The 144,179-nt window shown below is 43.4% G+C and overlaps 1 protein-coding gene and 1 long non-coding RNA gene across 2 annotated transcripts; both read left to right on the top strand.

The window, feature by feature from the left end:
• The first annotated feature begins 38,419 nt into the window (after positions 1 to 38,419).
• Positions 38,420 to 55,109, top strand: LOC149462418 (uncharacterized). The gene is made up of 5 exons (XR_016312667.1): positions 38,420 to 38,824; positions 39,747 to 39,787; positions 42,090 to 42,127; positions 44,195 to 44,346; positions 52,481 to 55,109. It is a non-coding gene; the product is annotated as an uncharacterized LOC149462418 (long non-coding RNA).
• Positions 55,110 to 66,139: 11,030 nt separating this feature from the next.
• TSPAN33 (tetraspanin 33) lies at positions 66,140 to 141,113 on the top strand. Its single transcript, XM_089676938.1, has 8 exons — positions 66,140 to 66,840; positions 92,245 to 92,302; positions 96,305 to 96,432; positions 97,369 to 97,443; positions 129,151 to 129,246; positions 132,191 to 132,319; positions 135,367 to 135,528; positions 137,169 to 141,113. The coding sequence occupies exons 1-8, from the start codon at positions 66,742 to 66,744 to the stop codon at positions 137,268 to 137,270; spliced, it is 849 nt and encodes a 282-aa protein (XP_089533064.1). The 5' UTR covers positions 66,140 to 66,741; the 3' UTR covers positions 137,271 to 141,113.
• Positions 141,114 to 144,179: the final 3,066 nt, after the last annotated feature.

The following is a 144,179-nucleotide window of genomic DNA, read 5'->3' as shown; positions in this document are numbered from 1 at the left end:
CTCACCACAAAAATCATCGTTTGAACTTTGCAAATGAACATATAGACAAGCCTGATGCATTTTGGAAACAAGTTCTGTGGACCGATGAGGTTAAAATTGAGCTTTTTGGCCGGAATGAGCAAAGGTACATTTGGAGAAGAAGGGGCACAGAATTTAATGAAAAGAACCTCTGTCCAACTGTTAAGCATGGGGTTGGATCAATCATGCTTTGGGGTTGTGTTGCAGCCAGTGGCACAGGGAACATCTCAAGAGTAGAAGGAAAAATGGATTCAATAAAATTTCAGCAAATTTTGCATGGTAACTTGATGCCATCTGTGAAAAAGCTGAAGTTAAAGAGAGGATGGCTTCTACAAATGGATAATGATCCTAAACACACCTCGAAATCCACGGGGGATTACATCAAGAGGCGTAAACTGAAGGTTTTGCCATGGCCTTCACAATCTCCTGACCTCAACATAATCGAAAATCTACGGATAGACCTTAGAAGAGCAGTGCGTGACAGACAGCCCAGAAATCTCAAAGAACTGGAAGACTTTTGTAAGGAAGAATGGGCAAAGATACCTCAAACAAGAATTGAAAGACTCTTGGCTGGCTACAAAAAGCGTTTACAATCTGTGATACTTGCCAAAGGGGGCAGTACAAGATATTAACTCTGCAGGGTGCCCAAACTTTTGCAGACGACATTTTTTTGTTTTCTGTTATTTTGAAAGTGTAAATGATGGAAATAAAATCTAACTTTTGTTGACATATTATAAGAATGTCTAATCTGTAATTTGATGCCTTTTGGAGATTTTTCCATCTTTCCTTGGCTTCTTTATGCACATTAATACAAATTTTTAGCTGGGGTGCCCAAACTTTCAATCCCACTGTATATGTAAAGCACTGTGTAAATTGACAGCACTATATAAGTACCTATAATAAATAAGACATTGTCATCTGATGAAGCATCTAGACATCCAATAAAAAAAATATATGTGCCACAAAAGGCCAGCAGAGACAAACGGCTGCTTGTAAATATACAATCAATTGAGCTCTAGATGGTAATGCCACAGATATATAGACCCAGGGTATTATAGATGCTAGTTGGATGAGCCCTACCCTATAATAACTAAATAGATCACAGTACCAGTACTGATCTTATATCTTGCCAAGCTTGGAACATTTTGTCCGTTCACTGCAGGGCTCAGATTGTAAACAATCAACAATGATCTATCCTAGGAGAGATGTTCATTAAGATCAGGATGGGCAGTGCATGGCTGCAATTGTTAACTGTTAATTGTTGCACTGCCCATTCTTATCTTAATGAATGCCCCTCCTAGGATAGATCATTGTTGATTGTTTACAATCTGAGCCCCACAGTGAATGGACAATAGGTTCCAAGCTTGGCAAGATATAAGGTCAGTACTGATACTTTGATCTATTTAGGTACTTTAGGGTAGAGCTCATCAAACTAGCATCTATAATGCCATGGGGCTATATATGTGTGGCATTGCCAGCTAAAGCTCAATTGATTGTATAATTTCAAGCGTCCGTTTGTCCGTGCTGGCTTTTTGCGTCACATTTATTTTTTTACTGGACGTCCAGACACTCCAATATATGACGTTGTTTTTATGCACTTTTTTATTTTTAAATCTTTTTTTTATTTTAAACATATGAATTTGGTAAAAACATACATAATACAAACAACAGACGCCCTCACAGGGGCAGGGTCAAAGCCCAACAGAGTGAACATAAAACAACAAAAGATACAAAACAATCCAAAGAAGAAAAACAAAAAAGAAGGGGGGGGAGAAGGGGGGGACCAAACATGAAATTCAAGGCCTAATCATTTGTAGACAATATAACAGTGCCATAACAGATAAACGGGAACCCAGCTCACAACAGAAAAGAAAAAAAAACAAAGCACCTGGGTGACTATCCATCAATCCATTCCCCACATCAGCAGTGTCAGTAGAAATATCATCAAGCCAACATGACCAAATTTTATAAAATTTGTGGGGGAACCTCTATTAGAATAGGTAGTCTGATAGAGGGGTAAATTAGAATTCACCAGTCGTTTCCAACAGGAAGATGTTTTTTTCCAGCTTAGAGTGATTGTTTTACGAGCATAAAACAACAGGACTATTAATAAGGTGTGCTTGGCCACAGCAGGAGCCAGCGGTTCTACCAGCCCCAATAAACAGAATTTTGGGTCAAGGGGAACACTAATATGTGCTACTTCTTCAATTGTATGTAATACCGCCTGCCAAAAAGACATAATAGCAGGACAGGTCCAAAAGATGTGAAAAAACTCCCCATCTTCATGAGAACAATGCCAACATGCTGGAGAAAAAGAGGGGTTCATTCTATGTAACCGATACGAGGTAAAGTAAGCCCAGTGTACAATTTTAAATTGAATCAGTTTATCTCTAGCAGAAACTAGGGGAGAGAAGGGATAATCCCAAATCTTGGACCAATCATCATCATCCAATTTAGGAATATTCGTCCTCCACTTCGGATGTAACGATACCAATTCTGGGCTGGCCGCCACAAGAAGATATCTGTATAATACTGATAAGGGTTTTTCCATGTGTGGCACACGGAGGACAGACTCCAACTCAGAATAGGAAAGGGAGAACATGGAACTGACCTCTAAAGGCATGGGAGACCTGAAGGTATCTGAAGTAAGAATGCGGGGGCAAATTGAATTTGGCTTGAAGAGTGGGAAAAGAAAGGAGCTCGCCATGACCCGTGATGTGCTCCAAGGTTTTAATATGGTATTTAGCCCATAATTGGGGGTTTGGGCGGGAGGCAAACTGAAGAAGAGAAGGATTTAACGACAGCGGGGTATGCAGGGAGCAAGTGTTCGCGGGGAGAGATTACAATATAAGCCCCACTTCCCAAGGCCTGAAGGTGGTACTCATAGATGGGGTGAAACAATTTGGTGATCTGGGACCCCTAAACACTAGAGATTGTAGAGCTTCCAGGGATTGTAGAATCGCCACCTCCAAGACAATAGAAGTGTTGGAAAGGTCTGGCTGCATCCACCACTGTATAATAACCAATTGAGCAGCAAGGAAATACCGAAAACAATCTGGCATAGCCAAACCTCCCCTGTCCGTACGTCTAGTAAGGGTAGAAAATTTAAATCAGGGAGGCTTAGGACCCCAAAGAAAGGAAGAGAATAAGCGATTCAGTTTCACAAAGAAAGACTTAGGAAGCCACTGAGGGGAATTGCGAAACAAGTAAGTAAATTTGGGGAGAATTTTCATCTTTAACAGATTAATTCGACAAATCAGGGGTAAATCACTCCACACCTTCAGTTTTAACTGGACCTCAGACAGAATGGGGTGGAGATAGTAAACACTATGCTTCAGTTATGTATGAATACATTGACTGATCAGTACTGATCATGCACCGTGTTCACAAAAAAGGAAGGAACAAGTAACTTACATAATTACCAGCCCCTTTCCCGCTCTCCATCCTGAAGATCCCTGTTTGCCTGCAACTGCTGCCAGTGGGAGAGAAAAGGAAGGAAGTCAGCATGGCTGCAGTGCGGCACACAGGGAAGGGGTCCAGGCAGCAAGAGAAATCTGGATCAGTGCAACGGGTGGGGGAAAAACCTGGAACCAATGTTTTATGGATCTCACTGCAGCAGTGGAACCAAGCGATGGTGTATTTCAGCTGCTGCAGTGAGAGCCACAAAAGATCGGTTTCAGTTATTTCCCTCCCCCCGCTGCACTAATGACCTGTTCTCTCTACACACGATCCCCCCTGTTGAGGGTGGCATCAAGGGCCCCCATGCACTTGAGGCCCCTGGGCAAAAGATGGTGCCCATGCGAAAAGATGTCCTTGCTCATTATTATTATTATTATACAGTATTTATATAGTATTTATATATCGCCAACAGTTCGCTCAGCGCTGTACATTACAATGAGAGACAATACACGAGACAGTACAATAACAGTACAATGCGATACACGAGGGGTTCGAGGGCCCTCATGGGGCCCCCTACTGGCCCCAGGCACTTAGGCAGCGCCTGAGTGACCAAATGGTTAGTCTTCTCCTGGTCACAGTATTTAAATGTCTCCTAAACAGAAAGCTATCATTGTTTTATTAATTACTCATAGTTGAATACTATTACTGTTCTTACTGTTCTTACATCTTGAAAAAAATGTATTGTTTTATTTTACTAGATCTTTCCAGAGGAGCTTTCCATCAAAGTTCATCAGTAGTCACTGTAACAAGAGGAAGTTATGTTATGCTGAATTGCTCTATAGATGTTTCAGAACTTAACCGTTATTCCTTATACTGGAATATTAACAATAAAAAAGGACACCACATAGAAAAATTACACTTCCCACAAGACACTCCAATACGTAATTTTGCTCATTTATCACTGGTGATTGAAAAAACCGAAATAGTTGACAATGGAAGTTACAACTGTTCCATCACAAGAACTTTACCACCTCCTTCAAAGAGTTTTTTTGGTCCTTTAATCCAGCTCCTTGTTCAAGGTAAGATAAATGTATAAGGAGGTCCTTAGCGGGATGGTATTATTCTCTAAATCTCTCTTGAATTGTTCCAAGTTTGACCTGCTTTCTCTGTGATTGGTGCCTTTCCCTAGTCAAGAGCGAGTGGGTGGGCTCAGTTGAGAAGAGCCTAAGGGATGAGAGGTCACGTCTTAGAAATCTCTATAGAACTGGCGAATGGCAAGTTGTCATGTAGCTGTAAGAGTATAGCGCTGTTAACCAAATTTCCCCCAAATGTCATTAAGCATCTGAAGTAAGCAACAAAAATCTTTGTGCCTTCATGTGAAGTAAAAGTAATAAAGTAAGCATTCCTATGGAAACTTTAATCATGATGTGAGACTGACCCATAAGCACCATAAACGTACACCTGGTTTTAGATTTACTTCAGGTGAGAAAGGGGGCTGATTCATTCTACTCAGAGGTTGAAAGTGCAGAGATGTGTAGGACCACTGGAGAAGAAGCAGGGCCAGAGAACCTGAGAGACAGTTTTGCTCAAATTAGCAATACAGTGAGGAACAGAAGTATTTCAACACCCTGCGATTTTGCAAGTTCTCCCACTTAGAAATCATGGAGGGGTCTGAAATTCGCATTGTAGGTGCATTCCCACTCTTAGAGACAGGATTTAAAAAAAATGCAGGAAATCACATTGTATGATTTTTAAAGAATGTATTTGTCTTGCACTGCAGAACATAAGTATTTGAACACCTAAGAAACAGCAAGAATTCTGGCTCTCAAAGACCTGTTACTGTGCCTTTAAAAAGTCCACCTCTACTCCACTCATTAATCTAACTTAGTAGCACCTGTCTGAGCTCTTTAAAGACACCTGCCCACTCCACAGTCAGTCAGACACCAACTACTACCATGGGCAAGACCAAAGAGCTGTCAAAAGACACCAGAGACAAAATTGTGGACCTCCACAAGGCTGGAAAGGGCTACGGGGCAATTGCCAAGCAGCTTGGTGAAAATAGATCAACTGTTGGAGCAATTGTTAGAAAATGGAAGAGGCTAACGACGACTGTCAGTCTCCCTCGGACTGGGGCTCCATGCAAGATCTCACCTCGTGGGGTATCACTGATGATAAGAAAGGTGAGGAATCAGCCCAGAACTACAGGGGAGGAGCTGGTCAATGACATGAAGAGAGCTGAGACCACAGTTTCAAAGGTCACTGTCGGTAGAACACTACGGCGTTATGGTTTCAAATCATGCATTGCACAGAAGGGTCCCCTGCTCAAGTCATCACATGTCCAGGCCCGTCTGAAGTTTGCCAATGACCATCTGGATGATCCAGAGGAGGCATGGGAGAAAGTCATGTGGTCAGATGAGACCAAAGTAGAACTTTTTGGTCTAAACTTCACTTGTCGTGTTTGGAGGAAAAAGAAGGATGAGTTGCATCCCAAGAACACCATCCCTACTGTGAAGCATGGGGGTGGTAACATCATGCTTTGGGGGTGCTTTTCTGCAAAGGTGACAGGACGACTGCACTGTATTAAGGAGAGGATGAAGGGGGCCATTTATTGTGAGATTTTGAGCAACAACCTCCTTCCCTCTGTTAGAGCATTGAAGATGGGTCGTGGATGGGTCTTCCAACATGACAACGACCCGAAGCACACAGCCAGGATAACCAAGGAGTGGCTCCATAAGAAGCATATCAAGGTTGTGGAGTGGCCTAGCCAGTCTCCAGACCTAAATCCAGTAGAACATCTTTGGAGGGAGCTGAAACTCCGTGTTGCTCAGCGACAGCCCCAAAACCTGAAAGATCTAGAGGAGATCTGTGTGGAGGAGTGGGCCAAAATCCCTGTTGCAGTGTGTGCAAACCTGGTCAAGAACTACAGGAAATGTTTGACCTCTGTAATTGCAAACAAAGGCTTCTGTACCAATTATTAACACTGGTGTTCAAATATTTATGTTCAGCAGTGCAAGACAAATAAATTCTTTAAAAATCATACAATGTGATTTCCTTTTTTTTTTTTTTAATTCTGTCTCTCAGAGTAGGAATGCACCTACAATGTGAATTTCAGACCCCTCCATAATTTCTAAGTGGGAGAACTTAGGGTGTTCAAATACTTCTGTTCCTCGCTGTATATATTAAAATATAATCAAAATATATTAAAACAGTTTTCAGCCTGAGACTAGGTTCTTCCCAGCCATAGGAATGACAAAGCACAGTTCATCAAAATGCATGGTAATACGTCTTGAAGTGAAATGAGGTCTTTTTATAGAACATTTGAAGTTTAAGTGATAGGTCTACAGATATGCCTATGTTGTGACAGTACAAAAGTTTAATATTCTTGTCTTTTTCTATTTATCTTTAGCTCCTCCAAAAATGCTCGTTAATTCTGCTTTGAGTGGTGAACATGAAGTCACTGTAGTGTGCAGTCTGTTTGAATTTTATCCAGAAGATATAACTGTAGAGTTGATGATTTGTGGAAATGTTCTAAAGCCAACGAAAAACGCTACTAAACCGGTAAAAAATGTAGATGGATCTGTCAATGCCACCTATGAGTTCTGGGTGAATATTACCAGCTGTTCTAATCATCCATCAGTGACCTGTGAGGCTAACCATATGACTGGTGTGGTCAAACATACAACTGATCTTACCATACTTACTTGGCAACATTACCCTACGCCTGCAAGCACAGGTATATTATGTAACATAGCCCTGTTTGTTTTATATACCATTTGCATTCCATCTTCTCAAATCTAAAAATTATATTCTGTAACAAAATTTTCATTTGATGTTTTAATGAAAATTTGACTAGATGACTTGTAGTTTATCATTATGTAAAACAACATTCTTTCTTCCTGAACACTTCATTATTTCCTACTACTGAGTCAATGTGCCATAATTGTATTTATCTCAACTTTTACAAATTAAAAAAAATCTAGGAACTCTTAATTTTGAATTTGAATTGCAATAAAGTGTGACAAGGATCATTTTGCTGGTCAATTTTGGCCCTTTGGAGAGCTGCTAGGCAAGCTGTTGTCACCCAAATATCCCGAATCTGTAATTTAAAGCCCCTTCACATTTGTCAAGGCTGTTTCAGTATGTTAACAGGTATCATGCTGCACATTAACACGTTGCATTAACATGTTCCCCACAAGCCCCCCTTTATACTTACCTGAGCCCAACCCCAATTCAGCAGTGTGCACAAGAGCTGCTGCTCTTTTGGCTCTCTCCCTCTTCATTGACTCAGACATAGCAGTCAATCACAGCCAGTGAGGAGGAATCAATGGGGGCGGGGCTGAGCCCCATTTTCAGTGTCAATGAACACATAAAGCAGGGCTCAGAAACAAGCATGCATGAGTGTCCCCCCATAGAAAGCGGCTTGCTAAGGGGGCACTCAGTGCGGGGGAAGAGCCCAAAGCACCAGCAGGGGACCTAAGAAGAGGAGGATCAGGACTGCTCTGTATAGAACTATTGCGCACAGCAGGTAAGTATGACGTTTGTTCATTTTATTTCTAATTTTTCCTTTAGTGTCACTTTAAGATAGCCCTTTCACTGTGAATAAGCTGCCAACACACAGCATGGGTCAAAATATCAATCATGGTGCACCACAACTCACACTATGGCTTCTATAATGTGTTAAGGTGTTGTTCTAAATGAGACATGCATTTGTGAAAGGGGCCTAAATGGCCATGTTACCCTAAAAGTCACATGAAAGAGCCACCCCTTCCCCATCCATAATGGGTTTGTAAGGGATCACCTATATCATTTGAGAGACAACATCATATCTGGCAGCCCTCCAAAAAAGATTAATATTGGCCATAAATTACTGTCCCCCATTGACTTCAATGCATTTCAAAATTCCAATTCAAATAATTTGATCAAATTTGTGTCAAATTTGAGTCTGCGTCAAACTGGAATCTCAATACTACCTGTTCTTGACATCTGTGTAGATTTGTATATATTATCTTTACTTACTAGGGGCAGGATGTGTCAGGCGCAGCACCCTTTGGTGCCTTGTGCGCTGTGGCATTAGAAAAATTATGCAATTGCTGTTTCTTTGTTGATTAGACTGACTTTACTCTGTAATTCCTCCAATGCCGCTCTATGGATGCAGTAGGTTTAAAGAGCACACCGAATACTTTAGTTAACTTCTTTAATAACTTCAATCTTCTTCATATAACACTGCTTACAATGGCTTGTTTCATTTATCACACAGTAGCTTATTTCTTTCATATTACAGTGGTTTGATTCGATAGCTTATCTCGATAGGTTCAATAGATTCGATAAATTTGTTCTGTATATTTCGATAGATTGATAAATTCACTTGGATTTATAAATTCGTTATATTCGATAAGTTCAATTGGATTATGATTACTCTACAGTGACTTGATTCGTAAGTTCGATAAGTTCGATAAGTTCGGTGGAACTACAAGTAAACATACATACAACAGTTTTTACATACAGATCTATCTGCATTACTAAACAATAGAGGAACACACAAGTGCATTAAATACCTATTTGGCCTTCTCTGCTTCCATAAAGCTTTTCTGATTGGAACCTTGTCTGTTTCCTTTTCTGTCTGGTGAGCATGTGTCTCTAGAACAATCCTAGCAGGGAGTTTTACACAAGCATAAATGTGAAACTGGCTGGGATTGGTTAAGGCTGTGTACAGTGTGAGGCTGTCTGTGATTGGCTCAGTTCTTTACTAACTTTTAAAGGCATATTTTCCTTTTCTGCTTCTGCTAACACAATTAATATGAAAATATCATATAACAATCAAAGACATAAATCACAGCAATGATTCTGCTTTGGCTTTTACATATGCACATATACACTGTACTGAGGTTATTGGCAGGTTTGGTATACACATATATATGAACCATATTAGCAACCTAGGACTGGTCTTAGCTGGCCAGCTACACAGGATTTGAAAAGAAACAATTCCAAATTGTAACCCCTTCTTGTCTACATACCTTATATTAATATTTCTCATACCACTAGCAGCTACTGGCAGACCTTTTTTTGTCTACAAGGGTAAGTACCTGCAAAAAGTTTCAGCGCTTATATTTTTTCCTATTTTTTTCTTCTTCCCCAATTTGATCTCAAACTTACACTACGTGCTCCATCTTTGATTCTGGCCTATTGAAGTTAAAACTAATTCAGAATTAAAATTAAAATCCTCTCCCTTTTGAGGATTGAACAATATATTTTTATTCAAAAACTATTTTCTTCAGTTGAGACAATGTAAAATGCAATATATTCCCTTCTTCCGAGGGCACCCCAGCCTCTCTTCATTCAGCAACCTGAAATGGTCACCTTTAGGATCATGCATGTAGTAAATGGGATTTATAATCAGATTGAATTGCTCTAGAAGCCTGCAAGTCTAGCACACGCAAATCAGGAAGAGAAGTGTGGGGAAAGGGGGAGTGAGATCCAAGGAACAGAAATAATTGGTTATGTACAGGTACTGTATATTCTCTTCAGACTCAGGCCAAGCAATCAGAAAAAAAGACATTTATAAAATGCCCAAACTATAAGGATTCAGGGATGAGCAGTTTCCAGGATAGACATGTTAAAAGAACATTTGGCTATTCTTGTCCAAGCTTTGCTCCCTCTTCCAAATCCATTCAGGTCAAAAGGTCTCATTCCTATAATGCTACATGGGAAAGGGAGGAAGAAAGACCCTGAGTGTTCAGTGTAGAGTATGGAGGCAGATATGTTCAAAGGGTGTTGTAGTGTACCAAAAATCAGACAACTTTCACAGGATCATTATCCAGTGAAGCAGTAGTAAGCAGTGAAAGTATTGAGTTGGGCACATTTTGGTGTTCCTGTAGGGAAGCCTGGTTGAGGAAAGTGCGAGAAATCAAAAAAGCGATGGACTTGCGTTATCATTTTGAAATACTTCCTAAAATTGCAGCATTTCACATATTTCTAGGATTGCTTATTTCACCTTTAGGCTCCATTCACACTTCTGCAACTCCAAAGTCGCACAAATTCCAGTTTTGAAGTGCGACTTTGATGTGACTTTATAATCTCTGGCACTAAGACGCATCAGAGTCGAATCAAAGTAGTGCAGGAACCTTTTCAATGTCACTTTAACTTTAAGTTCTAAACAGATCCAAATAGGTGCTATTGAAAACAATGGGCTGCCACTTGTCATGCGACTTTATGAATTAGATTTACTAAAACTGGTGCACTCAGAATCTGGTACAACTGTGCATGGTAGCCAATCGGCTTCTAACTTCAGCTTGTTCAATTAAGCTTTGACTAAAAGGGTCGGTTCACACTAATGCAGTCCAGATGTGTTCCGGTGCATTTTTGATGCGTTTTTGGCACGTTCCAGTGTGTTTTTTATGCATTCCAGTTCATTTTTTCCCCTCTCTTTTTCTTCAATTTTAAATAGGGACATGTGCGTTCCAGTGCATTTTTTGGTGCGTTCCAGTGCATTTTTGATGCGTTTTACCGCGTTCCAGTACAGTTCTGTGTAGAAAAATGCAGCATGTTCTACTTTAATTTCTGCAACTGGAACGCACTGGAACTGCAAGCAATGATGTGAACTATCACATTGACAACCATATAACCTACTGTCTGTGTGGTTTGGATGCAGAAAAAAAGCAACTGAAACACATGTAGTGTGAACTGGCCCTAAAACCTGGAAGCTGATTGGTTTCTATGCCAGTTTTAGTAAATCTCCCCCTTCATGTCCAAAGTCACATGACAAGTCGCACAAGTGTGAATGGAGCCTTACTGCTTTTGTTTGCTCTTGCTATACTGTTTTGTACTGAGCGAACTGTTCACTAGAGAGAAACTAGTAAAGAATATTATGATAATTACGCTGCTCCAATAAATGACACACTCTTACGTGAGCAAAATTCTATGTTTATCTGTTTCCTTATACAGTATATTGACTGTCTATCTGTAATTTAAGTACAATTCCAGTGTGGTGCCCTTTGGACAGGATGGGAGCAATATTTGAGAGCAGTTGTAATTACCAGGTTGACCAGCACTACCCTACACATTTCTCTCAGTATAGATTTTCTTCAAAATAAATAAATGCCTGAAACTGCAGCGCAGACTGATTTTGATTTACTAAAACTGGAGGGTGCAAAATCTGGTTCAGCTGTGCATGGTAGTCAATTAGCTTCTAACTTCAGCTTGTTCAATTAAGTATTGACAATGAGCCCTGGTTCACACTGATGCGGTGCGGAATTTGCAGCATTTTCTGTGCGAATGCCACACCACATCAGAATTGCACCCTGTTCACGCGAACCGCTGCGGGTGTGTATGTTAACAACACCCCAAAAGCAATCCACAAAACGCGGTGCAATGTGCAGAATTGGATCACGTAGGTGTGAATACCAATGCAATCCGATTCTAGTGTGGAGCCAAAAAAGATTCCTGCACCATTTTGGTGCGGGTGCGGTGTGATTAGAGCCATACAAAATGTACGGCTCCAATCGCATCGCACACAAATCACATGTGATTTGCACAGGAATGTGGTGAGGTTCCTGTGCTAATCACATGCGATATACTGCACCGCATATATGAACCCAGACTAAAACCTGGAGGCTGATTGCACCTGATTTTGCACTCTACAGTTTTAGTTAGGCTTTGTTCATCCCAATGCCTTTTTTAGTGATTTTTGCTTTTTTTGCAGAAACGCACTAGTCTATTTAACATGGTTTCCTATGGAACATGAGTTCCTATGCATTTTTGAAAGGGTCATGGACTTTTTTAAAAGCAAAAAGCAGCATTTTTGCAACAATAGAGTTTGATGGAGAAGCTGCTGAAATGCATGGCAGTGCGTTTTTGTTGCGTTTTGCCACGTTTTGTGTTTTGCATCTTTATTCACCCAGCAACAAAAAAAAATCCACTTTAATAAAAAAAAGGCTAAACAAAACGAGGTAAAAACTTGTCAAAAACACATCAAAAGCGCATCAAATATGTGTGTAGAAAAACGCAAAACCAACTGCGAAAAGCACTGCAAAACAGACAAAAAGCAAACTGCATAGGTGTGAACAGAGCCTAAATCAATCCCACTGTGTCCATTTTCATACCTAAAAGTGCAGCATCAAGCCCTGGCATTTAAAGTGTAACTAAAGGAAAAACGTTTTTGTACTTTAATTTCATATTTTCACTTGTACTTCATTTTATTTTGCTGCAATTAGCAAAGACGTTTGTAGTTTATGGTGCTGTGAGTTCCAATTTCTCTTGTTTTTTTCAAAAGGTATGACCAGACTATGTCATGAGGGCTGTTATTTGTAAGTGCACTAATGGTTATATTCAAAAAGGAAAGATGAGCTCTTCTACTTTTGAAAGTAAATAGCTGAAAAAGTCTTTTTGTGTGACACACATATGGTTACATTTTTTGTAGCATCTGCTGCCTGATACCAATTGTGTGTATCCGTATAATGCTTTTAGCCAACCACATAGTGAAGTTTCCATACTAAGCAGAAAGATGAAGAATAAAACCAGGCCTACTCTGACACTTTTTGTTTACAAGTAAAAATCAGCATTTGATTTGCTAGAAAATTACTTAACCCCCCCAAACATTAAATATTTTTAGCAGAGGCCCTAGTAAATAAAATGGTGGTTGTTGCACTTTTTTATGTGACACAGTATTTGTGCAACGGTTTTTCAAACACAATTTTTTGAGAAAAAAAAGCATTTTGATGAATTTTAATATAACAAAACACAATATATAACCCAATATTTGGTAAAGGATGATGTTACACTGAGTAAATAGATACCTGACATTTCACGCTTGATCATGGAATGGCACCAAACTACAGTGCCTAAAAATCTCCACAGGCAACACTTTAAATATTTTTACAGATTACCAGCTTAGAGTTACAGAGGAGGTCTAGTACTATAGTTATTGCTCTCACTATAACGTTTGTGGCGATACCTCACATGTATGGTGCAAACACTGTTTACATATGTGGGCACAACCTACATACGCACTCCCCATTGTGCGTGAGCATGGCAGGACAGGGCGCTTTAAAAAATCTTTTCTTTTTTTTTTATTCTTACACTGTTCCTGAAAAATATTCTTAATCACTTTTTTTGCTATCACAAGAAATGTAAACATCCCTTGCAGGGGCGGACTGACCATTTGGAAACTTGGGCACTGGGTCAGTAGGGTTGAGTTTGGGCAAGGACACAGGGGCCCCATGATCCCCTATTGCCCAGGGGCCCCATGAGTTGTCAGTCCGCCCCTGATCCCTTGTGTTTACATCTGCCCTAAAGTGGAAATTACGTCATGATGTCGCTTCCGGCCTCCTAGACCATAGAAATGATCGGAGACTTTCAGGTCGCTCGTCACCTCTATGGCCAGCCATGCAAACCACTGGATCGGATCCTGGGCTTTCCGGTGGGATGGGTAAGCCCAATAAACTCCAGCAAGTGGCACTGGGTGGGGGTTGACACAACCCTTCCTGCTGCTCCTTAAAATGATTCTGTGGCTAATCAGACGCTATGATCACTTTTAGAAGACACAGAATCGACAGCTGCAATTTTTGATACTGGGGTTATGACTGACAGCTGCAGCTATGGCCCTGGTAAACCATTTAAAAACTGCAGCATATACAGTATATGCAACTTGCTGTCTTGAAGTGGTTAACAGGGTGAACTAAACTACTGTTGTCTAAAAGAACTGACAAACAACTGTTTTATTAGTTAAACTCTAGGTAATGTGCTTCTGTTACCATATAAAATAAGTGATAAATGACAATGTACTATGTGCAATCCACATGCTAAGGCCTCATGCACACTGGACGTTTTTTCAGCTAGGGGCATCTGACTTTTTTTTCTGCCTCTAAATGCCCCGCATGATAGCTCATGTGTCCATGCACTGGCTCTGAGGAAGAGGCAAGTCCTCAAAACGCTTTAGCCTTTTGGAGGTCCAGTGTTCCTGTGTGGAAAACTGTATCAGGCGGACCAGGCATTGTTCTTTATGATGACTTTTATACAATTGTCTTTTGTGAGTATATCACCATCTACTAATTTTATCAATAAATGTTACTAAGGTAATGCACTAGGCCCATGCGCCCTCTGTGTGTTTTCTTTGCATCTGGTGTTTTGGATTCCCACAGTCCTTTTAGGGCAGCAAGGCGTGCAACACTCAGGATCTCCGGAACGGATCCGTAGCTGCATTGAGTTCATCCCCAAGCGCAGGAGTATTTGTGCTTAGTATTTGAGTGTCCCTCCCAGCCAGTGTCTGTTAACAGATTGCCAGCCACACTATCACAGTCACACTATAAGTCACTGATCACCGCCATTACACGCAGGGGCAGACTGACCATTTGGAAACTCGGAAACTGCCCAAGGGACCAGAGTCAGTAGGGGGCCCCATGAGATGCCCCTGGTACCTTTTTCATAGGCTTTTTTGAGTTTAGGCAAGGACACAGGGGCCCCATGATCCCCTATTACCCGGGGGCCCCATGAGTTGTCAGTCCGCCCCTGATTACAAGTATAGCATCTATAGCTATAAGAAGAAATCTGATTTAATTGGATAAGTTTTATAACAGTAGAGAATATTTTTTCAAAATGTTTAGATTTTTTTTCATTTATATAATATATATAATAAAAAAAAACACAAAAAGAAAGCTCTATTTGTGTAAAAATAACTTAAATTTCATTTATGTCACCACTGGACTCTAGAGCAGTGGAGATGTGTTCTCTGGAGTGATGAATCATGCTTCTCTGTTTGGCAATCCGATGGACGTGTCTAGGTTTGGTAGTTGCCAGGAGAATGGTATTTGCCCGACTGCATTGTGACAAGTGTAAAGTTTGGTGGAGGGGGGTTATGGTGTGGGGTTGTTTTTCAGAGGTTGGGCTTGGCCCCTTAGTTCCAGTGAAGGGAACTCTTAAGCCGTCAGCATACCAGGATACTGTATTTCGGACAATTTCATACTCCCAACTTTGTGGGAAGAGTTTGGGGATGGCCTCTTCCTTTTCCAACATGACTGCACACCAGTGCACAAAGCAAGGTCCATAAAGACATAGATGAGAGAGTTTTGGGTGGAGGAACTTAACCACTTGCCTACCAGGCACTTATACCCCCTTATTTACCAGGCCAATTTTCAGCTTTCAGCGCTGTCGCACTTTGATTGACAATTGCGCGGTCATGCAACATTGTACCCATATGAAATTTTGATCATTTTTGTTCTCACAAATAGAGCTTTCTTTTGGTGGTATTTAATCGCCACTGGGCGCTTTACTTTTTGCGCTATAAATAAAAAATTGCAAAAAATTTGAAAAAAAAAAAAAAGTTTCTTTGTTTCTATTATAAAATTTTTCAAACAGGTATTTTTTCTCCTTCACTGATGTGCGTTGATGAGGCAGCACTGATGGGCACTGATAGGCAGCACTAAAGGGCATTGATAGGCAGTACTAATGAGGTGGCACGGATAGGCGGCACTGATAGACAGCACTAATGAGATGTCACGGATAGGCGGCACTAATATGCAGCACTGATAGGCGGCACTGATAGGTGACACTGATGATGGGTACTGATAGACGGCACTGACTGGCATCACTGCTGGGCACTGACTGGCGGCACTGACTGGCACAACCCCTGGGCACTGACTGGTGGCACTGACTGGCAGCACTGCTGGGCTGCACTGGTGGGTGGCACTGGTGGGTGGGCACAGGTGGGTGGCACTGGTGGGCACAGGTGGGTGGGCACAGGTGGGTGGCACTGCTGGGCACAGGTAGGTGGCACTTCTGGGCACAGGTGTGTGACACTGCAGAGTGGCACAGGTGGGTGCACTGCTGGGCACAGGTGGGTGATCTGCTGGGCACAGGTGGGTGGAGCTAGTGGGTGCACTGCTGGGCACAGGTGGGCGGAACTTGCGGGTGGCACTGCTGGGCACCGATCATCAGGGCACTGATCATCAGTGCCCTGATGATCGGTGCCGATCCCCGCTCTGACAACTGCTGGTTCTCGGCAGTACTTTCCTCTTCCGAGAACCGGAAGTGCAGCCGAGAACCGGCACTTGCATTTCCCTCTGATCAGCGTGTCATTGGACACCGCTGATCACGTGGTAAAAGGCCGCTGTGATTGGCCTTTTACCACATCACGTGATCAGCTGTGTCCGTAGGACACAGCGATCACGGAGATCGCCGGGTGCGCGCCCCCTGGGGCGCGCAGGAGAGCACGTTCTGGGAGGACATCATATGACGTCCACTCAGAACTGGCCGGCCGCAGTGCAGCCGTCATTCGGCTATCTACGGTCGGCAACTAGTTAACTGGCCTGCACAGAGTCCTGACTTCAACCTGATATAACACCTTTGGGATGAATTAGAGCAGAGACTGCGAGCCAGGCCTTCTTGTCCGACAATTAATCTTTCGGACGAAAAATCGGCCAATTTTCGAACCGTCTATGGCCGGCATTAGACAGAGCAAGCAATAAGGTTGAATCACTTGTGTGCGCACCTTTCAGGCTGAGCTATTAAAGAAGAGTTCCAGGCTTCCCAAGACATATAACTTTATACTATGTAAACTCACAGCTGACTTTTTCCTGTCTGGAGTTTTGTAAAGAGCAGAGAGATTGCTATGCTAAGAGATATTTGTTTTCCTAAAAATTCTGTTGTAATGGTCTAAAAAAATGAAGTAATGCACCGGGGCGGACTGACCATTTGGAAACTCGGGCACTGCCCGAGGGCCCGGGGTCAGTAGGGGGCCCCATGAGATGCCCCTGGTACCTTTTTTCATAGGCTTTTTTGAGTTTGGGCAAGGACACAGGGGCCCCATGATCCCCTATTGCCCGTGGGCCCCATGATCCCCTATTGCCCGGGGGGCCCCATGAGTTGTCAGTCCGCCCCTGTAATGTACAGAATGATAGCAAAAGCCCAACTCATATTTTGTTTTCTCAGTAACATCCTCAGTGTTAATGTTATACAACCTCATTTTAGATGCTGCTGTCCAAAATCTCCAACTGACGTTGTACACAATTGGTGGAACCCTGATGTCACTGCTTCTGTTTTTCTTTTTCTACAGAACTGGTAAGATGTTTAAATATTTAACTTTGCAATAAACATTCTGTGTTAAAATGGGGGAAGCTAGCCAAAAGCTATGCTGCTGCCACTTCTAATGCAACTTGCTGTGATGTGCAACACAGAAAGTCGCATGACAAGTCAAAACACATTAATTTCAAAGCAGCGATGAAAAAAGCTTCACTTCATTTCTGTGTCTTCCTTGCGACATGAGTGCCATAGACTGTAATATTAAAATCACAAAAGTTGTTTCTTTGTCTTATCTTTGGCTGCGACTTCAAAGAGTTTCGGAAGTTCAATGATACATGCCACACTCTGTATTGTTATGATTTGGCAAAGCCAAAGTCACAAAACATCAAAGTAGCATGAAAGTCGCATTGAAATCACATTGAAGTCACAAGTAAGTCGCAATGCAAAGTTGCACTGTAAGTCGCATGACTTTGGGGTCGTAGCAGTGTGAACCAAGCCTAAGTGGGTTGTTTAGGTTCTACAGAAACAACCTTCTAGGAAAGATTCTGCTTTGCTTTCACCTTTCATGGAGTCTTCTGTGCTGAGTTCAGGGGTGTATCTTCCACAAGGCAAACAAGGCGTTTGTCCTGGGTGGCATTTTTCCGGTGGGCAGCCATGAATGCTGAAAGAATTTCTCTCTCACCCATCCCCCCATATGGGGGGGGCACTATTTTTTAGTTGCCTAGGACAGCACAAAATCTAAATACACCACTGGCTGCGTTCACTAGCTCTCTAGATTTTTCGGAGATACCAGCTGTGACATCACATAATGGGATTTATTTACTAAAGCTGGAGAGTGCAAAATCAAGCTCACTTCTGCATGGAAACCAATCAACTTCAGGGGCGGACTGACAACTCATGGGGCCCCCGAGCAATAGGGGATCATGGGGCCCCTGTGTCCTTGCCCAAACTCGAAAAAGCCTATGAAAAAGGTACCAGGGGCATCTTATGGGACCCCCTACTGACCCCGGGCCCTCGGGCAGTGCCCAAGTTGCCAAATGGTCAGTCCGCCCCTGGTCAACTTCCAGGTTTTATTGTCAAAGCTTAATTGAACAAGCTGAGGTTAGAAGCTGATTGGTTTCTGTGCAGAAGTGAGCCTGATTCTGCACTCTCCAGCTTTAGTAACAACTGTGTTGTTGTTGATGAGCTATCATACAAACTGTAAATGTGAGTATCAAGTAATTCCACCTGAATGCCTATGAGATCTGAGCTCCAAGTCAGAGAATTGAGGTAGAATTGATTTCTTTGAATTGTTCAGGTTGGAAACTCATATTTACTGTATGACAGCTCATAAATGCAGCATGTGACATCGCAGCTGGAAAGTTCTGAAAAGTCTAAAATCACATGAACACAGCATTATTCTACCTACAGCATTCATAAACTGTAAAACATAAAAACAAAAGGTGGTACTCCATTTGGGCTAATGTACACTGACTTTTGCACTCTATCAGATCTGTTGACGTCTTACTGTTTAACCTACATGGTGCTCGTTGTGACTACAAGGCTATGCAGTATACATGCCTGTATATAGTACATTATGGAGGTAGACTAGGAATGTAGCTGTGGTGAATTCTCTGTTAGGCCACTTGCGATGTGTCAGCCACATCCAAGTTCTTGATGTGTCACCACTGAGACTGAAAGCAAGGGAAAATCCAAAATTGTGAGTTGTCACTAGAATGGGAAGCAGAAAAATTGTGGACAACTGTTCCTGCAACAATTGTGTCAGAGTAGATTTACCTTGAAGAGATCTTGCAATCTCTACAGGACAGGGAGTCAAGGGAAATCTCTTGAATGGGACACAGAAAAAAGGAAAGTTTTGGCTTTAGATATACTATAAATTTCAGGGACGTGGAATGAGAATGCTAGAGGAGAGAGTTCTGTACTTACTGGAATGGGTCAAGGTAGAGGGTTTGTACATAATGTTTTCACAGGCAGCACAATCTAATGGAGACATAAGGTAATTTCACCTTTATAGAAAAAAATGTAAAGTTGAACTAACACTGGACAACCCCCCCACCCAGTGGTGTATTTAGGTTTTGTGCTACCCTAGGCAACAGAGAAATCATCCCCCCACCCCTCTCGCATAGAGAGCTTGACACCATCCAATACCACCACCCCTCTCCAACCCCCCACCCGAGAGAGCCTTCCACTACGCCCACCCTCCATACACGGGCCACCCCACCCCCCAGCAAGAGAGAGAAAAACACTCACATTCACAGCTCCAGACATCCCTTGGAATGAGAGTTGGGCTCTGCATACACCGTCAAGCAGCCTGCAGTCTCTCTTGAATCCCACCTGGTCCCCATGTTTCTGTCCCTTCTTTCGGGGAGTGGTGCTTGTGGCAGGTGCAGCACCCTTTGGTGCCTAGTGCGCTGTGGCATTAGAAAAATTATGCAATTGCTGTTTCTTTGTTTGATTAGACTGACTTTACTCTGTAATTCCTCCAATGCCGCTCTATGGATGCAGTAGGTTTAAAGAGCACACCGAATACTTTAGTTAACTTCTTTAATAACTTCAATCTTCTTCATATAACACTGCTTACAATGGCTTGTTTCATTTATCATACAGTAGCTTATTTCTTTCATATTACAGTGGTTTGATTCGATAACTTATCTCGATAGGTTCAATAGATTCGATAAATTTGTTCTGTATATTTCGATAGATTGATAAATTCACTTGGATTTATAAATTCGTTAGATTACTCTACAGTGACTTGATTCGTAAATTCGGTGGAACTACAAGTAAACACATACAACAGTTTTTACATACAGATCTACCTGCATTACTAAACAACAGAGGAACACACAAGTGCATTCCTTTAAATACCTATTTGGCCTTCTCTGCTTCCATAAAGCTTTTCTGATTGGAACTTTGTCTGTTTCCTCCTCTGTCTGGTGAGCATGTGTCTCTAGAAAATCCCAGCAGGGAGTTTTACACAGGCAAAAATGTGAAACTGGCTGGGATTGGTTAAGGCTCTGTACAGTATGAGGCTGTCTGTGATTGGCTCACCTTTAACTAACTCTTAAAGGCATATTTTCCTTTTCTGCTTCTGCTAACACAATTAATATAAAAATGTCATATAACAATCAAAGACATAAATTACAGCAATGATTCTGCTTTTGGCTTTAACATATGCACATATATACTGTACTGAGGTTATTGGCAGGTTTGGTATACACATATATGTGAACCATATTAACAACCTAGGACTGGTCTTAGCTGGCCAGCTACACTCCCACCAAAATTACCTATAATTCTATGTTCTCAGTAATAGGGTTCGAACATGAATTTGAGGAATTTTCCATCAGTTTCTCAACTCTCAAGTGTCTTTGTTACTCTCAAGCAGAACAACTAACTTTTGTATTGGACGTTCCAACTTGAGTGGAGTTGTGAGACGTTTTCCCTTTTTGTCCAGTTTTGAGTCTCCCATTTGTAACAAAACTCTTCTTACTAGTCCTTCTTCATCCTTTCGAGCTTCTAGGACTTTGGCCAATTTCCATTGACTTCTAGGTAAGTCGTCTTCCTTTACTAACACTATGTCATCAACATGAATATTTCTTCTAGGCGTTTGCCATTTACTTCTTAGTATGAGATGAGCTAAGTACTCCTTGCTCCATCTATTCCAAAACTGCTCTGATAGTTATTGAACTCTTCGCCATCTTTTCCTTGCGTATAAATCCTCTTTGGTGAAGTTGCCAGGTGGTGGCTGTATGTAATCAGACTTAAGGTGAAGTAGATGGTTGGGAGTTAGAGGTTCCAAACTTGTTGGGTCGTTGATGTTGTTGACTGTAAGTGGACGACTGTTAACAATAGACATTACTTCATAGAATAGTGTCCTAAATTAAGCATCATCTAATCTTCCGGCGTTCTTCTTCAACACTGAACTTAGTACGTTTCTTACAGTTCTGATTTGCCTCTCCCAGACTCCGCCTGTATGGCTTGCATGTGGAGCATTCATGTGAAAATCACACTGTTTCTCTAACAAGTACTCAGTTACTTTTTCTTTATCAATCTCTTTTAGAGCCTTGTTCAATTCGTTCTTTGCTCCAACAAAATTAGATCCTTGATCAGATCTAAGTTCTCTGACAGTACCTCTAATGGCTATGAAACATCTTAAGGCGTTGATAAAGGTGTCGGTTGACATATCTGCCAACATTTCCAGGTGAATTGCTCTGGAGCTTAGACACGTAAATATCAGTCCATATCTCTTGTACTCCTTGCGGTTTTGTTTGGTGATAAATGGGCCGAAGCAATCCATTCCGCTATAAAGAAATGGTGGTGATGGGTTTACATGATCAGCTGGTAGATCAGCCATTCTTTGTTCTTCTGTAGGTCTACGTGTCTTTCTACAGATTACACATTTACTTATGTACTTCGCTATAACTTTGCTGCCTTTCACTATCCAGTAACCACCTTCTCTCAAACAGCTTTGAGTAAAGCTTCTTCCTTGATGCAAGGATTTGTTGTGGTAGTGATTGATAATCAATCTTGTGAAGGTAGAATTTTTGGGTAGAATTGCAGGATGCTTAACTCTGTTAGGTAGCGACGCATTTTCCAGCCTCCCTCCCACCTTCAGTATACCATCCTGCAGAATAAGATTAAGCTTGTACAATGGGTGGTTGCTTGGAAGTCTCTTAGGTCCTTGACTAAGTCTCTTCAATTCTTCACTGTAGAATCTTTGATGAATGAGTCTTATAACTGTTTCTTCAGCTTTCACTCTTTCCTCTACATTCAACGATTCTTTCTTTCTGATTCCTTTTGCTAAGCATTGAATTCGAGCTACAATGTTTATGACTGTATTCCACTTTGAACATCTGGCTAGTCGTTCAAGTATGTCATCTTGACACTTGGCGGCAGTGCTCAATGTTTGAACTACCTTTACTTCTGGATCACCCATAGACAGTTCTGTATACCTTCATTGGGTATGATTTCCCTTTCCCAAAGGAACTCTGGACCGGTGAACCATTTTGAATTCTTCAATTCTGTTACATTTAGGCCTCTTGAAGCATGATCTGCTGGGTTTTGCTTTGTGTCAACATAGTGCCAATGTTCTGGATTCGTTGTTTTTCGAATTTTTTGAACTCTGTTAGCGACAAAGGTGTGGAATCTTCAAGCTTCATTGTTTATGTAACCTAGGACAACTTGTGAGTCTGTCCAAAAATTCTCTTCATCTATTTTAAATTCCAATTCTTCTCTCAGAAACTGACTTACTGAGGCTAAAAACGACGGCTGCCGTTAGTTAGAGTCTTGGTATTGTCTGAATATTGTTGGGTGCGACTTTGGCCTTTCCCATAACTAGGGCACAGTGTATCTTTTCTTCTTCTATTACTCTGATGTAGGAGCACTGACCATAACCATGACTACTGGCATCTGAAAAGTGATGAAGTTCTATTTTCTTGTACTTTCCGAAATCAGGAGGTACAAAACATCTGGGTATCCGAATTTCTTTCAAATTTTGCAAGTCTCTTATCCAACTCTCCCACCTTGGCCTCAAGTCTGCAGGTATGGGTTCGTCCCATCCCAACTTCTGTCTGCATAATTCTTGCAGTATTTCTTTTGCTCTGAGGATTGCTGGTGATAGGAATCCCAACGGATCATATTTTGAGGCTACTGTGGAAAGAATGGTACGTCTAGTTGGAACTTTCTCTTCTATGGATATTTCAAAGGAAAAATTGTCTTTTTCTACATTCCATCCCAATCCGAGTACATTCTGAACTGGAAGAGGATCATAGTTAAGATTCACATTCTTCATTGTTGATGCACGTTCGGAGTCACTGATGGATTCTAGTACCTCTCTGTCGCTTGAGATGAATTTGTGAAGACGCAGGTTTGCCTTTGCGCATAACTCTTGGCTCTCTCTCACCAACTGAATTGCCGATTTTGAGGATTCTAGGCTTATAAGACCATCATCTACATAAAAGTTTTTCTTCAAAAAATTTGCTGCTGATGGACAATCCTTTTCATTCTGATTGGCCAGATACTTCATACCATAATTAGCACAACCTGGGGATGATGCTGCTCCAAATAAGTGTACTTTCATCCTGTATTCCGCTGGCTCTGTATCTGTATCTCCGTCTTCCCACCATAGGAACCTCAGGAAGTCTCTATCTTCTTCCTTCACATGAAATTGATGGAACATCTTTTCAATGTCACACATGACTGCTATGGGATACTTTCTGAATCTACAGAGTACTCCAGGTACAGTGTTTGTAAGATCTGGTCCCTTTAGTAGATGATCGTTCAATGCAACATCATTGTACCTTGCTGAGCAATCAAAAACTACTCTGACCTTATCCGGTTTCTTTGGGTGATAGACACCTTGATGTGGGATGTACCACACTTCTCCATTTTTAGGCTGACCATCAACTTTCTCTGCATGCCATTCTTTGAGGATTTCTTTCATGAATTTCAAATAATCGTCTTTGAGTTTGGGATCTCTTCCCATCCTTTTCTTTAAGCTTTCAATCTTGTCAGGGCAAGATCTCTGTTATTTGGCAGATGAGGTCGTTCTCTAAAAGATAGGGGCATTTCAAGATAACCGTGTTGATTTTGCTGAATATTATCTTCTAGAACTTGTACAAACTTTATGTCCTCTTGGGATACAGTCTTTTCATTACAACTTACGTCTGCAAAGTCGGATTCTAGGATTTTGAATACTTTCACTGGACTTACAGTTGGTAACTCTTGGACAGATATTCTATGATACAATCCTGTCACCTGTCCTGAATCTGCAATCTGTCGTTTTCCTCCAACAACACCCCATCCTAGATCAGTTTGGACTGCGTAGGGTTCACCCTTTCCTCCTGCGATTATCTTTTGTGGCACCAACGCCTCGGGACAGTCGTAGCCTATCAACAGTCCAACACCAAATTCCTTCAGCGGGGACATTTCATGAGATATGACAGATAGGTGTTCCCATTTGTTGGCTGTTTCACAGGTAGGTATGCGATCTCGATCCAGAGGTATGTCGTCTTTTGTATAAGCTGGAGGTAGATCTAATACGCAGTTTGAGTGGAGTCCTCTAACTCTCAGTCCTTTGACTCTTTGACTGTTCACCAATGTGTCTCTTCCTGTCATTGTGGTGAGTTTGAGTTTCACTGGTTCTGTGGCCACTTGTAATTTCTTGCAGATTTCTTGATCAATGAAGGTGACGTCACTCTGGGCATCCAGCAGCGCATAGGCGTATACCTTCCTGTTCTTCCTTTTAGGATTTGAAATACACACTGGTACAACCATTGACGTGCCATTGATTTCTCTTTCTCTCACTCTGCAAGAGAATACTGTTGCTTTATTTTCTTCCTCAGTGTCCTTGGGCATTAAGGATTTCTCTTTCTTTGGACGTTCTTCATGTAGTGGTGTAGGATGACGTCCTTTACAAACGCTGCAAGTGGCTTTTTTCTTGCATTCTTTAGTAATATGGCCTTTTCTTAAACATCCAAAACACAGCTGATTATCAAACACAAACTTCTTATTTTCGTCTGGAGACCTTTCCTTCAATCGTTGGCACTTATGTATGGAGTGATTCTCTTCACAGAACATACACTTGAAGGTAGTCTGAAGACTCTTTACTGATCCCAGTAGTGATGTTGAACTTGCTCTCCTGGGCATCTGTGTGCTTAGTAGCTGTGTTGGTTGCAAAACTAGTTGCTCTTGAGCGTCTTATCTCTCTTGTAGGCCTTTCTTCTAAGGGTTTTAAGACATAAGATGCTGTTACTGGATTACACGCTATTCGTGCTTCCTCATTGACAAATTCAGAGAACTCTTTGAAACTTGGGAAGTTTTTGCCTTGATCTAACTGTTTAGTCACATAGCGATTCCATCCAGAAGCCACTTGTTCTGGTAGCTTGGCTAGCATCCTGTGGTTTTCTAGATAGTCGTTCAATACTTCTAGTCCTTGAACATGTGGGATAGCATTGCTGCATGCTTGCAGGAAGTCGCCATACTCTTGGAGCTTGAAGTGTTCTTTAGGACCTATTTTGGGCCAGTTTATCAACTTCTCTCTGAAAGCTCTTTGCACTAAGAAGGGATGACCATATCTTGCATTTAATTTTTCCCAAGCTTGCTTGTAGGCTTCTTCATCTTTCCTATAGAAGTTACCTTCAAGAACTTTTTTTGCTTCTCCGCCAGTATACCGCTGGAGGTAGAATAACTTGTCCACTGGACGGGAGCAATTATGTTCAATGATCATTTCAAAACTTGCCTTCCATTCTATAAACTTCAGTACGTCTCCGAAGAATATAGTAGGTTCCGGAACAGGAAGTCTAGTGAGAAAGCTTCTCTGAGGTTTCGCCGGGTCAGCAGTTGCAACATTCTCGTGACCACTGCCATGATATATGAGAGTTGAATTATCTGGTTCTCTTTTTCCACTTTGTTCTGAATCAGGTGAGTCTCTCTTCATTTCTCTCTGAGCAGGGATGGAAGGACTATGACTTATTTCTTTACTACATGCTGGAGATTTCCTTCCATTTTCCTGGGCGTAAGGAAGAACGTAGGAGTCAGCTTCTCCACTTAGCACTGATTTGGATCTATGACTACCCTGATTCGTATCCTCTTCGTGCACTCTGAGTCTGGCTTCTATAATCTTAACTTCCTTCAGCCTTTCCAGACTTTTCATTTCGGCTTCCATTTTATGGCGCTGAGCATCCATTTTATGGTGCTGAGCTTCCATTTCCTGGCGCTGAGCCTCAATGGCAGATTCCATCTCTACTTCTGCTCTTTTGGCAGCGAGTTGTTCAGCTAATTCCTTTATTTTGGCTGACGTACTTGAGAACTCTGTTATGTGGCTGGCACTTCTGCTAGTGATGGAAGTCACACTTGAGATTGTGGTTCCTCCTAAGGACCTAGCATAGTCTTTCATGAAGAGCTCATTCATTCCCTTTCGTGCCTTGACTTCATCATAATTTGCTGCAGATGATAGTTCTCTCATAAGCTTCACTAAATCCCTAGTGACTGCGGTACATGTATCCATGTTCCTTACAATATCCTGGGAGGGTGTCAAGGACGACCGCAAATTGACATATGCTGTCATAAGCTCTGACTCAGAATCTTCTACTGTCTCTATCATTTCACTCAAATTCTCCTTTATGCTTTCTTGTTTTAGCTTTCTGCGAATGTCTATAATGTATACTTTCCACCTCTCATACATTCAGACAAACCTTTTTTCTTTCAGTGCTGCCTCTTGCTCCAAATTTTCTAGCACCTTTTGGGTCGGTTTTCTGTCCCGTGATGAATGTCTTAGTTCACCTGTTTCAGCTATATTTGTTTGGGGCGAGACTACCGTTACATTGCACCTTTCAGATTCAGACAGGTTCTCTTGCTCTTCACCTTCTACCATATCTATCATTGCATCTGCTAACAGTGGGGTGACAATGCTAGGCTCAGCCATTTCTGAATGCTATATCAATTAATATGAATAATAAGGACCTGTCACTTTAAATGCAATACTAACAAATGTAAGAATAAATGACTTTCACTTTACATGTAATAGCACCAAAACACAGGCAATAAATTACTTTCACTTTAAATACTTCAGAGTCATATACTATAACTGTCTCTCTTTAATTAAAAGTCTGTATTCTCTTGAGCACAAAAATGTCTCTTGCAGAAACCTATGTGCATAAGTGAGTAATAAAAGAAAGCTCTGACCTTAATTGGAAAGCAGAATACCGTGATCTGAAGGTTGCAGAAACAAACGTCAGTCTTAAAGGAGACTTTTCTTGATGCGGTGACTTGCGATGCTCTGCGGTGACTTGCGATGCTCTGCGGTGACTTTGCGATGCTCTGCGGTGACTATACGATGCTCTGCGGTGACTTGTGATGCTCTGCGGTGACTTTGCGGTGCTCTGCGGTGACTTTGCGATGCTCTGCGGTGACTTTGCGATGCTCTGCGGTGACTGTACGATGCTCTGCAGTGACTTGCGATGCTCTGCGTGAACTCTCTGAATGCAACACGTGGTCTCTTGATGGATAGCGGTGCGGGCACTCTAGCTCTGGACTCTGGCCCTCCCCCCATGCATCTCTTTCTCTCTCTAGGGGTGCAGGAGGTTTGGCGCTCTTTCTCTGACTGTCTTGCCTTTGCCGTTATGCCACTTTAAGAGTCGTCTGCAGTCTGACTAATGCGCACGTGCTATGGCCTGTACTGTTGTTCCGCTGAGGTGTCTCCGCGTGGCGGTATATGCTGGTGCTCTATTTCTCTAGTGTAATCTTTACTGTGCAAGTTGAGGAGCGCTGTTGCTTGACCTCTGAGGGTAATAGTTCCACTGTGGCAGGCGCAGCACCCTTTGGTGCCTAGTGCGCTGTGGCATTAGAAAAATTATGCAATTGTTTCTTTGTTTGATTAGACTGACTTTACTCTGTAATTCCTCCAATGCCGCTCTATGGATGCAGTAGGTTTAAAGAGCACACCGAATACTTTAGTTAACTTCTTTAATAACTTCAATTTCCTTCATATAACACTGCTTACAATGGCTTGTTTCATTTATCATACAGTAGCTTATTTCTTTCATATTACAGTGGTTTGATTCGATAACTTATCTCGATAGGTTCAATAGATTCAATAAATTTGTTCTGTATATTTCGATAGATTGATAAATTCACTTGGATTTATAAATTCATTAGATTACTCTACAGTGACTTGATTTGTAAGTTCGGTGGAACTACAAGTAAACACATACAACAGTTTTTACATACAGATCTACCTGCATTACTAAAAAACAGAGGAACACACAAGTGCATTAAATACCTATTTGGCCTTCTCTGCTTCCATAAAGCTTTTCTGATTGGAACTTTGTCTGTTTCCTCCTCTGTCTGGTGAGCATGTGTCTCTAGAAAATCCTAGCAGGGAGTTTTACACAGGCAAAAATGTGAAACTGGCTGGGATTGGTTAAGGCTCTGTACAGTATGAGGCTGTCTGTGATTGGCTCACCTTTAACTAACTCTTAAAGGCATATTTTCCTTTTCTGCTTCTGCTAACACAATTAATATAAAAATGTCATATAACAATCAAAGACATAAATTACAGCAATGATTCTGCTTTTGGCTTTAACATATGCACATATATACTGTACTGAGGTTATTGGCAGGTTTGGTATACACATATATGTGAACCATATTAAAAACCTAGGACTGGTCTTAGCTGGCCAGCTACAGTGCTGCCCCCCTGAAAAATGCCACCCTAGGCAAATGCCTTGTTTGCCTTGTGGTAAATACACTCCTGTCCCCAACCCACCGATCCCCACTGTACTTACCTCTGTGGTTGCTGAGCTGTCAGCACTCCTGCAGCTGCTACAGGGGTGCTGACAGCTCAGCAACCATGGAGGTAAGGGATTTAAACCAACACTGTTCTGTTTCTTCTTCTTCAGTGCTTTCAGAACAGACCCAGGGGCAGACTGACAACTCATGGGGCCCCCGGGCAATAGGGGATCATGGGGCCCCTGTGTCCTTGCCCAAACTCAAAAAAGCCTATGAAAAAGGTACCAGGGGCATGTCATGGGGCCCCCTACTGACCCCGGGCCCTCAGGCAGTGCCCGAGTTTCCAAATGGTCAGTCCACCCCTGAACAGACCAGGTGAATTCTGATTGATCAGCATAATCACATTGATGGCACTGACCAATCAGAATTCATCTGGTCCATCCTGAAAGCACTGATGGAGAAGAGAGAGAACAGCGGGGATTTACAGTTGTCTCTAAAAGTGAACACTTTAACCAAAGATCGTTTTTATGACCTAGCAGCAGATTCCTATTGATATTAGTACCAAGAAACTTTACATGTGTAGCACTACTCCCGTAGAAGCGGCAGGAATAATGTCAAAATAATTCCCCAAAAGCTTTGCCCCACAGCCAGGCACATTCACTCGTTTCTCCTATAGTCAGTCTAGGGGTGTTTTTGTTGTTTTTATTTTTGAAGAACTTGGATGGGGTTGAGGGAGATGAGCGGGATACTCCAAAAACAGGAACGATATATATACACTTAGGACTTTATCTAATCTTCAGGATGAGCTATGTTGGAGTCTTTGCTTGAATCAAACATGGACTTCAGCTTAAGGCCGTAGTAGTAGTAGTAATAGTAGCAGTAGTAACTTCTTTAGAGCCCCAGAGCAGGGTCCCTTTAAGGAGAAAGTCAGATGGACAAAGATCTTCAGAAGGCCTGCTGGTGTTCCCTTTGCAAGACCTGCAGCTGACTTCCTTGCCCCATAGGGGTTAACCTCCCTAGCGGTATGATTATGTCCATATTTCTGTGCTCAAAGCGGTACATTTTTTTGCATGGAAATATGTATTTTTTTTTATTGTAGGCCTGTAATTTTTAGGAATAACTCACTGAAATCTGTCCAAACAAGAGTCTAGTAAACATCCTGGGTAGGATACAACTTGAAACACAAAATTATAAATTATAATTTAATAAATAATCATAAAAATAATAATATAATAATAATACATTTAAATCAATAATATAATCAAACCAAAAACACTGAAATTTGAAATATAGCGCCAAGTTCGCACATCACTGAGCAAAGTCGCAAAATCGTTTTCAGTGTCTGATGACGAATTTCCCCACGAATCATTATCACTCAATTCTGCAAGTGGTTCTGATTTACTATTGCTGTTCTCTAGCTGGTCTAAAACCGCTTTTGACCAAAAGGGACGCTTTTTGGACGCCATGGCCTTTTCTAAGTTTCCAGGCAGAAAGAACAGTCAAAATGCAGGCAGGGCACAGGACAAAGCAGTAGGGACAACATGTATGTGAAATGGTTTGATACAGTAATGTTTTACTATGTCAAATTAATTTCTAAGAAAATGACAGTTTCTAAAAATTTTTAAATTTGCCGCCGTTCTGGCCCCTGTACGTCCCGATGCTCGCAGGGACCGGAACACGGAAGCCGGATGCCGGCATCGGCTGGAGGAGATGGCCGGGGACGCTGCAGGGGACACATCGCGGGAGCGCAGGACAAGGTAAGTGCTGCAGGAAATCCCTGAGCAACACACATGGTAAGCCCGAGTGTAGCTTGGGGTTACCGCTTTTGGTACTGAAACTCTACCCCGAGCCAGGGGCGGACTAACCATTTGGAAACTCGGGCAGTGACTGAGGGCCCGGGGTCAGTAGGGGGCCCCATGAGATGCCCCTGGTACCTTTTTCATAGGCTTTTTTGAGTTTGGCAAGGACACAGGGCCCACATGATCCCCTATTGCCCGGGGGCCCCATGAGTTGTCAGTCCGCCCCTGCCCCGAGCTACGCTCGGGAATATCCCCAGGGGGGTTAAACAGCACACAGTCTCTAAGATCCTTAGGGATGTCTGTACTCACAAGGCCCAAGAGCAGCTGACACCTTCCTCCATGATACCAGACCAGATCTTCAGGAGACAACCCCTCAGTCATCATAGCAAAACCCAGGTCTCAGTATTCAGGCCCTCAGGTTGCCCACCTGAGACTGCACAGCAGTAGTTGCCTGGGAGGGTAACATGCCCTCTCCCAGGCTGCAACAGTCCTATACAGGAAAAGACCCAGAGCCTAGTGTGCTCACTGAATATATATAGTTACCCAGCATGCCATCAGAGCCAGTCTCTCTGGGATACGCTAAGGCTGTATCAATATTTGTGCTGCCATTTCCACTCCTATCATCCAGAAACTTCTTAAATTTCTTGGATACAGAGGAAGCTATAGACAGACAAGCAGCAGCACCTAACTAAATGATGACAGCTCACCATGTACAGTGAGATAACTATGCTTTTACCTAACAAATAATTACAGCTACTTTTATTACAGAGTGACAACTAAATTTACCAATCAAAAGCAAAACTAATTCTATCTAACCCTAGCACCTACCTAGGAGGCAGGGGCGGACTGACCATTTGGAAACTCAAGCACTGCCCGAGGGCCCGGGGTCAGTAGGGGGCCCCATGAGATGCCCCTGGTACCTTTTTCATAGGCTTTTTTGAGTTTGAGCAAGGACACAGGGGCCCCATGATCCCCTATTGCCCGGGGGCCCCATGAGTTGTCAGTCCGCCCCTGCTAGGAGGGTGCTACACATGGATGTTTGGTTTACATACCTGCTCTGTTCTTTTCACTCACCACCCCCATCAAACTGAACAATTTAAAAAACCCAATTGCTGTGGATTCATTGTTGTGGACTAGGTAGCTTGCATAAATGTATTTAGAACCACAGTACCGTCATTTCCCAGTAAAGTACCAGGTCTGACCAAGCTATATGATTTGCTGAGAATCTAAAATCAAATAACTCATCAAATTGAATTAAACAACTAATCAATATAACCATCCTTACATGTCACTGAGCTCAAACTGCAGACAAGTGTGCCCTCTAGTGATATGTGCATGTGTGCACATGTATAGGTGATTTACTAAATGTTTGGTTGCTAGGAAATTGAACTTTTTCTATTGCTGAATACATATAAAATACAAAGGAGAAATATTTTGTTTGACTCTGGAGTTGATTTACTAAAGACAAATAGACTGTGCACCATACAAGGTGCAGTTGCACTCTGCAAGTGCAATTGCTCCAGAGCTTTGTAAATGAGATAAAGATTCACTTTGCAAGGAATACCCAATCACATGCAAGGAAAATTGAAAAAAAAAAGCACTTTTGCTGGCACATGATTGGATGATGGAAGTCAGCAGAGCTTCTGCATATTTACCAAGCTCTGGAACAACTGCACTTTGTAAAGTGCACAGTCTATTTGCCTTTAGTAAATCAACCCATTTGTGTTTTATCACCCCTGGTTCACATATATATGCGGCCGCGCGAGCCTCGTTTTGCGGGGGCACGAGAGCCCATTCATTTGAATGGACTTCTCTGCCCCATGACACGCATGGAAGAGGTCCCTACACTTCTTCTGAAAACACAGCCCGCATGGGAACCTCGATTCCCAGTACAGTTGAGTTTTCTAGTGTGAGCGGCATGCCATTAGAACTAATGGCACCCGCCCGCGGGTCCGCATTTCTCTGCTGGTGGTGCGACTGCACGGATTTTCGTGTAGTTCCGCAGCAGCACCACCCACACAGATGTGAACCTAGCCTCAGTAAAGACCAAAGTCAAAGAGCATATATCCACATCGGCCAAGTTTTAAAGGAATATTTCTGATGGTTGCAGTAGATAGATGCACTCTGCACATTGTTCTTTGGTTTAAAAATCTTTTCACTGGTGTCTATAAACAGATTTTTACTTTTTCATTAACAGGAAAGAAGTATTGTCTGAGCAAAAGGTACAGTATGTCTTTATTCACCTCAGCACCACAGGCAACACTAAACAGGCCTATTCAATAAGACAGTGCAAAAAGAAATGGAATAGGCAAGTGCAATTACCTATAGCAAAAAAGAAAAAACAGTCAAAAAAAAAAAAGGGAAAGATGGGGTATTGACAGTGTTGAAACCTTCTCTCAGACCAGACTCAACAGACCAGTGAATATAAATTTACAAAATTTCATTAAAATTTATTGGGGTAACACAACCCCTTCAAAATTTGATCAAGATAAGAGTTAGAACAGACCAAAATTAACTGCACAGCCCCCCAAAATCAAGGCAACTCCCTCCTTATATAACTCATTAAATAGTTACAATACATAGAACATTGGAGAATCAAAAAAGTATACAGTGGGGCAAAAAAGTATTTAGTCAGCCACCAATTGTGCAAGTCCTCCCACTTAAAAAGATGAGAGAGACCTGTAATTGGCATCACAGGTAGACCTCAACTATGAGAGACAAAATGAGAAAAAAAATCCAGACAATCATATTGGCTGATTTGGAAAGAATTTATTTGCAAATTATGGTGGAAAATAAGTATTTGGTCAATATCAAAAGTTCATCTCAATACTTTGTTATATATCCTTTGTTGGCAAAGACAGACGTTTCCTGTAAGTCTTCACAAGGTTGGCACACACTGTTGCTGGTATGTTGGCCCATTCCTCCATGCAGATCTCCTCTAGAGCAGTGATGTTTTGGGGCTGTCGCTGGGCAACACAGACTTTCAACTCCCTCCAAAGGTTTTCTATGGGGTTGAGATCTTGAGACTGGCTAGGCCACTCCAGGACCTTGAAATGCTTCTTACGAAGCCACTCCTTTGTTGCCCGGGGTGGTATGTTTAGGATCATTGTCATGTTGGAAGACCCAGCCCCGTTTCATCTTCAATGCCCTTGCTGATAGAAGGAGGTTTGCACTCAAAATCTCATGATACATGGCCTCATTCATTCTGTCCTGTACATGGATCAGTCGTCCTGGTCCCTTTGCGGAGAAACAGCCCCAAAGCATGATGTTGCCACCCCCATGCTTCACAGTAGGTATGGTGTTCTTTGGATGCAACTCAGCATTCTCTCTCCTCCAAACACGAGGAGTTGTGTTTCTACCAAACAGTTCTATTTTGGTTTTATGTGACCACATGACATTCTCCCAATTCTCTTCTGGATCATCCAAATGCTCTCTAGCAAACTTCAGACGGGCCTGGACATGTACTGGCTTAAACAGGGGGACACGACTGGCACTGCAGGATCTGAGTCCCTGGCGGCGTAGTGTGTTACTGATGGTAGCCTTTGTTATGTTGGTCCCAGCTCTCTGCAGGTCATTCACTAGGTCCCCCTGTGTGGTCCTGGGATTTTTGCTCACCGTTCTTGTGATCATTTGGACCCCACAGGGTGAGATCTTGTGTGGAGCCCCAGATCGAGGGAGATTATCATTGGTCTTGTATGTCTTCCATTTTCTAATTATTGCTCCCACAGTTGATTTGTTCACACCAAGCTGCTTGCCTATTGCAGATTCAGTCTTCCCAGCCTGGTGCAGGTCTACAATTTTATTTCTGGTGTCCTTCGACAGCTCTTTGGTCTTCACCATAGTGGAGTTTGGAGTGTGACTGTTTGAGGTTGTGCACAGGTGTCTTTTATACTGATAACAAGTTCAAACAGGTGCCATTGATACAAGTAATAAGTGCAGGACAGAGGAGCCTCTTAAAGAAGAAGGTACAGGTCTGTGAGAGACAGAAATCTTGCTTGTTTGTAGGTGACCAAATACTTATTTTCCACCATAATTTGCAAATAAATTCTTTCCAAATCAGCCAATGTGATTGTCTGGATTTTTTTTCTTATTTTGTCTCTCATAGTTGAGGTCTACCTATGATGCCAATTACAGGCCTCTCTCATCTTTTTAAGTGGGAGAACTTGCACAATTGGTGGCTGACTAAATACTTTTTTGCCCCACTGTATCTCAGGTAGGGGGTGGAGAGTTCCAATGCGATCCACACTTTAGCTTCTTCAGGGGTTCAGAGGGTGCATTTGAAAATCCAGATAGGTATTCCAAAAAGATTAGGGGGCAAAACTAGATCCAGTAAGATAATTTCACACAGTATATCAAAGGATGTGGAGGGTAGCAGATAGACACAAGACTGGAATGGCATCCAAGAAACCAACCCAAGGTCCCGGGAGCAATGCCTAGGGGAGGAAGATGGTACTCCTTAGATAACAAAACCTAACACAAACCTGTATGGATAGAAAATCAGCCTGCAAGTTCAATCCATATACTACTGGTGTCCAGAGGAACTTCACATTTATTTACAGTATTTGTAACACTTTTCCATGCTCCAGTAAACTTTACTTCCAGCACCATTGGGGAAATGTCATTGAGCTGATCACCTGGACCTGCTACTTTGATCATATAGCAAAAAAGGAATCAACTGATCTGTTAAGCCTGGCATTCGTTTGACATTGGTCTGAGATGCACCCGAGATGATTCAGAATTAAAGTGGAATTCCGGCTATATATTTCACTAACCTTATAACTGTTCCCCTCCTAATACCTAGGCTAACTTGTGTAAGAAAGAGGTATATATTTTCAGTCTGCCACAGTCCAGTCACGTGATCTCCCTTGTGTCAGCCATCCCTGGCTGCAGGGGAGAGGAGGGAGTGCTGACAACAATGGGGCATTGAAGCCTTTTGCTGACATTCCCATCCAGGCTTCACTAGCTGTTGTTGAAGTGCTCTCTCCTCTCCCCTGCAGCCAGAGGAGATCCCCTGACTGGACTAGGGCAGACTGAAAATATATTCATATTTCTTGCACAGGTTAGGTATCATCAGTGTTAGGCGGGAGTAGGGGACAGTTTTAAGGCTAAATAAGTGTATAGCTGGAATTTGTATTGACAAGTGCAACTGACCTACAGTTGAACTGCTTCAAGAAGGTTTTGCATTCCCATAGACGTGTATGAGAATGAAAATCCCATCTGATGCAAACAAAACCTGTGGGCACAGGCCCTTTGGGTGCTACATGTTTACAGTGACAAGGATGACTGCATTGCATATATAGAATTACCTTGGGCAGTGGATAATACCTTACAATATACAATAAAAATGCAGATGTACTGGGGATCCGGGGAATAAGGATGAGTGAATGTAGTTTGTACAAACAGATAATGTTGCCTTGGATGAGATCCAGTAACTTAGAAGAGATATCAGAACAACCCTGGAGAATCACAGAAATGGTAATGAGATTCATATGAAGTCGGCAGTATGACATTTTGCTGAGAGCAGGCATCACATTTTTAAAGTACAGCCTGCACCAAAATGCTGCGTACTGTTATTTAGTGGTCCCCACTAAACTGCCAGGAAAAAACAGAAAACAATAGGAAAAAATGGATACTCACTGTATACTGTGGCACCCTGTGTACTCACCTAGGCACACATTATCATGTAATTTGTGATCTTTAATTTTTTTTTTGTTTGTTTTTTATCACTTTTACATAAGAGGTGGGAGGACTACCTACTAGCTGTACTTTAAATTCTGGTGTATGGTGCACCTAATAGCTGTACTTTAATTTCTGGTGTATGGTGCACCTAATAGCTGTACTTTAAATTCTGGTGTATGGTGCACCTAAAAGAAAAATTCCAAACAGCCACCCAGGGAGCAGTGGCACATTCCTCCTTTACACTGGCAAACCAGTCCATTATTTGTAATAATTTTTTTTAATAATGTACTTTTTAAATACATTTTTAATAAATATTGGCAATACTCTATGATGTTTCCCATGGTTCCTTTCTGCTGAGCTCCCTGTGAATGTGCGGATTTAAAGTTTTTGGATTATGACGCCATACATGAGAGCAGTAGTTTACAGCTTTGGTGACCCACCTTAGTATATACTCAGGGGGTAAACTCCAGTGTGTGAGTGCAAATCCTGGTAGGGACAAAAACTGGTGGATGGTTGTGGAGGAGTTTCATGTGCACAAGAGCACTTTCATTTAAAGGCATCATCACGTGTGTAGTTAAAGTGTTACTAAACCTAGGACCCTGCATTCACTATATCCGGTCTTCCACAGTACACAGAACATGGAAGTGCAATTATTTTAGTAAATATAAACTGCTAAATACCTTTTCCCATCAGCAGTTAGAGCAGTCTTGTGACTTCTATCTGTGTCCAGCAGAACACATGGTAAAGCTTGTAGGAGGAGTTTTCATTTTGCTCTAGGAGGATGCAGGACCCCTGACCTCTGTCTGGATACTGTGTATAGATAAGAAAGTGAGCGCACTCCAGTGAGCGGCAAATGCACAAAAAAGGAACCACAAGCCCTTCCAACTAAAATAGAAAAAATATATAAGTGCAGCGCTATAAACAATGTCCAAGTAGCAATTAGAATATATACGATTGTCCAATATAAAAATATTAAAGTTAATAGACAGTTCAATGATGGGGGACTCTCAGGGAGTATAGGTGTAATCCAATCCCAGGGATAGATAAATTGCCCGCTTACCAGAAGCGCAATTGCAATGCGCATGTAAAGGTTTCATGTAGCCGAGGTCCCATGTAGGCGCTGCTTTATTGTACCCAGATGGTCCGTCGGTGATAAGACGATACTGGTCTGGTCGGATCACACAGCTCCTTGGGTCCACACAGAGAACCTCTGTACACGACTGCCGGGGCCTCCTCAAGACGAGCTCATGCCCCGGGGTAGTTACTGATACACCGGGAGGCCTCAGTCGCCTACCAACCCCGGCTCTCCATCGCTGCGCACTTGACAACGGAAATGACGCAAAAAAAAAAAAACGTCTGGATACTGCTGATTGGCCCTGTGCTGATCACATGCACTCTCCCAGGAAAAAAAAACCCTCTCTAGCAATACAAACCAAACTAAGCATGTGCAGAGTGACTCCACAGGATATGTCTTATCAGTAGATAAGAGGGGGACACTGGAAGAATGGGAGGGTCAGAGAAGTCAGGATGAAACAGTCTTTTTACACAATGCAGCGGATTAACCCCTTAGGATCCACAGTGAGTATAGCATGCATGCTTTACTGCATATACATTGATTTTACTGTTGTGGTTTACTATTTAGTAACACTTTAAAGAACACAGGCAGTATTTGACATTTGAACTTTTTTTAGACTACTGTATTCATGCACTTTAATGGTATTTGTATGCACCTTACTGATTATTGCATGGTATCTATAATTGTTATCCTTTTGAGATTTATAATTGTTGCTTTTGGTGGATATACACATACTTTTTTAATTGTACTAATTTTTTTCAATATATACTGTATAACTTTTGATCACTAAATTGCTAATAGGGTATGTGCAGCTCTTTTTTACATAATTTACTTAAACACCCCAGTGTAATGCAAGTAGAAATACACCAAGGGGTATATTATTATTATTATTATACAGGATTTATATAGCGCCAACAGTTTGCTCAGTGCTTTACAATATAAAGGGAGACAATACAGCAACAATACAGTTCAATACAAGAGGGTTAGGAGAGCCCTGCTCCTTGGAGCTTACAATCTAAGAGGGAGGGGCTGGGTATATTTATAAAGCAGTGAATATGACTTTGAAATTCACTGCTGTAGAAATATTCCTTGCTCTTTGTCCAACCTCAAGGGACCTTTCTCAATACTGTGCACTGAGGTGCATTGCATTTAGGCTCTATAAATACCAGGCTTCGCCCTTCTCATAGGCATACCCCGGAGTGGTCTTCAGTGACTGGGTTCCATAGAGCTGGAACATGATCCTGGACTTGAATGGCATCCTGCAGCTGATTATAGACATTGCACTATGCGCCAAGATGAGCGCCCATGAAGGATCCACTGCCCGAAAACAATATTACAGACGTTCCATCCACAGCATGGGGTCCAAGGAAAGCTCCTAAAGTTTATCGAGGTTGCGTTGATCCAGATGCATTGTTTCTATTTGTGGCATTAGAAAGCAAGTGAGAAGTTGACTGAAGAATCTGAAGATTAAATAACAAAGAAAAATAAAAAGCTGATTAATATAAGAGTGATTTCTCCATGAAGAACACTAGCACAAAACTGAGGACTCAGACTAGGATAGGGTTATAGGGGAGCCACCCAAAGAATGTGTCTTCAAAAGCTTGCCAATCACAAGGTACAAGCCTATTAGACATGTGCATACCAAAAATTTTCGTTTTGAATGCATTCAATCATTGAAGAATTTTGTTTCATCATATTCGTTATGTTGAACCAATTAGTTTTTGGGATTCATTTTGTTATATTCAGCATCGGTTTCATATATTCGTTGGTCTATGTGGATTTTGATTATGATTTTGCAGCTTTTCGAAAATGCTATATATTTCAGGTGAATTCAGTATTCATATATTAAAACTATTTGGCAGTATTCTATATTTTCAGATGCAACTGGATAAATAATGCAAGATTTGGTGGCCCTGAATTTTTCAAACCTAAGAATTGCATTAGAATGTGGTACTGACCTGACCGACTTGGGTTTATTTACTAAAGCTGGAGAGTGCAAAATCAGACTCATTTCCGCATAGAAACCAATCAGCTTCTAACTTCAGCTTGTTCAATTAAGCTTTGGCATTAAAACCTGGAAGCTGATTGATTAGTTTCTATGAAGAGCTTCACCAGATTTTGCACTCTCCGGCTTTAGTAAATAAACCCCACTGTGACAATTACAAAATTAATTTAAATCACAAACTTACTTGAATCTAAATCATTCTAAAATTGAATCAAATCATGTGATGTCATCCGTATGAAATTAATGCCTTCGTAAATTTTGTAACTTTTTTTGGATTCATTAACATTCGTTACTACAGTATGTCCACTCTGGCATTTATATACATCCCAATCTCCAAAAATTAAATTTTAGGACAAAGATCGATTTGTTATGAAATGATACACACATGTCTAGAGCCTATAACCCAGGGTTTGTGAATACATTGTCTGTGTCCTGTACTGTACAATTCAGATATATATTTTACACAAAATTTGTGTAATATTTGTTTACAGTATTATAAAAAATACATAAATGTATGTTCTTTCTTCCCCAGAGTGTGCTTCTCATCACGGCAGGAAGAAATGAATAATGCAGGTAAATAAAAGTCAGCATCCTCCCTTATCTGTCACTGAACAAAGTAAATTATTATAAAACATTTATATATCACAAAAATCTCCACGCTCAGCAAACAAATGTGATAAAAAATTAAAAACAAGTGTATGCATATATAATAAAATTGCTATGTTGCAGCTTGTTACTGTCATGCGGTCCCACACCTCATAAGATATATAAACCTCCAAAGTACAGCGCAACAAGTAAATACTAATAATTCCATCTCACTGTGTCAAATCACCAACATACATTATTCCTCAAATTCTCTTGTATGTGCAACAATCATTAACAATACATAAATTGTGAATAATCACTAGATATATTATATACTGTACAGTATACATAATCAATATAAAACCAATGTCACACAAATAAATGTTGCAATACTTTAAAAGGATGTATACAATATAATAAAAAGAAATACTGTAGAATGTATAGTAAGAAACCGAGACACCATATACAGTACATAGGCATTACACTGGTTCCTAGGTGAATTCCTAGAGAATTGCCCAGCAAAGATTACCAACACCTAGCAAGTGCTGCTGATTTTACAGAACTATAAGAATGTATGAGCTAAATGTCTCAATACACACTACATACAAAAGTGGAGAAAATTTACATGATACACTTTATTGGGTAACTTTGTTAAAGCGGAATTAAACTATGCTTTTTTAATTAAATGGGCCCCCCCCCCGGAGTGTTATGTCATAATGTGCTAGTAAGCACCCCATTTTAACCCATTATGGCAGATTTACCTGTCAAACAAAGCCCTCCAGCGCTGCGCTGTCAGTAATCCAGCTGCTCACAGGCACATCCATCTTTTTCTGGTCTTCCTTCTGCATTCAGTCTGTTTGGCCACCTGAGAGTCTGTTTGGCATGCGCATGGGAGTCACATCATCAGGGGACAGAGGGTGCCATAAATGTATGCTGAGCTGTGCATGCACGGTTCAGTGTACATTGCTGCTGATAGGCAGAGAGAAACATTTATAACAAAAGATAACAAGGTCTCTTCTGTCATAAGAACCTACCTGTCAGTGTTTTTTTTTCGATTCCACTTTATGTCTTGAATACAGAAGCTTACCGTGGCTTTCTGAGGAACCAAAACGGACTCCTCCCTGAGCATACGTAGGTTCACACAGCACTCTGCGATTGGTCACATAGTTACATAGTTAGTCTGGCTGAAAAAAGACAAAAGTCCATCCAGTTCAACCATTAAAAAAAAAAGTTATAATCCCATACCCACAGTTGATCCAGAGGAAGGCAAAAAAACCCAGCAAAGTATGATCCAATTTGCTCCTGCAGGGGAAAAAAATTCCTTCCTGATCCCCCGAGAGGCAATCGGATATTCCCTGGATCAACTTTACCTATAAATGTTAGTATCCAGTTATATTCTGTGTATCCAAGAAAGAATCCAGGATTTATTTAAAGCACTCCACAGAGCTGGCCAGAACCAACTCTTGAGGGAGTCTATTCCACATTTTCACAGCTCTCACTGTGAAGAAACCTTTCCATGTTTGGAAATTAAATTTCTTTTCTTCCAGATGTAAAGAGTGCCCCCTTGTCCTCTGTGATGACCTCAGGGTGAATAAATCTATACCGAGTTCACTATATAAACCACTGATGTATTTATACATGTTGATCATATCCCCCCTTAATCTCCTCTTCTCAAGAGAAAATAAATTCAGTTCCTCTAATCTTTCCTCATAGCTGAGCTCCTCCATGCCTCTTATCAGTTTGGTTGCCCTTCTCTGTACTTTCTCCAGTTCCCCAATGTTCCCCCCAGTGGTCCTGCAGCCTCCTGGTACAAGTGGCCTGTCCTAGGAGGCTGCAGGGAGTGAGGGGAAGGTGGGTGGGACAAGGGACATTACCCTTTTCTAGGTGAGGATTGTGGAAATCATCAAAATCAGTCCTTGCTCCCCTCAAATAAACCTTGCAACTCAATTATATGTCAGGAGGAAGGAGGGTACCAGTGGGACTTCACTTTGCAAGTGAAGTTCCATTTTAGGCTACTTTCACAGTGCTCCATTGGAAAAAACGCATCAAAAACACGTATGTGTTTTTTGCCGCATTTTTGTCATCGTGCATTGCGTTTTTGATGCGGTTCCCATTCATTTCAATGGGGAAGTTAATTTTTGGATGTTTTTTTACCGGAGGAAACATGCTTCCCAAAAAATGCAGCAAGCAGGGTTTTTTTTATTGATATATAATTATATTTGTGTATGTTGTGTTTCTATACAACATTCTGAAGGGCATTTTTTCAAACATGTATTGTGTTTCTTCTTAGGAGCTTCAGCAGAATCCCTACCTTCAAAAAAGAGAGAGGTAGGAATTCAGGAAAAACCGGATTGTGTTCTATAGTAGCTAGTGTGAGGGTAACACAATAGTGTTTAAAGTTATTCTGTTACAGAGTAATTAGGAGTTTGAACATTTCCAACAAACTGAATGCAGCATGACTAGGCATAAAACAAACAAGAAGATACTGTATATGCAGTCCAAATATCTGCATACGCTTTTCTGCTTTGCCTTGTTCCACAGAGGCATATTTACTGCAGGTGAATCTTACTGGTGAATGTGTTTGAATGTACAGTAAATGACTCACCACCAACAAATGTTTAGTCACATTCACTGCTTTATAAACATTCCCCAGAGGTGATTGTTAGGCTCTGATTCACATATCCGAAAAAGTCCAGACAGTGGATTCCTGCAGCTGGAATCACAGGTGGTTATCGGCAGCCGTAACTGGGAAGTCTGTACAAGCAATAGCAAGCAGAGGGGCACAGGTGTATATTAATTGGTTTGTGTGAAAGTTATAGCAATTTAGAAACTATGGTTAATACACTGGAATTTATGTATCTATGCCGCCATATTGGTAATGGAGGTGATCAGCAACTTATAGTGGGGCTGTGATAGTGTGGAAGGCAATCTGGCGCTAAAAGACCCTCTAACTGGCTAACTGACTAACTGACACAGACATCACCAGTGAGACTAATACAGTGATCAGATATAATACCACACATTGTCACTGTACTAATGACACTGGCTGGGAAGGGGTTTCCATCTAGCAGCAATCAATGTGTTAAATGTGTTCCTAACAAGTGTAATGTGTGTAATATATGATTAGTAATTGATCTGTTTTTTTCTCCCTGCTTTGCAGAGCCCTGTGTTGTTTGTAAACACAGGACTCTGTGCTGTGATTGCCTACAGCCAATCAGCAGGTCTCAGCCATAAATCATTGGCCAGGAACTGCTGACAAAATCCTGTGAAACCGCAGATCAGCACTGTGCACTAGCACAGGCAGGCTGGATCACATGATCCCTGGATTGGGCGTGTATACAGAACAAGGGTTTAGCATTGCAATAGAGTTCAGTTTAGGGATTACATTAGTTAGGACCAAGAATTAGGGGGTTAGTGTACTTCTCTTCCCTGTATTGTTTGTTTGCCTTACCTTGTAATGATAGGGTGACATGTTGTAATTTTGTAGTTTCACGGCCGATCAATTCCCTGATGCTCATGTATTCATTCACCTAGCTTGTCCTCATTCACTAAAAGGATTGGCAATTTCTTGTTCTGCATCACATAGCAGCCAATCCATGCTTTACCATTTCTTCTGTGTTGTATCACAAGTGTGGGGGTGCTAATGTGATGAAAGACTGCATAGTGAGCTCTTTGTTAGTTGCTCTGTCTGTATGTGTTTGTATCAGGCCTATTTATTATTTAGCTTTCACCTGAACAGCACTAGAATGAGAGACCCAGGGATTTGGGATATATACTTTATTTACAGCAAGTGTTAGTTTTAACACTACAGACAGAGGTCATGCATTAACCTGTGCACTGCCATGCCACGTGAACACAAACAGGAACCGCTGACACAGGAATGTTTAGATTTACTCACCTATAGGCTGTGTATATCAGGCTACAAATGACACCATGAAACTATATGACCAATGCTCATCTTATGCAGGTGAAAAACACAAGGTACGGGTAGGAAGGTGTATAATATCTTTCAGGTTTTAGAAATCCTTAACTACATGCTTGGCAGTGACCCGGAAGGTATGTGAGCTACTGGATCCACATGACTACTAAACAAATAGCATTTTCAAAACCAGAAGTGAGTAAACATTGTGGAATGTTCGTATAGACCTACCAAAACTACCTATAAATCTAGCATTGCAGGTATGTCCAACACAGGGGTGTCAAACTGACGGCACTCCAGTTGTTGCAAAACTACAAGTCCCATCATGCCTCTGCCTTTGGGAGTCATGCTTGTAACTGTCAGCCTTGCAGTGCCTCATGGGACTTGTAATTTGGTAACAGCTGGAGGGCCGCCAGTTTGACACCCATGGTCTAACATATTACTCTCAGTGATTTTTGTTGTTGTTGTTGTTGCAGGATGACAGTTCTGATGTTGTCTATACAATGCCAATATTCAACAAAGGAAAGACAAGGCAAATGAAAGTCAATAAGTGTGACACAGAATATATTGCCTTAAGACATCTATGACCCTGCTCCATCATGGAAACCAAACCAAAAGCAAAACGTTGGTAAGAAAAATGAGCACATATGTTGTCAATAACAACTAGAACACAGAGTAGGCTATTCATGACTTTGTGGGTTATAGGTCACCTATAGGTGGATGGACACTGGTCGACCAATCAGAGAGGAGGTCCTCCTCTATATAATCCCTCCTATACAGGACGTACTTCAGTTTTTTCACCAGTGTCTGTAAGGTGGATGGTCACTGGAAGTGTTGCTGTGCTCTTGGAGCATACCTGAAAGTCCAGAACGGTTCCATTAGAGAATCATAATCTTTAATCGGATCCATCCAAAAGGCTATGAAATGGATGGTACCCAAGCCTTGCTGGATAAGGAGAAGAATCCTTGTGGCCTGTATAAGCCTGTAATGCAGCCTTACCGCACTGGACCCGGCGCAGATGGAATCCTGTGCAGTTTTAAAATCTGACCAAGGCACTTCTAGCGGGGTGCTATACGAGTCCAAAGCAGTAGCCCCTCAGCATGAGTCCTTGAAGGTCTGTATGACAATGCCCGCTGTGATGGGTGAAGGTTAGTGCCTGAAGGAAGTCAGGGTTGGCCTGTAAGGATTCAGTCCGACAATGCCACAGCAGACGCATACATCAACCACCAGGGCGTTACAAGGTGTCGAGGTGCCCAGAAGGAGGTGAACTACATTCTGACCTGGGCAGAGATATATATTCCAAGTCTGTCAGAAGTGTTCATTCCAGGTGTGGAATATTGGTTATCTCAGTTGCTGGCAGTTGATTCCAGGGGAATGGGCTTTCCATCCCGATGTTTTCAAGGAAGTCTGCCAGCGATGGGTTGCCCAGATGTAGATCCATTGGCATCCAGGTTCAACAAGGTCCGTCTTTTTGTGTCCAGGGTAAGGGACCCTCACGCAGCAGGGGCGGACGCCTTAGTAATTCTTTGGAACCAGTTCTCACTGATTTATGCCTTTCCTCTGATCTATCTGCTGCCGCATCTCTTACGCAGGATTTGGGAGGCGGTAATACTGATTGCTCCAGCCTGGCCCAGGAGGACCTGGTACATGGACATAGTGAAGATGGCAGTAGATGGGCCATGGGCCCTGCTGTATTGACCAAACCCGTTGTCTCAAGGTCCTATATTGCACCCAGCTTTACAGCTGCTAAATTTGACAGCATGGCTATTGAAACCCAGATCCTGAAGGATAGGGGAGTGTTTGATTCTGGCATCCCCATCACGTTGGGTGCTAGAAAGGAAGCTTCTAGGAACATTTTATTACAGAACCTGGAAGACTCACATTGCCTGGTGTGAGGTTCACAAATGGCACCCATGAAATATGTGATTGGTAGGCTTCTGTCATTTCTTCAAACAAGGTTGAAGAAGAATTTGGCTGTTGGTACCATTAAGGGCCAGGTTTCAGCATTAGCTATTTTTTTCCAGAGGCCCATTACATCTCACTCATTGCTCCACACTTTTTTTACAAGGATTCATGCTTATGGCTCCTCCTGTCAGGCTGCTTTTGTGTCCTTTGGACCTGCACTTGATTTTGGAGGTTTTGCAAAAGCCGCCATTTGAACCTATTTGAGAGATTCCACTGGTCCTGTTGACTCGTAAGGTGTTGTTTCTTGTGGCAATCACTTCTGCGAGAAGGGTGTCAGAGCTAGCATCTCTATCTTGCACAGAACCATTTCTGGTTTTTCAGTATGATAGGGTGGTGTTGCGATCTCATCCATGCTTTTTACCAAAGGTGATTTCTGGTTTTCATCTCAATCAGGACATAGTTCTGCCTTCATTCTTTCCTAGGCCTCAGTCAGCAAAAGAGAGATCTCTGCACACCTTGGATGTGGTTCGTGCTGTAAGGGTCTTTTTGAAGGTGACAGCACAGGTCAGGAGGTCACATACTCTATTTGTGCTGCCAGATGGGTCTAAGAAGGGGCAGGCGGCATCCAAGGATACTATTTCTCATTAGATCCACCAACTGATCATTCAAGCCTATGGTTTAAAAGGTAAAGTCCCACCCTTTCGGGTGAAGACACACTCCACCAGGAGTGTGGGGGCATCTTGGGAAATCCGCCATCAGGCGTCAGTGCCTCAGGTTTGCAAGACCGGTACATGGTCATCGCTTCACACGTTCACAAGGTTCTACCAGGTGGATGTCAGAGCCGCAGAGGATTCTGCCTTTGGCCGCAGTGTTTTACGAATGGCTGAGTAGGATCTGAGGGATTATTGATGGCTATCGTGGTGTCACTCTCCCCTCAAATTTATTATTGCTTTGGGCATCCTACATAGTTATGAATAGCCTGCTCTGTGTCCCATGATGTACGAAAAAGAAAATTGGATTTTTTCTACATACTTACCTGTAAAATCCATTTCTTGGAGTACATATTGGGACACAGAAGTCCCATTCCTCTTTCGGGAATGTCATTGCTTGCTACAAAAACTGAGGTGCTTCCTGTATAGGAGGGGTTATATAGGGTAGGACTTCCTCTCTGGTTGGTCGTCCTGTGTCCATTTACCTATAGGTTACCTATAACCCACATAGTCATGAATAGCCTGCTCTATGTCCCATGATGTACTCCAAGAAATGGATTTTACAGGTAAGCATGTAGAAAAAAATAAATATTTTAAAAACACTCATACCCCCCAATTTTGAAAAGAGACACTTTAAGGAGATGAAGACCTGCAGAGCATGTCACAGTGAATTGTGGGGGAGGTTAAAGTCATACCACATTCCATGTACTCACAAAATACTCCCTAATTAGGCTCCATGCACATTAGTGGTTTTTTAAGCTCAAAAAACACTGGATAAAAAACGGTGAATAAAAACCGCTGGTAGCTTTGTAGCATTGTAGTAGCATTTAGAAGCATTTAAGAGCGTTATTATTTATAATTTTTTTAGGTTTTATGGGGTTAAGGTTATGGGTTAATTATTATGCATTTATTATTTCAAGTATTTACTTATAATTTTTTTTATTTATTTGAGTATTTTTTTACATTTATTATTATTATTATTATTATTAATGAGGGGTTTTTGTTCGGGTTTAGGTGTTTATTTTTAATAATAATAATAATAATAATGTGTTTAATTTCTTTAGGGTTAGGGGGTTCAGTTTAGAGGTTAATTATTATTTAATATTACATAGTATTTATTTATGATTATTTCAATTTACTTGTGCATTTATTTTACATTTATTTATTACTTTTTTTTATTATTATTATTATTATTATTAACCTAACAAAATAAATACATAAATAAATAAATAAGAATAAAGTAATACATAAAATACTAACCCAAACCCTAACCCTGACCCATAATCCTAACCCTAACCTAACCTTAGCTCTAACCCCTTACTCTAACAAAAAACTAAATAAAATTAATTTAATAATAATAAAAAAAAGAAATAAAAGTCGATGGAAAAGCTGAAAAACCTAGCATCATATGATGCAACTGATTATGTTTTTCTCTATTGGCTAATAAAAAAACAGCTAAGAACGCTTTAAGAAAATGCACAAATTTGTGGCAAATAATCACGTAAAAAACACAAAAAAATGCTACGCTCAGCTGTGAATGGAGTCTAAGCTTCTTACAGACATATATATCCCTCAGCAAAAAGGATTATTTGAGACACACTCTTTCATTACACAAGTCTACAGATAGACAACTAACACGTTTTCTGATCCTACCTTAACGAAAACCTTCAATAAAATAGTCTGGGATTATACAGTAACCTACAACTGCTGAAAAAATAAACACCATGGTCAGGAGTATGTAATGTACCATACAGGTTAGAGCAGACCTGGGCAAATTGCAAGCCCAGGGCCACATCCAGCCCTTTGACTGTCCCTATCTGGCCCTCAGTGCCTTCACTGTCAGCCTGTCAGCTGCAGGAACTGGAAGGACAGAACCTGAGGAGCTGATTGGTAGAGTGGGGAAGCTCAGTTCTGGCAGGATAGTGTTGCCTAGAAGTCATCTCAATGCTCTCCCACCACTCTGCTACCTGGCCAAGCATTTCCTGTGTTAGCGCCTGTACACTGCAAACCCCGGAAACTGTGCACCTGTTCTTCACTTCAGGTCATGATCTGCAGGAATCTCCACTGTACTGTCAGGTCATGATCTGCAGGAGTCCCCACTGTACCTTCAGGTCATGATCTGCAGGAGTCCCCACTGTACCTTCAGGTCATGATCTGCAGAAGTCCCCACTGTACCTTCAGGTCATGATCTGCAAAAGTCCCCACTGTACCTTCAGGTCATGATCTGCAAAAGTCCCCACTGTACCTTCAGGTCATGATCTGCAGGAGTCCCCACTGTACCTTCAGGTCATGATCTGCAGGAGTCCCCACTGTACCTTCAGGTCACGATCTGCAGAAGTCCCCACTGTACCTTCAGGTCATGATCTGTAGAAGTCCCCACTGTACCTTCAGGTCATGATCTGCAGGAGTCCCCACTGTACCTTCAGGTCATGATCTGCAGAAGTCTCCCCCTACTGATTGGTGAAGAGGTGTTTTGAGGTACCTTCAGGTCATGATCTGCAGACGTCCCCACTGTACCTTCAGGTCATAATCTGCAGAAGTCCCCACTGTACCTTCAGGTCATGATCTGCAGAAGTCCCCACTGTACCTTCAGGTCATGATCTGCAGATGTCCCCACTGTACCTTCAGGTCATGATCTGCAGGAGTCCCCACTGTACCTTCAGGTCATGATCTGCAGAAGTCCTCACTGTACCTTCAGGTCATGATCTGCAGACGTCCCCACTGTACCTTCAGGTCATGATCTGCAGAAGTCTCCCCCTACTGATTGGTGAAGAGGTGTTTTGAGGTACCTTCAGGTCATGATCTGCAGAAGTCCCCACTGTACCTTCAGGTCATGATCTGCAGGAGTTCCCACTGTACCTTCAGGTCATGATCTGCAGAAGTCCCCACTGTACCTTCAGATCATGATCTGCAGATGTCCCCACTGTACCTTCAGGTCATGATCTGCAGAAGTCTCCCCCTACTTATCGGTGAGGAGGTGTTTTGTTGTCTTCTCACCACCTGATGTAACCCTGTAATGCTGCACCACTGCTCCTTAGTCCTGTGTGTTGTACGCAGTTGCAGTGAGGCCCCATTAAATTCAGTGGGTGAGTTTGACATGCAGTGCTGCTTGTCAAACTCTGCATCCTGAGTTAAAAATGCAGTGGCCATGGCATATGAGTAGTCCTGTCTGCCTGTGATTTTGCAGCCCGGGTGGGTCTTTAGGGGAGTGGCAAAACCACAGCTCAGCCACCTGGTTTTACCACCCACCTGGCCCTTCACAGCAGTCCCAGTTTCTCATGTGGCCCCTTGGAAAAATTAATTGCTCACCTCTGGATTAGAGCCAGCATTCAGGCCATTGTGAGCTTTTTGGTAGCTGCTCATTACTGTGCTGCGAGATGTAAGGGAGCACGCTCTCAGCACAGTAAAGTGTTTACCTAAGGCTGCATATATGCGACCGCTAGGGTTCAAAGCCCACCTGTCGAGAGGCCACCTACATGCACCAGGTCAGAAGGCAGTGGTTAAAAACATTGGTATTCAGTGGTGTTCCCCACAACAGCACCACCGAAGGCATTGAAGTACAGCAGTCAGTGGTGTCCTTCCCCTAAAAATCATAGGTTCTCAGTGGTCAGGGGTGTTTCCCCCTCTGTCCCCCTCCATAGGCATTGATGGTGTCCTATCTAGACATGTACGATACGTTTCATTGGACAATTTTTAATTGTCATTGGACAATTTTTTAATTGTTCGGAAATTCAGGGGTGGGGTTCTCCTTAAAAGTCCTACCAGGCCTAAAGGCCCTGGTAGGACATTTAGGGGGAACTCCATGCACTTTTTTTTTACTGTGGGGTCCCTATTAACCTTCCTACCAGACCCCTGGTATGGATTCATGGTGGGACCCCACATTGTTTTTTTTTTCTTAGAAAAAATGTGAGTCCTACTGCAGCAGGTTCTATACATTGTACAGATGTGCAACTTTGCAGGTAGTTTAAGGGGACCCCCTAGGCATGATATTTAAAGGAATTTATTTTTTTGACTTTAAGCAATGAAAAATGACTGCCCCTTTTAAAACTGTACTTTTTGATACTTTTTTTTCACTGATTCATGTCCCTCAGGGCAGTACCCGAGCCCACATACCCCTTTTATGGCCAATAACTTGCATATAAGCCTTCAAAATGGGCACTTTTGAATTTACAAGTTTGAGTTCCATAGACTTGCATTAAGTTCGAAGTTCACGATCAAATTTTCGTTAGGTTCGAATGTTCAACCGTGAACTGAACAGGGGGGTGCTTGACCCATCAGTACTTTTCACCAATCAGCTGGTACCATTCCAACCATATCATATATATATTTGGTTTGCATGTTCTCTTAGATTGTAAGCTCCAAGGAGCAGGGCCCTCCTACCCAGGGGCAGACTGACCATTTGGAAACTTGGCACTGCCCGAGGGCCCGGGGTCAATAGGAGGCCCACTGAGATGTCCCTGGTACCTTTTTCATAGGCTTTTTTGAGTTTGAGCAAGGATACAGGGGCCCCATGATCCCCTATTGCCCGGGGGCCCCATGAGTTGTCAGTCTACCCCTGCTCCTAACCAGGGGCGGACTGACAACTCATGGGGCCCCCGGGCAATAGGGGATCATGGGGCCCCTGTGTCCTTGCCCAAATTCAAAAAAGCCTATGAAAAAGGTACCAGTGGCATCTCATGGGGCCCCCTACTGACCCCAGGCACTCGGGCAGTGCCCGAGTTTCCAAATGGTCAGTCCGCCCCTGCTCCTAACCCTCTTGTATTGAACTGTATTGGTGCTGTATTGTCTCCCTTTATATTGTAAAGTGCTGAGCTAACTGTTGGTGTTATATAAATCCTGTATAAGAATATATTAGTAATAATGTTCTCCCTGTGCCTGCGTGGACTTCCTCCCGGTACTCCAGTTTCCTCCCACACTCCAAAGACATGCTGATGGTTAATTGGCTCCTGTCTACATTGGCCCTAGTATGTGTATGTATGAATGTGCATTAGGGATCTTAGACTGTAAGCTCCTTGAGGGTTAGGGACTGATGTGAATGTACAATATATATGTGTAAAGCACTGCATAAATGTACAGCACTATATAAGTACCTGTAATAAATACATTAAATAAATAAATATAAATATAAAGCCAGAAAATTCATATAGTTTCACGTGATGACAAGCTTCCTTTTTTTTTTTTGTTTTATCCCCTTTGCGCTGGCGCCTCCTGGCCCTTTAAGAGTTTCAGAAGCCGGGAGGCGGGGCGGGGTTTCTAGGGTCATGTAACCACTGTGATTCGCCGTCACGGCGGTCACATGATTGAAAAAGGTCCTGATCGCAAGGGGAGATCAGGACCTTTCCATGAGTCATGGAGATATGTGCTGGGAGCACGCAGGGTGCGCTCTTAGCACTTATGTATTTTCTAATGGCACGCAAATATACGTCAAGGCCCAGATGCCGAGAGGCTGCATATTTGCGTGCACTCGGCGTCTAGGGGTTAAAGAAAAAAATATGCTCAGTAAATGTTGGGCCTGTCTGTGATATTTAGGCTGATTTATTAGGAGCTGAGAACACTGACATAATAATCAATCGCGTGCATATGAAATGAAAAGAACATGATTTTGCTTTTCACAGGATTGGATAATTTATTGTGAAAAAATCCTTAACTCCTGTAGTATATCCTCCACATTATAAGACCCTTGTGTTTGCTGTGAACATAAACATCCTATTAAAAACATTTCAATTTTCCCTCAACAGTAAACCCTCTTCAGCTATAAAATGCCTTGATTGGAAACTGGCAGTAAACTGTTGATGTGCAGCCCTTATTGATGCAGTTCATAGAGTGAGAACAAGTGTGTCTAACATTAGATATGTGCACCGTCATTTCTGGAATGTTTTCCTGCCAAGGATGGAGAGTAACTTTAAATGACATAGACTATTATTTCCGGATGTAATTCTCTATGCATCAGTTCCTATGTATTCTGGGGGTAAACTCATGTACAGTATCTCTGATATAAAATCTATTCTAAGAGCAACAACAGAATCATTTTTCATAGTAAGAAGTTATGTACATTCTTCAAACAACCTGTGATAGAAGCAAGCCTGGATAACATTGTTTCTGGCTGTATTGATATTCAGATATCCCTTTTTCTTCTTGTTTCCATAGGCATGGTTTGAGCTTCCAGGGTAAACTCAAGACAACCTTCGTCTCTGGGACCTGAAGCCCCCCTATCAGATGAATGTTCCCAGCATGGCTCAAAGACTGGTCACTTTCTTCTCTTTAGAATGGGGAACTCAGACTAGGCTGTGACTGGATTGTAAATTATGTTCAAATAAAAGGATCACTCCAGTGCTTTTTCAAGAGCCTAACCATCAAGCCAAAGAAGCTTCTCTTTCAGGCAAGCAAGAGCTGCCATTCATTATAACCATGTCACCATCTCTCTCTTTAAATGGCAAATCTTAGCAATGTGACAGCTACCTAAAATGATTATTGTTATGTTTTACTGCTGTGTTGTTTTACTACAAATCATAATTTTAACCACTTGCCCTCCAGAGGATTTACACCCCTTCCTGACCAGGCCATATTTTGCGATAATGCGCTGAGTTACTAAAACTGACAATTGCGCACTCATGCAACACTCCACGCAAATGAAATTTATGTTCTTTTTTTCCCCACAAATGGAGCTTTCTTTCGGTATTTGATCACCTGTGTGTTTTTTATTTTTTGTGCTATAAACAAAAAAACCCACAACTTTGAAAACACAAAAATATTTTTGACTTTTTGCTATTAAACATATCCAGTAAAAAAAAATTTAAAAATCGAATTTCATCATAAATGTAGGCCAAAATGTATTCTGCTACATGTCTTTGATAAAAAAAAAACCAATACATGTAAATTAATTGGTTTACATGAAAGTTATAGCATCTACAAGTGGAGGTATATATACTGGAATTTTTTTTTTATACTAGTAATGGCGGCGATCAGCGACTTGTAGCAGGACTGTGGGACTGCTGTGGGTATTCTGACACTGGGGGGGGGACTGACTAACTTCCACTGACATCCTGACATCCCCAGTGACACTAATACAGTGATCAGTGCTAATAAAAAGTACTGACACTGTACTAATGACACTGGGCAGGAAGGGGTTAACATCTGGGGTGATCAAAGGGTTAACTGTGTGCTGTGTGTGTTTCACATTATGTGCTGTGTTGTGTTTTACTATGTAAGCATGCTGCTTTGTATTGCTCTGCTATGCAAAGCAATAGAAAGCAGAATGCTGGTTCTGACAGGGCAGAGATCTGTATTGTTTACATACAGACTGATTTCAATTGAAAGTTCATTTAGACTTTAAGCAGTGTCTCAAGGTTTAAAACTCTAAAGGACATAATGTTTAGCAAAAATTTACAAAGCAGAACTACATAAAAATCTTCAGCAAACACTGATACAGTTTTTCGATGACCTTTATTGCACCATTGTTACACTGAAAATGTAAAGAAAAAATTATAAATTAAAAAAAAAACAATACAGCTATTTGACATCAAACAGGGAGACACTGTTATTGATATTTGATGCAACACTGCAACATTGAAAATGGGGGAAAAAAAAAAAAAGAAGCTTTTTAGCAACTTCCTTAAATACCTATCAGTGCCACCCTAGAAGTGTACTCAGCTCATAAAGGCACATAGGATTCATAGAAACATATAGATTTCTATTCAGAGGTTACTTGCTTTCAAAATTTCTCTCACTAAGTGAAAATTCTGTACCACTCATCTAAAATGGCAGCCATGCAAGGGAAGGAAAGCCCCGTATACGCGATCAGAAAATCGTACGCAAAATACCGCATCCGAAGCGATCGTACGAAAATCTGGTCATTATTACACAGCAATTGTCCTTAATTAATTGAGGGGACAAGCACAAAAAATGTTGTTGTACGATACCAGATCAGGGGCGGACTGACAACTCATGGGTCCCCCGGGCAATAGTGGATCATGGGGCCCCTGTGTCCTTGCACACACTCAAACCACACCCAAAAAAAGCCTCTGAAAGGTACCAGGGGCATCTCATGGGGCCCCCTACTGACCCTGGGCCCTCGGGCAGTGCCCGAGTGCTTGAATGATCAGTCCGCCCCTTTACCAGATCATACAATTTTTGTTTAAACAGTACAGTTTTTGTCCGAAAATACAATACAAATACATGACTTCCGAATTTTTATTCTGTTGTACGAGAATTTTCATAACTTTAGTTACCTCTTCATTTTTGATATGAGACTAGCATGCAAAATAAAATGGAAGATCATTTGTCTAATAATCTCAGCATGTATACGGGGCATTATGAATTAATCACTGCTCTGACTCAATGAGCTCAATGAACAGAGGAGCTCCACTTGCTGACTAAAATGAAAATACAAAATATTTATATGCGATTTATCATGTGTAGGTAACAAAAAAAGGAAATCGTTCTTAAAAATGATTAAATATTTGGTCCTAAGCTTATTTTTCAAAAATGCACACGTATAAAACCATTATATACACCCTTTAATAAAAGCACTGGCCGAGCCTCTGACCGGGTGTCGCACTATCAAGGTGTAAACAAACTCATGGCTAAGAGCAATTTTAAGTCTTAACATATTTGGTGTCTATTTACTCCACTCATTTATTTCATGTTTTATATTTTGCAGAGAATTTACAAAAAAATTTATTTGAATGTATTTTTACTGAAAATATAGATTTGAAAATGTATGTTTTAAGATTTAAGGTGTGTTTCAAAGAAAAAATAATTTGTGAACAAAATGTTTCAGCAGGGAAAAGGTTGAACAGGCATATAGCAGGTTTATAACATTAGAAAGAAGGTCAGCGCTCAGTGATAGTGATTAGTTGAGTTGTCAGTCCGCCCCTGCTTATATGGATAGTTGGTGTTACAAGGAGGTGGTTTTGGATAAGGTACATATATTGGCCATAGATCAGTATAACTCTCTGGATATCAACAGATCACCTACTGCAGGCATCACTAAATGGCGGACTGCGGTCCAGATCCAGACCCAGAAACATTCTTTTCCGGACCGCAGCTTCACCAAATAGTTGGCTGAATGTCTTCTCCCCACCGCTAGCTCGCCCGCCTGTCGCTGCCGCTATTATCCTCAAGGAAGGGCACAACATTTGAGGTGCAGCAGGTCCCCCCTCCCCACACTGTCCTACCTTATTCACACAAGACGGGAAGCATGGCAGGTGTGGACATAGGATGGGACTTTTCATGTTAGGAAGTGAATCATTGGTTGCGGGTGATTGACTGCTAGGCAGCGGGGCGGTCCAAGCAATCATTTTCCCACCTTTAACATGAAAAGTCCCACCCTATGTCCAGACCTGCCGTGTTTCCCATCTTGTGTGAATAAGGTGTGGGGAGGGGGTGCTGCAATGATATGAAAGGGACAGGAATCTCTAATATGCAGGGAGGACTGTGAAGAGGGATCTGTGATGGGGGGTAGGTTTGTAATGAGGGGGATCTGTAATGAGGGGGGTCTAATGGAGCAATCGGTGATGGGGAGGAGGGTCTGTGACGGGATAGGGGGTCTGTGACGGAGCAGTCAGTGATTGGGGGGGTCTGTGATGGGACGTTCTGTGATGGAGCAGTCGGTGATAGGGGGGTGTGGTCTGTGATGGGAGTAGGGGGTCTGTGATGGGTCAGTTTGTGATGTAAAACTGGGGGAATGGGGGTGGGGGGGGAACTGTGATGTGCACCTGAGGCTGTGATGTGAAGGATCTGAGTCATAGCACCAACATGACACTCGGACCTCCACTGGAAGAAAATTTTACTGACCGGGCCCCTGTGAATTTTAATTCAGTACCCCTGACCTGCTGTGCCATTTATGTCTGGTATGCATTTTAAGGGGAACCTCACAAAAAAAAACAGAGTGGGGTCCCGACCAAATTCTATACCAGATCCTCCAAGTCTAATAAGAATTTTAAAGAGGGACCGCAGGCAAAAAAAACAAAAAAATGGGGTCCCTCCAAAATCCATACCAGATCCGTATCCAACAAGGCAGGCCATAGACTGGGCGAAAACCGGCCGTTTAAAAAAAAAAAAAAATGAAAAATCGGTCGTTCAATCGGCCGACGTCACCACTATTGGTAAAAACAAATCGGCTGTTTCCCCCCCGTCTACAGCCGGAAAATTATAATAGCGGTGTCCCTGCAGAGAGCTCTGTTATTATATTTGACATTTAAAGTATAGCAAAGTTGCAACATTGTATCTATTTGTATCCATTTCGGATACAGATGTTTCTATTGGGATACAAATAGATACAATGTTGCAACCGCAATACTTTAAATGTCAAAAATAATAGCGGAGCTCTCTGCAGGGACACTCCGCTATTATTTTTGACATTTAAAAGTATTGCGGTTGCAACATTGTATCTATTTGTATCCGAATAGAACCATCTGTATCCGAAATGGATACAAATAGATACAGATGTTCTTCTTTTTCTTTGTCTTCATCTTCTTCTTTTTCTTCTTTTCCTTCTTCTTGCAGGTCACGGCTCATGCGCATTTTTTTTAAACGGTAAAAAAATCAGCCGATTTGCCCATCATTGCCATGAAAATCGGCCGATCGACAAAATTGCCCGTTTTTTTTCCAACATGACCGATTAAAAAAAATGTGTCAAAATCATGAAAAACGGCCAACAAATTCACCCACTAACGATCCGAAAATCGGCCGATTATTCTTTTGGACGAATTTTTGGCTGATTTTCGACCCATCTATGGCCTGCCCAAGCATGCAGTCTGGGCAACCCCCTAGTGATGGCACTGCAAGGCAGTAGCGAATGTTCCATGTGTTACTGTGATACAAAAGGGCCAAACATCAGGGATATGGACATATCAGGTTAAATCTGATAAAACTCACACTTAAAAAACTTAAAAAAGTTCTAGAAGATCATGTTAGTGGAGATTTAGATTATTCTTGGCCTAAATTTTCAAAAGAAGTGTTTACTAAAGCCTTACTCTGACCTTATTTGGAAAAGGTTCAAGAAGTCGATCTGTTGACTATGAGGTGATTTTTTCTTTACCTGATTTGCTTGTGCGGTCATATTTTATCTGTTTCCAGGAGGAAAAGTTGAAAAGCTGAATAAAGTTAATTACAGTGTTCAGACTTTGTAACTCTGTGAGATTTCCAGCATAATTCCTCAAAGTCAAATTCCTGAAATGCTTACCCAACATGTTTCTTTGTTAATGGGGCGTGACTACTGAATGTTAGTTACGTTTTTCTGTTGCATTTCTTCTCTGTCATTCTTTGAATATAAAGTGGTTAAAAGTGAAATGAATGAAGTGTAGTGCAATAACTTCTAGTAAGCAAGTTTCCTTGTGTACTAATCTGCCCAAAATAAACTGAAATCTGACTTCTATTACCTAACTCACTGCGCAGACAGTCAAAGTCCACACGAACCCCTAGTACAAGTAGATTGAGTAATACTATTCATGGTGTAGTTGTGTATTTATACTTGAGTGATTGATATTAACAAAATGACAGTAATACTTGACGACACAGTGGGTCTCATAATTGGGCCCAGAGCAACCGACTTCGGTTATTTTAAATTTATTTGTTAGAAATAAATAGAAGGAACCTGATTTTTGTTGCTGAGGACATTAATGACAGCATCAATCACAATTTTCAGTTAGAAGATCTCCCCCTGAAACTCACTGCTCTCAAGTTCCTATTCAGTTCTTATGCTGTGTGCTAACCGGGTACTGAGCCCAGTAGCCCGCTCCTACTCCGTATTTGCACTGAATACCAAACAGGCTGCACACCGATACCATCACTTAATCAGCAGGACAATGCGCACTACACACTTCCACCATAGGGCTTGCTATGAGGTCTTTTAGATTTGTGATGGTACATTTAGACCTTCAAAGATTTTCTCATTTTGTCTCTCATAGTTGAGGTCTACCTATGATGCCAATTACAGGCCTCTCTCATCTTTTTAAGTGGGAGAACTTGTGCAATTGGTGGCTGACTAAATACGTTTTTTGCCCCACTGTACATTTTTGAAAAAGTGCATGCACCAATTTATTTCATGAAACATGGGCACAGCAGCCTGTTCAAATGACTGGGCTGCCATACCCACACAAACACGAACTGCATGGCCCACACTAGTGTGAACCGGGCCTAATAGGCTACCATACTTTCAACAACAGTTTATATGAATTATGTAGCAGATGAGGGCACCAGGGTCTCCGAGGAGGTAAAGTACTAAGTGGGCTAAGTATTGTAAAATTTGTAATACTGATCTAATATGGTACAAAAGGACTCCTGTATATAAAAAGCAAGGGACAAAGCATCAAGCATAACATTTTAGCCTTCCAAGAGTCTATAAAAGTGAAGGCCAATTCTGACTCTCATCCAGAGGCCCTACTTTCAATATGCTTGTAGACAGGGCTGCTGTTAGAAGCCATGGGGCCCCATACAGCCAACTTGACAGGGTCCCCCAGTTATAAATGAACACAGTGAGTGATCAGTACCGATCACTCATTGTGTTCATTCAGGAAAGGAAAGGGCTGGCAAATGTGAGGAGGGAAGCAGGCAGCACTGTGGGGGTGGGGGCACACAGGGGGGCCTAGCAGCAGGGAGAAATGCATGGTGCACAGGGAGGGTGAGGTGGGGGGGGGCTATTACTGGAAATAATCCCCTGTACGGCTGTCTCTGCAGCAGCTGAAAGCCAGCGGGAGGCAGAGGAGAAAAAGCCAGCTCTCATCTGCTGCAGAGATCGGTTCCAGTAACTACAGGGGATCGGTTCCAGTAATTACCCCCTCACTGTGCCGATCACCCTCCCTGCCTACATCCGATTCACCCAGCTGTCTGGGCCTCCCTGCTGGCTTCAGCCCCGTACAGGAGGATTGGTGTTCCCCCTTTATCCATGGCCCTGCACGTAGAACCAGTTTATATGAGAGGGACAGGAGGAGATTTGTATAGGCCCCCCTACAATAAGGGATTCAAAAGGTCATAAAATCGTGAAGTCTAATATCTTGCACATTTCCCCCTTATTCAGCATGACATAATGCAAGATATTTACTAAAGCTGGAACGCTCAGAATCTGGCGCAGCTGGGCATGGTAGCCAATCAGCTTCTAATTTCATCTTGATCACTTAAGCTTTGACAATAAAACCTGGTAGCTGATTGGTTTCTATGCAGAGTTACACCAGGTTTTGCACTCTCCAGCTTTAGTAAATAACCCCCACTTTGTCTAAGTTGAGAGGTCTCTGGCTGCTATCGCATTGTCAAATGCCTGAAGACATGCTTATATTAAGTGCTATCTTCCAGCTCCTGAGTGTGCAAATAATAAAGTCCTGGAGCTATGCTCCACCCACCTGCTAATTCACCCCATTAATGAGCACACCCTTAGCCTAGGTTCACACGTAAGTGTTTTCCGCAGTTTTGCAGAAACGCGGTACAGTCCATTTAACATGATTTTCTATGGGACAGGTTCACATCTCCTCGTTTTCACCCGGTGCATTTTTTGGAAAGGGTCAGGAACTTTTTTAAATGCAAAAAGCTGCATTTTTGGTTCTATAGACTTCAATGGAAACACTGCAAAAAAGCATGTAGTCCATTTTATTGCATTTTGCTGCATTTTTGCCGCGTTTTTTACGCGCTTTGCGTGTTAAATCTGCCTAGCATCAAGAAGAAAAAAAAGCAAAACGCATGTGCAAAAATGCAAAACACACTGCAGAAACGGATCAAACGCAAACTGCATAGGTGTGAACCCATCTTAACTGGTCAGTGAGATGCTCTTCTTGGACAGAAGGAAGATGGTTGGGTTTTTGTGGCGAACAAATCTGACAGCAAGCAAATTGTGTCTACGTCTTGGTTCACACCTGTGCGTTTTCCACTGCGTTTTGCGGAAACGCACAGCAGTCCATTTAACATGATTTCCTATGGGACAGGTTCACATCTCCGCATTTTCATCCAGCGCATTTTTTGGAAAGGGTCAGGAACTTTTTTAAATGCAAAACGTTGTGTTTTTGGTTCTATAGAGTTCATTGGAGCCGCTGCAGAAAAGCATGTAGTTAATTTTTTATGTGTTTGTGATGTGTTTTTGATGCGTTTTGCATTTTAATCTGCCCAGCAAAAAATAAAAAAAAACAAAAACCACAAAACGCGTAAAAAAACACATGTGCAAAAATGCAAAATGCACTGTAGAAATGGATCAAATGCAAACTGCATAGGTGTGACCCTAGCCTAAAGCAGTATTTTATGTTTTTAAGCTGGGTGACAGGTTTCTTTAACCCCTTTACGCCGGCTGCACACAAATGTGCGGCCTCCCAGCGTCTGGGCCTAGACGCCGAGTGGCCGCACATTTGCGTTCATGTAACAAAAAACATATGTGCTGAGAGCGCGCACTCTGCGCACTCCCTGCACACATGTGCGGTACTGACGGAAAGGTTCCAGTCCGCTCTTTCGATCAGGACCTTTCCCGATCATATGACCGCCGTGATGACTACGTCACGGCGGTCACATGATCCCTAAACCACGCCCCGCCCCCCGCCATCTGAAACTCTTAAAGGGCCGGGAGGCGCCGGCGGGAAGGGGTTAAATCTTCTGGGGAACTAAAAAAGTATCCCTTGCAGTGGGGCTGTGCCTGCATTGCAAGGGTTAACAACCCATTTTGTCTAGGGAGAGGAGAAACAATTTTGCTTATCTGATCTTTTCCTCCCCCCAGTGGATGGTGTGGCACCATGCTCCGGCAGTGGGCTGTCCTTCAGCATCATCACATTCAATGCAAGGCTATGGATCCTGCTTTGGTCTTGATGATATCAGGACTCTAGACTGCTGGAGCGTGGGGTAGAAGAGGCTTTGGGGACCAGTTTAGCTGCGGGAGGATCAGGTAAGTGAATCTTGTTTTTGTTTCCCTAGACTAAAATTAACAATTAACCCTTGCAGGGCAAGCACAGCCCCAATGCAAAGGATGATTTTTTTAGTTGCCCAGAGTTAGAGCTCTTTAACACTAGTGCACTAAAAAATTCAGCATGCGTTTTGTGAACAATTACATAGGATTTCAGGGGGAATCATTTTCATGCACTTTTTGCAATGCTGGATAGGTGTGTTTTATCGCAGCAAAAGCATACCAGTGTGCAAGGGCCCTTAGGTCCATGTACACGGGACACTTCTGAATGATGGAAACTGACTGCTGGAAAACGTAGATTAAAAAAACGTCTGTTTAGCCGAGTTTGCATACCGCGTTTATGAGCGTTTATGAGCGCTTGCTTTTAGAAGTGTTTTTTTAAGATAACCTCAGGAGACCTTCCAAAATGCCCAGAATGCACTGAAAAACAGTAAAAAATTAACTATTTCAGACATTTTAAGAGAAATAGAGAGCAGAAGCAGAGAGAGCAGTGTTTGTTGAGAGTAACTGTCTTTTTTTTTTTGTGGTGTTTGGATGTGTTCCAGCTCATTTCTGTGCAGAAATTATTGCAGCAGTGTCTAATATATATTTTTTTCATGCAAAACCTCAAAGTATGGTGTACCAGGTCCATTTGAGTACCGGGAAAACACTTTGCATGCATTTTTCATGATGAAAAAAGGCTCTGGACATCATTTGGAAATGTAAGAGTTAAAAAAAATCTCAAACGCAGACGCCTATAAACGCATTTAGCTGCGTGTACATGCATTTTGCATTTGAAACACTGAGAAAATCTACTGCTGAACGCAAGTTTTCTGCGTTCAAAAAAACGACTGTAAACTCAACTGCCTGTAAATGACTGTAAATGATAATGTGTACATGGACACATAGGAAAACATTAGGGAGAGTTCAGGGGCTGCTGAAAAAAAACGCTCAATAGCTCCTGAACGTGAGTTTATCAGCTGCAGTGTACATCAGCCCTTAGGTTTAAACTAAATATTGCTGTTAAACTGAGAAAAAAAAAATATTTCTTGGCTGTCAGATTAGATCACGTCTTGCAGCTTTTTCAGCTGTACATAGAGCTTCTCTGCATCAGAAATATGAGTCACACATTAAAAAAGGTCACCTATTATTATCGTGCTTATTCAGTTTTAGTTGGATGAACCCTCAGCGCGCTCCTATGGCAGCACTGTAGCATGAATGAGAACACAATGGAGGACAATGAAATATCAGTTCTATCTTCTAAGCACTTGTCCTCCAGAGGATTTACCCCCTTCCTGACCAGGCTATTTTTGCGATACGGCACTGCGTTAATTTAACTGACAATTGCACGGTCATGCAACATTGTACATAAATGAAATGTATGTTCTTTTTTCCCCATAAATAGAGCTTTCTTTTGGTGGTATTTGATCACCTGTGTTTTTTTATTTTTTGCGCTATAAACAAAAAAAGACAAACAATATTGGGAAAAAAAACTTTTTTTTACTTTTTGCTATAAAACATATCCAGTAAAAACATTTAAAAATAAAATTTCTTCATCAGTTGAGGCCAAAATGTATTCTGTTACATGACTTTGCTAAAAAAAAAAATCCCAATACGTGTAAATTAATTGGTTTATGTGTATGTTATACCATCTACAAATGGCGATATATATATACTGGAATTTTTTTTTTTTACTGGTAATGGCGGCAATCAGGGACTTATTGTGGGACTCTGGGACTGCGGTGGGCATTCTGACACTGGGGGGGAACTGCATACAAAGAAACAAACAAAGGGTGCATGGGCCTAGTGCATTACCTAAGAAAATTAGTTTATTGTATAAAAAGTGGTATACTCACAAAAGGATAAAAATCAAGGGCACATCATAAGAGGTACAGCATGGTCCAATCTCCCTAGATGGTGTCTTAAAGGGGACTATAGACCTCCAAATGGTTGACGCGTTTCGAAGGCTATGCCTCTTCCTCAGGGCTCTGATCAAATGAGGGGGGGAGTTCTAATGAGCAGCAGTCAGCACTCCCCCTTAGAGACCTCCATTAGATCAGAAAGACACCCCCCCTTATATTAACGCCCCTACCCATAGATTGTTTTGCTGGCAGGGCTCAGCGGCAATTGCAAGCCAGTAAGTAACTGAAGCTGGGAGCTGAAGATGGGGGGCGGAGCTTGGAGGTGGAGCAGTTGTGGCTCTAGGACTTTTTTCCTCCCCTCCAGTGTGTGCAGGGTGCAAAGGAGATCACTGAGGCGGAAGGGGGGGGCACCTGGCAGGGTAGAAGTCATAGACCACAGGAAGGCAGGCACCTGGGGTGTCTCTTCTCACCTGAGTAGAGTTCAGCCAGCTCCTGGGCCCACTGGGGCTCCTCCCTGTGCCATCTTCCCGGCCAGCCAATCAGAGAAGCGCCATTCCCAGCTCCCCTCCTATTTGGAGGAGGGTCAAAAGGGGACAGGAAGTTCTGGCCAATGGAGAGAGGGGGGGGAGCTGACAGGCTGCCCAATCATCGCTCTCCCACGTAAGGTAGGCATGTGATATGCGGTCCATGGAGGAGAAAAGATGAGGAGCTCCATAGTGTCAGCAGTGGGTGGGCTGTTGGGAGCCCAGGCACCGGGACATGATTTCTGGTCGCCATGGCAACCTGATACCTGGGATTCGTCGAGCCCTGTATATATATATATACATATACAGGGGCGGACTGACCATTTGTAAACTCGGGCACTGCCCGAGGGCCCGGGGTCAGCAGGGGGCCCCATGACATGCCCCTGGTACCTTTCAGAGGCTTTTTTGGGTGTGGTTTGAGTGTGGGAGAAGACACAGGGGCCCCATGATCCCCTATTGCCCGGGGACCCCATGAGTTGCCAGTCCGCCCCTGTACATATATATGTGAAAATTGATCAGAAAGTAAAACGAGGAAATCTAAAATAATCATGCAGTATGTGGATACTAAGGCTGGCCATACATTATACAATTTTCTTGAGAAATTTGCTTTAGATTTACCAAAAACCATATAATATGAGGTCAAACCTAAACAACACTTTCAATTGTATCCAATTTAGGCAGGCCCTGGCACTACATAGTTGAAGGTAAATCTAAAGGAAATTGGGCAGAAATTGATCAGAAAATTGTAAAGTGTATGGCCTGCCTAAGGGATATATAAAGTTACTGTGTAGTGTGTGAATACTGTAGTATGTTTTTACATAATACAAACACATAATAAAAGAAGCACTTCTCCCTAATTGTACAACTGACAGCCCATTCACATTAGTGAGCACTCTTTATTCTCTGTATAAGGTCTGTCTACTGGTGTGCAGTGTGTGTGTGGGTGGGTTTCTTTGGGGGGAGGGGCGTGAGATACTTTGTTACACTTTTTTTAACTTTATTGAAATGCCACAAATTGCACTTCATTCATCTCTATGCACCACAGCACTTTAAGTGAATTCCAATGAGCTGTGTAAAAATGCAACCTGTTCAAATTCTTTTCAGCATACACCAAAGCACATTGATGTGAACTGAAACAACAGAACATACAGTAAAGCAAATTTACATACCTGTGCATTGGGAATGCATTGGCAATGTTTTCCAGCAGAGCTGGTGAGAATGAGCCCTAAAAAGATGACACCTGTAAAAACTGTTAGAACAGGAATTGTTACAGACCAATCAGATCGCAGTGTTCATCTTCGACTACATAGGATCTGCCATATAGAGATCAATGATGTGATATAGTCTACAGAAAGCAATCTGTCACTGACATAGCAGACTCAATGGAAGGAAAGGGAAGTATGACTGCTGAATCTACACTCCATGGCTAGTTTTTTGCACTACTTATGATCAAAGTAATATTATATCACTAAAACAAAATGTGTATGAAGAATAGGATGTGAGAAGCTCCATAGTAATAAAGTTCACACCAACGCAGATCTAAAATGTTTACATATATACTATATATATATATATATATATATATATATATATATATATAATATATATATATAGTGTCTGGCACGACATAGAAAAGAATGTCTGTTTCAGTTCACATACAAAGAAAATAGTATGAAATGAGCTTCCCCTGCTGTCACTATAAGGACTGTCACATTGATCAGCTGTTGTCACTGTATGAACTGTCACACCAATCCTCTGCTATCACCATATGGACTGTCACACCAATCCTCTGCTGTCACCATATGGACTGCCACACCGATCCTCTGCTTTCACCATATGAACTGTCACACCAATCCTCTGCTATCACCATATGAACTGTCACACCAATCCTCTGCTATCACCATATGAACTGTCACACCAATCCTCTGCTATCACCATATGGACTGTCACACCAATCCTCTGCTGTCACCATATGGACTGTCACACCAATCCTCTGCTATCACCATATGGACTGCCACACCGATCCTCTGCTTTCACCATATGAACTGTCACACCGATCCTCTGCTGTCACCATATGGACTGTCACACCAATCCTCTGCTGTCACCATAGGAACTGTAACACTGATCATGTGCTGTCACCATAGGAACTGTAACACTGATCATGTGCTGTCACCATAGGAACTGTAACACTGATCATGTGCTGTCACCATAGGAACTGTAACACTGATCATGTGCTGTCACCATAGGAACTGTAACACTGATCATGTGCTGTCACCATGGGAACTGTAACACTGATCATCTGCTGTCACAATATGGACTTTCATACTGATCCTATGCTGTTATTATACAGACTGGCATAACAATCCTCTGCTTTCACTGTATGAACTGTCACACTGATCCTCTGCTGTCACCATATGGACTGTCACACCGATCCTCTGCTGTCACCATATGGACTGTCACACCCAGGGGCGGACTGACAACTCATGGGGCCCCCGGGCAATAGGGGATCATGGGGCCCCTGTGTCCTTGCCCAAACTCAAAAAAGCCTATGAAAAAGGTACCAGGGGCATCTCATGGGGCCCCCTACTGACCCCGAGCCCTCGGGCAGTGCCAGAGTTTCCAAATGGTGAGTCCGCCCCTGGTCACACCGATCCTCTGCTGTCACCATATGGACTGTCACACCGATCCTCTGCAGCCTGTCACTGTATGGACTGTCACACTGATCTCTCTGGCCCTCCTGCACTTCACGCTCCAGCGCCCAGCCAGCACTCACTGCCCCGTACATACTTACATACATACATACCACACATACATACATACATACATATACACATACATACCACACACATACATACATACACACATACATACATACAGGTGTTCATTCCTTGCGTGCCTTCCCATCCTGAGCGGCAGACACAACCTCCAATCACTTTCCAAGTTGTATTCCGGAGATCCAATCAGCAACAGGTGGTCAGCTGCGCTCCGGCACGGTAGCTGTGCTGTGGTGTATGGGCTGACCGGGGCTCCTCCATAGACGGACAATGGCCGGTGAAGGTGGTGGTGCGGGACGCTAGCGGTCGCTGTGCTCGGCAGACGCCGATCTGTACACACATGTCCGGGGGCTCTGTACACACCTATCACATTCCATAGCAGCTCATCGGACCGGCCATGGCCAGGAGATCGGCGGCGAATATCAGCGCGGAGGAGTTCTCCTTCGTCAGCCCGGTGGTGAAGTATCTGCTCTTCTTCTTCAACATGCTCTTCTGGGTGAGTGATATGTAGGTGACCGGTCACCGGGGGCACAGTCCGGGCATGGCAGGCAAAGGTCGCAGTGTGTGTGCGGAGGATGAGTCTGATCTATGGGGACAGGGGGGATGAGCCTGATTTATGGGGATAAGGAGCCTGATCTATGGGGACAGAGGGGAAAGGAGTCTGATCTATGGGGACAGAGGGGAAAGGAGTCTGATCTATGGGGGCAGGGATGAGCCTGATCTATGGGGACAGGGATGAGCCTGATCTATGGGGACAGGGGAGGGTGAGCCTGATCTATGGGGACAGGGGGATGAGCCTGATCTATGGGGACAGGGGGGCATGAGCCTGATCTATGGGGACAGGGGAAGGTGAGCCTGATCTATGGGGACAGGGGGGATGAGCTTGATTTATGGCAGGGGTGTCAAACTCCATTTTATCATGGGCCGTATCAGCATTATGGTTGCCATCAAAGGGCCGAATGTATCTATAAGACTAGATGTCCAAAGTACACCACCTCCCATTACATCAGATGTCAAGAATCCCACACCCTCCCTAACATCTCCGTGCACCCCCTTTGGGGGCAGAGCTGGCAAGCAGAAAGTGCAGGGTCTGGAGGAGGACCAGAGGTGGAGTGGAGTCAGCAGAGTATCCTGAATGATGAGACCAGAGGAGGCAGAGATGAGGGGGTGCTGCAGCTGCATGGAGAGGTGCAGGACTTGGCAGAGGAGTTCTATTCTCCTCTCTGCTGCCGACTGCTGAGACAAGGTGGGGGTGGAGACAAGGGAGTACCTGCAAGAGAGGTGCAAGGGCCACATGAAATGGCCTGGAGGGCCTGAATCGGCCCATGGGCCTTGTGTTTGACACCTGTGATCTATGGGGACAGTGGGGGATGAGCATGATATATGGGGACAGCGGGGGATGAGCATGATATATGGGGACAGCGGGGGATGAGCCTGATATATGGGGACAGCGGGGGATGAGCCTGATCTATGGGGACAAGGGGGTGAGCCTGATTTATGAGGACAGCGGGGAATGAGCCTGATCTATGGGGACAGCGGGGGATGAGCCTGATCTATGGGGACAGCGGGGGATGAGCCTGATCTATGGGGACAGGGGGGGGTGAGCCTGATTTATGGGGCAGCGGGGGATGAGCCTGATCTATGGGAACAAGTGGGTGAGCCTGATCTTTGGGGAGGGGGGATGAGCCTGATCTATGGGGGCAGGGAGGATAAGCCTGATTTATGGGGACAGGGGGATGAGCCTGATCTATGGGGACAGCTGGGGATGTGTGATCTATGGGGACAGCTGGGGATGAGCCTGATCTATGGGGACAAGGGGGTGAGCCTGATCTATGGGGACAGGGGGGGGGAGTATGAGCCTGATATATGGGGACGGGGGGTGAGCCTGCTGCATGGGGACAGGGAGGATGAGTCTGATCTATGGGGATGGGGGGTGGGGAATGAGCCTGATGTTTGGGGACAGGGGTATGAGTCTGATCAATGTGGATGGGGGATGAGCCTGATCTATGGGGACAATAGGGTGGGTGAGCCTGATCTATAGGGACGGGTGGGGGATGAGCCTGATCTATGGGGACAGGGTGGATGATGAGCCTGATCTATGGGGACAGGGGGGTATGGGTCTGATCTATGCGGACAGGAGGATGAGCCTGATCTATGGGGACAAACGGGGGAGGGGGTGAGCCTGATCTATGGGGACAAAAGGGGGGGGTGAGCCTGATCTATTGGGACAGGGGGGATTATCCTGATCTATGGGGACAGGGATGGATGAGCCTGATCTATGGGGACAATGGGGAGGGGGGGGGTGAGCCTGATCTATGGAGACAGAAGGGGGGGTTGAGTCTGATCTAAGGGGACAGGGGGGTTGATGAGCCCCGATCTATGAGGACGGGGGGGGATGATGAGCCTGATCTATGGGGACGGGGACTAGCCTGATCTATGGGGACGGGGGGATGTGTGAGTCTGATCTATGGTGGGGATGGGAGGGATGAGCCTGATCTATGGGGACAACGGGGAATAGGGGGGTGAGCCTGATCTATGGAGACAGAAGAGGGGGGGTGAGCCTGATATATGGGGTTCGGGGGGGGTGAGACTGATTTATGAGGACGGGGGGACTGTGATGGGGCTGCTGTGTCACTGCCTGCAGGGTGTGGACCATCACAATGGCTTTTATTTTTAATACTTTTTTTAAAGTTTTTCAATACAAGTGCTATATTTGACAAGAAAATGTAATATACAGTCACGAGAGGTAGGTACATATATTGTCAATGAGCAGTACCCTGATCACACCTGAGCGATTTGAAGGGCGGTTCCTGAACAAGGAGGTTCCCATGAAATCTGGTGGTGCCTGTTCACCTCTGAGCATTGTGTCCTTCAAAGCTTTAAATGATAAGTCCACCTTTAGGGACAGTTCACACCATGCCCACTTCTGAATCATACAGGATCGCTCTGTGCATTCCTGTGCGATTCAAACCACATGCAAAATGCACTACATTTGCGATCTGCAGTGGGTTTCAGTAAGAAGTTAATGACACCCCAAACACAGGTCACAAATGCAGTGCATTTGCTGTCACCTGCCCACACCAGATCACATTGTACTTTTGTATCATGCAATCCAGTTGCAGTGCGCTGTAAAAAGTAGTTCATGTAACATCAGCCCATTCAGGTGTAGGTATGGTTTGAACTGGCCCTTAAGGCAGAAATAATAAATGTACAGTTTTGTTTTTTTTTAGAAAAAAGCATGTGCAATTATTATTTTTTACTACAGGAACCTGCAAAGCATTGCACTGTGATCCGTGGATTGTGGGTGCAATGATGTCAGGATCCTGCAGACTCTTCCTCCAGCATTCTTCCTTTACCTCTGTATGAGCTTTCAGTTATAAACTGGAGGAAGAATGAATGCTTTACAAGCACACTGATCAGCACACTCCTAGTCCATTGAGAACTACAAGTTTATTCATTCGCAGATCCCTGTAATTGAATAACATAGCTGTGGGAGTAGAGCCCCACACAGCTGCACTAATTTTACACAGGTGAAGGGGGGATGAGCAGGGCAGGTACTGGAACATGTTACACTCTAAATATGGGATTTAATATTTTTCAAAGGTGAGCCACCAGGATTTCTCCCCAGCCTTTCTCATCCTCTGGAACTCCCTACCCCAATCTGTCCAACTATCTCCCACTCTGTCCACTTTTAGGCAATCCCTGAAAACCCATCTCTTTTCTCCATGAGCTCATCCCCCACAGTTATTACCTTTTTTTATCACTTCCCTCCCTTTTAGATTGTAAGCTCTAGCGAGTAGGGCTCTCTGGTTACTCCTGTATTGAGTTTTGTTGTATTGTCTACCCTCATGTTGTAATGCGCTGCGCAAATTAATGGCGTTATATATCCTGTATATTAATAACAACTTAGCCTTTAAGAGCTACATTACACATGTGTTTTGGGCCTTTATTGACTTCAATAGAAGCTCCTAAAAATGCATATAATTCACCAATTTCTTGCATATCCTTCAAGTAATTAGCTTTCCATTGGTTAAAACTAAAATGCTTTAGGCTGAAAACTCCCAAAAAACCCATGTACAAATCTTAAGACAGTATTAAACTCAAAAGTAAAAAATATTATATTGTAGCTTACCACTTCTTAGATATAATGGCTGCATTTGTTTTCTATTTTAGGCTTTCTTTCCTGTTTTCTTCTGGTGTTCCAGCCAATAGGTCTGCCATTGTTTTTCAAAAGAACAAGCTCTCTTTCAGTTACAGGGATGAGCCAAACCATTTACCACTGGCAGGGCTGCTTACAATGATCAGCATTTATTTATGTAAAACCTTTATCCCAAAAGTAAAAAAAACTGTTTGCTGTACCTGCTTATAAAATATTAGATGGAGTTTGGCTTCAGTTTGTTAGTGCATTTAAATCTATTACTACATTTAACACTTCCCTCTACACAGAATGACAATGCTGCTGTCTGCTGTGCCCCGTGTGCTCCTTTATCCAGAGTTGGGGCACTCTAATACAGGAGGTGTGTTACTGGCCAGATCATCAAGTGAAAATATGGGGAAAAGGCTATAAAAGAAAACTGATGTAACCATCACATCTAAGGATTGATAACTTACAATTTATTACATTTTTGGTTTTGGTTTTTTTACTACTTTAAAACACCAACACTCTGGTGACTGGGAACTAATGAGATTCATAGACTGTCATAGATACTCAGAAATCTGTCTTGCGGTTGTTCGCCAAATGGTTCAACTTGCAAAAGATTCAAGTACATGTCAATAAGGTGCTTATTGATATTTTGCAAAATTGTCTCACAAATGTGACTATAATCACTGATGTGGCAATATTTCTATATGACTTTGTTGGAACAATAGCGCCATATATTAAAAGTGTTACAAATAAGACCTAGTTCACATGGGCATGACTATGCATACACCTATGTGAAGGGCCATCTTTGCCCACATGGGATTCATAGGTGTTCCATGCATCCACATGCAGGCAGTCCAATTCATATCTATTGGGACGAAGCAGTTGCATGGACATAGCCACTGGTCCCAATTTGACAGCTATGTAGGTGTAGGTGCATGTCCCTGAATGCAAATGGGTTCTTTAAGTTGTTAAATGCAAACAGGAGCATACAGTATTAGCATCCTAGTGATTTGTACAGGTTTACTGTCATTAGCAGAACGTAAACACCTGGCCATTTCTGCCATGGAAAATGCATTGAGTGGTGTACTGCTCTGGATGCTCATTTGAATTACGAATTCCAGAGTAATTGGTATTCCTCTTCATGAATTCTATCCAATAAAACCATGTAGGACATAATCAATCATTTGTATCATTGAGGGAACTGGTGAGGGGATATTTTAATTTTGTTTATTCTGCTGAATCGGTGCCTTATAGATGGCAGCTCACATTGTAAGAATACAGGCTTGGGATGCATTCACCATGTGATTTTACTATACAGTTTGCATGTTTTAGAGGAGTAGGTGAACAAAATGCTGGGGTTTTAGGGATTGGGAAGTCAGTGAAGTTTTGAGTAATCATGTCAACTTGATCCCTAACTTTCTGCCTTTTTGGGCAAGAGCAGAAGATCTGTAAAAGGTTCCTCATATCCAAAGATATGTAGGAGGTCTCCAGGTCCAAAAGATATGTAGGAGGTCTCCAGATCCAAAAGATATGTAGGAGGTCCCCAGGTCCAAAAGATATGTAGGAGGTCCCCAGGTCCAAAAGATATGTAGGAGGTCTCCAGGTCCAAAAGATATGTAGGAGGTCTCCAGGTCCAAAAGATATGTAGGAGGTCTCCAGGTCCAAAAGATATGTAGGAGGTCTCCAGGTCCAAAAGATATGTAGGAGGTCTCCAGGTCCAAAAGATATGTAGGAGGTCTCCAGGTCCAAAAGATATGTAAGAAGTCCCAATGTCCAAAAGATATGTAGGAGGTCTCCAGGTCCAAAAGATACGTAGGAGGTCCCCAGGTCCAAAAGATACGTAAGAAGTCCCCAGGTCCAAAAGATACGTAAGAAGTCCCAGGTCTAAAAGATGCATAAAAAGTCCCCAGGTCTAAAAGATGCGTAAGAGGTCCCCAGGTCCAAAAGATGCAAAAGAGGTCCCCAGGTCTAAAAGATGCGTAAGAGGTCCCCAGGTCCAAAAGATGCATAAGAGGTCCCCAGGTCCAAAAGATGCATAAGAGGTCCCCAGATCCAAAAGATACATATGAGGCCCCCAGGTCCAAAAGATACGTAGCAGGCCTCCAGGTTCAAAAGATACATAGGAGGCCCCCAGGTCCAAAAGATACGTAGGAGGTCCCCAGGTCCAAAAGATAGGTAGGAGGTCCCCCAGTCCAAAATATAGGTAGAAGTTCCCCCGGTCCAAAATATAGATAGGAGGTCCCCCCGGTCCAAAATATAGATAGGAGGTCCCCCCGGTCCAAAATATAGGTAGGAGGTCCCCCCGGTCCAAAATATAGGTAGGAGGTCCCCCCGGTCCAAAATATAGGTAGGAGGTCCCTCCGGTCCAAAAGATAGGTAGGAGGTCCCCCCGGTCCAAAAGATAGGTAGGAGGTCCCTTGGTCCAAAAGATAGGTAGGAGGTCCCTTGGTCCAAAAGATAGGTAGGAGGTCCCTTGGTCCAAAAGATAGGTAGGAGGTCCCCCGGTCCAAAAGATAGGCAGGAGGTCCCCCGGTCCAAAAGTTATGTAGGAGATCCCCGAGTCCAAAAAATATGTAGACGGTCCCTGGGTCCAAAGGATATGTAGAAGGTCCTCGCGTCCAAAGGATATGTAGAAGGTCCTCAGGTCCAAAGATGTGTAAGAGGTCCTCAGGTCCAAAGATGTGTAAGAGGTCCTCAGGTCCAAATATGTGTAAGAGGTTTTTGGGTCCAAAAGATGTGTAAGAGGTCTTCGGGTCCAAAAGATGTGTAAGAGGTCCTCGAGTCCAAAAGATGTGTAAGAGGTCCTCGGGTCCAAAAGATGTGTAAGAGGTCCTCGGGTCCAAAAGATGTGTAAGAGGTCCTCGGGTCCAAAAGATGTGTAAGAGGTCCTCGGGTCCAAAAGATGTGTAAGAGGTCCTCGGGTCCAAAAGATGTGTAAGAGGTTCCCGGGTCCAAAAGATGTGTAAGAGGTTCCCAGGTTCAGATGATATGTAAGAGGTCCCCAGGTTCAGATGATACATACACTATATTGCCAAACGTATTGTGACACCCCTCCAAATCATTGGATTCAGGTGTTCTTATCACCTCCATGGCCACAGGTATATAAAATCAAGCACCTAGGCATGCAGACTGCTTCTAGAAACATTGTGAAAGAATGCTTTGCTCTCAGGAGCTCAGTGAATTCAAGCGTGATTGCGTGATAGGTTGCCACCTGTGCAATAAGTCCATCTGTGAAATTTCCTTGCTACTAAATATTCCAGTCAACTGTTAGTGGTATTATAACAAAGTGAAAGCAACTGGGAACAACAGCAGCTTGGCCGTGAAATGGTAGGCCACGTAGAATGACAGCGTGGGGTCAGCGCATGCTCAAGCACACAGTGTGCAGAAGTCGCCAACTGTCTGCAGAGTCAATAGCTAAAGACTTCCAAACTTTGTATGGCCTTCAGATTAGCACAACAACAGTGTGTACAGAGCTTCAGGGAATGGATTACCATGGCTGTGCAGCTTACATCACCAAGTACAATGCAAAGCATTGGATGCAGTAGTGTAAAGCATGCCACCATTGGACTCTAAAACAGTGGAGACATGTTCTCTGCAGTGACAAATCATGCTTCTCTGTCTGGCAATCCAATGGACATGTCTGGGTTTTGCAGTTGGCAGGAGAATGGTACTTGCCTCACTGCATTGTGCCAAGTGTAAAGTTTGGTGGAGGGGGGATTATGGTGTGAAGTGTTTTTCAGGGGTTGGGCTTGGCCCCTTAGTTCCAGTGAAAAGAACTCTTAGGGTGTCAGCACACAAAGACATTTTGGACAATTTCATGCTCCCAAGTTTGTGGGAACAGATTGCGGATGGACCCTTCCTGTTCCAACATGACTGCGCACCAGTGCACAAAGCAAGGTCCAGTTTGAGGTGGAGGAACTTGACTGGTCCTGACCTCAACCCAACAGAACACCTTTGGGATGAATTAGAGTTGAGACTGTGAGCAAGGTCTTCTTGTCCGACATCAGTGCCTGACCTCACAAATGTTCTTCTGGAAGAATGGTCAAAAATTCCCATAGACACACTCCTAAACCTTGTGGATGGCCTTTCCAAAAGAGTTGAAGCTGTTATAGCTGCGAAGGGTGGGCCAACTCAATATTGAATCCTACAGACTAAGGCTGGGATGTGATTAAAGTAATGTGCGTGTAAAGGCAGGTGTCCCAATATAGTGTATGTAAGAGGTCCCCAGGTCCCAAAGACATGTAAGAGGCCCCCAGGTCATAAAGATATGTAAAATGTACCTGGTTCAAATGATATGTAGGAGGTCCCCAGGCAAGGTAGCGAATTGCTAGCATTATTCAGAGGACTCACACTGTGTTTTCATAGCTTGTCTGCAGTGATTGAATGTTACTTTTGTAATCTGCTGTAACAGGATGTAATAAAAGTAGCAAGCTCTAACATGCACTCAAAGTTATGTATGTTTCTACATTTCCATGATGACTTTTAAATATAGAAGTGACCACTTCTACGCCTAAATAGCAGCTTGATAATTGTAACCAACCATGTCAGTGCTCTCGGTATTTGTGAAGTTTTCTTGCTGTTAGGTTTTGTTTTGTACGTTTGTAAACACGCAGTTGGTCAAGAACAGTTTGCAGAGCTGAAGTCTTCCCTGTTGATAGTGAGCACTTGAAGAATAAAGTAGAAGATGACCAGCAGTTTTATCTTCACTCAGACGTATCATTTGATGAGTTAATTATATACTGGTAAATTATATCTATTGTTTAGACAATCCATAGGCACACTACACTTTCACTGTAGGACAAGACTGACTTAAGACAAGATTGAATGAATTCAAAAGCCAATCATTAAAGTAATGTTAAAGCCATTTCTTTTTTAAAAATAAGATGCTTGTAGAGGACTTGCATGCTCTTGTTTGCTAAATTTTTCTCCTCCACGCTTTCTTCTCTAACATGCCCCGGCTGTGCTGGCCAACTTCAGGCATGTGGTTGCCTGCTGGGACCTATGGAGTCTTGCTAGAGGCTTCTCTTCTTGTGCGCTCCTGTATACAAACACAATAGTCTAATATGTGGAACTGTAAATTCAATACTAAAAGGGGTGCAGATTACAAATTCCAGACTAAACAAGAACAGTTAACAATCTGAGGCCCTGTTCACATCTTGTGATTTGGGATCGCAGGCATAATCGCTGCAATTCTGCCCGCAATCCCAAATTGCATGGTGGTCACAGCACAATGCACTGCGCGCATTTGGGTGACATTATCCTTCAATGGCACCCCAAATGAGATGGGATTTTGCCGCAATGAGCATGCGGCAATCTCTACAGACCGCGCCTTCAAAAATCATATGAAGTTTAATGCCTGCAGTGGAGCAGGAGCTTATTTTCAGGCAACAGCTGTGCATAGGGCAGCCCATTCTAATAAATGGGCTGCCCTATGTGACTCACAGAATGGCGTGAAGATCGCAGTGTCAAAATCGCGTAGCGGGAACTCTCGTTTCTGCTACAGAATGATGTGAGTGGGGCCTATGAAGGGGGGACACTAGATACATTAGATAAGAGAGGTGATAGTGAGGGCAGGTGATGAAAATTGCTTACTTGGCAATGAATGATTGGGATAAAGAGGACACTTGGCAGGCAGGTTAGCAAAGTTGGGATTATTAAGGGGTCTTACTGAAGCTGATATCCATTCCTAAACGCACATTGGGCCAGCTTGGTTACATGTAAGGCTTTATGAGCTCTTCTGAATGCCTTTCCTGTTGGCAGGAGACAAACAGTGTAAAAAAGTGCCTAAAGCCACAGGTTTCAAATGTTTTTATGTGCATCAAACATTTGGCCATTCATTCATCATGTTGGATAGAATATTTATTTATTCTGACCATTGAAATGAATGAACGCTCAAGCACTAAACATGTCTAGTGTTAGGCATGTTTAGACATATTTAAGCATGTTGGGCATTTTTTGTGCGTTTTTCCGCCTCTAAATGCCTGTAAATGCCTATGTGTGCATGGACATACTGTATAGGCTAACATAGAGGGGCATGTAGAGGCAGAAAAAAATTCAAATGCCCTTACAAACAGCATTTTTGACACTTGGTGTGCATGAGGTCTAGTTATGCTTTTGTCACATCCAGAGGACCACTGGGGATGCAGAAAATCACTGTAATAGTCTATGCTATAACCAATCAGCATGGGTCTCTTCCTGGTGCTGCTCAAGCTCCTGTACCTCTGCCATTCAGAGAACATCTTGCAGTTTTTTCAGTTAATTGAAAGGCATTCTCTGATTGAATGAGTTGGTGATCATGACTTCATCCGCCCCTCCTTTTTTCCATCTCATCCAATCAGAGAATGTCTTGTACATTTTGTTTTAGCATTATTGAATTGTCACTTACACCCCGGTCACATCAAACCCGACTTTGAAATCGTGCGACTTACAGTATAGTTGCATGATTTCAAAGTGGCATACCAATTTCAGGTGCGATTTGCAAGACATCTGACACAAATGTCTATGCAAATCGCACCAAAAGTAGTGCATGTACTACTTTAGAAATCGGTGTGGCTCTGACCAAGTCGGAACCGTACCGATATAACCGCTCTTATTGTGGACAATATGGAGCGACTTGCCATGCATGCGATTTGAAAGCCGCATAACATGCAAATTGCATGGCAATTCATAAATGTAAATGACACTTCATTCAGGGCTGTGCACCGCAGTACTTTGTGATGCATTGCAGTGACATGTGTTACAGTGCATTGCATTTCAGGCATGGTGCAGTTTTATGCAACGTACAGCATATCAAAGCAGTGTTATGGTGTGAACAGTGCATAGTTGTTTTTTTATGTGCCCTTGTTTTCAGCCTGCATTGGACTAGGGGGTGTCAAACTTAATTTCATCATGGGCCCGTATTAACATTATGTTTGTCCTCAGAGACGGTTGTATCTGTAAAATTAGGTGTCCAGAGCACCCCTTCCATCAGATGTCAAGAGTCCCCCATTCTCCCTTACATCACAGTGCACCCCCCTTACCATGTGCTGCTTCCATGAAGAAGCTGAGGGTGGAGCTGGGAAGCAGAAAGAGCAGAGTCTGGAGGAGGACCAGAGGAGGGCTGGAGTCAGCTGCCAGAGTCTGCTGAATGCTAAGACCAAAGGAGGCAGAGACGAGCAGATGCCGTGGCTGCACAGAAAGGCGCAGGAACTGAAGGAGGAGTTCTGTCTTCCGCTTTGCTGCCGACTGCTGAGATGGGGGGCAGGGACAAGCCTCTCCGCAGCTGCACGGAGAAGCACAGGATCTGGCAAAGGAGTTCTGTCCTCCTTTCTGCTGCAGACTACTGAGACAAGGTGGGGGCAGAGACGAGGGGGGTGCCGCAGCTGCAGGAGGTGCTTGGGTCACATGAAATGGCCTGGTAGGCTGGATTTGGCCTGTGGGCCTTGTGTTTGACCCATGTGATCTAGAAGTTAGGTTACTACAGTTTAATGGATATGGTGTGAACAAACCATAAGACATCGAAGAAGAAGACAAAAATCCTCCCTGGGACTTTAATGCAGCAACAAAAAGGAATGGCTGTACAGAGTAGCAGTAAAAAAAGTTTTATTATCATTCAATATAAAAATGATTTCTGGTTAACAGCAAGAAACGCTAGTCTTTGTACATAAGAATTTAGGACATTGTATACATTATGAACTCCAAACTTTTATTGTGTATCATCTGTTCTAACAACACACTAAATAGTTTACACAATATATGTGTATTTGACAGATCGTTATTGAAGATTATAATGCTGCGTAACTTTCCCCAGTATGGCTTTACTGACGCGTTTTGACTATAGACAAGTCTTCATCAGAGGAGACTGGAGGAGTGGCTAAATAGATGAGCAAAAAAATATATAAGTATAAAACAGAAAATGATATATAGATAGGCTGAACAATCAGAGTGAAATAAGTATATAAAACAGCTTACATTTATAACCATGGTAAAAAGCCTTCAATGGAGGTAGGACTGGGGAACCGAGGACTGTGAATGGGGGGGGGGGTCTCTAATGTGCGAGGTAAGGCACTTATATGGGGCTCTGATGTGCAAAGGCAGGTCTGATGCAAAAGAAGGACTCTCTTTTGTGAAAGTGGGGATTTTTGATGTGATGGGAGCTTTTAATATAGAGTTATTTCTTACAGTTCTTATTCATTTAAATGTATTCATTCAATTATAAAACCATTTTGTTTCCTGTGAATGCTTATAAATGTTACAGTGTGAAATATTTGGAGACCCCTGGTCTAAAATGAAATTTTTAAAGAGCCTACTTTTAACATGTCAGCTTGTATAAGTACAAAGTACTTTGCTGTTTTTCGTTTTATTTACCCTCAAAATCTATACATGGCCCTTTTATTTTCCTATATTTTACTTGGATAAGAAAGTGTAAGGTTTCCAAATTCATGGTTTAAACTACTTGGTCTGGAAAGGCCAGTGTCATTGTGTTTGGTAGAGGAGCAGGCTGAAGAATTGTTAAAGCCCTTTAAGAATGTTTCAAGCTCTTTAGTGGTTGTTGGAGAACCGAGTATGCTATCAAATGAACGGTCGTGGGTAGAGGTGTAAATGATACTGATGTGATCTCTACAGCTTCTCATTGACTTGTCTTTACTCCCCAGAGTCCATATTCTATTCTCTTGACTGTAGAATTCATAGGAATAGAGTGATACTCAGTTCACTTATGTTAAAAGAACTTTTTTTGCAATTAGTTTAATGTTACTATATGTATATTACAACTTTGGTACAGTATAATGTTGCCAGGTATAGTATTGTAGTTCTGCTCACAAATTTGCAAAGTTTACATTTGGGCTTTTTAAATTATGTTTTCATCTTGCCGCAGAGCAAGGCAATGCTCAGCGCTGAGCAAACCCTTTGGCGCTATATAAACTCGATGTAATAATAATAAAGCAGGAGTGAGACAATTTATTAGACTGTGTGATAAAAAACGTGGTGTAGCGCTATATTATATCAATATTAATAAATAATATATGAATTGTATATAATAAATTATATCAATATTAATAAATAATATATGAATTATATAAATAATAATAATATTATTAATTAATGACCACAGTGTAGTGAAAAACCTACAAGGTCCTGGGAATGGACCAAAAAGATAGTGCCGTACAAAAAGATAACACCACTCCTCATATACTAAAATATTAGTGCATACAAATTACTGATAATAAATACTATATAAAAAATATTGACATTAATACATGTTATAAACAAATAATAAATAAGTGACCACAAAATAGTGCTGTGAAAAAAACTATAAGGTCCTGCATAGGGACCAAATATAGTGCCTTATATGAGGATAAACAGAACATCACATACTAAACACAGTGTGATCTATGGTACCGAATATGGGACACACTATGCCATAAAGTGAATCCCTACATAGGGATCAAACACACACTCTTAGAAAACAATATATGACATAAGGTGCAATAAGTCCAATTCATGTGAATACTGAACAAGCTCAGTGCTGCATTTCTCCTGGTCATGCAAGGTGTATGATGTGGGTACACAGCACACCGGAATGTGATCCAAAAATAGCTGCAATGACCTCTCACCTCCACTTCCCGACCCCTCAGGGCCACAAAGCACCAAATATGGGGCTTGTCACAGGTTTCTCAGCACTATTAACCCCTGCAGCACAGATTACCAGTGCAGGAGTGGACTGGAGGACAGAAGATTTCAACTAAAACAGCATCAATCACCACAAGGGACACCTCATATTGGCAGTAAACAGTGTCGCTCTGTCACTCGTGCTGATTAAAAAAATGCACTACAGTCCATTTAACATGATTTCTTATGGGATGGGTTCACATCTCCATATTTTCACCCGGTGTGTTTTTTAGAAAGGGTCAGGGACGTTTTTAAATGCAAAAAGTTGCGATTTTGGTTCTATAGACTGTAGATGCTACAGAAAAGCATGGAGTGCATTTTTGCTGCGTTTTTGACGCCTTTTGTGGTTTAATCTGCCTAGCAACAAGAAAAAAAAAACGCATCAAAGTCGAGGCAAAAACGCATGTGCAAAAATGCAAAAAGCACTGCAGAAACGGATCAAACGCAAACTGCATAGGTGTGAACCTAGCCTAAATCCGTTGTAAACATTAATTAGCTGCTGTATTACAGTTTGAGTTTCTGCTATGAGGGGTCAAGGAAACCCAGAAACTGCTGCAAATCCTTGGATAAATGTAAGGCATGCTCATTTACACTTGAGAGGTGCCTGGAATGCAAACATTTACTTATCTGATCCTCCTCCCCCCCTGCAACCAGCATTCAAATCCTTTTTGATGCTCTGGGTTGTGGGGGGTCCCTCAGCGTCCTCACATATAATGCATGGCTATTAGTAGAGATGAGCTCAGGTGGGTTCATACACGAGTCCAAACCCAGCCAGGAAGCTGCCAAGGCCAACAGCCAATCATAGGGGCAGAAGAATTTCCCTCCCCGCAGTTGCACGTATGCAAGAGGTCTGTGCACGTGCAGCTGAGGGGTGCAGAATGCCAACTATTATTGGCTGTTGGCTTTGATGGCTTCCCAGAAGGATATCTCAGGAGGTTTGAACACATGTCCAAAGATGCCTCAACTTTACTACTGGTTTTTAGCTGTTGGATTTTGGTTCTTCTTTAATGATGACATTTCATATACTGTACATATGTGTAAATCTATGTGATTTACTCTTTTAGGTCTTGTTTACACAGGTCATACCAAAGTTTGTGAATGTGTAAGGGCCATGTTTGCCCACACTGGAATACACATGTTCCATACATCCCCGTGCAGGCAGTCCCATTGATGTAAATTCAAGATGCTGCTCCCAATTTGACATCTATGGGGGTGTGGATGCAAGGCCCCAAATGTACACTATCTGCTTTCAGGGCCGCACGCCAGCACCCGCACAGATATCAGATTGGGAGTGGCATCTATGTCCATGCAGTCATTGAGTCCCAATTGACATCAATGGGACTACGTGCATGGGGGATGCCAGAACACCTGTATATCCCCATTCGGATAAATGTGGCCCCCACACGGGTGTATGCTTTAGTAAACCCTGTGTAAAGGAGGCTGTATTGGTGCCCTTAATATCACTGATGATACTGAATTCCTCCTAGGTAAACTTCTCATAATTTTCAGAAGAAAAACCATTTATACTTTATTGATGTATTTTATTACAGGTATTACTGAATCCGAAAATGGACTCATGTTCAGCTTGTCTTATCCTATTAGCCAGTATCACTGTCATGGGCTAGCAAAGACAAGATGTGGATGTTTTTGCTGAAGGGTCTAATCATACAGATACATTTAGCACAATAAACATTTTGTGACTTTCTGGTCAATGTCATACTTATTTTATTATGTACTGCTTACCTCTGAGCTGTGCTATAAATCCCGCAGACTCATTAAAACGAGGAATGCAGTTCACTTCACAAAGGTCAACGATTCTCAAAGTCATTTGAAAACTGACTCTCATAATTCTAAGGTTTAAGAAAGAATATATCTGCATAAATTGTTAGGTTAGACCACACTTATTTCTGAAAAATCCTCATTTTATAAAATATGTGTGGGCGAGTGCCCATCTAGTCACCGTGCTCAGATGTGGGTGTAGACTCGTATAAAGCCGTCTCCCACAAATCCCTGGGTTCCTGGATGCGCCTAGGGAAGAGCCATTCCTCAGCTTCCCTTCCTTAGCAGCTCAGAGAGGCCACATATGAGGCAAAATAGCTGGGCAAGTGATCTTCAGAAGGTAAGTGGCCCTTTGCTGGAAACACCAGTCTGTGGGCTGGTGGGTCAAATCCTGAGAGCACACCCCTTCTCCAGAAGACCCAGCTACTGTGGAGAGGCCCTTCCCAAATTGCTACTCCTGAACCGATGGGGTGGTCCTTCACTCCTGGGCTTTGGATATCTCCAGCTTTTCACCTGTGTTACAAGAACTACCTTGGACTTTATTGAGAGGAATGCTGTCTAGGAGGACAATTTCAAGTAGCTGTTTGTGTTTTGAACTGTTTAGTGAAGTTATTCTCAGCTAGACTCTCTGTTGTTGTTGAGTTTTACAGAGCCTATGTTTGTATGTATGTAACCACATGTAACCCTGATTGAACTTTAGAGCTATTACTTTAAAGAGACCATGTTTGTGCAGCTTTCATGATCTGTTTTGTATTATTCTGCAGTGTATGCATGCTCTTTTCCATCCTGAACCTGTTTTGTATTTGCTCCTAACTTTGCACCCGTTTAGTAAACTGCTAGTAACAGTTACTTCTTATCTGACCATTTGGCCAATTACCTATCCTGTTAACCTAATACCAACCAAGGCTGCTGTGGTGGACCATTACCTTCATATTTAGCAAGTCCAAAAGGATTTTAAAGCATGCAATGGTTTGTGGATTTGCCACCAAAGGTAGCAATCACATTATTTTGTAACTAACCTGCCTCCATTCTTAAGCACTTAGCGACCGCCCATAATGTATTGCAGACGGCTGGCCACTGTAAGCAAAGGGACACTCATATTTTGTTACATAAGGTGAAACTCCAAAAATTAGACTATCGTGCAAAAGTTCATTTATTTCAGTAATGCAACTTAAAAGGTGAAACTAATATATGATATAGACTCATTACATGCAAAGCAAGATAGTTCAAGCCGTGATTTGTCATAATTGTGATTATTATGGCTTACAGCTCATGAAAACCCCAAATCCACAATCTCTGAAAATTAGAATATTACATGCAATCAATAAAACAAGGATTGTACATAGAACAATATCGGACCTCTGAAAAGTATAAGCATGCATGTGTACTCAGTACTTGTTTTGGGCCCCTTTTGCAGCAATTACTGCCTCAATGCGGCGTGGCATGGAAGCTATCAGCCTGTGGCACTGCTGAGGTGTTATGGAAGACCAGGATGCTTCAATAGCGGCCTTCAGCTCTTCTGCATTGTTCAGTCTCATGTCTATCATCTTTCTCTTGGCAATGCCCCATAGATTCTTTATGGAGCTCAGGTAAGGCGAGTTTGCTGGCCAATCAAGCACAGTAATCCCACGGTCATTGAACCAGGTTTTGGTGCTTTTGGCAGTGTGGGCAGGTGCCAAGTCCTGCTGGAAAATGAAGTCAGCATCCCCATAAAGCTCGTCTGTAGAAGGAAGCATGAAGTGCTCCAAAATCTCCTGGTAGACGGCTGCGTTGACCCTGGACTTTATGAAGCACAGTGGACCAACACCAGCAGATGACATGGCTCCCTAAATCAACACAGACTGTTGAAACTTCACACTGGACTTCAAGCATCTTGCAGTGTGTGCCTCTCCATTCTTCCTCCATACTCTGGGTCCTTGGTTTCCAAATGAGATGCAAAAGTTGCTCTCATCAGAAAAGAGGACTTTGGACCACTGAGCAACAGACCAGGTCTGTTTTTCTTTAGCCCAGGTAAGACGCTTTTGACGTTGTTAGTTGTTCAGGAGCGGCTTGACAAGAGGAATACGACATTTGAAGCCCATGTCCAGTATCCGTCTGTGTGTGGTGGCTCTTGATGCACTGACTCCAGCCTCAGTCCACTCCTTGTGAAAGTCCCCAACACTTTTGAATGGCCTTTAACTGACAATCCTCTCCAGGCTGCGGTCATCCCAGCTGCTTGTGCACCTTTTTCTTCCACACTTTTATCTTCCACATAACTTTCTATTAATGTGCTTTGATACAGCACTTTGGGAACATCCAACTTCTTTTGCAATTACCTTTTGAGGCTTTCCGTCCTTATGGAGGGTATCAGTGATGGTTTTCTGCACAACTGTCAGGTCAGCAGTCTTTCTCATGATTGTGATTCCTACTGAACCAGACTGAGAGACCATTTAAAGGCTCAGGGACCCTTTGCAGGTGTTATGGCTTAATTAGCTGATTAGAGTGGGACACTTTGAGCCGAGAATATTGCACCTTTTTACAATATTCTAATTTTCTGAGATTGTGGATTTGGGGTTTTCATGAGCTGTAAGCAATAATCATCACAATTATGACAAATCACGGCTTGAACTATCTTGCTTTGCATGTAATGAGTCTATCTCATATATTAGTTTCACCTTTTAAGCTGCATTACTGAAATAAATTAACTTTTGCACGATATTCTAATTTTTGGAGTTTCACCTGTACTTCTGGGTTTTGGATCCGAGCGACAATCACAGCAAAACCACACCACGTCTTAGGTGCCATTGAAAATAATGGAGCACCCTGCAGCACTCTCCTATGGAGGTCTCATCTGGACCCACTCACCCAGACCCAACGGTCGAAAAGGTGGTGGGGTTGGTTTGCTCCTTTCACCGCTGAGCACCTTCTGAGTCCTCCCAAACCCCCCCTCTCTATCCTTCTCCTTCCCCTACCCCTCCAAATGTCAAACTATTACCAGCCGAAACCTCCGCAACCTGAACCCTGCCCCCTTCCACTCTGCAGCTGATCAACTTTACTACAGCATCCTTCCCCTGTCCTGCCCCAACCTGGCCACGAATGCCTATAACAATTCGCTGTCAACCGCTCTAGACTCGCTAGCGCCTTTAACCACACGAAGCTTCAGACCCCGACCGCTTCAGCGCTGGCAGACTGATCACATCAAAACTCTTAAATGACGCAGTCATGCGCTGGAGCGACTATGGCGCAAAACCAGATCCCAATTAGCGTTCACCCATTATAAATCTGCCTTCCACACCTACACCTCCTCCCTCCACGCTGTCAAACAATCCTACTTTCTGACCCTCATCAATACCCTCTCCACCTCCTCCCTTGGCCAACTGATACACTCTCACGGCTTCAACTACCACCTCTATGCCGACGACACGCAAATCTATCTCTTGACCCCTCGCCTCACCCCTTCAGTCTCTGCCAGAATCACTAGCCTACTGAACGACATATCAGATTGGATGTCACTCCACTTCCTCAAACTGAACCTCTCCAAAACCAAGCTCCTAGTCTTCCCCCGAGCCCGCACACCCCCCCCCACACTGACTTCTCCATCACATCCAACAATGCCACCATCAGGCCCACCCCGCAAGCCAGAGTACTTGGTGTCATTCTTGACTCCATTCTATCCTTCCAGTCCCAAGTCCAATCGCAAACAAACTCATGCAGACTCCACCTCCACAACATCTTCAAAATACGCCCATTCCTAACCCCAGGAACTACTAAGCAACTCATCCACTCCCTTATCATATCACAACTCGATTACTGCAACTCCCTCCTCATTGGCCTGCCTCACCACAGGCTATCCCCACTTCGGTCGATCCACTCCAGCCAGACTCATCCACCTTACCAACCGCTCCGTTTCCGCCACCCACCTCTGCCAATCCCTCCACTGGCTTCCGATTGCCCAACGGATCAAATTCAGAATCCTAACACTGACGTACAAAGCTGTCCATAACTCTGCCCCAAACTAAATCACTGACCTAATATCCAAATACCACCCAAAACGCACTCTCCACTCCTCACAAGACTACATTCTCTCTAGTTCCCTGGTCTCCTCCTCCCATGCCCGCCTCCAGGACTTCTCCAGGGCATCACCCATCCTCTGGAACTCCCTACCCCAATCCATCAGACTATCACCTACTCTCCTCTCCTTTAGACGCACCCTGAAAACCCATCTCTTCAGGGAAGCCTACCTCGCCCTCTGCTAATTGCCGATCTCCTCCACTCTTCCTACTACTCCATCCCCCACAGCTTTTCCTCCCGTACCACTATCCCCTCCCTCCTAGATTGTAAGCTCCAAGGAGCAGGGCCCTCGAACCCCTCGTGTATCGCATTGTATTGTTATTGTACTGTCTCATGTATTGTCTCCCATTGTAATGTACAGCGCTGAGCGAACTGTTGGCGCTATATAAATACTCTATAATAATAATAATGGCACCTTAACCTCGATTTTGCGATCGCAGTGAATCTGCCGCGATCCCCAAACACCCAGGTGTGAATTGAGCTACCCTGGTTCAAACTCACAGATTTGCATGACAGAGTAGATATCATGTGTTCCTATTGAGGTGGTTCACACAGATGCGATCCACATGCATTGTGTTTTGAGTGCCATTGCGAAAAGGGTCCTGTGTGAGTTTATAGCGGTGCTTTCCAGGCTTGCAAGTGATAGAGTAGAATGGCATGTGTTATTGTGGCATAAGTAATGGTAATGGCATAAGTGTTCATATAGGATTGCTATTGACAGCATTGTGAATGGAGGGCGTTTTTGCATTGAAGTCTATGGGGGGCAATTTCCCATTGAAATCTATGGGACGCGATTTTGCATTGAAGTCTATGGGAGGCAATGTGTAAACCCAGGCACCAGGATGCAATTTCTAGTCGCCATGGCAACCTGGCGCCTGGGATTTGTCAAGCCATGGTGTATAATATCAATGATCACTGTGTTAATGTCACTGGTGATGTCAGTGGCAGTTAGTAATTTCCCCCCAGTATAAGTTAGTGTCAGATTGCCCACCGCACTATCGCAGTCCTGTTATAAGTCACTGATCACCGCCATTAGTAGTATAAAAAAAATAAAATTCCAGTATATATATACCATAGTTTGTAGGTGCTATAATTTTCACTCAAACCAATTAATATACACGTATTGGGATTTTTTAAATTAAAGACATGTAGCAGAATACATTTTGGCCAAAATTTATGAAGTAATATGATTCTTTACATTTTTGTATTGGATATGTTTTATAGCAGAATGTAAAAAAATATTATCTCAAAAAATAAAAAACCCAGTGGTGATCAAATGCTACTAAAAAAAAAGCTATACTTGTGTGAAAAAAAATTATATAAATATTGTTTGGGTAGAGCATTGCATGACCGTGCAATGATTTAGCAAAAAATGGTTTGGCCATGAAGGTGGTAAAATCTTCTGGTAGTTTAAGGAAACCTGTCATGAAAGAAATTTGTCTGCCAATGGTGATCTCTCATTATAAAAATGCTAGTTGCCTAGCTGTTATGCTGACCCTTATGAGTCACCTGTATAAGGACTTTTGAATTTTCTCTGAATTTCCTGATCTGCATACTTGTTGCCTGGGGGGGGGGGTCAACAGAACAGTCAGGTGACTAGCATTTCAAAAGAGTTCAACAGTGCCTGGCCCCATGTTTCTCTTGGGAAAGAATTGTTGAGATATCAGTCTCCTGGGTAGTGCACAGCATTCAGTGTGACTGGTGATCCAGTTGCATTATGAGATGAAGCAGGAATGTGTGACCATTGTGTTCACTACAAATCAGGAGGCACAGTAGAGTTGCCACGTCATCCGTTTAAAACCAAACACATATTAATGACACAGGTTCTGTGGCTGATTATAGTGGTAAGTAAACTCACTTAGTGCCTTACCTGCATTAAATCAACCTCAGAAGCTGTGTCATTAATATGTGTTCGGTTTTAAAGAGATAAGGTGGCAGCCCTAAGGCAGAGCCTGGGTATGTAATGAGCACATATGGCTGCCCCTATGGAACTATAATTACTCTTTATACATAGAAACAGGTTTATAAATATATAAGAAAGTGCAGCGCTACAAAAAAATATATATATTGCGGAATGGTAAAGTGCAACACATAAAAGTGCAAAAAACAGTAGTAAATGCGAAATCTAAAAATCAAACAATATGGTAAAGTGCATCATGAATGTAGTGAGCTTTGTGAAACAGTAAAGTGCATCAAGTAAAAGCATGAAAATATTAGCTAAACAGCTCAAAAAGCAAATGCCAAACAATAAAGTATATCAGGGGCAGAATCTAAATACAATAATGTCCATGGTGATCAGTGAAGTAAAGTGCAGTAGTAAATGATGTTACAATAAAATATACAATCTGAGATACATAAATAGGTAAAACTCTACATCAATGTTCGTGGTTAAACGTGCTATTTATATAGTCAAATATCCATAAATGGAAGCAATTGTCCGTGAAATCATAAGGCGCAGTATAATTAAGATGCAGAGTGCAAACGTGCTGATGATCACACAAAAGAATCCACCACCTCTCTCGGATGTACACTCACTAGATGAAAACTGGTAACAGGCAATCAAGCATTAAACATCTGAGAATGGAAGGAGGCCAAAGGGTTAAACCGGACCAAATTCGTCCTGAGCACTGGGATGGGAAGTCAGCTCTTGTCCTAGAGGGAATAGCTCACCACGGGAGCCAATAAAGTTGCATATAGTGTAGTATTTATTAGAACATTAAAAACTATCCGAGTGGAGACAGAAATCAAAAAACATAAAAAGTGTACCAAGATGGCCACCGCTCCAACCATCGACAGCGGCGGCATGTCGTCAGTAAATGGCGGCTCCACCCAACGTGTTTCATGCGCATGCACGTCCTCAGGGGTACGCCTCTTCCAAGTTCTAGGTTTATAAATATTAACTCCCATGAAGCTCTACATACCTGTACATCTAAGGGTCCATGCACACGAGGCGGATGAAAAAATGTCAGAACCTCTGACAGGAAAAGCAGCAGAAAAATGCTCATAGTGGCTCATATTACACAAGAGTTTATGGGCATTTACTTTTATAACCATTTTTTGTACAAAACATTCCCCTCTGCTCATTTTTTTTTACTATAATCAATGTACACCCTGCCAATCCCTTCACTGGCTCCCGATTGCCCAGCGCATCAAATTCAAATTGCTAACTCTGACCTACAAAGCCATTCATAACGCCACCCCAAACTACCTAACCGACCTGATACCCAAATACCACCCTACCCGTGCCCTTCACTCCTCACAGGACCTCCTACTCTTTAGCTCCCTGGTCTCCTCCTCCCACGCCCGATTGCAGGACGTCTCCAGGACTTCCCCCATCCTCTGGAATTGCCTACCCCAATCCATCAGACTGTCACCTACCCTCCTCACCTTCAGGGGAACCCTGAAAACCCATATCTTCAGGGAAGCCTACCCCACCCCCACCTAACAATCTGATCTCCTCCACTTCTCCCACCACTCCATCCCCCACAGCCACTTCCTCCTGTACCACTTTCCCCTCCCTCCTAGATTGTAAGCTCGAAAGAGCAGGGCCCTCGAACCCCTCGTGTATTGTATTGCTACCATCTTATCTCATGTTCTGTCCCCCTTGCTACTGTACAGCGCTGAGCAAACCCTTTGGTGCTATATAAATACTGTGTAATAGCAATAATGTACACTTGAAGATGCCAAACGCTCCTAAACACCACATTTATGAGCGTTTGTGTGCATCAGGCATTCTTCTGCCCGTAAGCTCCTCTCAAAAACATGATACTGAGGGTTTTTTTTGCGTCTGAAAACGCTTCTCTGCAAATATATCTGTATACTCCCTAATGAACATGGACAAATAGACCAACATAGAGCTGCATACAGGCAGAAGAAAAAAAACACCAAAAGAATGCATAAACAGAATTGTTTATGCCAGTGTTTCTCAACCTTTTTTCAGTCAAGGCACCCTTAAAAATGAAACACAGTCCCAAGGCACCCTTTAAAATGATGGAAAGTCTTGAGGCACCCTATTCTAAACGTGAAAAGTTTTATATAACGCAGTAACAACCACACATGTAGGACACCCAATATTAAAGGTGATTTATTCTTCCAAAGCAAATACATTTTTGCACACTTGTACTGCCTAGTATTCCATTGTTTCTCTTCTCCTTCAGTTTTTCTCCATCACTGAGCTAATGTGAGCCCAGCACTAATGGAGAGGGGCGGGGAGGGTAAAACTAGGATGCTGTGCAGGCAACTGACATCCTCCTTATCAACTGATTTTATCATTGGTTGTCAGGACGCCAGCAGCTAGAAGGTCATAATGGTGCACAATGAAAACCTGTGGCTTTGTGTAACTAAAAGGCTGGTTTGTATACAAGTTTTGGGCAATTTTTAGACATTTTGCCAAGGCACCCCTGAAGAAACCTCAAGGCACCCCAGGGTGCCTGGGCACTCTGGCTGAGAAAGACTGGTTTATGCCAATGTACATGGACCCTTAAAGTATATGTATAGCCCAAACTTTTTCTTTTAAGATTTGGTTAGGGAGGAGTTAAAATCCCTTACAGGTTATTATTTACTCTCTATGTACCTTTGAGAAAATGTATCTTCACTTCCTGTCCTGTTGATGCAACAAGTTATGAGAAATCTCACAAAGTAACATTTTGCTAGGGACAACTCAAAGTTTTGGATTCTTCTTATTTTCTTTCTTAGTGACAATGGACACCAGTACAAATAGAAAGATGAATCACCCCATGTGGACACCGATAGAAATAACAACTGCACAGGGGGTCTAACCTTTGAAAAATCTGCCAAAAATAAGAGAAATGTTAAAGCGTTTGTAAACCCTCACCTTGTAAAACAACTTAGTCTAAAATAGAAATGAAAGGCAAAAGATTTGTGTATCAATAAAAAGTTTTTCCCTTTTTTATAAGGGATCACATTCCCTCTGTTCTCAGCAGCACAGAGATGTGGGGGAGAAGAAACAGCAGCATACTGAGCTTTCTAGTGATAGGCTGTGCAGGGGGGAGTCAGGACAAGTCTGATGATTGGAGCAGAGCATACTGAGTTCCAAGCATAGCTAGAAAACTGACTGTGCTGTGCTCTCCTGCCCAGTGTGGTCAGTTTTTAATAGGAAAGCAGAGGGACTGGCAGGAACACCAGGGATTTCACACAAAGAAAGCAATACAAAGAGAACAGGATATGTTTTCATACAAGTACATGGTATAGCAGGAAGATATCAGGAATATGAAATGTTGGGTTTACATGTTCTTTAAAGTAGAACTATAGGGTTTTTTTTTCCATTTTAGATAGAGTAAGGGAGTGTTATAACCCCAGATTTTTTTTGGCCATCCGTGTCCCATTGCGGAGATTTCCCTTCACTTTTAGGGAATATCTTGGGGACCATCAGATCACCAGAACTAGTGTTCCAATTAGAAGATTTCCCTTCTATTATTTTTCTGGGGACAACCCAAAATCTGGGATTTTCTTTTACTTTCAATGATAATGGAAAACAGGACAAATAGAGAGGGTGAATCTTCCTAACTGGGGCACAGACAGCAATAAAAACTGACAGGGGGTTCTAATCTGTCTCCACTCTATCCAAAACTTAAAAAAAAAAGTTTTGCTTTTAGTTCAACTTTAAGTCTTTATTCAGTTTTGATTGCAATGTTAACCACTTCCCAACCGCCCTATAGCAGAAATACTGCTACAGGGTGGCTCGGGTGCGCAAAATCACGTAAATATACCTGATTTTGCATTTCCGGGTAGGGGGCCCCATGATTACTTGCCGGCACCCGGTGATTGCCGAGCATCTCCGACGGGAAGGAGAACTGTTTGTAAACAAAACAGTTCTGCTCCCTGTCAGCTTGTGCACACTGCTTTGGATGGCTGTGCACAGCCAAAGCATTGTGCTTACAGTGAAGCACACAGACACGTGTAAACCAGTTACACGTATTGGGATTTTTTAGCAAAGACATGTAGCAGAATACATTTAATAGCAAAAAGTCCAAAATATTGTTTTTCTCCCAAAATTGTGGCCTTTTTTTATAGAGGAAAAAATAAAAAATGCACAGGTGATCAAATACCACCAAGAGAAAGCTCAATTTGTGGGAAAAAAGGACGTAAATTTCATTTGGGTGCAGCGTTGCATGACCGCGTAATTGTCAGTTAAACTAATGCAGCACCGTAACGCTAAAAATGGCCTGGTCAGGAAGGGGGTAAATCCTCTGGAGGGCAAGTGGTTAAGATTGAGTAGTCATTGTATTTGTTAATGATGCTTTGTTCCTGCATTTCTAGGTCATCTCTCTGGTGATGGTGGGAATCGGAGTGTATGCTAGACTCTTGAAACATGCTGGTGAGTGGTGGAGACTTCCGAATCTTTTCTTTCCATGTTTCTTGCATTCACTGCAAAGCTCTTGTTGGACACACAGAGTGAAATTTTACCATGATATTATCTGTGTGTATATATAAAGCCCGCATGTCTTTAAAACAGGAAACTGGGGGTGATGTCATTGAGCTGGATCTGTAACCCTTTGCTTTTTTCTGAATATTCTTGCAGAAAATATTTACAAGACTTTAATCCCACTTGTGGTCCTATTGAGGTACAGATAAAGAGTATATAAACCTATGACAACCAGGAGGAAATGACCTTCCTGCAGCTTAAAGTGGACAATAAAAATAGTTGATTGGCAATACTGTGTTACTACTCTATTGGCTCATTCACACATAATATGATGACTGGTATAAGTGCCAGTCACTGCTAGGGCACATGGAAAGGCAGTCTGGAGGAGTGGTGCAGCGAACTGCGATAAAACTCAGACGTAGCAGTTTACCGCAGTGCACAGTTAGGGCTCTGTCACATAGGCAGTTTGCGTTCCGATCAGTATCACAGATCCCCTGCTGTTCAGGGCAGAGCAGGCGGATGACAGGTCTGTGTGTGCTCAGTTTCAGAGTGCAGACCCTGCTGTGCTTTATGGGTGGCCAAGAGTAAAGAGACTCCACTGTCCATTTACACCTATCTGCCTCTGATCCGGTCCTCCCAAATGGAAGAGTCCTCCTCCTATTTTTTTTTTTTAATCCAGTCCAGTCATGTGATCCTGCAACCCTGGCTCACCCGTGTAAGGGAGCACTCGACAATGGTAGTGAATTCTTGGAGCTATGACGTCAGCCATAGGCCCATGGTCCATCCATTGATGGTGCTCCTTCCTCTCCCTTGCAGCAGCCACTCTCTGACACAGGGGAGCCAGAGCTGCTGGATCATTTGATTAGATCAGACAGGAGTAAGGCTAGCTTCACATATGTGCAGATGGTGCTGCTGTGGATCTGCAAAAAAAACGTACAGCCACACCACCTGCACAGAGAAATGCGGACCCGCAGGAGGGTGCCATTAATTCTAATGGTACGCCGCCCGAGGTTCCCATGTGGGCTGTGATTTCAGAAGAAGTGCAGGGACTTCTTCCCTGCGTGTCCCAGGGCACGAGAGTACATTCAAATGAATGGGCTGTCGTGCCCGAGTAAAACGCGGACCACAGGAACGCACATATGTGAACCAGGGCTAAAAAAAGGTATGTAAACAGACCTTTTTTTATATTATACAGGATAAGTGGGAGGAAGGGGGAACGTTTTTAAGAACAGTTACAGTTAGCCCTATCTTTAGCTTTAACTCTTTCCTGCCCACGCTGGTGTGATCGCCGATGGGAAAGATTGGCCAACTGAGCAACCACTGTGATTGGCTGTCACAATGGTCACCAAAGCTGGTCCCGCTAGCTATCAATCATCAGCAGGGATCAAGAGTTATCTTTTACAGCTCGGTCATGAGTCCAGTAAGACATTCGAACATCTTCTCTCAAAGCCAGTTTAAGATAGAGGAGGTGGCTGATTCCATACAAATGTCATAGTCAAGTGGTTTTAACCGCCTCCCGCCCACCATATAAGGTAATGACAGGCGCAAGGCGGTTCTCTTGTTCTGGGAGGACGTCATATGATGTCCTTCCAATCTAACCACGCGTGCGCGGCTCTGGGAGCGCACAGCGGATCACTGATCAATGGAAAGAGCCAAAGATGTCAGCTTTGTCGTGATCAGCTGTTCCAATCACAGCTGATCGCATGTAAATAGGGAAATGCCGGTTATCTGCATTTCTCTCCTTACAAGCTGTCACGCTGACAGCTCGAGAGCAGAGCCGGTAATCGGCATTCCTTTGGAGGGGACATGTGCACTGATCATCAGGGCACTGATGATCAGTGTGCCCTGATGATCAGTGTAGCCCCAGCAGTGCCACCTGTCAGTTCCCATCAATGCCAGCTGTCAGTGCTCATCAGTGCCTCATCAATGCCACATATCAGTGCCTACCAATGCACATCAATGCCACATATCAGTGCCCATCTGAGCTGCCTTTCAGTGTCACCAGTCAGTGCCACCTATCAGTGCCAGTCAGTGCTGCCTATCAGTACCGCCTATCAGTGCCAGTCAGTGCCGCCTATCAGTGCCAGTCAGTGCCGCCTATCAGTGCCATATATGAGTGCTGCCTGTCAATGCCCATCAGTGCCACCTACTAGTGCCTCCCCATCATTGCCACCTATCAGTGCCCATCAGTGCAGCCTATCAGTGCCCATCACTGCAGCCTCATTAAAGTACATCAGTGAAGGAGAAAAATCACTTATTTACAAAATTTTATAACAAAAACTATGAAAAAATTTGTGTTTTTTTTTTCAAAATTTTCAGTTTTTTTTGTTTTGTTTAGCAAAAAATAAAAACCCAGAGGTGATTAAATACCACCAAAAGAAAGCTCTATCTGTCTCAAAAAAATGATAAAAAGTTCATATGGGTACAGTGTTGCATAACCTCGCAGTTGTCATTCAAAGTGTGACAGCTCTGAAAGCTGAAAAGTGGCCTGGACAGGAAGGGGGTATAAGTGCCCTGTAGGCAAGTGGTTAATTGGAGTTAATGAAATATCTCTGAGCTTAGATGTTTGAGGAAATATTGATGATCAGGGAGGTCTTTCATGTCTTTATGCGATAGAAGATTGCATGTGCAGTTGATTCCACTCTTATTGTAGGTTTTAAATGTGACAAGTATTTTTATTCCTCGGTAAAATTTGGTGAAGCTTAAAAATTTCAAAAGGGAAAGATGGAGGGGACAGTGGGTTACTGAGGAATTTGTCATCACATAAATTCAGAGTGTGTTTTATTATGGGAATGGTAACATTTTATCTATTTTTGAGGTTATAGTCAAAAGATGCCATCAATGCCGAGGAAGGGGGGGGGTAATTCAACTGCTTTAAGGCTAACCCAGAGTGGATCATCCAAGACTGTATGGTATTAGAAGGATTTGGTCAATAGGGAGCATGATAATATTTTGATATATTGGAAACAGACAATGAAATGATAGGCAGCATCCATAAATTTTTAATAATTGTTCCCCTGTTCACTGCACATGGGGGGGGGCATTTTATTTCTAGACTGCACATGGGGGGGGCGGTTTTTTCCTAGACAAGGCACTGCCACTCCTGTAATGTACAAATAGACTAAATGCACATGGGTGTATGAATTTATGCTCCAAATATGCTGCCAGAAGTTGTCAGAAAAAAATGTCTCTAGTGATTCATATGTATGCGTGTTTATGTGCTTCTGTATGCACATTTCCATGAGTATGGCGGTTAGAAGAGTATAAGCATAAACTCATTCTGTTGACTAGAATGTTCATTTATTCTAGCCACTAAAATACATTTACGGGCATATGTGTATGGGCAGCACAGTGGCTAAATGGTTAACACTTCCGCCTGGCAGTACTAGGGTCGTTGGTTTGAATCCCAACCACGACACCACCTGCCTGGAGTTTGCATGTTCTCCCTGTGCCTGCGTGGGTTTCCTCCGGGTACTCCGGTTTCCTCCCACATTCCAAAGACATGCTGGTAGGTTAATTGGCTTCTCTCTAAATTGGCCCCAGTATGAATGTGAGTTAGGGACCTTAGATTGTACACCCCTTGAGGGTTAGGGACTGATGTGAATGTAGAATATATATGTAAAGCACTGTGGAAATTGACGGCGCTGTATAAGTATCAGAAATAAAATAAATATGTGCGCATTTAGACACATTTACACATATACAGCTGTAAATTACTCTAAAAAAACCCTCGCTAAATGCAGGCTTGGGGCATTTTTTTAACACGCTGCTCTAAAATACACAAAATGAAAGAATGTGCAAATGAACATTAGATAACCTAGAGCAGCTTTCATATGTGTAAAAAAAGCCAGATGCCTATAAAAGTGGCCTTTTTTTGCCTGTGTTGCAGAAGTGTTAAACATGACAGTGTCACTGTCTGTCTGATCTAATATTTTGCTTGTGAATGTTCCACAGAGGCTGCTATGGCTTGTCTTGCCATTGATCCTGCTTTACTTCTGATAGCAGTTGGTGTTTTGATGTTCCTCATTACCTTCTGTGGATGTATTGGATCTCTACGGGAAAACATCTGCCTCCTTCAAACTGTAAGTTTTACAAACGAATGCAGCGTCATCTTTTTATGATCGGTCCAGTGTACCATTTTCCTTTTCTTCTTCCTTCCTTCTCCTCTTCTTCCTTCTCTGTGAATCTGGCTTTTATTTAATATTCAAAACAATATCTTTCCTAATGAAATACAAACAGAAAGAATGCCAAAAAACTATTCAGAACTATCTACGCTTGCAGTGTGCAGCATTGCATTGAAAACATTGGGCTGATTGATTTCCCACACTGCCCTCCCACTGCAAACAAGCATTTACTTTATCTGTCAAACCACAACGTTCAGATCACAGAAGCGTGAATACACCATTATGGAAGAAAAATATAGTTGAAATATGTTTTTAAAATATTCTTCCCAAATATATTGACATATATCCGGAGAGAGCCGGACACTGACCAACAACACCCCTGCCCCGTCCCCCCCACCCAAGAGAGCCTTCCACTAACATTCACCTCCCCCCCACAGCGACAGAGAGAGACACTCACCTTCACAACTCTGGACATCCCTGGAAACAATAGTTGGGCTCTGCATACACCATCAAGCAGCCCACAGCCTCTCTTGAATCCCACCCGGTCCCCATGCCGCATATGTCCCTTCTTCCAGGCCCCCTAACAAATGCCGCCCTAGGCAAATGCCTTGTTTGCCTTGTGGTAAATACGCCCCTGGTTCTCACTTACAAATGCTTCAACCACTGAGCTGAATTCCCCAAATCACAGCATATAAATACAGTTTTGAAACTGCAAGTGTGGATTGAACCTGTTATTATCACACTGTGTATTGATCCTTACATTACCATGTTATGTATGCTGCAGGATGATGATGCTGATGCTATTATTTGGGTCTGTAGTTGCTTTTTTACTTTTGTGCATTTATTTTGATGTGTACCATAATAAAATTAGTTTCCTGTGGTTCTTTTCCTCAGTTCTCAATCTGCCTGACAATAGTCTTCCTACTGCAGCTGTCTGCAGGCATCGTGGGCTTTGTCTTCTCTGACAAGGTATTGTAGGATTTCTGAATATATTTGGTTAGAAATATTTTTTTTTTACAGAGATTACTTTGTATTTCCATCCTCCCTTTGACTTTTCATTGTAAAGAATATGTTCCTGGAATAATAGCACAGCCTGGTAACATGCAGAGATGCAGGAGCACAATAGCAAATTCATGAACATGTTAGCTGAGACTGATCTGACATAAGAATCAGAGACAAGAAGAGTAGGTAGATGAGGTAACAGGTTTAGGAGAAATTCATAAAGAGGGAGCAAAATGGAATGACATAGCACTGCCAAATGTAGTTGTCGCTGTCTAGGATCAGGCTTGGAAGCCAACGGCTGTAGTAGTAGACAGGTTCATGAGTTGTCAGCAGGAAATATACCAAGTAGATCCTCTTAGCGGATGGCACTGCTTCACACAAGGTGCGGGGTCTAAGTACTGGTATTCACCAGAGCTCCTGATGGTGGAGGTTGGTTTTGTTGTGTGCTACTACCAGGATCCTCAGGATCACCCAACCAGGAGGTGAGCCATCTGAGGTCCAGTAGCAGGTAGGAATCATGCATGGTCAGTAAAAAAGACAAAGATCGGTAACAAGTAGTAGCTAAATGGGATCAGATGGAAATGTAGTTGATGAACATAAGGACAACAGCAGGAAAGCTACGAGCAAGATATCAGCTGGAGAGAGCACAATAATCTGGCAAACAGGAAGTTCAGAGACATGGCCTAAATCAGGAAGTTATTGGGAAGGCAAAGGGTTCAAGACTCAGTAGAAACAGGACACAAAGCAAGGTTGTCCAAGAAATCAGTCAGGGCACTCTCTAGCTTCCCTGCTGGCACAGTTAGAAGAGCCACAGCCAGAGCCTGTCGAGGTCACAAGTTCAGACCCAGATCCTGATACTACCACAGGATGACTGTAATTCACAAAGAATAGAACCCATATATTTTGAGTGCTCAGTATCCTACGGCACGTTCTAATATTAACCACATGTGGACTGGCCAGTTCTACACAGCTAGACTGAAAAACACTTTCACACATATGGTATCTCCATACTCAAGTTGAGTAGTAGAAGTAGTAGAATGTGTTTTGGGGTATACCTCGAAGTATGCCTATGCTGTGTTTGAGAAAAATCTTATTATTAAAATTACAACTTTGTGGAAATAAAAATGCATTTTCCATCTGCATTTTCCAAAAACTTCAAAGGACTTACCATGTCTCTTGTCAAATACCTTGAGCCCCCTGAAAATGTGATGGGTCCTCAGGAAATCAGATGTGAAATATATGACCTTGAAGGCTTGAAGGTTCCTCTTTGGGCCCTCTCTGCAGCTAAGCTGCACAAAAGTCTCATATTTGTGGCATCCCCATACTCTGGAGAAGTAGCAGAATGTATTGTGGGGTGTAATTTTAAGAATGCTTATGATGTGTTTGAAAAAATGTCTTGAAAAAAATCACCGTCTCTTACTTATTATTTTGGTGTGTCTAATTTCCAAAAACAGGTTGTTTTTGGGGTGTTGATACTGTCCTGGAATTTTAGGGATTCAAAATATACGATATGCAGTCTATACACTAGAACTGATAAACTGTAAATATATAAACCAAAGTTTGTAGACTCTATAACTTTCACACAGACTAACTAATATGCTCTTGTTTATTGCATTTGCATTAGAACAGAAAGAAAAAGTTTTGGTTTTTTTTCAAAATGTTCAGTTTTTTTTCCTTTTTTCCTTATTATATAGTAAAGAGATGAAATACCCCAGTGGTGATTAATAGAGATGAGCGAATCGAAGTAGGCGAAGTGGAATTCGAGTCGAATATTGGAAAATTTTCGATTCGCGCCGAATCCGAAAAATAGCCTACTTCGGACGCGCGAATCGAAATTTTTCCTAAAATGGCGGCGGACATGTGCGGCGACGGAGCGGGGATGTCTGGGAAGGCGCGCAGACAAGGCGCGCTGACCCATAATGCATTCCTTAATGACATGTGATCGCATTAGCCAATCAGCAGCCAGGCAGCCAGCACTGTGTAATGGTCGAGCTATAAATAGCGGCCATTTTAGAATTCTTCATTTGCCTCCAGTCATTCAAGAGAGGCAGACCGCTCTGTATTAGGGACAGAGTTAGGGCCACAGAAACGTTACTTGGGGACAGAGAAACGTTACTTAGGGACAGAGAAGCATTACTCAGGGACACAGAATTGTTAATGAGGGCCACAGAATCGTTACTTAGGGACAAAGAAACGCTAGTTAGGGCCACAGAATTGTTACTCAGGGACAGACAGAATTGTTACTGAGTGCCAGAGAATTGTTACTTAGGGCCACAGAAACGTTAGTTAGGGCCACAGAATTGTTACTCAGGGACAGACACAGAATTGTTACTGAGGGCCACAGAACTGTTACTTAGGGCCACAGAAACGTTATTAGGGCCACAGAATTGTTACTCAGGGACAGACAGAATTGTTACTGAGTGCCAGAGAATTGTTACTTAGGGCCACAGAAACGTTAGTTAGGGCCACAGAATTGTTACTCAGGGACAGACACAGAATTGTTACTGAGGGCCACAGAACTGTTACTTAGGGCCACAGAAACGTTAGTTAGGGCCACAGAATTGTTACTCAGGGACAGACACAGAATTGTTACTGAGGGCCACAGAACTGTTACTTAGGGCCACAGAAACGTTAGTTAGGGCCACAGAATTGTTACTCAGGGACAGACACAGAATTGTTACTGAGGGCCACAGAATTGTTACTTAGGGCCACAGAATTGTTACTCAGGGACAGACAGAATTGTTACTGAGTGCCAGAGAATTGTTACTTAGGGCCACAGAAACGTTAGTTAGGGCCACAGAATTGTTACTCAGGGACAGACAGAATTGTTACTGAGTGCCAGAGAATTGTTACTTAGGGCCACAGAAACGTTAGTTAGGGCCACAGAATTGTTACTCAGGGACAGACACAGAATTGTTACTGAGGGCCACAGAATTGTTACTTAGGGCCACAGAAACGTTACTCAGGGACACAGAATTGTTACTGAGGGCCACAGAACTGTTACTTAGGGCCACAGAAACGTTAGTTAGGGCCACAGAATTGTTACTCAGGGACAGACACAGAATTGTTACTGAGGGCCACAGAATTGTTACTTAGGGCCACAGAAACGTTACTCAGGGACACAGAATTGTTACTGAGGGCCACAGAACCGTTACTTAGGGCCACAGAATTGTTACTCAGGGACAGACACAGAATTGTTACTCAGGGACACAGAATTGTTACTGAGGGCCACAGAACCGTTACTTAGGGCCACAGAAACGTTACTCAGGGACACAGAATTGTTACTGAGGGCCACATAACCGTTACTTAGGGCCACATAATTGTTACTCAGGGACAGACACAGAATTGTTACTGAGGGACACAGAATTGTTACTGAGGGCCACAACCGTTACTTAGGGCCACAGAATTGTTACTCAGGGACACAGAATTGTTACTGAGGGCCACAGAACCGTTACTTAGGGCCACAGAATTGTTACTCAGGGACAGACACAGAATTGTTACTGAGGGACACAGAATTGTTACTGAGGGCCACAGAAACGTTAATCAGGGACACAGAATTGTTACTGAGGGCCACAGAACCGTTACTTAGGGCCACATAAAAGTTAATCAGGGACACAGAATTGTTACTGAGGGCCACAGAACCGTTACTTAGGGCCACAGAATTGTTACTCAGGGACAGACACAGAATTGTTACTGAGGGACACAGAATTGTTACTGAGGGCCACAGAACCGTTACTTAGGGCCACAGAAACGTTAATCAGGGACACAGAATTGTTACTGAGGGCCACAGAACCGTTACTTAGGGCCACATAAACGTTAATCAGGGACACAGAATTGTTACTGAGGGCCACAGAACCGTTACTTAGGGCCACAGAATTGTTACTCACGGACAGGCACAGAATTGTTACTGAGGGACACAGAATTGTTACTGAGGGCCACAGAACCGTTACTTAGGGCCACAGATCTGTTACTTAGGGACACAGAATTGTTACTGAGGGCCACAGAACCGTTACTTAGGGCCACAGAATTGTTACTTAGGGACACAGAATTGTTACTGAGGGCCACAGAACTGTTACTTAGGGCCACAGAATTGTTACTCGGACAGACACAGAATTGTTACTCAGGGACACAGAATTGTTACTGAAGGCCACAGAACCGTTACTTAGGGCCACAGAATTGTTACTCAGGGACACAGAATTGTTACTGAGGGCCACAGAACTGTTACTTAGGGCCACAGAATTGTTACTCAGGGACACAGAATTGTTACTGAGGGCCACAGAACTGTTACTTAGGGCCACAGAATTGTTACTCGGACAGACACAGAATTGTTACTCAGGGACACAGAATTGTTACTGAGGGCCACAGAACCGTTACGTAGGGCCACAGAATTGTTACTGAGGGCCACAGAATTGTTACTGAGGGCCACAGAATTGTTACTGAGGGCCACAGAACTGTTACTTAGGGCCACAGAATTGTTACTCAGGGACACAGAATTGTTACTGAGAGCCACAGAACTGTTACTTAGGGCCACAGAATTGTTACTCGGACAGACACAGAATTGTTACTCAGGGACACAGAATTGTTACTGAGGGCCACAGAACCGTTACTTAGGGCCACAGAATTGTTACTCAGGGACACAGAATTGTTACTGAGGGCCACAGAACTGTTACTTAGGGCCACAGAATTGTTACTCAGGGACACAGAATTGTTACTGAGGGCCACAGAACCGTTACTTAGGGCCACAGAATTGTTACTCGGACAGACACAGAATTGTTACTCAGGGACACAGAATTGTTACTGAGGGCCACAGAACCGTTACTTAGGGCCACAGAATTGTTACTCAGGGACACAGAATTGTTACTGAGGGCCACAGAACTGTTACTTAGGGCCACAGAATTGTTACTCAGGGACACAGAATTGTTACTGAGGGCCACAGAACTGTTACTTAGGGCCACAGAATTGTTACTCGGACAGACACAGAATTGTTACTCAGGGACACAGAATTGTTACTGAGGGCCACAGAACCGTTACTTAGGGCCACAGAATTGTTACTCAGGGACACAGAATTGTTACTTAGGGCCACAGAACTGTTACTTAGGGCCACAGAATTGTTACTCAGGGACACAGAATTGTTACTGAGGGCCACAGAACTGTTACTTAGGGCCACAGAATTGTTACTCGGACAGACACAGAATTGTTACTGAGGGACACAGAATTGTTACTGAGGGCCACAGAACCGTTACTTAGGGCCACATAAACGTTAATCAGGGACACAGAATTGTTACTGAGGGCCACAGAACCGTTACTTAGGGCCACATAATTGTTACTCAGGGACAGACACAGAATTGTTACTGAGGGACACAGAATTGTTACTGAGGGCCACAGAACCGTTACTTAGGGCCACAGAATTGTTACTCAGGGACAGACACAGAATTGTTACTCAGGGACACAGAATTTTTACTCAGGGACACAGAATCGTTGAATTAAAGAGTATGTCCGACAACATGCAGAGGAGTGGCAGAGGAGGCAATGTTTTAGGAGCGAGCAGACGTGGCAGCAGAGGAAGGGGTCGAGGCAGCACTATTTGCAGCCAGAGGCCAGTGCTCCCGGTGTCATCCAGCGGTCGTGTCTCCACCGACAACCCTGCCGTCGTCGATTGGTTGGCTCGGTCGTCTTCCTCTTCCCAGGTCACCTCTGACACCTACAGCCAACGGTCGGTGGGTACGTCAGACACAACCGTTAGTTGGCATGGCCCGGGACCAAGCCCACTGAAATCACGTGTCCTCTACCTGTCCCTGTCCTTTGGTGTTCCCTCACCAAGCGAAGTATCGCATGCTGTGGGCTCAGCCCCACTGTACAGTGAGGAAGAGCTAACAGAGGGCGGTCAGGAACGGGGGGAGACATCCGCCTTTTCAGCAGCCAGGCGAAGAAGTAGTGGCGAGGAGAGTGGCTCGGTAGCCGGTCTAGAGACAGGTCTGTCTCCTGACCCACACGCAGCCGAGGGGGCTAGTAGTGAGGCGGAGACCCTACTTGATGATGAGGAGGTTGATCGCACTTGGCAGCCTCGTCGTCATCAGGCAATTTCTTCCGCATCATCAGGAGAAGAGGGTGGCAGCTTGGCAGCGAGCGAAACAGTCGGTGGGTTGCCCAGGAGGCAGCAGGGTCGCAGCAGTGTCAGTGGAGCCAAACGGCCACGGAGTAGAGCACCAGCTCCACTGCAGCCTACCACCACGGCCAGTAGTGGTGCCGGTGTGCACGGAGGAAGCAGCAGTCAGCCAGTGAGGAGTATCGGGGGCAAAGTTTCCTACTCGGCGGTGTGGCAATTTTTCGTCAAGCCGCCCGAGGAAGTAAACGTAGCCGTATGTCAACTATGTGACCAGAAAGTCAAGCGTGGCCAGGGGGCCCATGTTGGGACTACAGCGTTGCGGCAGCATATGCAGCGTCGCCATTTGGTGGCCTGGGAAAACCGTGATAAAGATACGGCGGTTCTGCCCGCCCCAGCTCCCGCTCCATCACCCGCTCCGTTACTTGCTCCGTCACCCGACGTCAATCGCCCTCCATCAGCCAGTCAAGGCTCCAACACCTCTGCTGAGGGGAGTTGTCGCTCGTTGGCATCTTCCGCTCGTTCAGATGCTCCTTCTCCTGCTACTCCTCTTCACGGATTCCGTCAGCAGTCTTTCTTGGAATCCGTTTCCAAGAGACAACAGTGTGCGAGCACGCACCCGACGGTGCAAAAGCTGAACGTCCTCCTGTCCAAGTTGCTGGTGCTGCAGTCCCTCCCTTTCCAAGTGGTGGACTCAGCACCTTTCCGAGAAATGATGGCTTGTGCCGCGCCGCGGTGGAGAGTGCCAAGCCGTCATTTCTTCGCCAAAAAGGCAGTGCCAGCCCTGCATTCACATGTAGAAGAGATGGTGGGCCAGTCTTTGAGCATGTCGGTCTCTGGCAAAGTGCACGGCAGCGCCGACGTGTGGAGCTGTAACTACGGTCAGGGACAGTACATGTCATTTACGGCCCACTGGGTGAACGTGGTGCCGTCACAGCCGCACCAGCAACTTGGACAGGTCACGCCGCTTTTGCCTCCACGTTTGCACGTCCTTGGTCCACAAAAGATGTCCGCCTCTACCACCTCTTCTTCCGCCGTGTCCTCAGCCGCCACCCCCGTGCCAAGTCCCATTACCCGACCGGCATATCACATGTGCAGGGCGCAACGGTGTCACGCTGTTCTGCACCTGGTATGCCTTGGCGAACGTAGTCACACAGGGGAGGAACTTCTGAGTGTAATGAACAGAGAAATCGACAGATGGCTGTCTCCGCGCAAACTGAAAATCGGAACCATGTTGACCGACAACGGAAAGAACATGGTGTCTGCTCTGCGTCAAGGAAGGTTGTGCCATGCGCCATGCATGGCTCACGTGTTCAATCTGGTTGTCAAGCGGTTCCTAAAATCCACCATCCCACTGCAAGACATCCTTAAAATGTCACGTAAACTTTGCATGCATTTCAGCCATTCCTACACCGCAAAGCACACCCTCATTGAGCTGCAGCGGCAGAACGGAATTCCACATCATCGCCTGATCTGCGACGTTGCAACAAGGTGGAATTCAACCCTACACATGTTAGACCGCCTTTACGAGCAGCGAAAGGCCATCACCGATTTCCTGATGTTACAAGCGGATAAAGGTACTCCCCTGTGTAACTTCGATGTCAGCCATTGGCAGCTCATGCGTGACACCTGCCGCTTGCTCAGGCCCTTTGAGGAGGCCATTTGTGCTCAGGAATTATTGAGTGAAATGGGTGGTTTTTCCACTCAGCGGACAGGAGTGGAGGAGCAGGAGCATCTGGTAGAGGAGGAGGAGGAGGAGACAGAGGACCCAGACGCACCGTGGCAGTATGCTGTGGAGATGGAGGCAGGGAGTCCCTCGCATTCCTTGGCACAAATGGCCCATAGCATGCTCGGTTGCTTGCGTAGCGACAGCCGAATAATAACCATCAGACAGAGGGATGACTTTTGGCTGTCCACCTTGTTGGACCCTCGCTACCGTTCAAAAATGGTGGCCTTTTTCACACCTGCTGAGAGGGAGGCCAAAATAACGTACTATAAAAACCACCTATGTAGTCAGTTGGTCTCTGCCTTTGTGCGCCAACGTCCATCCTCAGACACTGTGGGCCCTGTGCGCTCGCGTTCCGCTGCCATGGCAGCAGGGGAGGGGTGGGGTGGTAGGAGCAGTGGCAGCTCCACCAGCAGCGGCTGCCTCAGTCTGCAGTCGATGATGAGTAGCTTTCTTCACCAGCGCAGTGAGGAAACTACTAACCAGCCGCAGCAGCAGCAGCATCAGGTGGACCTGGAGCAGGACCTCAAACAACAGGCTTGGGCCTACTTGGACAGCACCCTGCCAACCGAGGTAGACAATCCCCTTGACTACTGGGCAACGAAACTTGACCTTTGGCCCCAACTAGCTGAATTTGCCCTTGAAAGGCTGTCATGCCCGGCCAGTAGCGTGGCATCGGAGCGCGTGTTTAGTGCGGCAGGAGGTATTGTAACTCCGCGGAGGACACGACTGTCCACCCAAAGTGTGGAGAGACTCACGTTTGTGAAAATGAATCAGGCGTGGATTAGTCTGGATTTCAAACCACCAGTTCCTGACACAACTGACTAAATCCGCCATGAATCATGCCTCAAACATGTGCCACTTTCAGGTCTCCTCACACACTGCTGGTGTGTTCCATTTTTTGTCATAGGGTGCTGGCAGATTACGGGCCTCCCATAGCTGCTGCCAGGCCCCTAATCTGCCATAGGCCCCTATATACCGCCTCCTCATGCTGCTGCCAAGTCCAGAGTCTGTCATGGGTCCCTGTACGGCCTCCCATTGCTGCTGTCTCCATCGCCACACTCTGCCATGTGCCACTTTCAGGTCTCCTCACACTGCTGGTGTGTTGAATTTTTTGACATAGGGTGCTGGCAGATTACGGGCCTCCTATAGCTGCTGCCAGGCCCCTAATCTGCCATAGGCCCCTATATACCGCCTCCTCATGCTGCTGCCAGGTCCAGAATCTGTCATGGGTCCCTGTACGGCCTCCCATTGCTGCTGTCTCCATCGCCACACTCTGCCATGTGCCACTTTCAGGTCTCCTCACACACTGCTGGTGTGTTCAATTTTTTGACATAGGGTGCTGGCAGATTACGGGCCTCCTATAGCTGCTGCCAGGCCCCTAATCTGCCATGGGCCCCTATACCGCCTCCTCATGCTGCTGCCAAGTCCAGAGTCTGTCATGGGTCCCTGTACGGCCTCCCATTGCTGCTGTCTCCATCGCCACACTCTGCCATGTGCCACTTTCAGGTCTCCTCACACACTGCTGGTGTGTTCAATTTTTTGACATAGGGTGCTGGCAGATTACGGGCCTCCCATAGCTGCTGCCAGGCCCCTAATCTGCCATAGGCCCCTATATACCGCCTCCTCATGCTGCTGCCAAGTCCAGAGTCTCTCATGGGTCCCTGTACGGCCTCCCATTGCTGCTGTCTCCATCGCCACACTCTGCCATGTGCCACTTTCAGGTCTCCTCACACTGCTGGTGTGTTGAATTTTTTGACATAGGGTGCTGGCAGATTACGGGCCTCCTATAGCTGCTGCCAGGCCCCTAATCTGCCATAGGCCCCTATATACCGCCTCCTCATGCTGGTGCCAGGTCCAGAGTCTGTCATGGGTCCCTGTACGGCCTCCCATTGCTGCTGTCTCCATCGCCACACTCTGCCATGTGCCACTTTCAGGTCTCCTCACACACTGCTGGTGTGTTAAATTTTTTGACATAGGGTGCTGGCAGATTACGGGCCTCCTATAGCTGCTGCCAGGCCCCTAATCTGCCATGGGCCCCTATACCGCCTCCTCATGCTGCTGCCAAGTCCAGAGTCTGTCATGGGTCCCTGTACGGCCTCCCATTGCTGCTGTCTCCATCGCCACACTCTGCCATGTGCCACTTTCAGGTCTCCTCACACACTGCTGGTGTGTTCAATTTTTTGACATAGGGTGCTGGCAGATTACGGGCCTCCCATAGCTGCTGCCAGGCCCCTAATCTGCCATAGGCCCCTATATACCGCCTCCTCATGCTGCTGCCAAGTCCAGAGTCTCTCATGGGTCCCTGTACGGCCTCCCATTGCTGCTGTCTCCATCGCCACACTCTGCCATGTGCCACTTTCAGGTCTCCTCACACTGCTGGTGTGTTGAATTTTTTGACATAGGATGCTGGCAGATTACGGGCCTCCTATAGCTGCTGCCAGGCCCCTAATCTGCCATAGGCCCCTATATACCGCCTCCTCATGCTGCTGCCAAGTCCAGAGTCTCTCATGGGTCCCTGTACAGCCTCCCATTGCTGCTGTCTCCATCGCCACACTCTGCCATGTGCCACTTTCAGGTCTCCTCACACACTGCTGGTGTGTTCAATTTTTTGACATAGGGTGCTGGCAGATTACGGGCCTCCTATAGCTGCTGCCAGGCCCCTAATCTGCCATGGGCCCCTGTACCGCCTCCTCATGCTGCTGCCAGGTCCACAGTGTCTCATGCCATGTGCCACTTTCAGGTCTCCTCACACTGCTGGTGTGTTGAATTTTTTGACATAGGGTGCTGGCAGATTACGGGCCTCCCATAGCTGCTGCCAGGCCCCTAATCTGCCATGGGCCCCTATACCGCCTCCTCATGCTGCTGCCAAGTCCAGAGTCTGTCATGGGTCCCTGTACAGCCTCCCATTGCTGCTGTCTCCATCGCCACACTCTGCCATGTGCCACTTTCAGGTCTCCTCACACTGCTGGTGTGTTGAATTTTTTTACATAGGGTGCTGGCAGATTACGGGCCTCCTATAGCTGCTGCCAGGCCCCTAATCTGCCATAGGCCCCTATATACCGCCTCCTCATGCTGCTGCCAGGTCCAGAGTCTGTCATGGGTCCCTGTACGGCCTCCCATTGCTGCTGTCTCCATCGCCACACTCTGCCATGTGCCACTTTCAGGTCTCCTCACACACTGCTGGTGTGTTGAATTTTTTGACATAGGGTGCTGGCAGATTACGTGCCTCCCATTGCTGCTGCCAGGCCCGTAATCTGCCATGGGCCCCCGTACCGACTCCTCATGCTGTGACGTTGCAACAAGGTGGAATTCAACCCTACATATGTTAGACCGCCTTTACGAACAGCAAAAGGCCATCACAGATTTCCTGATGTTAAAAGCGGATAAAGGTACTCCCTGTGTAACTTAGATGTCAGCCATTGGCAGCTCATGCGTGACACCTGCGCTTGCTCAGGCCCTTTGAGGAGGCCACGCTATTCGTGAGTCGGCAGGACTATGGGATGAACGACGTCATTCCTCTGTTGCACGTCCTGGAACAAATGCTGTTAACAATGGCTGGTCAGGATGCGGTAGACGTGGCGCACAGATCTCAACGCCACATGACCCCTGTGGGGGCAGGACAGGAAGAAGAGGAGGAGGTAGAGGAGGACATTGGTGCTCAGGAATTATTGAGTGAAATGGGTGGTTTTTCCACTCAGCGGACAGGAGTGGAGGAGCAGGAGCATCTGGTAGAGGAGGAGGAAGAGGAGACAGAGGACCCAGACGCACCGTGGCAGTATGCTGTGGAGATGGAGGCAGGGAGTCCCTCGCATTCCTTGGCACAAATGGCCCATAGCATGCTCGCTTGCTTGCGTACCGACAGCCGAATAATAACCATCAGACAGAGGGATGACTTTTGGCTGTCCACCTTGTTGGACCCTCGCTACCGTTCAAAAATGGTGGCCTTTTTCACACCTGCTGAGAGGGAGGCCAAAATAACGTACTATAAAAACCACCTATGTAGTCAGCTGGTCTCTGCCTGTCTGCGCCAACGTCCATCCTCTGACACTGTGGGCCCTGTGCGCTCGTGTTCCGCTGCCATGGCAGCAGGGGAGGGGTGGGGTGGTAGGAGCAGTGGCAGCTCCACCAGCAGCAGCTGCCTCAGTCTGCAGTCGATGATGAGTAGCTTTCTTCACCAGCGCAGTGAGGAAACTACTAACCAGCCGCAGCAGCAGCAGCATCAGGTGGACCTGGAGCAGGACCTCAAACAACACCCTGCCAACCGAGGTAGACAATCCCCTTGACTACTGGGCAACGAAACTTGACCTTTGGCCCCAACTAGCTGAATTTGCCCTTGAAAGGCTGTCATGCCCGGCCAGTAGAGTGGCATCGGAGCGCGTGTTTAGTGCGGCAGGAGGTATTGCAACTCCGCGGAGGACACGACTGTCCACCCAAAGTGTGGAGAGACTGACGTTTGTGAAAATGAATCAGGCGTGGATTAGTCTGGATTTCAAACCACCAGTTCCTGACACAACTGACTAAATCCGCCATGAATCATGCCCCAAACATGTGCCACTTTCAGGTCTCCTCACACTGCTGGTGTGTTCCATTTTTTGTCATAGGGTGCTGGCAGATTACGGGCCTCCCATAGCTGCTGCCAGGCCCCTAATCTGCCATGGGCCCCTATACCGCCTCCTCATGCTGCTGCCAAGTCCAGAGTCTCTCATGGGTCCCTGTACGGCCTCCCATTGCTGCTGTCTCCATCGCCACACTCTGCCATGTGCCACTTTTAGGTCTCCTCACTCTGCTGGTGTGTTCCATTTTTTGTCATAGGGTGCTGGCAGATTACGGGCCTCCCATAGCTGCTGCCAGGCCCCTAATCTGCCATGGGCCCCTATACCGCCTCCTCATGCTGCTGCCAGGTCCAGAGTCTCTCATGGGTCTCTGTACGGCCTCCCATTGCTGCTGTCTCCATCGCCACACTCTGCCATGTGCCACTTTCAGGTCTCCTCACACTGCTGGTGGGTTCCATTTTTTGTCATAGGGTGCTGGCAGATTACGGGCCTCCCATAGCTGCTGCCAGGCCCCTAATCTGCCATGGGCCCCCGTACCGACTCCTCATGCTGCTGCCAGGCCCGTAATCTGTCATGGGCCCCTGTTGTCGCTTGTTGGCATATTCCGCTCGTTCAGATGCTCCTTCTCCTGCTACTCCTCTTCACGGATTCCGTCAGCAGTCTTTCTTGGAATCCGTTTCCAAGAGACAACAGTTTGCGAGCACGCACCAGACGGTGCAGAAGCTGAACGTCCTCCTGTCCAAGTTGCTGCTGCCAGGCTCGTAATCTGTCAGGCGCCCCTGTACCGCCTCCTCATGCTGCTGCCAGGTCCAGAGTGTGTCATGGGCCCCCGTACCGACTCCTCATGCTGCTGCCAGGCCCGTAATCTGTCATGGGCCCCTGTACTGCCTCCCCATGCTGCTGCCAGGTCCAGAGTGTGTCATGGGTCCCTGTACGGCCTCCCATTGCTGCTGCCAGGCCCGTAATCTGCCATGGGCCCCCGTACCGACTCCTCATGCTGCTGCCAGGCCCGTAATCTGTCATGGGCCCCTGTACCGCCTCCTCATGCTGCTGCCAGGTCCAGAGTGTGTCATGGGTCCCTGTACGGCCTCCCATTGCTGCTGTCTCCATCGCCACACTCTGCCATGTGCCACTTTCAGGTCTCCTCACACTGCTGGTGGTTTCCATTTTTGTCATAGGGTGCTGTATGGCCTCCCATTGCTGCTGCCTCCACCGCCACACTGTGGCTCCACACTCTGGTTTTGGCCCCGTGACTGCCCAAATGAGTGAAGTGTGCGGTGATTCTAAGATCGACGGCACTCATCTGCATGTCATACTGACTGTCAGTATTATTTCTCTTCCCCAGCAGACTCCAAGGGCATTTAAATTAAAGGTACAGTGTTCTGCACTAATATAAAGTCTCTCTGAAGCCTAGAAACACCCTTTTATAAGTTAAATTCGCAGCGAATATATTCGACTCGAATCGAAATTTTTCCACGAATTCGCCGAATCAGTCGAATCGAATTTTTGAATACTTCGCTCATCTCTAGTGATTAAATACCACTAAAAGAAAGAGCTGCAGTGCATCCAGAAATTATTCACAGCACTTAACTTTTGCCACATTTTGTTATGTTACAGACTTAATGGATTATGGATTAAATTCATTTTTTTCCTCAACAATAATACCCCATAATGACAATGTGAAAGAAGTTAGTTTTGAAATCTTTGCAATATATTACTACAGCTGATCAACTTTACGACAGCATCCTTCCCCTGTCCTGCCCCAACCTGGCCATGACCGCCTATAACAACTCGCTGTCAACCGCCCTTGACTCGCTAGCGCCTTTAACCACACAAAACATCCCCGACCGCTCCAGCCCTGGCAGACTGATCACACCAAAACTCTCAAACAACGCAGTCGTGCACTGGAGTGACTATGGCGCAAAACCAAAGGTGGGAGATCCTCCTGCGCTCAACTGATACACAAAATATTTTTAATATAAGTGCCAGCTGCTATCACCTCTTCCCTATACCAAAGAGATAAATCAAATGTAATAACAAAAAGGTGAAGCGCTATACTAACATAATGTTCAAAATTAAAGTGCAATATATAAAATATTTTACATTAGATTATAAATAAAGTGCCACAAAACTAAATCCCCATATCTCAATTAAAATGTTGAAATCAATATTGAAATGAATAGATGAACATAATATAGACAAGAGCAATATGAAAATGCAAATAATAAATAATTATGGTTCCACAGTGATACGGTGTTAATATAACACACTAATGATAATGTGCAAACCCTTGGGAATTATCTAGTGTGTCAAAGCTTAACCAAACCAATATGGTGAAATAAATCAATAATGTGCCACTCAATCTATTTCAAACAAAGTGGCAAGTGCTCAAGATATACTAATGTACATATAATCACAGAAAGACAATCCACATTAAAGTGCAAACAAATGACTGATCTGCCAACCAATGGCTATCCACACCAATCTGGTGGAGTAAATCAGTGATGTGCCACTCAATCAAATCAAACAAAGTGACAAGTGCTCAAAATGCAATATAATTATAATCACAAAATACAGTGCAGCCAATATGTGCAAAATGTTGGTGTGCAAAATCTGCAAAAATAAAAATAGTGCTTTGCTTCTCCACTCCAAACTTGATGTGTGCTCTGGTGACACTCTAGTGCATCTATCCTTAAGTGGCTAGAGTGCCTCCTCACCTCCTATACTCGACCCCTAGGGGCCACAGCTCATTTGGTCATCAGATGTTCCACACCTGGAGGAATCTCAAACACCTGCCTTCACTGGCTTCTCTGGCTCCACTAAGACTCCAATGACAAAGCTGATACTCCTCTATATGTATGATCAGCGTGGTAGGACTCACAGGTACGATGAACACCAAGGCCATAGAGGGATACACAAAGGAGACCTCCATAGTGTAATAATGTTTAATATGAATCACATAAAAACGCCAAAAAAAGGACACTCACATTTATCCAGGTACAGACCAGCGGTTTCCCATGTGCTATGGGTGTACTAAGAGACAATGAGTGCATAAAGATGGCGTGAACCGGAACCGGAAGTGCGCCACTGTGCTCCAACCGGAAATACGCCACCACGCTCTACGCTTTACTCCACGATAGTCATGTGGCTTCCTCAGGATTCCAGGGTGTCACCCATACTCTGGAACTTCCTACCCCAATCCATCAGACTATCACCTACTCTCCTCTGCTTTAGGTGCACCCTGAAAACCCACCTCTTCAGGGAAGCCTACCCCACCCCCTGCTAATTCCCAACTTCCTCCACTCTTCCTACCACTCCATCCCTCACAGCTATTTCCTCCTGTACCACTATCCCCTCCCTCCTAGATTGTAAGCTCCAAGGAGCAGGGCCCTTGAACCCCTCGTGTATCGCATTGTATTGTTATTGTACTGTCGCATGTTCTGTCTCCCATTGTGAGGTACAGCACTGAGCGAACTGTTGGCGCTTTATAAATACTGTATAATAATATTAAAATAAAAAATGAAAAAAACACATGTACATAAGTATTCACAGCCTTTGCTCAACACTTTTGCTGAAGCACCTTTAGCACCAATCACAGCCTCAAGTCATATTGAGTATGATGCTACAAGCTTGGCACACCTATTTTTGGGCAGTTTCTTCCATTCTTCTTTGCAGTACCTCTCAAACTTCATCGGGTTGTATGGGGAGCGTCGCTTCACAGCCATTTTCAGATCTCTCCAGAGATGTTCAATCGGGTTCAAGTCTGGGCTCTGGCTGGGCCACTCCAGGACATTCATAGAGTTGGCCCATAGCCATTCCTTTGTTATGTGGGCTTTGTGCTTAGGGTCATTGTCCTGTTGAAAGATGAACCATCACCCCAGTCTAAGGTCTAGAGCACTCTGCAACAGGTTTTCATCAAGGATGTCTCTGTACATTGCGGCATTCATCTTTTCTTTGATCCTGACTAGTCTCCCTGTTCCTGCTACTGAAAAACATCCCCACAGTATGATGCTGCCACCACCATGCTTCACTGTAGGGATGGTATTGGCCAGGTGGTGAGCGGTGCCTGGTTTCCTGCAGTCTTGACTCTTGGCATTCAGGACAAAGAGTTCAATCTTTTTTTCATCAGACCAGAGAGTTTTGTTTCTCATGGTCTGAGAGTCCCTCAGGTGCCTTTTGCAAAACTCCAGGTGGGCTGCCATTTGCCTTTTACTGAGGAGTGGCTTCCGTCTGGCCACTCTATCATACAGGCCTGATTGGTGGAGTGCTGCAGAGATGGTTGTTCTTCTGGAAGGTTCTCCTTTCTCCACAGAGAAACGCTGGAGCTCTTTCAGAGTGACCATCGGGTGCTTGGTTACTTCCCTGGCTAAGGCCCTTCTCCCTCGATCGCTCATTTTTGCCGTGTAGCTCTCTCTAGGAAGATTCCTGGTGGTTCAAAACGTCTTCCATTTATGGATGATGGAGGTCACTGTGCTCATTGGGACCCTCAATGCTGCTGAAATTTTTCTGTACCCTTCCCCAGATCTGATACAATCCTGTCTCAGAGGTGTACAGACAATTCCTTGGACATCATGGCTTGGTTTGTGCTCTGACATGCACTGTTAACTGTGGGACCTTATATATACAGGTTTATGCTTTTCCTATTCATGTCCAATCAACTGAATTTCTCACAGGTGGACTCCAATCAAGTTGTGGAAACAGTGAACAGTGGGAACAGGATGAACAAGAGCTCAGTTTTGAGTGTCATGGGAAAGGCTGTGAATACATATGTACATGTGGTTTTTTTTTTCGTTTTTTATTTTTAATAAATAGCAAATATTTCAAAACTAACTTATTTCACATTGTCATTATGGGGTATTGTGTGTAGAATGTTGAGGAAAAAAATGAATTTAATCCATTTTGGAATAAGGCTGTAACATAACAAAATGTGGCAAACGTTAAGCACTCTGAATACTTTCTGGATGCACTGTATCTGTGTCAAAGTATAAGAAATGTAATTTGGGTACATTGTTGCATTACTGAGTAATTGTCAGTACAAATATGACAGGGCTGATAGCTGAACAATGGTCTGGTAAAAAAAAATGGGTCAAACCTGCTGAAATTTGTTCTTGACCAGCGGGTGTCTGCCTGCCACCGTAGAAATAGGATTGCCACCAAGAACTGTCATTTTACATCAACAGGCTGTAAAAAATGTATCTTTTACTAAAACCTTTTATTTTGTTGTGGACAGGGCAGGAGAGTATTAGAACCCCTGGCAGTTGATTTGCTGCTGTCTGATTGGGGATATTTTTCATCACTTCCTGTCTTGGAGACACAATAGGAAATGCGCGGAAATCTCTACAAAGAAAGGGTATTTCCCCTGTTGGACAATTGTCCTTAGAACAGGTGTTCCCACTGGAAAATGTATACTCCACTCCTGTTCTAGGGACAACTGAAAAATGTTGGATTTTCCATCACTTTCTTTCTAGGTGATAATGGTTAGCAGGACAAATATAGAAAGTAAATCTATCCAGTGAAGGCATAGACAGATTTTAAATCAACTCTTAGCATCTGATTTTGGCATCAAACATGTCCATCTGTTCAGGAAATGCCATGCATGAGTACACAAAAACACCTATCCAGGTGTCTTTCCTTTCTAACAGAGCCAAAGTATGCTTAGGGCAGCTTAACAATTCCCCGGTATTAACAACCATGTTGCCATCTGTTTTGAAATGTTATTGTAACAATATCGGTTCTGTAACAATCTCAGAAATATTCTGAAATAGAATGCTTACTACTACTATGTGCTGCAACAACCTATGTTGTACGTAAATGTTGTACTTTTTTTTTTTTCACCAGAATGTCATATTTGATCTGTGTATTCAACAACTACATCCTGTGCAAATGTGTCCAGGCAGATCTTGTAGATTACATCATGGGATGATTAGGAAACACCCACTAGTTTTACAAATATTTGAAATGTGAAATATGCCTTAAAGGGATGGTATTTATAATATAGCTAACATAATATGTACATGATCCACTTAAGCAGAGCTGGACCAAGCTTAACTTCTAAGATATGAAATATTTTGTTCTTTAGTTGTTTAGCAGTTCCTATGTAACTATAGTGATAGTAGTTGATATGGCTTGGTTAGTGTGGCCTGCCAACTCAGATACTATAGCCAGTACTGCAGTACACTTCATCCAGAGGAGTCACCAACAGTTTGCTTTATGTGCATAATCTGTGGTATGATGCCCCGTGACTTTTCCATCACACAAATATGTCCGGGTAAGGCAGACTTTCTTCAATAATAGGTGGGCTAGAATGAAGGGATGATATTGCAGGCCTAGCAGGAAGGGTAAAATTGCAGGCCTAGATATAATCCAGGTAATCTACACAGCTGCAAAGAGTTAACCACTGACAGTAGCCAAGGTACAATGGGGGTCAAACCAGCTAGATGTCCTAAGCAGCAATGTAAAACAGAAAAAATGTAGTTGGGACTTGTACCTCAGTGTTCATTGACAAGGGTAATGGATCCAAGTGTTAAAGCCAAAATGTTCAGCACAGTTGAGGTCAATTAAACCAAAGTTAGGCAAGTAGGTTTCAAGGTATGGGCAAGCAGGGTCAGAAACCAGATAACTTTAACCAATTCAATACCGGGCAATTTTACACCTTCCTGCCCAGGCCAGTTTTCAGGTTTCAGCGCTCTCACACTTTGAATGACAATTGCGCGGTCATACAACATTGTACCCAAACTAAAATTTTATCATTTTCTTCACACAACTAGAGCTTTCTTTTGGTGGTATTTAATCACCACTGGGGTTTTTATTTTTTGCTAAATTAACAAAAAAAGACCAAACATTTTGAAAACAAAAAAGTTTTTCTTTGTTTCTGTTATAAAGGTTTGCAAATAAATAATTGTTCTTCATAAATTTAGGCCGAGATGTATTCTGCTACATGTCTTTGGTGAAAATAACTCAAATTAGGATGTATTTTTTAGTTTGTAGGAAAGTTATAGAGTTCACAAACTATGGTATAGATCTGAATATTGATCAATCCTGAAGTACTGACAGCCAATCTAATTTCTTGAGGTCCAAGAATGTCAGAACAGTACAGATATCCCCCAAATGACCCCTTTTTGCAGAGTAGACAGTCTGACATACTTCATAACAGGCATGGCGAGTTTTTTGAAGTTGTATTTTTTTGTCATAATTTTTCGGAAAATGAAAAAATTAAAAAAATTAGTTTCACTATTTTTTTTTTACATATTGTCACCAGTGCAGTACACTGTCATATAACTGGCATGGCAGTGATCAGGGACATTGACTGGTGAAAGCATGAAAAAAAAAAAATATTTTTTTTTTTTTTTATTATTATTTTTTATTTTGATTCATTCAAGGTTTTTTTTTTTTTTTTGTGCTTAGCTGTGATTTGGCCACAGCTAATCACATGACATGTGCATGTGATTAGCTGTGACCATTCACAGCTAGACACTAGTATACAATGGATGGCATGAATGAAGCCATCCATTGTATACAACTGTCATGTGACCTGCTGTTATTGGTCACAGCAGGTCACATGGTACTGGCAACGGGGCCGATACTCAGATCTGTCACTGGCCGTGTCCGAGGTACACGGCCGGTGACAGATTGCGCCGCTCCAGGAGCGCAATCTGCGCATGTGCGGGAGGACGCCATATGGCGTCCACCCGGAACGCTGATGACATTTGCCGCCTGCCATTCGGCCAAAGAAAGCAAACATATTTACACCAACCAGTCAGTTTGAACCAAACAAGCTACCAGAGTACAGTAGCCATATTGAAAGGTGCTCTGCAGTAGGGATGAGCTCAGGCTGTTTTGGATCCTAGTCTGAACCCACCTGAGTTGTCACTGCACAAAACCAATCAAAAAGTGTAAACATTTCTCCTAACCAATATGGATTGTAAAATGCCTTCAGCTGCAATGCAATCTTAGTACTTACAACACAGTGCAGCAAATGTGGAATCTACCTAAAGTGGTTGTAAACCTCAGACATGAAATACAGTGGGGAAATTAATTATTTGATCCCCTGCAGATTTTGTAGGCTTGCCACTATTTATAATAGGTGTATTTTGAATGATAGAGACAGAATATCAACCCAAAATCCAGAAAAAACACATGATACAAATGTTATAAACTGAGTTGTAGTTCAGTGCATAAAATAAGTATTTGATCCCCAAGCAAAACATGATTTAGTACTTGGTGGAGGAAACCCTTGTTGGCAAGCACAGAGGTAAGACGTTTCTTATCGTTAGTTACCAGGTTTGCACAAATCTCAGGAGGGATTTTGGTCCACTCTTCTTTACCAATCTTTCCTAAATTCTTAACATTTCTTGGCTGTCGCTTGGCAACTCGAAGTTTCAGCTCCCTCCATACATTTTCTATAGGGTTAAGGTCTGGAGACTGGCTAGGCCACTCAGTGACCTTAATGTGCTTCTTCCTAAACCACTCCTTTGCTGCCTTGGTGGTATGTTTTGGATCATTGTCATGCTAGAAGACCCATCTTCAGTGTTCTGACTGAGGGAAGGTTTTCATCCAAAATTTTACAATACATGGTCCCATTCATTGGCCCCTCAATGCAGCAGAGTCGGCATGTACCTTTAGCAGGGAAACAGCCCCAAAGCATACTGTTTCCACCTCTGTGCTTGACTGTAGGGATGGTGTTTTTAGGGTCATTCTTAGCATATTTCTTCCTCCAAACACAGTGACTGTGGTCCCAACTGCCTTGAGATCATTCATGTGTAGTTCTGGGCTGATTCCTCACTTTTCTCATGATCATCCTTACCCCAGGAGGCAAAATCTTGCATGGAGCTCCATACCAAAGGCGATTGATGGTTATTTTGCATTTCTTCCATTTGCAAATAATCGCTTCAACAGTTGTCTCCTTCTCGCCAAGTTTCTTGCTGATAGTCTTGTAGCCCATTCCAGTCTTGTGCAGGTCTACAATCTTGTCCCTGACGTCCTTTGGCAGCTCTTTGGTCTTGCCCATGGTGGTGAGGTTTGAATGGAAGAAAGATTCTGTGGACAGGTCTCTTTCATACACATAACGGGTTGTTGGTTGCACCTTCTTAAATTGACAGGACTAATCTGTGTACTACATGAGCACATAGCCAATCTGTGGGAGCCAGAATTATTGTTGGTAGGGGATCAAATGCTTATTTTACTCACTGAGCTGCAACTCAATTTACAACATTTGTATCAAGTGTTTTTTCTGGATTTGTGGTTAATATTATGTCTCTAAAATACACCTATGATAAAAATTAATTTAGATAGAAATAATTTCTTTGTAAGTGGGCAAAAGTACAAAATCTGCAGGGGATCAAATAATTATTTTTGCCACTGTATGAACAAAGCATATCCATCTATAGTGTTTAGTTGTCTCAATTGAGAGCACTAAGTGTAATGGCTGTCTGCTACCTCGTTACTCTGCTGTCAGCATAAATTACTTCTGACAAGTTTTCCTGACACCAACAGAAAAATGGTGACAGGGAGGGACCTCCAGCAGATTGATGGCCTTAGCTCTGTTCCTGTGAAATGTCTGGGGGGGAGGTGTCTCTGCCCTCCAATCGACTCTCAGATCTCCCCTCACTAAAATACAAGCTTTATAAATTCTGCACTTTGAACGAATGTAGAGAAGAGAAGACTTCAGATAAACAGCATTATGTTATGTGGGAGGAATTTTTTTCATGTCAGTGTATCACTTGAGGCCAGTCACTTCACCGGGTATATGTAAGGGTTTACAATCACTTTGAGAAATACAGCCATAGACTGGACCAACCCAAAAATTCAACTTGCAGTGCATATGCCAGACTTATAATTTTGCTGCCAATGCAAAAGCCCATAATGGCATTAGAAATATCAGTAATGCTGAATGAAGCATTAACGTTTATAATAGCCTAATTATTTGCCAAATTGCACATCCAGAAATAAAGTTGAATTGTGCCTTGTGCTTGCTTTATGTAAGTTGACTTCACAAATTTATGTGTTAACACACAACTTAGCTTTTTATCCTTTCCCTTGCCTTCATCTCTAAATTATTACAGACATTTTAATTGAAATGAAACACCAGCCAAATCCTTATGTGGCCTCTTTCACACTGCAGCTTGAAATAGCTCAGCACAGCATTTTTATTTACTGATCTAAAATGAAGCCCATTGTTTATAATGTGCCTGTACACACAGGCGCGTAAACAAGCTCTGTATATTCTTGACTAAGAAAAAAATAAATCTGCGCTCCTGGTCAATATTTTGCGCTGGTACGCACATATGAGCATAACTACTAATGGATATTGTAAAGGGGTGTATTGTACATGTGAATGCGCATAAGTACGGACAGAACAAACATCTGAAATTACATCCAGAAATGTTGATGCTCAAACATCAGTACCGTGTGCCAGAAGACTTTTGGTTTTGAATGTAGTTGGGAAGAGTTTGATCCTCTATCAAAATGTCATTTCAGTCTCTGTCCCCATTGTCCCTAAAATCTTGTCCTGGTGACATCCATGGCATTGTTTTTGGTTAGACCTTCTAGACCAGTAGGGAATCCACACATAACTGGAGCCAGTGTTCCTGGGTCCCAGGTGAATAATTCATAGGAATAAATTAGAAAAGCATCACACAGATGGGGGAGTTTAGCTAACATTACTGCCCTGTGGTCTTCTGGACAAGAAATACATTGCAAGTGACCATGATAGAAAAAACGTTAAAGTATTTGATTCTTTACCTCGCACTTCAAGATTTAAATACATGGATGAGCAATACAAAAAGTGTGCCATTTTTAAAGAAAAACCTTTTTTTTTTTTTAATTTCACTTTGGACAGCAAGATGTTTATTTTAACCAGATCCCACCTGGCCTATAGTGGATTGACAGTCGGGTGGTCCTCTTTTCCCTGTGACTGGGCATCATATGACGTCTTGTGCATCACGGCGTGCAGGGTGGCCTTCGCTATCAGACTGTGTCCCTCGGACACATCGCTTCCCCGCTGACTGTAAAGAGCCAATGACCTGTCACAGCCAATCATAAGTGTAAACACACAGCGATCACTCACTGTTGCTATCTTCTCCTTCTCACACACCAATTTTGTGTGAGGAGGAGAACGTAGGAACAGTGAGTTTTTTCAAACACTCTGATTGCTACTGTGCACACACTGCCCCTAATAGTCCCTGTCAGTGAACCAGTGGATCTGTCAGATCAGCCCATCAGTGGATCTGTTAGTGGAGCCATTAGTGGACCCATCAGTGGATTTGTCAGTGCTGCCATCAGTGGATCTGTCAGTGCAGCCCATCAGTACACAGCCCATCAGTGGATCTGTCAGTGCCACCCATCAGTGGATCTGTCAGTGCCACCCATCACTGGATCTGTCAGTGCACAGCCCATCACTGGATCTGTCAGTGCAGCCCATCAGTGCAGCCAATCGGTGTACCTGTCGCAACAGCCATCATCGCACCCTAGTCAGTGCACTTGTCACAGTGTGTAGTTGACACAACTGCCGCCCATCAGTAGTGTACCCATCAGAGCTATCCATCAGCAATTTACCCATCATAGAGCCGCAATGTCCAAAAAATATTTTACTAGTGAGGAGGCACTCAAAATCCTTAGCATGTCGGATGAGAGCAGAGGGGAGCTCTCACCATCCGATTCGGAATACAAGCCAGTAGAAAGTAGTGGGTCAGTGACTGAATCGGAGGAGGAAGCAGTCCCTCCTAAAAGGATACGGTGCTCTGAAGAGCAGACAACCACAAACAGCGCCATACACCCCAATGGTCAATCAGCAGACACCAATGGTGCTAGACCCCCAGGATGAAAGGCCCAGTACCAGCATTGGAGCATCCCACCAGACCCCAAGAATTAGGGCCCAAACATATCTTTCCGACGCCCTGGCAAACCCTTTATGCATGCCTTTCAGCTCAGGATCAGCTTCAATCTCATCTTTTACCACACAGCCAGGTGTGCAGACCAATACTGAACATTTTTCTGAAATGTATTGGTTTTTTTTTGTTTTTCCCTGCCGATTTACTGCAATACATTGTGGACCAAACAAACCTTTTTGCTCAGCAGTATATTGATAACAATCCCAGTGCATCCTATGCCTGTCCTTTTCTATGGAGATGTCTCATGGTAGAGGAGTTAAATTTGTTTTTGGGCCTTACGCTTAACATGGGGCTTACAAAAAAAAAAACTAATTGCATGCTTACTGGTCCACCAATCCCATCCATCATATGCCCATCTATTCTGCTGTAATGTCCCAGTCACGCTATGATCTGATCATGCGATTCCTGCATTTCAATGACAACTCACAGTGCCCTCCCAGAGATCATCCCAACTATGACAAGCTATACAAAATCTGCCCCCTAATAAATTCTTTTGCTAAGAGATTTGTGGAACTTTATGTCCCTGAGCAACAAATTTGTGTGGATGAATCCCTTGTCCACTTCACTGGCTGGCTGGGATTCAAGCAATACATCCCCAGTAAAAGGGTCAGGTATGGATTGAAGCTGAACAAGCTCTACAAAAGATCTGCAGGATATGTGCATGCATTCCGCGTGTATGAAGGCAAAGACTCCCAGCTCCAGCCCCCTGAGTGCCCAACCAACATCGGCACAAGGGGCAAAATTGTCTGAGACCTGGCATTCTCACTGTTCCAAAAAGGTTATCATATCTACCCTGATAACTATTATACCAGTCTGCCCCTTTTCTGGCATCTGTACCGTGAGAAATCCTTAGCCTGCGGTACCACCCAAAAAAATAGAAAGGGCTTCTCGCAAAGTTTAGTAACCAGGCTACATAGGGGGGAATCCGCAAGTCTGAGGAACGAGGAAGTGTTGGCTATGAAGTGGAGTGATAAGAGAGATGTTTACGTCCTGTCCACTAGCCACAATGACACCTCGGTGGAAATTCATGCAAGACACGGTCCCATCCAAAAACCTATCACGATTATACTCGGTTCATGGGGGGGGGGGTGGATTTAAATAACAAGATGCTACAGCCCTATTTGTCAACAAGAAGGTCCCTCTTCTGGTACAAAAAAGTTGCACTTTATTTTTCCATTTGGCAATTTACAATGCATTTGTTATCTATAAAAAATCAACAGAAAGACCCACCACCTTCCTCAAATATATAGAAGAAATTATCACTGCCCTGATCTACCAGCAAGGACCCCCCCAGAATACATTCGCTGTGATTGTGCGAGCAGACTTCAATTTTCCAGAAAACATTCCACCCACAGAATCAGGAAGAAAATGTCAAAAAAATGTTGGTTATACAGCAGAAGAGGAGTTAGGAAAAACACCAGTGTTCATTGTCCACAATGTCCCTCCCAACCAGGTCTATGCATCGGAGACTGCTTCCGACGTTATCACACGTCACTAAAATATTAGTTCCTCTTATTTTTAACAGCCTGCCATTTCCCAGTTTCTAAAATCCATGCTGATCATTTGCTTGCTGTCTTGATTGATCATGCCTTTGCCTTCCACGTTAACTAACCCTGGCCTGTTTACCGACGATGCCTCTGCCTGCCGTCTGGATTGTTTCTAAACCGCTTTTCTGCCTTCCACCTACACTGACCTCGGCCTGTTAATTGACCATGTTTTTTGCCTGCCGCTTGAACTGATCTTTCCCCTTGCTACTGTAGTAGTGGGATGCAAGATAACACAGGGGTTTCACATATGTGAGGGGCTTCAGAGTAGAGAAAACCAGTTTTTGGTTTTCACCGGGTTTTGTAATTCCTGGATCAGGGTCTGTTAGTCTGGAGGCTTCGAAGAGATTGGGTGGAACAAAGCCTCCAGCCCTGTGGCCAGGTCTTACCTGACTGAGGCCCTAAGCCTGATGTTCCTTCCTGCTGCCTGGACCAATACTGTGCTGACCATATCTCTGCCTGCTGTCTCTAATGATCCAGGATTTTTTTATGGACCATGTTCTTGGCTGCTAATTGAACCAGTACTTTGGCTGTGCTGACCATATCGCTGCCTGTAATGACCCAGGACTTTTTTTGAATTATGTTTCTGCCTGCTACCTGGACTATTCATTTGGCTATTGCTGACCACATCTCTGCCTGCTTCCTGGACCACTGCTCTCCTCTGCAGACAACTTCTATACTACAACCACAGGTAATCTTCTGTTTACCCTTTTTTTAGTTAGGCTGTGAAAACGTCTCATGCAACGTCTCACCATACTCAGGAGGAGTAGCAGAATGTATTTTGGGGAGTAATTCTTGCTTTGTCCATGCTGTGTTTTTATAAATATCTTATAAATTGACAATTGTAAAGAAAAAAAAAATTCACTTTCTTTCCACATTTTTCAAAAACTTTCCAAAATGAAGTCATTTTGTGGGTACTTCCATTGTCCTGGTGGTCCAGGTCCTTCAAAAATGTGATAGGTAGTCAGAAAATTAAAAGTGTAATTTATGCCCCTAGAACACCTGATGGTGCTACTTGGATGTTGGGCCTCTGTATGTGGCCGGGCTGTGTAAAATGTCTCACACATGTAGTATCGCCAAACTCAGGAGGAGTAGCAGAATGTGTTTTGGGGTGTAATTACAAGTATGCATATGCCGTGTGTGAGAAATAACGTGTTAATATGACAATTTTGTGTAAATAAATAAAAATAGTTTCTTCATTTTCCCGAGAATTTATGGGAAAAAAATGACAACTTAAAAAAATTCACCATACCTATTACTAAATAGCTTGGACTGTCTACTTTCCAAAAAGGGGTCATTTGGGGGGTATTTTTTACTTTCCTGGCATGTTAGGGCCTCAAGAAATGAGATAGACCGTCACTACATCAGGTGTGATCACTTTTCAATGATTGCTACCATAGCTTGTGGACTCTATAACTTTCACAGACTAAATAATATACCCTGATTTGGGTTATTTTTACCAAAGACATGTAGCAGCAAAAATGTTGTCCTAAATTTATGAAGAAAATTAGCTAATTTGCAAAATTTCTTTATAGAAATGAGAAAAGTGTGTTTTTTTGTTTTTTTTTAATTTTCACACTTTGTTTGCTTATTTCGCAAAAAATAAAAAACCCAGTGGTGATTAAGTACCACTAAAATAAAGCTCTATCTCTGTGAAAAAAATGATAAAGTTTTGTTGAGGTACAGTGTAGCATGACTGAGTGTCATTCAAAGTGTGTGAGCACTAAATGCTGAAAATTGGTCTGGGCAGGAAGGGGGTACAAATGCTCAGTATTGAAGTGGTTAAAGATTTTCAATATGTAACACTAAACACAGAAGAACCCACTCAGTTTGTTGCTTACGAATCCTTTAAACACAGCTGTGGATAGACTTGTATATTGCTGACAAAAACAGATGTACAGTATGAAAGATGCATCTAGATAATTAAAGGGGCAGTTTATGTTCTACAATACTACAATACTTCCGGGAAGTCAGACGTATCTGGTTTTTTACTAAAGAATGTGATACGGCAAAGCAACGGTGTCACCACCAAAAAGTGTTTAGCTACACACTAGGGTTACAGAAGAAATGGAAAATTAAATTTTACAGATATGAAGAGCCATCTCACTTTACAAAAAAAGTATTAAGCGTCACACAGGCTGGTAAACCTCTGTAAAAACCTTAAATAATCACAATCCAAGATTACACTATCCTTTTTTCTGCATACTAACTCTAGTCATAGGAAAGGCAGTCCACAGCAGGATGATTCCTAAACTTACACTTTATCTTTGTATTGCTTCCTTGCAGTTATATGAAGAAGTCCTCTAAAGAGGAACATATAAATGTTGTGCTGAATGTGACTGGGCTGAAAGCTGGACTGGAAATGTCTCTTGTTTGGTATACATACAGTCGTGGACACAAATATACACCACTGCATTTGTCAGATAATGCACCACTTCGCCCAGAGAATTGTCGCAATTACAAATGTTTAGGCATTCTCATGTTTATTTCTTTTGTTTGAATTGGTATGACACAAAAAAGTGGAGAAACAAAAAGCCAAATCTGACACATTCCACTCAAAATCTCAAAAATGAACTGGACTGAATTACTGGAAACTGCTAAAAAATTTAAGAAATAATTGCATTCCAAGTTTGTAATGCTCCTCTAATTTGTAATAAACTTACTTGTACCAATTAGCAGATCTTAATGTTCCTGTGTCCACTGTGTGCAACATTGTCAAGAAGTTTACAGCCCATGGCACTGCAGTTAATCCCTCTGAACATGGACGAAAGAGAAAAACTTGATCAAAGATTGCAACATAGGATTGTTAGAATGGTGGATAAAGAACCTAGATCAACTTCCAGACAAGTTCAAGCTGACCTTCAGGCACTGGGTACAACTGTGTCAGCTTGCACTATACGTCACCATCTGAATGAAAAGGGACACTAGGGTAGGAGGCCCAGGAGGACCCCACTGCTGACACAGAAACATAAAAAAGACAGATTGGAGTTTGCCAAATCTTACCTGAGGAAGCCAAAATCCTTGTGGGAGAATGTGCTGTGGACAGACGAAGCAAAATTACAGCTTTTTGGTAAAGCCCATCATTCTACTGTTTTCAGAAAAAAAAAATGAGACCTTTTAAAGAAAAGAATACAGTCCCTACAGTCAAACATAGTGGAGGTTCACTGACTTTTTTGGGGTTGCTTTACTGCTTCAGGCACTGGATGTCTTGACCATATGCATGGCATTTATGAAATCTGAAGACTACCAAAGAATGCTAGGGTGCAATGTAGGGCCCAGTGTCAGAACGTTGAGTCTGTGTCAGAGGTCATGGGTCTTACAGAAGGACAATGACCCAAAGTACAAGTCAAAAAGCACCCAGAAATAATTTCATACAAAACACTGGAGAGCACTGAACTGGCCAGCAATGAGTCCAGATCTCAATCCCATAGAGCACCTGTGGAAAGATCTCAAAACAGCAGTTGGGAGAAGGAACCCTTCCAATGTCAGAAACCTGGAGCAGTTGGCGAAAGAAGAGTGGTCCAAAATTCTAGTAGAGACGTGTAATAAACTCATTGATGGTTACAGGAAGCAATTGATTTCAGTTTTTTTTTTCAAGGGTGCGCTACCAAATATTAAAATTAGGGTACCAATAATTTTGTCCAGTAAACACGAGAATGTCTAAACATTTGTGATTGCAACAGTTTTCTGGGTGAAGCGATGCATTATCTGAAGGAAATGCAGGGGTGTCAATATATTTGGGCGTAACTGTAACTAAGGCCTCATTCACAAACACGTACATAGGCGTTCATCCTTGCGAAGGGTGGCGTGCCTGCAGGTATTATGTGCATCTGCGTTCAGGCAGTTCCCTTCATGTCAGTTAGGATGCAGTAGCTGTACGGACACAGCCGTTGTTTCCAATTTGACCTGTTTCCCCAAACTTATACTGTCTGGGTTCAGGAACACTCTCCAGTGTGCACCCACACAGATGTCAGATTGGAAGCAGCAGCCTTAAAGTGATATAAAAGGCTTACATTTTTTTGTTTAAAAATAACAAACATATCATACTTACCTGCTGTGTGCAGAGGTTGTGCACAGAGCAGCATGGATCCTCCTCTTCTCAGATACCTCACTGGCCCTCCTGGCCTCGCCTTCCTGTTGGGTGCCCCCAGAGCAAGCAGCTTGCTATGTGGTCACCCGCTGCTCTTGTATCCATTCACAGCGTAGCTGCACTGATACAGCTGCTTGTTCTAATTTGACAGTCTTGCAGGTGAGTGGCCCCAAATACAGACTGTGTGCATTCAGGGCCCCTCACCAGCACACTTGTCAAAGTAGGATGATCAGCTGTGTCCCCTTAGACCTATGCATGCCATAAATGGGTCGAATGCTGAATGATTTGTTGGTCAAAATTCTAAAATGTCGTTCATACTGTATTCCAATGGTGGAACCAATGATTTTGAAAATCGGCCAACCGAGCCTTCCATTTTACTTCATGTTGTTACGGAAAATAAATGTTGTGGCCGGGAATCTTCTATTCTTTCCAGGTCACAGCTCATGCACATTTCTTTTTCAATTATATTTCCCGCCACAATTCTCCCATCATTGATTAGAAATTTCTTCATTTTTAAAAAAATTTCCAACATGCCTGATCACTCAAATTGGATGCCCGCACAAAATTGGCCATTGCTGCAACCTTGTTAATGGTCGAAATTTGAAAGATAATTAAAAATTATGATTTTTGGGTGAAACATTGTTTAAAATTGGACCCATGTATGGCCAGCTTTACATGGGCAGCCTGCAGGGAGCAACTGTTGGCTCTGGGTGCATAAACAGATGGACCATTCATGTTGTGTGAGCCACAGTGCCCATGCGAATGAAGCCTTAAAGGAAACGGTTGCCTGGTTGTCAAACTGACCATCTGGTTTCCTAGCTTTCTACCTCAATCTGTCCAGCTATCTCCTACTCTGGTTGCCTTTAGGCGATCCCTGCAAACCCATCTCTTTAGGGAAGCCTATCATGCCTCTGGATAGACATTTATCACTTCCATCAGCTCGTCCCCCACAGTTGTAACCTTTTGTACTACTTGCCCCACCCTATTAGATTGTAAGCTCTTATGAGTAGGGCCCTCTTAATCCTCTTGTTTTGATTGTATTGCAGCTGTACTGTCTCTCTTTATATTGTAAAGCTCTGCGTAAACTGCTGGCGCTATATAAATCCTGTATAATAATAATATTAATTGCAAAGCTGATCAGGAGGCCTCACTCCACTGGCTGCATGATTGTTCCTGATCAGAAACTCAGTAAGTACTGAACAACCAGGCAACTAGCATTTTCCTATCAGTAATATCTCTAACTCCACTCCTCTTGTCCCCTCATAGAACAGGAGTGAGCGCAACCCTGACTAGCTTTCTTTGCAAATGCTCAGGTTCCCAAAGCAGCCAGTTTGATGGCTTTCTTCTTACTGTAACAAGACTGACCCCCGCGCCCCCCATGCTATTCTATTTAAAAGCAGGGTGCAGATTTACACGATTTATACATTGAACAAGTCTCTGCTTTTTACAGAAAAAAATCTAAATACAATCCATAGTTAGCAAAAGAATATTTTATTTCATATTTATACCATATAGTCACAAAATATGTTTTCTAATGCTTCTGTGTATTGATTGCCATACCATGAAATATTTTACAGATAATGTACTATAGCTAAACAGTATATAATATAATATAATCTTGTGCTACTGGAAGTGTCACAATGCACGTGTCCTGGGTCTATTAGATAATATACTGGGACATTAGCAATATGCTTGTGAATGGAAGGGACATTAGGTATCCATTAGGTACATGTGGCTGGATTTTGACCAGTATGTGTTGTGTTGCAGGCTCGGGGAAAAGTCAGTGAAGTGATTGGCAATGCTATTGTACACTACAGGGATGATCTGGACTTGCAGAATCTCATAGACTTTGGCCAAAAAGAGGTAAGTTTTGATATATAAAACATATATATTAGATTGCAGCTGTTATTCAAAAATATATGAGGTGGTATCAGAAAGTTTCGAGACACGCAAGTTTTGTAACACGCCAGCAGATGGCAGCACAAGGCTGCATGCACAGTTACAGGGAGCACCAACCTTCAGTCAGTGTGCCAAAAGACATCGTCCTGTGTACATCAAGAGCTGTACAAATGGTGTTTTCTGACCATGTGCACTACCATGTCTGCTATTTCATCATGAACAGCAAGTTAGGACAAAGAGCAAATGTGAAATTCTGCATGAAACTGGGCAAATCCAGTTGTTAAAATGGCGACCTTTGAGTTGGATCTTCATCTTCAGGAAGAGGGCATTTTCGGTGGTTGACCTTGTTGAACGTCTTCCTGATCTCTCGTCGTCTTCCAGTGATGTTCTTCCGCTCTTGAAGCATGTATGCCACTCAAAGCACCTCAAACAACTCATTTTAGCATCGCCGTAAACTTGCCCAATCAAACGTCTCTGTGGCAGATTTTCCCAGTTTCACACAGAATTTCACATTTGCTCTTTGTTCTAACTTGCTGTTCATTATGAACTAACAGACATGGTAACGCACATGGTCAGAATAGCACCAGCTACACAACTCCCGATGTATACACGGTGATGTCTTTTGGCATGCTGACTGAAGGTTGGTGCTCCCTGTGACTGTGCATGCAGTTTTGTGCTGCCATCTGTTGGCGTGTTGCTAAACAAGTCTCAAACTTTTTGATACCACCTCGCATATTTCCAATTACTATATTAGAAATTACTGTGACTTGCAGTATTGGAAGAAGAAAGATTTCAGTGTCTAATGCTGTAAGTATAGTGTAATTTTGCACAACTGGTGAACACTATTTACCCTTTTGCTGCCAGAGCAAATGTTTTTATTTTTCACACACACGTTAAAATGTGCATTTTGTGCTTGAAAGACTCCCAAAACTTTCTGAAAGCAAAATACCTGTACAATAGAATGACTATAGTTGCAAATGCCTATTAAATCAATATTTTCAGTAAAAAGTAACCTCAATTAATGTTAGATCAAACAAACTCAATATAATCTAAATATTTCAGTTAAATATAAAATATGAGACTGTGTCCAGCTAAAAAAAACCATCAAATACTATATGGGTTTCCCCCATCCTCTGGAACTCACTACCCCAATCCATCAGACTGTCACCTACCCTCCTCACCTTTAGGCGCACCCTGAAAACCCATCTCTTCAGGGCAGCCTACACCGCCCTCACCTAATTGCCCATCTCCTCCGCTTTTCCCACCACTCCATCCCCCACAACTTTTCCTCCTGTACCACTATCCCCTCCCTCCTAGATTGTAAGCTCCAAGGAGCAGGGCCCTTGAACCCCTCGTGTATTGTATTGTTACTGTGCTGTCTCGTGTACTGTCTCCCATTATAATGTACAGTGCTGAGCAAACTGTTGGCGCTATATAAATACTGTATAATAATAATAATATATAAAGCCTTAAAAATTGTGTGCACCCACATAAAAGTAAACACTTACAATACCTAAAATTGTCAATTGTCGCCACATTAAAATTCTTTGCAGCTCATCAGTTTGGAGTGAACTGTAAGGCATTATTCACACTTGGCGATTTTGAATCGTGGGCCGAATCGCCATGATTTAGCCTGTGATTCTTAATCACACTTTCACCTCAACCTTTCTGTTCCTATCCTGCCTCTTTCATTCATTGAATTTAAGCTCTTTTAGTCATTGAGCTCAGCCATGCACAAAGTGTTTATATATACCTTTTTTTTAGTTACTTTATGGTATGTATTATGGTATTATTACCCACAATGACCCTTTAGTTTTATGGATGCCTTCACCTCACCTTAATACACGGGTGTCAAACTGGCGGCCCTCCAGTTGTTGCTAAACTACAAGTCCCATGAGGCATTGCAAGATTGACAGTTACAAGCATGACTCCCAAAGGCAGAGGCATGATGGAACTTGTACAGCTGGAAGGCCGCCAGTTTGACACCCCTGCCTTAACCTCCCTGGCGGTATTCCCGAGTGTAGCTCGGGGTAAAATGTCAGTACCAAAAGCGGTAACCCCGAGCTACACTCGGGCTTACCATGCGGAGCTGCATAGGGATTCCCTGCAGAGCTTACCTTGTCCTTAGCTCCCGCGATGTGTCCCCTGCAGCGTCCCATCTCCTCCAGCCGATGCCGGCATCCGGCTTCTGTGTTCCGATCCCAGTGACGTCGGGACGTACGGGCGCCGGCGGCGGGAAATTTGAAAATTTTTAAAAATTGCATTTTTTTCCAAACAAATTTTACATAGTAAAACATTGCTGTTTCAACCCATTTCACATACATATTGTCCCTAGTGCTTTGTCCTGTGCCCTGCCTGCATTTTGCCTGTTCTTTCTGCCTGGAAACTGAGAAAAGTCCATGGCGTCCAAACAGCGTCCCTTTATGTCAAAAGCAGGTTTAGACCAGCTAGAGAACAGCGATAGTAAATCAGAACCACTTGCAGAATTGAGTGATAATGATTCATGGGGAAATTCGTCATCAGACACTGAAAACTATTTTGCGACTTTGCTCAGCAATGTGCGAACATGGCGCTATATTTCAAATTTCAGTGTTTTTGGTTTGATTATATTATTGAATTAAATTTATTATTATTATATTATTATTTTTTATGATTATTTATTAAATTATAATTTATGATTTCATTTTTCAAATTTTATCATACCCAGGATGTTTACTAGACTCTTGTTCGGACAGATTTCAGTGAGTTATTCCTAAAAATTACAGCCTACAATAAAAAAACTACATATTTCCATGCAAAATAATGGTACCGCTTTCAGCACCAAAAATCTGAAATAATCATACCGCTAGGGAGGTTAATATATTTTTCTGTGTTTACTGTGTTTTTTTTCTTCTTTTTTTCATACAAGTTTAATTGCTGTGGGGGCATCTCCTACAAGGACTGGTCTCAGAACATATACTTCAACTGTTCATCAGAAAACCAAAGCAGAGAACGTTGCGCAGTGCCATATTCCTGCTGCCTGCTGGAGGAAGATGAGGTACATTTTGGTGTGCAAGCAGGATGGATACAAGAATTAAGTTAACCCAATGATCCTCAAATTAGAGCAGACTAAACTGCTGGGGCACACCATTTATTTATAGAAATATACCTGATTACTGACTATTTATGCCAGGAGACCTTTCAGAGATTAGCAGATTATGGCAAGAGCATATACCTTCTGCTTCATGTTGGTGCAAGTCTTCAGCCAACAAGAGGCCCAGCTGATCCCGGTGTGAAGGCCTTGTTCACACTTGCTCATAATGCTGACACTTCACAATTGCGCCTATAGTGCTAATGCAAGTTGTTCATTGAGTTTGACATGCATTTAAGGCATGTTAAAAAAAAACATTCCCCAAGCGCCTTTTTTTCTTTCTTTTTTTTTTTTAGCTATTGTGAACAAAGCCTAGCTCGCCAAAAACATGCATCTGGCGGTGCTTTTGTGGTGCATTACCGTAGACTCAAATGGAGGGAGTTGAGATTCTTCTACATGAAGCTTCATTTTTTTGAAGTGCAAATTCTTCATGTCTTGATAATGTCTTGATAATGTGAACAGCACTGTGAGCTGTCCATATTATCAATTGCAGACTGCTTTTCTAGGAGTATGAGGAACGTTAAAGTGCCCTAAACTCCTGCTTTTAATGCCAGTGTGAACAGGGCTTTACTTCTGCTGCACTAATTGATCAATTTACACAGCTCCTCTAGACATTTTATAGTGTGTATACAATTGAAGCTGGCAGTAGTTGTAGCTCTGGGGTGAAGGTTGCAACAGTTGAGGGAATCATCAGGACCTAGCAAGCCCAGTGGAAAAAAACACCGGGGAACATTGCTTTAGTGGATAAATTCACCTTTTGGACAAAAAAAATACACTTTTTTTGCAGGTGAAAAATTGTGCGTTTATTATTTTTGTCCAAAGGAGCCTGGAAAGCATTGCACCAGCGGTCAGTAGATCGCTGGTGCCATGTAGGTCTCCTGCAGAAATGTCAGAATATATTTTTAGGCATACAGGATGTACAAGCAAGCAGATATTCTGACAGGAAGCTTCAATGAACTACAATGTCGCTCCACAGCACCGTGGTAGCTCATTGAAACTACAAGCCTACAGCCACTAAGGCTGTCGGAACTTACAGTTCATTCATTAATGGAAGTCCGAGAATGAGTGACGCGGCCGTGTGAGCGGAGCCCTGCATGACCACACTGTTTTTAAATCTGACAGAACTTCTCCCCATATTATCTGTTGCAACTATGGGAACATGTTACTAAAAACGGGGGGGAACATGTAACATGTTCCCAAAGGTGAACTTATCCTTTAAGTCATGTATGACAAGTCCCAGTAAGAAGAAAAATCTGAAAAAGATGCTTTACCTCAGTGATGGTCAACTTTCTTGATAAGGGGTGGCTCACGAGTGGATCCCAAAATCACCAAAGGTTCTAAGTGAATATTCAGTGACAGAGACAGCAGACACACAGAAGGATATAGTTGAAGACTATGGGCATGATACAAGAGATGATCAGACACTGTGACAAGAGATGGTCAGACACTGCAGGCATGATGCAAGAGATGGTCAGAGACTGCAGGCATGATACAAGAGATGGTCAGAGACTGCAGGCATGATACAAGAGATGGTCAGAGACTGCAGGCATGATACAAGAGATGGTCAGAGACTGCAGGCATGATACAAGAGATGGTTAGAGACTGCAGGCATGATACAAGAGATGGTCAGAGACTGGAGGCATGATACAAGAGATGGGTAGAGGCTGCTGACATGATACAAGAGGTGGTTAGAGGCTGTTAACATAATAAAAGAGAAAGCTTGAGACTATGGACATGATGCAAGAGATGGTCAGAGACTGTGAACATGCTGCAGGAGACTGTTAAAGATTGAACGTGATATAGTATATGTGTGTATATTTGTATATATATATATATATATATATATATATATTGTGGGAACTCGCTTCCAGTGGTAGAGCATTTCCTTTCAAAAGCACACAGCAACTCGCTTCTTTTTAAGGGCCTTTTTGCTTAATTTTATTTAAAGATAAAGTTCAACAAAAATGCTTCCCACGCAGCGGTATCCACCATCAAGCAAAAAACAACAAAGATTCAGCCTCCTGGCTTGTACGCAGTTTTGATGTCTGTCTCCTGCAGACTCTTCCCAAATTATGGCTCTCACACACAGCTGGCCACTAGCACAAAGCTAGTCTGGCTTCCACCTCTCCTTGGTGAAGCCCACCTGACTCCAAGGCAGAGACCTCCCATCTGCCGGGGTAGAGCCCTCCTGTCTTCTGGGTGGAGCCCTCCTGACTCCTGTCTTCCGGGTGGAGCCCTCCTGACTCCTGTCTTCCGGGTGGAGCCCTCCTGACTCCTGTCTGCCGGGGTGGAGCCCTCCTGACTCCTGTCTGCCGGGGTGGAGCCCTCCTGACTCCTGTCTGCCGGGGTGGAGCCCTCCTGACTCCTGTCTGCCGGGGTGGAGCCCTCCTGACTCCTGTCTGCCGGGGTGGAGCCCTCCTGACTCCTGTCTGCCGGGGTGGAGCACAGAACCATGGGTTAGGCCTCTACAAAAGCCCTGCACCCACCTGTACAATCAGTGTCCTGGCCATTACCAAAACCTGGTCCCAGGATTGGAGATTTCATCCCTCCCAGATCTCTTTGAAATCTCCAGACTCCAGATCCCAAAACAGACTCTATGAATAAATGAGAAAACCAAAAAGCCAGTTTCCTCTGCATTACATCAATCTTCTGGAGCCCCTCAACCTGCCTGGTTGAGAATCCAGGGTTATCAGCTTGATTTTGACCGTGGCAGGACACCGCACTGCCACAATATATATATATATATATATATATATATATATATATATATATATATATATATATTGCTGAATGCTGGGATCAGGTTTCAAGAGTCATAGAGACATATTAGACAAGATTGCTAGAGATCACTGCTATACCAGGGCAATTTGACACAAATACATTTGCATATTTGTTGCGTCCTGTAGAGCTCCATTTGTGATGTGCCATAACAATTCCTACCTGTCATTTTACAGACTGTCATAAATACTATGTGTGGACGTGGCATGCAAGCTTTAGACTATTTGGAAGCCGGAGAATACATTCACACCAATGGCTGCATTGACCGACTGGTTAACTGGCTGCACAGTAATCTTTTCTTGCTGGGCGGGGTGGCACTGGGACTGGCCATTCCTCAGGTAACACGCTGTTATTATTTACATGCTATATTTTGATTTTGTTTAAGTTATAAATATTTATCAAATGTTAGGGCCTAACATTATGAACCCATCATGGTATAAAACATCATGAATATGGTAAACATATGCAGGAATGCGTATTCATTAACTAAAATAAGAATTCTTATATCTGATTTTAAAAAATAATCAAATAAGAATTCTTAAGAAATATCTGAATTCCTAATAGCTGTGCATCATCAGCCCATCCAAACTACTATTCCCACCTTTAAGAAAAAAATGCAGCATAGCACAGTTTGCTCAGCGCTTTACATTATAACGGGAGACCATACAGCAACAATACAGTTGAATACAAGAGGGTTAGGAGGGCCTGATCCCCGGAGCTTACAATCTAAATAAATAAAGAACAGCCTCAGCTGCAGAGAATGCATTATACCACTATTTTTATAGCATATGTCCAATTCTGTACACTCTGTTCTTCTAATCCGAACTTTCTCGACCTTTTAAACTTGGAGGAATCCTTAAAATAATTTTCAGGTCTCAGGGAGCCCTAATAATAATTGCTGTATTTACAGCTCACAGGACATTAGCACCGTGCTGATTGCAAAAAAGTCCCTGTACCTTTCCAAAAAATGCATTGCAGGAAATTGCATAGATGTGAACAGGACCATAAATAAGGTTTGATGGATTGTAAGCTTCAACGATTCCTCCGGTATTGAATTGTATTGTAACTGTACTGTCTGCCCTCATGTTGTAAAGCACTGTGCAAACTGAAGCTATACAAATCCTGTAGAATAATAATAATTATGGTTAGAGGGAAGAATGCTCCTTACATTTGTGGTCAATCGGAACAATTCCACCCTTACAGATAGCTGAAAGGATCATTGGTGTCAGTGGTAGCTTATCTGAGAGGCAGAAATGGCTCAATGCTCAAGAAACCCTTAGCAACCTCTGGAGGAAACGTAGGGTTCCATGGAAGGAGAGTTTAGATGTAGGAAAAAACCCACTGCCAGTGCATCCAGAAGTTGCAACATTTTGTCTGAAAAAACAATTGATGCATCTAAAGGAACATTTAGCACTTAAACATTAATTCATTTCAATGACCAGAATAAATTCTATATTCTGGCCAATGAAATTAATGCATCCCCAAATGCTTGACACAGGTAAATGTGTTGCACACTTTTACAAGTGTCAGGCAGAGGCTTATAGGAGAGTTTAAAAAAAAGTTTAGTGTGCATGAGGCCTACTTAGGGCATATTACTCAGTTACTTATTGCGCCTGGGATTTGCCCAGACATGGCATTTATTCCAGAAGACTTGTGTACTTGCAATGATATGATTATGAATAAGGGATAGGTCATATTTTCCTATGTTATTCCAAAAGATATCTAAATATAAGACAAACATCCATTCTTTAAAGAATACACAAGTAACCAAAATTGTGGAACTTTTTATTTAAAAAATTAATTTTTCTGAATCTGTATTTGAAAAGTCCAACAGTTTTTTGGTTACCTGTGTATTCTTTGCATTTCTATTCGAATGTTGGTACAATATGTTGTGAACCAAACAATGACATTTTATATAGTCTATGTGACTCCATTTGTTAAAATCTTAGTAACACTTTTTTTTATTTCTTTCCCAAAGCTGGTTGGAATTCTTCTTTCTCAGGTTTTGATTAACCAGATAAAAGACCAAGTAAAACTTCAGAGGTATAACCTACAGCACCGGTCAGACCCTTGGTATTGACAAAGGGCCAAACGTGAGCAGGCAACACTGCTGTAAGCAAGAGCTACTCTTCCAGAAACAGGGAGGAGACACAAAGGAATCCGTCACAGGATGCCCAGCATAAAGAGCTAGCAGACTCAGACCACTGGCCTCACAAAAGGATCTGGAGAAGCCAAACTCTGGAAATGACTGTTGCTTTTTGCCTGAAGTATTATATAATGTATTTCAAGGATTCACAGTTACATTTGAAGGTCAAACTGCAAAGGTTCAAAGCCAGCATGGCATTAGAGTTGCTAATTGGCTTAGTTATATTTTTCATACCAGTGATTTTGAAGTTAAGAAAATAACATGACATTTTTGGCTTAAATACTTTTATAGTATTGGTGGATCCAGCAGAGCGTTAAGATTGCATGAGAAACTCTGTCACTATTCTCAAACCTGAAAAACTAGTTCTCATATAAGGGCTCGGCTGAACACAGGTAGTCAGATCTAGAGGTAGGTCCTTCACCAGAATATTATGTTGTACTGGTACCAGTCATTTTAATTACTCAGACTGCTGTGTTTTTGTGCTTACACATTAAAAGGATAGTTTCCATTTTCCCTGGAATATCATATATAGGGGATTCTTTAGCATCTATATAGCAGATACTTAATGCAGAATACATCTCTCTGCATCATTTGCACAGGCCAGTAATTGCTAAAGATGCTCAGACTATTTGCATTTTTAGCAAAGTCACCTGTATTTGACTAGTCATATGCATCTTCAGGCCAGTTTCAAGGTTTTTATCACAGAAATCATTCTTATTTATTGTGCACAGTGTCTACACTGAATGGCCTTTCAACACAGGGATGTACCTGTTAGAAATTTACCTACAAGGAGTGGAGATTAGCGGCCAGAACATCAGAAGATCAAGAGAAATTGAGTAGTCCAGGTCAGAAGCCAGGGTCAGTGTGGTCCAAGCAGTAGAGGATCAGTTGTGGCATCACAAATCAGGGTCCGTACAGGCAGCAGAGAATCAGTGTTTGGGCCTCAAGCCAGGGTCAGTGCAGGCAGCAAAGAATCAGTGTTGGGGTCACAAGCCAGGGTCAGTGCAGGCAGCAAAGAATTGGTGTTGGGGCCACAAGCCAGGGTCAGTACAGGCAGCAGAGAATCAGTGTTGGGGTCACAAGCCAGGGTCAGTACAAGCAGCAGAGAATCAGTGTTGGGGTCACAAGCCAGGGTCAGTGCAGGCAACAAAGAATCTGTGTTGGGGCTACAAGCCAGGGTCAGTGCAGGCAGAAGAGAATCAGTGTTGGGGCCACAAGCCAGGATCAGTGCAATCCAGGCAGCAGAGAATCAGTCACAACGTCACAAATCGGGGTCAGTGCAGGCATCAGAGTGTCAGTGTTGAAGTCACAAGCCAGGGTCAGTGCAGGCAGCAAAGGATCAGTGTTGGGGTCACAGGCCAGGGTCAGTGCAGTCCAGGCAGCAGAGAATCAGTCATGACATCACAAATCAGGGCCAGTGCAGACCACAAAGAATTAGTGCTGAGGTCACAAGCCAAGGCCAGTGCAGGCAGCACAGAATCAGTGTTGGGGTCACAAGCTAGGGTCAGTGCAGGCAGCAAAGGATCAATGTTGGGGTCACAAGCCACAAATTGGGGTCAGTGCAGGCAGCAGAAAGTCAGTGTTGAGGTAAGAAGCCAAGGCCAGTGCAGGCAGCAAAGAATCAGTGTTGAAGTTACAATCCAAGGTCAGTGCAGACAGCACAATATCAGTGTCATGAGCCAGGGACACTTACAAAGTAGCAGTAGAAGTACACGATGTAGCAGAGGGGTTTTATATGTGGAGCACTATAAGGCCCCATGTACACAGGACACTTCTGAACGATGGAAACTGACTGCTGGAAAACGTAGGTTAAAAAACGTCTGTTTAGCCGCGTTTGCATACCGCGTTTATGAGCGTTTGCGTTTAGAAGCATTTTTTAATGATAAGCTCAGGAGGCCTTCCAAAATGCCCAGAATGCACTGAAAAACAGAAAAAAATTAACTATTTCAGACATTTTGAGAGAAATAGAGCAGAGAGCAGTATTTGTTCAGATTAGCTGTCTTTTTTTGTTTTTGTGGTGTTTGGATGTGTTCCAGCTCATTTCTGTGCAGAAATTATTGCAGCAATGTCTAACATATTTTCTTTCATGCAAAACCTCAAAGTATGGTGTACCAGGTCCATTTGAGTACCGGGAAAACGCTTTGCATGCATTTTTCATGATGAAAAAAGGCTCTGGGCAGCATCTAAAAATGGAAGAGTTAAAAAAAAAATTTCAAACGCTTATAAACGCGGTTAGCCGCATTTACACACGTTTACAAGCATTTGGCGTTTGAAACGCTGATAAAATCTATTGCTGAACACATGTTTTCTGCGTTCAAAAAAACAACTGTAAACTCAACTGCCTGTAAACGACGATGTGTACATGGACACATTGGAAAACATTAGGGAGAGTTCAGGGGCTGCTGAAAAAAACGCTGAACAGTTCCTAAACGTGAGTTTATCAGCTGCAGTGTACATGAGCCCTAAGCTAACAAGGAAACAAAGAGAACTTTAACAGATGACCAGTCACCCTGATTGGCCACTTTATCAGATGCAAATGTCACTCATGCAATTCAGGTTTGCATAACTATTACAAATCCAATTGGTAAAGCAAAGTCTGCAGCGGTAGATCAGGTAAGGCGTGCTGCAGTCTTTGGGAAATGTAAGCTCAATACCTAGCAAATTCAGTTCCTGATAGTGACTGTCAAAGTAAAATGTCTCAGTGTTCTAGAAATATTCAGGTGCACACGTGATACTATTAATGGTGATAGTTCTGATATGTTTACACTGAAATCAGCTGATGGCACATTGGCCCCATCAAATTTGCAAATCGGGCCATTAGCGATTACATGCGGGAGACCCAGCAGGAGATCCTGGTGATCAGCTGCGGCAGCAGCCCCATTGAAAGCATTGGGAGACATACAGCGCCCGCGTCATTTGCAGGTAATCGCTCCATGAGGAGGGGCCTTATAGACTCCTGAGTATATTTGCAGCTCTGTTTTTATATACATACAATAAGTGAAAGAAGTAGGTTATAGATTTTAGTCACATTACTTTCATGAATATTTTAGAACATAAAATGTGCTAAGGGTTCAACAAAAAAATGAGTGAGATAAAAGTGATAATAGGTATTTTACAGTGCTGTTTGTGCTGTAGAGATGGGCATATCTAAAGTTTTCGAAGTGGGTGTACAACTGGAGCATTCACACCAGACATATCAGAGTGATTCACTGAACGAAGACATCCAACTCTTAGATGGATATCTGATCTCTGCCTACTACACTGGAAGATCAGGGCTAAGATGATATAACTGGATCCTTCGGTATGATGTATTATATATTAGCACTTTTATTGTAGTCAGCAGGAATTTCTTCACGCTGCATTTTAAAGCAGTCATTTAAACCAGGTTGTCAGCAGCCACATTACATAATGGAATTCTGAATATGCACAATAGGGGTTGTCATTCTGTGGCCTGAACCTCTATCTGTGTGAATGTATTCCATCAGCTAGAATTAGTGGAAAACTAAAGTATTTTTAGTGAAATAATTGACTGAGTTTCTGTGGATGTAGATTTAGAATACAAATGGTGGGCTTCTCTTGTGTGTTGGTGCACTGTGACTAGAGGACAATTTACTACAGGCTGATAAACACCATCATATCATCAGATAAGCATTCTGGGTAGTCATGTGTACTGTCAACTTTCTTTTTTATGTGTGAACTAATAATTGTTTAGTAGCTAATATGTTTTACTGTACTGCAGAAGTAAAAATGTGAATATAAAATTGTGAATATAATTTACTAACATGAATTTATTTAACAGGACAGTGCCAGAAATAACAGTAAGCAATAGCCTATAGCAGTGGTCTATAAATGCAGCCCTTTGCTTGCTTTTGTCCGACCCTTAGGGCACTATTCCTCCCACTGACACCAACAATGGAGCACTATTCCTCCCACTGACAACAATGATGGGGAACTATTCCTCCCACTGACAACAATGATGGGGCAGTATTCCTCCCACTAACACCAACAATGGGGCACTATTCCTCCCACTGACACCAATGATGGGGCACTATTCCTCCCACTGACAACAATGATGGGGAACTATTCCTCTCACTGACAACAATGATGGGGAACTATTTCTCCCACTGACAACAATGATGGGGAACTATTCCTCCCACTGACACCAGCGAGGGAGCACTATTCCTCCCACTGACACTAATGATGGGGCTCTATTCCTCACACTGACACCAACAATAGGGCACTGTTCCTCCCACTGACACCAACCATGGGGCACTATTCCTCCCACTGCCACCAGCATAGGGGCACTATTCCTCCCACTGCCACCAGCATATGGGCACTGTTCCTCCCACTGACACCAACGATGGAACTGATTGGTTGCCATGCACAGTTGCTACTGATTCTGTCTGCTCCAGTTTTAGTAAATTCCCCTCTATGAGGAGACTTTATTAAACCTCAGCAGTTGTGCATAGCAACCAATTGACTTCTATCTTTCATTTTCAAAACTTAACTAAACAAGCTGAAGATAGAAGCTGATTGGTTACTATGCACAGCTGCTCTAGATTCTGTCCGCTTTAGTCTTAGTAAATTATTCCCCATGTATTTTGTTTGATTTAGTATAAGAGTCCTGTGTCACGACTGTGATTTATTAATATGAAAATGTAGTATTATTATTATTATTATACAGTATTTATAAAGCGCCAATAGTTCACTCAGCGCTGTACATTACAAAGGGGGACAGAACATGTGACAGAACAATACCAATACAATGCAAAACATGAGGGGATCGAGGGCCCTGCTCTTTCGAGCTTACAATCTAGAAGGGACGGGATAGTGGTACAGGAGGAGATAGCTGTGGGGGATGGAGTGGTAGGAAGAGTGGAGGAGGTCGGCAAGTTAGCAGGGGTTGAGGTAGGCTTCCCTGAAGAGATGGGTTTTCAGGGTACGCCTAAAGGAGAGGAGAGTAGGTGATAATCTGATGGGTTGGGGAAGGGAGTTCCAGAGGATGGGTGACACCCTGGAGAAGTCCTGGAGGCGGGCATGGGAGGAGGAGACCAGGGAACTAGAGAAGGAGGTCTTGTGAGGAGCGGAGTGTGCGTGTTGGGCGGTACTTGGATATTAGGTCAGTGATGTAGTTCGGGGCAGTATGGTGGACAGCTTTGTACGTCAGTGTTAGGATTTTAAATTTGATCCGTTGTGCAATCGGAAGCCAGTGGAGGGATTGGCAGAGGGGGGTGGCGGAAATGGAGCGGTTGGAAAGGTGAATGAGTCTGGCAGCCTTATTCAGTGGATGAGCTGTTTAGTGGTTTCTGGGGTTAGGAACGTGCGGATTTTGGCGATGTTGCGGAGGTGGAGTCTGCACGAGTTTGTTAAAGATTGGACTTGGGGCTGGAAGGATAGGTTGGAGTCCAGAATGACACCAAGTACTCTGGCCTGCAGAGCGGGTTTGATATTGGCGTTGTTGGATGTGATGTAGAAGTCAATGGGGGGTGGGGTTCGGGCTGGGGGGAAGACAAGGAGCTCGGTTTTGGAGAGATTCAGTTTAAGGAAGTGGAGCGACATCCAATCTGATATGTCGCTCAGTAGGTGTGTGATTTGGGCAGAGACCGAGGGGGTGAGGTGGGGGGTTGAGAGATAGATTTGTGTGTCGTCGGCATAGAGGTGGTAGTTGAAGCCGTGAGTGTGTATGAGTTGGCCAAGGGAGGAGGTGTAGATGGAGAAGAGAAGGGGCCCAAGGACAGAGCCTTGAGGGACCCCAACAGAGAGGGGGAGTGAGGGGGAGGTGGTAGCATTATAGGTAACGCTGAAAGAGCGTTGTGACAGGTAGGATGAGAGCCAGGAGAGAGCAGAATCTCTGAGGCCGAGGAAGTGTAGTATTTTGAGGAGGAGGGGGTGGTCAACTGTGTCGAAGGCCGCAGAGAGGTCAAGGAGTAGGAGCACTGAATAGTGGCCATTAGCTTTGGCGATTAGAAGGTCGTTGGAGAGTTTGAGTAAGGCGGTTTCGGTGGAGTGTAGGGGACGGAAGCCAGACTGTAGGGGATCGAGGAGGTTGTTGTTGTTGAGGTGAGAGCATAGGCGGGTGTAGACGAGGCGCTCGAGGAGTTTAGATGTAAGTGGGAGCAGGGAGATGGGTCTGAGGTTGTTCGGGTCATTGGGGTCCAGGGAGGGCTTTTTAAGTATGGGGGTGATGTGTGCATGCTTCAGTGGGGAGGGGAAAGTGCCGGAGGAGAGGGAGAGATTAAAGATGTGGGTGAGGGAGCGTAGGATGGAGGGGGAGGGAGGTCGTAGGAATTGTGAGGGGATAGGGTCGAGGGGGCAGGTGGTGAGGCGGGCATCAGAGAGGATCTTGGAGACTTCCTCGATGGTAGTAAGGTCAAAGGTGTGGAGTGTTGGGGGAGCTTCAGTATGAGGAATGTAGGGTGGGGTGGGAGTGGAGGTCAGAGCAGTGGTGGGGCTGTGGGAGAGGGGTGATGAGGGGGTAGCTGAGTGAGGGGGAACGGGGTTGGAGGGAGTTTGAACAGTGACGAAGTCCCTGCGGGTAATGTCGAGGGGGAGGGGGGATGAGGGGGTAGCTGTGTGAGAGGGGACGGGTTGAGAGGGCATGTGAGTTGCGGCAATGTCCTTGCGAATTGTGTCAATCTTGTTTTTGAAGTGATTGGCAATCTCAAGGGCGGTGAGTGAGGTGCTGGGTGGAGGTGGGGGTGGAGAGAGTAGAGAGTTGAAGGTGGAGAAGAGTCGGCGAGGATTGGAGGAGAGGGCCTTGATGAGGGTCAGGAAGTAGGCTTGTTTGACTGCGTGGAGGGAGGAGGTGTAGGTGCGGAAGGCAGATTTGTAGCAGGTGAAAGC

This window comes from Staurois parvus, unplaced genomic scaffold (assembly GCF_062004578.1).
Source record: "Staurois parvus isolate SC_StPar_1 unplaced genomic scaffold, SC_StPar_1.0 ptg000175l, whole genome shotgun sequence".
NCBI lineage: Eukaryota > Metazoa > Chordata > Amphibia > Anura > Ranidae > Staurois > Staurois parvus.
This window is presented reverse-complemented; position numbering and strand designations above follow the sequence as displayed.

What these genes read in the sequence shown, in the direction of transcription:
- TSPAN33 (XM_089676938.1), top strand. Translation starts at nt 66,742, where the DNA reads ATGGCCAGGAGATCGGCGGCGAATATCAGCGCGGAGGAGTTCTCCTTC. An exon ending in TCTTCAACATGCTCTTCTGG is followed by an intron (nt 66,841 to 92,244) that starts GTGAGTGATATG and finishes CTGCATTTCTAG; the next exon opens with GTCATCTCTCTGGTGATGGT. An exon ending in GCCTGCTGGAGGAAGATGAG is followed by an intron (nt 132,320 to 135,366) that starts GTACATTTTGGT and finishes GTCATTTTACAG; the next exon opens with ACTGTCATAAATACTATGTG.